Source organism: Henckelia pumila, unplaced genomic scaffold (genome assembly GCF_033568475.1).
Source record: "Henckelia pumila isolate YLH828 unplaced genomic scaffold, ASM3356847v2 CTG_429, whole genome shotgun sequence".
Taxonomy (NCBI): domain Eukaryota; kingdom Viridiplantae; phylum Streptophyta; class Magnoliopsida; order Lamiales; family Gesneriaceae; genus Henckelia; species Henckelia pumila.
Window position 1 is genome coordinate 1,858,264 of NW_027331826.1, and position 144,179 is coordinate 2,002,442.

Here is a 144,179-nt window from a genome sequence, read left to right on the forward strand (position 1 = left end):
ATGTCTTCACGTTGGTTAACACCAACAGGCCTAGCAACTTTGCGGATGCCATGAATTACGCAAAGGGAGCAGAAGCAGGCTTGTGGAGGCAAAGAGGTAATCAGGGGGCACCTCAACAGCAGAGGCAGTATCAGAACCAACCATCTCAGTACCAGAATCAGCCACCTCAACATCAGAACCAGCAGCAGAGTTATGAAGGTGGTAGTAGTGGGGGAAACAGAAAGGATCAGTACAAAGCAAGAGGTAAACAGTTCAAGAGGCAAGGAAACAGTTCGTCCAGTTCCAATGGTTCGAAGCAATTCGGTTCAGGACCGAGTTCTGGGTCATCATCCTTGTACTGCAGCAAGTGTGGAGGAAGACACTCACTGGATCAGTGTGTGGGAGTCTTCGGCAATTGTAACACATGTCAGCAACCCGGACACTTCTCTAAGGTGTGCCCTCAACGTAATAGAGATAGAGCTCAGAGTGGGAGTTCGTCTAGACCTGCAGCACAGCCGGAGAGGCAGTCATCTGCAGTGCACTCTTTCCAACCTCAGCAACAGCAGAACAGACAGGGAGGTAGCTCTAGTGCAAATCAGCCTCTGAGACAGCAAGCACGAGTCTTTGCATTGACAGAGGATCAGGCTCAGGCAGCACCTGACGATGTCATAGCAAGTAACTGTTCGATTTTCGGTCATTCTGCTCATGTCTTGATAGATACAGGTGCTTCCCATTCCTTTATCTATGAGAAATTTGTGTTATTGCATGCTTTGCCAACTGAATTGTTGCCTACAGTAGTAGCTGTTACTTCACCTTTGGGTGGAGGAATTGTTTCTGTCAGACTAGTCAGGAACTGTGAACTTTTTTTTGAGGGAAATTTGTTAAAATTCGACTGTATTGTGCTTGGGTTGTCAGATTTTGATTGTATTGTCGGTATAGATGCTTTGACCAAGTACAGGGCAACAGTTGATTGTTTTCTGAAAGTTGTCAGGTTCAGACCTAAAATGGAAGACGAGTGGAAATTCTTTGGTAAGGGTTCTCGATCTAGAATTCCTTTGATTTCAGTATTATCTATGACTCGTTTGTTACAGAAAGGTGCAGAAGGATTTTTGGTGTATGCAGTTGATGTACTGAAATCTAGCCCAGATTTGGTAGATTTACCAGTGGTTAGAGATTTTGCTGATGTGTTTCTAGAAGATGTTCCTGGATTGCCACCCATTCGAGAGGTTGAATTCAGCATTGACTTAGTGCCAGGTACTCAACCTATTTCAAAAGCTCCTTATCGTAGGGCACTTATTGAATTGAGAGAGTTGAAGGAGCAGCTTGAGGATTTGATTGCCAAGGGATACATCAGGCCTAGTGTATCGCCTTTGGGGTGCTCCTGTGCTTTTTGTTCGGAAGAAGGATGGTTCTATGCGGCTCTGTATCGACTACCGCCAATTGAATCAGGCTACAGTTAAGAACAGGTATCCTTTACCCCGAATAGATGACTTGTTTGACCAGCTGCAGGGTTCTTCTTTCTACTCTAAGATTGATCTGAGGTCAGGTTATCACCAATTGAGGGTGCGAGAGGAAGACGTTCCTAAGACCGCATTCAGGACGAGGTATGGTCATTTTGAGTTTATAGTCATGCCGTTCGGTTTGACTAACGCCCCAGCGGTTTTTATGGGTTTGATGAACCGTATCTTTCAGCGTTATTTAGATGAGTTTGTCATTATCTTTATCGATGATATTCTTATCTACTCGAAGAACCGTACTGACCATGCAGAGCACTTGAGAATCGTCTTGCAGATTTTTCGAGTTGAGCAGTTGTTTGCCAAGTTGTCCAAGTGTGAATTCTGGTTAGATCGAGTTGTCTTTCTTGGTCATATTATTTCTGAAGATGGGATTTCTTTTGATCCCAGCAAGATTGAAGCGGTTATGAATTGGCCTAGACCTACTTCAGTGCCGGAGATTCGAAGATTCATGCGTTTAGCTGGTTATTACCGTCGTTTCATCGAGGGTTTCTCGTCTATTGCCAAGCCAATTACCCAGCTGACTCAGAAGAATGCGCCTTTTGTTTGACTCCAGATTTTGAGGCTAGCTTTGTTGATCTGAAGAGAAGACTGACCAGTGCTCCAATTCTTTCTATTCCGAAGGGTACTGGAGGTTTCACAGTCTATTGTGATGCTTTTAACCGAGGTTTGGGCTGTGTTCTTATGCAGCATAAGCATGTGGTGGCGTATGCATCGAGGCAGCTGAAACCGCACGAGACTCGTTATCCGGTTCATGATCTTGAACTAGCTGCGATCGTCTTTGCTTTGAATATCTGGCGTCACTATCTTTATGGTGAGTCCTTTGAGATCTTTTCTGATCATAAGAGTCTCAAGTACTTGTTTTCTCAGGCAGAGCTGAATATGAGACAGAGAAGGTGGTTAGATCTGTTGAAAGATTTCGACTGTGAAATCAAGTATTATCCGGGGAAGTCGAATGCAGTTGCAGATGCGTTGAGCCGAAAGCTTTGTTCTTTATCTCTTTCTACTATTGGTGTTTCTCAGTTGATCGATGATTGTTGCACTTCTGGTTTAGAGTTTGAAACAGATAGGGAGACTATCAGAGTGTTTGTTATTCAAGCCGAACCGGAGTTGTTTATTGCGATCAGAGAAGCACAGAAGTCTGAGCCGAGCATTCAGGTTTCAGTAGAGAAAGTCAGATCTGGGCATCAGTCTGAATTCCAGGTTAGAGATGAAGTCTTTTTTGTGAATAACCGTCTTGTTGTGCCTGATGTTCCGGAGTTGAGACAGCGTATTCTACAAGAGGCTCATTGCAGTCGGTTCAGTATTCATCCGGGAGGTCGTAAGATGTACAACAATCTGAAGAACCAGTTCTGGTGGAAGAGAATGAAGAGCGACGTAGCGAGGTTTGTATCTCGGTGTTTGAATTGTCAACATGTGAAAGCAGAACGAAAGCGACCAGGAGGTCTGTTGCACAGTTTATCTGTTCCTGAATGGAAGTGGGATCACATTTCCATGGATTTCGTCACGAAGCTACCACGATCCGTTCGAGGATGCGATGCCATTTGGGTAGTGATCGACCGATTGACGAAGTCTGCGTGTTTTATGCCGTATAGGATGACGTATCGTCATGATCAGATGACTGAGTTGTATGTTAGCAATGTTGTGAGACTGCATGGTGTGCCGAAGTCGATCGTTTCAGACAGAGATCCTAGATTCACTTCTCACTTCTGGCACAGTCTTCAAGGGGCACTTGGTACTCGATTGCATCTAAGTACAGCTTATCATCCTCAGACCGATGGACAGTCAGAGCGGACTATCCAGACGTTAGAGGATATGCTGCGAGCGGCAGTGCTAGACTTTGGCACTAGTTGGCAGGATTCTTTGCCTCTTGTCGAGTTTTCTTACAACAACAGCTTCCAATCGAGTATCGGTATGGCGCCTTTCGAGGCTTTGTACGGCAAGAAGTGCCGATCTCCGCTGTTTTGGGATGATTTATCCGAGTCACCAGATTTGGGACCGGAGATGCTTAGAGATATGGCAGAGCAGGTTAAGATCATTCAGACCAGAATGAAGACAGCTCAAGATAGACAGGCAAAGTATGCGAATGTCAGGCGTAGACCTCTGAGTTTTGATCAGGGAGACCGAGTCTTTCTGAAGATTTCACCTTTCAGAGGCACTGTCAGATTCGGTAAGAGAGGGAAGTTATCTCCGAGATTCATCGGGCCGTACGAGATTCTCGAGAAGATAGGCGATCTTGCCTACAGACTTGCACTTCCTCCGTCTTTATCTCGTATTCACGACTTTTTTCATGTCTCTATGCTGCGAAAGTATCAACCAGATATTTCTCATATCCTTCAGCCTGACGAAGCCGAGTTAGACTAGACTCTGAGCTACTTTGAGCGACCGATTCAGATCCTTGATCGGAAGGAGAAAAAACTCAGAACCAAGTCGATCCCGTTAGTGAAAGTGCAGTGGAGCCGTCACGGAGTCGAGGAAGCGACTTGGGAGATAGAATCTGACACGAGACAGCGTTTTCCAGAGTTATTCAGTTGACGTGAGTTCTTCTTACTGTCTTTAGTTCTTTATTCTACCTTTTGAGTTGTGGTTCTCGTTGATTTCGAGGACGAAATCTCTTCTTAGTGGGGGAGAATTGTAAAGCCCCGTTTTTATCTTAATTGAATTTATTTGAGTTAATCAGAGATTACAGAATTCCCGAGCCGACTTGATTTTGATCAGGGTCCTTTTTGCAAAAATTGGATTTTTTAGGGACTAAAACGCAAATTGTGGATTTTATATATTATCTACTCTTAGAAATTGGTTGACAAAGTCTTCTTCATCCCCTCCAAGCCGTCTCCCTCCATTCTTACGCATCCAAGCTTTTCCAAGCTTTGGGATTTGAGTCCGAGCACGATCCGGCCGTTGGAATTTATTTCTGAAGGCAGTTTAGCGATCACTGCAGCGAGAGCTCCGTTATATCGTAAGTTTTTCTACGATCGGATACATTCTAGTTTTTAGATGTTGTTAGAATCGTTTGAGATTCGAGTATGTTGTTCTCTACAGAGTTCTGATCGTTTATTATCTGTCGGTTTTGAATTAGAGCGACGTTCGGATTTGTTATGATTTTTGGAAGCCATTTTCGAAAATGTGGATTTTGAGATTGATGGGTTTGCTTTGTTTTGGTTGTCTTAGAATTTTTATGAGGTTATATCGATATTGAACTGCTGTCTGCATTGTCGGTTTGTTCAGTTATAGCCGTTATGCCGTCGGTTTGAGTTTTGGAGATTTGAACCATTTTTGAAGTTGTTGAACTTGTCTTGTAAGTCGATCATGGTAATTGATCTTTGATTGTATCTGAACAGATTCGTTTGGAGTTTTCAAGCACTGTGTTAGCAACATTTGTTCGTCGAGAATTGGACGAAGAACGGTAAAGAGATTACCTTGAACCGTTGCCTTTGTTTTTGGATTGTTTAGTTGTTGATTAAACCTTTTGTTGTAGCTTATCCAGAGTTGGAACTACTTCATTGAAAGGTAAAAGCAGTCATCGTAGTGGGATAGCATACTCCGGACTGTTGGTTCTCGAGTTTCCCCTTTTTAAATCACATATTGCATTGATACTTGTTCTAGCATGTGGAACTTGTATTTGTTGATTGATTGAGTTTTTGTTATGTGGCTTATGTTTATGTTTCTGTTATGCATTCATCTTGAGCCTACTTTGATTTCAGCGGGCGGAACCGCCCTTTTTGTTAGACATTTGGGAACTATGATTGAGTGGCCTAGGTTGTAGTATTTCGCCTAGTGCTAGCATACTCATTATGGTTGCTCAAAGTCTAGAGGAGTGGGATACGTGGCACCAACTCGATTGGGAGAGTCGGTGAGTCGTTACGTGATCTCATCCTCGGGATCCCAAAAGCAGAGCAATACTCCCGTGTTTATCAGAATCGATATCCTGGTTTTAAAGACATGAATATCATTAACTTCGACTTGAATATGTGGTTTGATAGTATGTTGTATATTCATTACTTGATATGTTGCTTTTACTGGGATTATCATTCTCACCGGTTATCCGGCTGTTGCTTTGTTTTGAATGTGTACTTGGCAACAGGAAGGGAAGGATCAAGTCAGCATAGACCTGGTTAGCGTCCAGAGCAAGAGATAGAAGTGAGACTCGTTTAGAAGTCGAATCAGCATGTCAACCTAGTTATGTTTTGCGATCATGTTTAGTCATTCGAACTTCTCGTATATGTTTTGTAAGCAAGAAACGATGTAGGTGCTATCGAATTGAATGTTGCTCTTCCCTAAACCTTTCTTGTATTGTTATTGGAATGTCAAATACTCTTAATGCAAGTGTTTAGGTTTTGATTGAGTTTATTTCAGTGCCTTAACAGTTCTGGGCGAGGGGACGGCGCGGGCACGCTTCCTTTGGCGCGGGCGCGCGGCCTCTTTGCGAGGTATGAGCGCGGGCGCGCTGGGATTTGGGGGGCGTAGGCGCGGGCGCGCTGATGTCAGCGCGGGCGCTCGAGCCTCCTTTAAAATATATATATATATATATTTATTTATTGGTTTCTTGATTTCTTATCACTTGTTGTCTGATATTAGTTGTTTAGAAACGAGGTCTCACACTCTGTCTTGCTAGGATCAACAGATACGCCCTCCTGAGAAATAACGTGACCAAGGAACACAACTCGGTCAATCAAGAAGTCATACTTACTCAGCTTCGCGTACAACTGTCTTTCCTTCAAGACCTGCAGTACAGTATAGAGATGGTAGGCATGCTCATCCATGCTGCGAGAATACACCAAAATGTCATCGATGAACACCACCACGAACTTATCCAGAAATTCGCGAAAAACTCTGTTCATCATATCCATAAAAACAGCTGGAGCATTCGTCAAACCAAATGGCATCACTAGAAACTCATAGTGTCCATACCGCGTACGAAATGCTGTCTTAGGAACATCCTCTTGTCGAACTCGCAACTGATGATACCCAGACCGAATATCAATCTTCGAATAGAAAGAAGTACCCTGCAACTGATCAAAGAGATCATCTATCCGCGGAAGAGGATACTTATTTTTCACTATCACCTGATTCAACTGACGGTAATCAATACACAACCACATCGAACCATTCTTCTTCTTGACAAACAGTACTGGGGCTCCCCATGGCGAAACACTAGGTCAAATATAACCCTTATCAAGAAGATCTTGCAATTTCTTCTGCAGCTCTTTCATTTCTGACGGTGCCAATCGGTAAGGAGTTTTGGAAATCGGTGCAGTCCCTGGCACTAACTCAATGCCAAACTCAATCTCCCTTACTGGTGGCAAGCCTGGAATCTCCTCCGGAAACACATCTGGAAAGTCACGAACCACTGGTATCTCTAGGATATCTGGCTCTCCTAAGGATTCTTCAATGGCGTAGATAAGGTAGCCTTCCCCGCCAGACTCTAAAGCACGCCGGGCCTTCAGAGCTGAAACCACTGGCATCGGGGGTCGCGCTCCCTCACCATAGAATACCATGACTCATCATCCTCTGGACGAAACTGAACAAACCTCTGATAGCAATCCACTATCGCTTGGTAGGTAGTCAATAGATCTATCCCAATGATGCAATCAAAATCCTCCATCGCTAGAATCATTAGGTTAGCACTAAGCTGATGTCCCTCGAAATCAAAAACACAACCCACAATTAGACGCTTGGCTGAAACCTCGCTCCCCATAGGAGTAGAAACCACTAGCAATACGTCTAAAGGAATAAACGGCAATCTATACTTCTTAGCAAAACGTGCTGAGACAAAAGAATGCGATGCACCGGTATCAATTAAAACATATGCAGGAAAACCACATAAACTAAAGATACCTACAATCATCCGATCACTGTCAGCCTCTGCCTGCTCCTGGTTAAGCGCAAAGACCTGATCCTGGGTACGTGGCCTCAAAGAAGAATGACCCCGAGAAGGAGTTTGAGTAGGCTGTCTCTAAGACTGCTGCGGTTGCTGTCGCTGCTGCGAATACTGCTGCTGGAAAGGTGGCAGCTAGTACTGAGGTGGCTGAACAGATGTCTGAGAACCTCCGGAACTACTCGCTGCCCCAATCAGCATAATACAATCCTTCTTCATGTGACCCTCCTGGCCACACTAGAAACATGCAGTGGTCGATCATCTACACTGCCCTGGCGGATGTCTGCGTCGGCACTAACGACAATGGTTCTGCCTTTGACCACCAAAGTTATGCACTCCACCAGATCTAGAGGAAGAAAAAGAAGTACCTCCTGACTTCTTGAAAGACTACCCCCTAGAGCCCAAAGCACTAGCACTTGCTGACCTGGAAGAAGAAGAGTAAAGTCCCCCGTTCCTCCGAATACTGTCCTCGGCCTGGCGACAACGGTCCACCAAATCCTCGTAAGTCCCATCGCCGCCCACAGCAACCATCCGATGAATATCAGGGTTCAACCCTTGAAGGAAATGATCAAACTTCGCCATAGAACTATCAGCAATTTGAGGACAAAAAGGTAGCAGATCAAAGAACTTCTGCCGGTACTCCTCGATCGTCATCGTCTCCTGTCGCAAACTCAACAACTCACTGGCTTTCGCCTGACGAAGAGCTGGAGGAAAATACAACCTCTGATAAACAGTACGGAACTCAACCCACGTAGCTGCACCTCTAGCTGCTATGAACTGTGCGGAAGTAGATCTCCACCACTTCCTCGCTCTGCCCTCAATCATAAAGGCAAGAATCTCCATCCTATCCTCAGCCGTGCAACAGAACTCCTGGAAGCACTGCTCCATCCTCTCAAGCCAATCCTTCGCCTCTTCAGCTGTCTCACCACCCGTCAAAGGCCTCGGGCTAACCTCCTTGAATCTGCGCATACTCACTCGCCTGCGCTTTTCGGGCTGTCCCCAACGTCTTTGATCATCCGGATCGCCCCAACGACCGCCGTCTACGCTACCGTGGCTCTCGTCGTAATATGCCATCTGTTACATAAGAACAGATAATTACTTAATACGCTTTACGATATTCCCAGTGCAATGCGTTGCTCTGATACCAAAAATGTAGTGACCCAACCCGGATCCACTACCTAATCAGAGTTATAGTAAAAGCGCACGTAATAAAAGCTTAAAGCGTAAAGTGCGGATAATTAAAATACAACAAATCCAATCGGTAGAATACAACCGACGCTACCACAAGTGTATAAATACTGTTATACAACCAAATCGAAGGTTCAGGGTAAATAAATCCCTACCCTCTACAACCTCGCACTCCCCAAAGCTCAATCCTGCTGAGAGCCTCCTGGACCATCCAGCCTCAAACTTGCCCCGCCACAAGGTACACAATACCCAAACACAGGGGCGTGAGCTAGAACGCTCAATACGAAGCAATGATATAAATACAAATATGCGCACACAGATGATTTAAAACTCAAGTGAAAATACTTGCTCATGGCGCCGAGAATATACAATACTGGCTAGAGAGCTACTCTGCGGGGTAATCGTATATTCCATATCAGGGCAGAGCCAATCCCATCCTGACCCGAATCCAAAATAGGATACATGTCCCATATGGAAACTGTCATACCTGACTCGAGTCCAAAATGAGATCATCGTTCCCTATGGAGACTGTCAATGACTCACATCTCTCCGGATGCAGTCACACGTAAAATCATGTATGTGCTAAGACGGTAAAACATGCTAAAACATGATAAAACATATAGCACATACTCATGCAACATATAAGCAAATATATCATGCCGGCTATCTCGATCAGTACTTACGTACCTCTAACACTGCTGGTCAAACCTAGCCCCCCTGACCTAGACTCCAAGCCTACTGCTACTACAATGCAAATATACATGCATCAACAATAAAGCTCTAAAAGCCTTAACTAAGCTAAAGCGTACTCCTAAATATTTTTAGGATGCCAAAGCTATACATGCGTCCGTCGTTAGCCGTTTGCTGTCGATAGCCTCAAAACTAGGCCATAGCTCCGCGACGATGTCTAGATCACTAAGCCACTTCCGGATTCCCCATAGGACGCCTAGATCTCCCTAGATCTAAGTTAGAAGGCTTGGGAATTGAGAGAGAAGAGAGGAAATTGGTGCGAGTCACAAAGGAACCTCGGCTCCTCTATTTATAGACGACGTTTTGGCCGTCCGAACTCGTCTTTGGGCCCTCCAAACTGGTTTGGATCCTCCGATCATAACTTCGGATTGTCCGAACATGATCGGACCGTCCGATCTTTACTTTGGGTCCTCCGAAGTCTGATAAGTGCATTTTGTATGCATTATTTCATGTTATTTTTATGTCTATTTTGTGTGAATTCATATTATTTTTATGTGTTTTTATGTGTTTTAGTGCATGTGTGTGTATTTCACTCCTAGGGTTAATTTTGTAGGAAAATATATTTTTGAAGAGTGAATTACGGACCAGCTTTGTTCAAAAAATCAAATTTAATTTTAGAGAGCTCTAAATCAGATCTACAACATTCAGATTAAATTTCAAGATGTTTGGAAGCTTCTGTCCAAATTTCAACTCAATCCGACGGCTAGATCTTGAAATATGAATTTTTGAAAATCATCGCTCGGTGCAGAATTTTTGTACTGCGCGCGCGCGAGAATCAAGCTCGCTCGCGCGCGATTTTCGTGACCAAGCCTCTATTTTTATGTGTTGCGCGTGCGCGAGGCCTATGCCGCGCGCGCGCGCGTGTTCGGGGGTCATATGTGTTCCGAAAAAATCCTTGTTTTGAGAGGAAATTAACTGGTAGGCGTTCCGGACCATATATATACAAGGTATAACATATTTTTGAGGGTTTCGAAGTTTCAGAACGCGCACAACACAGAGAAGGAGGCTGCAAGGCTTGGGAGAGAAGATTTCTTCTTTCTTTTCTTCTTTTTATTTTTATTTTTGAATTATTGTTTTTAATAATTGAGTAGTATATTTTCAACCAAGACGGTGTGATTGGGCCGAACAAATTCATGTAGAAAACATGGATGTTTGTTTGGGATTTTTCAGAGTTGATTTTATTTTATTAATTGTTAGATTTATATTTATCTTGTGAATTGTCTGATCAACTGTTTGCTTGCATGTTAATCGACTAGAAATAGAATTCGGTTTCAGTGTGCGGTTTGGGTGTAAACTGAATTTTCACAAATATTTAATGCATTCAAATTTGATTAGAATTACGAAAGATTAGTTCATCAATATTTGAATAGGTTTGATTGTTCTAGAAATATTCCTTTGAAAAAATTAGGAGAATTCCCGTGAATTAAGATTAAATCTGAGTCCTGAATCGACTACATGTTACAAGATTTGTTCGGTACCTACGTGTGTCTTGGTTGTCTTTATTTTAATTATTTTTATCTTTAGTTATTTTTATTCGTATTTCTTAAGCCGTTTTTATTTTATATTCTTATTTTATTTAATTCAAAATATTTTCTATTATTTTGTCTAGATTAAGTAAAATAATTAAATCTTGAGAATTGACAACAGTCCCTGTGGGATCGATACTTGGACTCTCAGTCCACTTTACTATTACTTGACCTGGTGCGCTTGCTAGTAGATTTTTATCAAACCGATTTAGCCGGTCAAGTTTTTGGCGCCGTTGCCGGGGACTGTTTAGTTAATATTAGGATAGATTATTTGCTTGAGACTAGATTTTTTTTTCTTGCATTTGTTTAATTTTTTATTTTAATTTTAATTTTATTCTCTTTTGCTTGTGAGGTACTTGGAGATGGACCATCGACAGGTGTTCACAAGATTTGGCCAACAATACTTGGAGCCTTTCTATGCTGCTTGGGGGAGATTCAATGATTTGGCGAACAAATTTCAATGCCATCAGTTTTCTACTTACACCTTCACTAAAATTGTTTATGGTGGTTTGGATGAGATTACAAGAAGTTGGGTAGATTCTGGAGCTCTGGCCACTGGCAGTCAATTGTTTAGAAGAGATGAAGACAGTGCGATGCACTTGTTGAACGATATGGCAGATTTTGACTACCATTGGCATTGTGATCCTTCACTGCAGGGTTGGAGTCACCAATATCCTCCAGATATCAACTCTAAAAATTTTGCGAACCAACCACCAGGGCATCAAGAAGAGTGTATAGGGCGTTCCGAAGATTATGTGGCTCAGTTGGAGAATTTTTTGCGGCAACAGACAAAGACAAATCAATTTTTAGAAAGCCGCATAAGTCTTTTGGATGAACAGATTGCGCTTATTAGAGAACCAATTTTGGATATCTGCCAATTGAGTGAAGTAACTGAGCCAGAGCATGAAGAAATCATTTTTGAGGAATCTTCTTGTGAGGATGAGCCAAACATGATAGTGGAGGAGGAAGAACCATTCAAGGAGAGAGATTTTACCTCGTCAGTGGTCGTTCCATGTACACCGTTAGAAGATACTTTCTTGCCATTGACGCCAATCCCACAGTATTCCATCCTCTATGACCTTCAGCCTAGATTCGGAGTCTCCTTCCAAAAGAAAAATTTCAGAACAAGTGTTGTTGGACCGACGAGCTTACAAAGTATATATCACGCCAAGCTTGAGGGCGAAGGAAATCAAGACCCATACGTAGAGTTGTATGATTCTTACTATGGGCGGCAGCCGCTCTTTGATGTTTGCTTCTGCATAGTCGGACATTAGACTATAAATTTAGCGCTGACTGGGAGGCAACCCAGTGTTCATTCTTTTTGCTTTTTATTTTATTTTATTTTTGGTTTTTGTTTTTGTTTTTGTTTGATTTTTACTTTTTTCCCATTCCAGTTTGCCGAGCCTACCGATATACACAGTTTGTTGCTTCTGTCCCAGCTGATACTGTCAAGAAGGAAGAGGATGAATCGAAAACCATGGGAGTGTTATTTTTGTTCTCATTGTGTTTTTTGTTCGTCTTTGCATTTGTGTGTTTGTTATGCATTCTGTTCATTGTTTTGAAGCATTGAGGGCAATGCTTTGGATAAGTATGGGGGGGGGGGGGGGTAGAATAGTTTATTTGCATTGTTTGTGTTGCATCTGTCATGTTTCATGTTTGTTTTCATATTATTTGTTTAAGTTCGTTTGTGTTGTCTTGCATGAGTAGGATGAGTCATGGTAGCCAATGATGATGAAGTTTATTTGAAAAAAAAAATATTTTGAAAAATTTTGCTCTTGACTGGACATGAGAAACTATAGGTTGAACCATGAATATTTTTAAGCATTAATATTAGACCAGTGAATTGTAGCGAAAGATTTGATGAAGTTTCTGTCTGTTTGACCATTGCACGACAATAGGTGATTTGTGGATCTTGATTGTGTTTTATGAATTTTGATGAGGCTCTAGTAAGACACTTATGATCTTGGGCGCACCTAGAGGAAAAAAAAATTTATTCAATTCCATCCGGGCCTTGAAAGGATTAAAATCCTAAAAAAAAAAGATTAAATTTAAGGCTAAGTATGCGGATTAAATGGTATTGATGCTCCATCTGGGCTATAGACTAGGGGATTAGAAAGAAAAAATAGAATGATTTTTCGTATCCTAGCCAGTTATAGCTAAGTCAGCGGGTAATTATTGGGGATAAAGCAATACCGGATGCAACATCCGGAGGTGTGTAATTTATTATCTCAAAGGAGGTGGGTTTGTCTAGAGGTCATTGGAAGGAATGGGCACTTGAAGAGTGAAACATGCACTGATTTGTCATAGGTCGCCAAGCAGTTTTGAAACGAATTCAGTCTAAGTTGTATGAAACTGGAATGACATTTCACACACACATGTTCACGTTAAACCGAAGGTGTATTATGAAAAGTTGAGAGCATGTCAGTGTTTTTTGTTTTGTGATTAAACTTCTCAGAGGCTTTGCACATTTATGAATCGTCCTCACTTATGTTTTTGTTTGCATGTTGTTTTTTCATGTCTTGCTCGTGGTCGAGCAAGAGTTAAGTATGGGGGTGTTGATAAGTGCATTTTGTATGCATTATTTCATGTTATTTTTATGTCTATTTTATGTGCATTCATATTGTTTTTATGTTTTTTTATGTGTTTTAGTGCATGTGTGTATATTTCACTCCTTGGGTTAATTTTGTAGGAAAATATATTTTTGAAGAGTGAATTACGGATAAGATTTTTTCAAAAAATCTAATTTAATTTTAGATAGCTCTAAATCCGATCTCCACTGTTCAGATTAAATTTAAAGATGTTTGGAAGCTTCTGTCCAAATTTCCGCTCAATCCGACGGGTAGATCTTGAGATATGAATTTTTGAAAATCGTCGCTCGGTGCAGAATTTTTGTACAGCGCGCGCGCGAGACTCAAGCTCGCGCGCGCGCGAGTTTCGTGACCAGGCCTCTGTTTTTATGTGTTGCGCACGCGCGAGGCCTATGCCGCGCATGCGCGCGTGTTCGGGGGTCATATGTGTTCCGAAAAATCCTTGTTTTGAGAGGAAATTAACTTGTAGGCGTTTCGGACCATATATATACAAGGTATAATATATTTTTGAGGGTTTCGAAGTTCCAGAACGCGCACAACACAGAGGAGGCGGCTACAAGGCTTGGGAGAGAAGATTTTTTTTTTCTTTTCTTCTTTTTATTTTTATTTTTAAATTATTGTTTTTAATTATTGAGTAGTTTATTTTCAACCAAGACGGCGTGATTGGGCCGAACAAATTCATGTAGAAAACTTGGATGTTTGTTTGGGATTTTTCAGAGTTGATTTTATTTTATTGATTGTTAGATTTATATTTATCTTGTAAATATTCTGATCAACTATTTGCTTGCATGTTAATCGATTACAAGTCGACAGAGGAGGTATTGATTTTGATCACTCTGATAATTAACATATTGTAAAATCGACTAGAAATAGAATTCGGTTTCAGTGTGCGGTTTGGGTGTAAACTGAATTTTCACAAATATTTAATGCATTCAAATTTGATTATAATTACGAAAGATTAGTTCATCAATATTTGAATAAGTTTGATTGTTCTAGAAATAGTCCTTTGAACAAATTATGAGAATTCCCGTGAATTAATATTAAATTTGAGTCCTGAATCGACTACATGTTACAAGATTTGTTCGGTACCTACGTGTGTCTTGGTTGTTTTTATTTTAATTATTTTTATCTTTAGTTATTTTTATTCGTATTTCTTAAGAAGTTTTTATTTTATTTAATTCAAAATATTTTCTATTATTTTGTCTAGATTAAGTAAAATAATTAAATCTTGAGAATTGACAACAGTTCCTGTGGGATCGATACTTAGACTCTCAGTCCACTTTACTATTACTTGACCTGGTGCGCTTGCCAGTAGATTTTTATCAAACCGATTCAGCCGGTCAAAGTCCCATCAGTGATGTCATCCATGACATCACCTTGGTGACGTAATTGATGACGTAAGCCTAAACCCTGTTTGGGTCCTCCGATCCCACCGACGGAGCCTTCGATCCTCTTCGGATCCTTTGAACTCCAGTTCGGAGCGTCCGAACTTCCCGAGCCATGCCAACCATGTTCGAGTATTCTGGATCTATTTCTGAAGTCCGTTATCCCAACAAGAACTTACTTAATCATGTTTTTCTTAATCTAAACATGATCACGTGATTAATTACTCATTAATCACTAATTAGAAATGCGTGTTACTACATGTACCGCCCGAGCGCAGCCCCTTTTGAGTGCAGTAGGTTGGAGATTTTGGTCGCGCCCTAGCGGTACTCTTCTATAGCTCGAGCGCAACCCCTTTTAAAAAAAGATTTTATTACTTCTTCTACCTTGACTTTTACTATCGATTGAATGATTATTCTTGTTTAGATGATTATAATCAAGGTCCTCACATTAAGTGGTATCAGAGCGATATGTTCTTGGACTGAATTTAGAAGTGAGCGGGGTAGATCGAGTCCGCTTGAATTGGTTTCTCGCATGTGATTGAGTTATTTAATTGATTATCTAAATTCCATGCGATCATGCTTTATTATTGAGGATTATTTGAATTACATGATTTTGTGATTTAAATTTTAAAAAGCATGAATTATTTGATTTCTTTTGGAATCCGAATTATGTCGCTTTGCATGAGTAAGCTAATCAGAGGTTGTTGGACACCAAATTATTGAACAGAGAACGACCAGCAGTAACTCCTCCTAACGATCAGTCTAGTACCAAAACTGCTCAGATGGATGTCACAGCAACGCCGATGGAAACCTAACTGAAGAGGTTTTAATCTTTCAAGCCACCAACTTTGAAGGGTACCGAGAATTCAATTGACTGTGAGAGTTGGTTGGAGGACATGGATCAGTTGTTCGATTCTCTAGATTATTCTGACGATTGCAGAATCGGGTTAGTGATTCATCAGCTTCAGGGTGTTGCTAAGAGATGGTGGATTTTGATGAAAAAGGCTATCGAGAATCGAGGTACGGCTATCAGTTGGAGTTTGTTTAAGACTTAATTCTACAAGCGTTTCTTCCCGGTGTCTTATAGAAAGGATAAGGGTGCTGAATTTGCCACTCTTAGGCAAGGGAACATGGACATTGAGGAGTATGTGTCTAAATTTGATATTTTGCTGAAGTTTGCACCGCAATTTGCCAAAAACAAAGAAGCAAAGGCCAATCAATTTATTAATGGCTTGAACCCCGATATCTTTACATTGGTGAAAACTGGTAGGCCGAATAACTTTGCCGATGCTATGAATCATGCCAAGGGAGCTGAAGAAGGACTGATGAGACAGAGAGGAAATCAGTTCGAACCTCAGCAGCAGAGACAATATCAGAATCAGCCATCTAAGTATCAGAATTAGCCGTCGCAGTATTAGAATCAACCACCAAGAGTGAAGGGGGTAACAATAGCAGTAATCAAAGAGATCACTTTCGACCGAAAGGGAAACAATTCAAGAAGCCAGGGAGTAGTTCTTCGAGTTCCAGTGGCTCGAAGCAATTCGGTTCAGGATAGAGTTTTGGTTATTCTGGCTTGTCTTGTAACAAGTGTGGAGGTCGCCACCCTAGTGATCAATGTCGTGGAATTTTTGGGAGCTGCAACATCTATCAGCAGCCTAGGCACTTGGCTAGAGTTTGTCCTCAGCGTGGTCCTGATCGAGCTCATGGGGGAATTTCTTCTAGACAGTCAGCACAGCCCGAGAGGCAAGCATCTACAGTCCACTCTTTCCAGCCTTAGCAGCAGACACGACAAGGAGGTAACCAGAATTCGAATCAGCCTCCTAGACAGCAGGCGAGAGTTTTTGCATTGACCGAGGAGCAGGCTCAGGCAGCATCTGGGGATGTTATAGCAGGTAATTGTTTGATTTCTGGTTATCCTGCTCATGTTTTGATAGATATGTGTGCTTCCCATTCCTTTATATCTGAACAATTTGAGTTGATGCATGCTTTACCTACTGAGCCCTTGCCTGCTGTAGTTGTTGTTACTTCACCTTTGGGTGGGGGAATTGTAGCCGTGAAATTGGTTCGGAACTGTGAGTTGCGATCTTAAGGAAATTTGATTGTATTAGATTGTATTGTACTTGGGTTATCCTTTTTTGACTGCATTGTCTGTATAGATGCTTTGACCAAGTACAGGGCTACAGTTGATTGTTTTTATAAAGTGGTTCGTTTTAGACCCGTGATGGCAGAGGAATGGAAATTATTTGGTAAGGGTTCTCGATCCAGAATTCCTTTAATATTTGTTTTGTCGATGAATCGTTTATTACAGAAAGGAGTAGAGGGATTCTTGATTTATGCTATTGATGTCCTAAAATCTAGCCTTGAGTTGATTGATATACAAGTGGTTAGGGAGTTTGTGAATGTTTTCCTAGACAAGATTCCAGGATTGCCGCCTATTCATGAGGTCAAATTCAGCATTGAGTTGACTTCACGTACGCAACCGATTTCTAAAGCTCCTTATTGCATGGCTCCGATTGAATTGAAGGAACTAAAGGAACAACTCGAGGATTTGATTTCCAAGGGATACATCAGACCTAGTGTGTCTCCTTGGGGTGCTCATGTTCTCTTTGTTCGGAATAAAGATGGATCTATGCGACTCTGCATCGACTACCGTCAACCGAATCAGGTGACGATAAAGAAAAGGTATCCATTGCCTCGAATAAATTATCTCTTTGATCAATTGCAGGGTTCATGCGTTTATTCGAAGATAGATTTGAGGTTCGGATATCATCAGCTGAGGGTTCGTGAAGAGGATGTTCCTAAGACTGCTTTTAGGACGAGGTATGGCCATTTTGAATTCATTGTCATGTCATTTGTCTTGACAAATGCTCCAGCAGTCTTTTATGGGACTTGTGAACCGTATCTTTCAGCGGTATCTAGATGAGTTTGTTATTATTTTCATTGATGATATCCTTATCTATTTGAAGAGCAGTAAAGACCATGCAGAGCACTTGAGGACCATTTTGCAGATTTTGCGTTCTGAACAGCTGTATGCCAAGTTGTCTAAGTGCGAGTTTTGGTTGGACAGAGTCATCTTTCTCGGTCATATTATCTCTGGATAAATTTCTGTCGATCCCAGCAAAACCGAAGCCGTTATGAATTGGCCTAGACCAACTGTGTGGGGACCTCGGGTTGCTAATCTCAAATTAAGGCAAAAATAATTAAATACAATTAACTTATAAGCATCAATAGAGAATTCAAGAAAGGCAAATAAATTTTTATTTTTTTAAAAAAACTAAGGGTGGCTCGCTCGAGCGAGCCTAGGTTGCGCTCGAGCGAGCACCTTTCGGGTTCAACACTCAAACATGGCTCGCTCGAGCGAGCCTAGGGTGCCGCTCGAGCGAGCTTTGCTCTGCTCCTGCTGAACCTATGCTGCTTTTATGCTGATCTTTCTTGCTTTGCTGATGAACATGCATCTAAACATGCTAGATATGTTGTACAAATGAATAAGAACATGATAATTTCATTTGCAACATGAAAACATCATCCTTAATCTACTTAGATTCTTCCAAAGGAAATACAAACATATAAATTTGCAAGTTACTACAACATCTAATAATAACTTCATCATATACCAAATAAAGAACATCTTGTCTAAGTTCACAATTTTCTGCACCATCTGCTAAAACCCGAAGTCACCATGTGATAAGACTCTTCTCACTACAAGAAAAATGGCCTACGACAACGCTTTTTCCGCGTTGTTAATGACTCCAAAAAAGCGTTGTCATAGCCGGTGTTGTAAAAGACCACGCTCAAAGACAACGCGGAAAAAGCGTTGTGGTTTTTGGAAAACACAACGCTTAAAAAGCGTTGTGGTATTTGGATACGACAACGCTTAAAAAGCATTGTCGTATCTATTAAAAGCGTTGTGTTACTTTGATATTACAACGCTATAGTACACTGAGGAAGCGTTGTAGTAGCTTCAATCCACAACGCTTTATATGCGTTGTGATTTCTAAAAACAACAACGCTTTTAAAGCGTTGTCTTTTATACAATCTACAACGCTTAAAAAGCGTTGTAGATTGTATAAAAGACAACACTGCAAAAGCGTTGTTGTTTGTAGAAATCACAACGCAGATAAAGCGTTGTGGTTTCAACCTACGACAACGCTTTCTCCTTGTAAAAAAGCGTTGTGCTTGGCAGATGTTGCTTAAAAAATCATTGTGCGCGCTACCAATAAAAAACATTTTTTAAATTTAAATTTCTATATAAATAACAATATTAAAATACATGAAATTGCAAGTCTGTGGAAAAATATTCTCATAAAAAAGTATAGAGTCATTGTGCTGCAACATATTGAAATTGCAAGGTATCAACAAGCATTTAACGCTAGCTATCTCCACAAAGATGGTGCTGCAATATTGAAAGAAAATTGTTCCTAACAATGCAATTTTTCTGAATGCGACCACAGTTAGCGACGATCTCCGCCACCAGTAAGAACCAGACGATCTCCGCCACCAGTAAGAACCAGACTTCTGAAATACAACATTAGATAACACATGTTAAATATAACATCATATCAAACCATATAAATCTAACCATAAATTTATAAATGACAACACAGTGGAAGCATATCAAACATCATGAAACAGAAAATAGACTAACCACCATTTGACGTTAGATTTCACACCCAATGAGATAACATCGACACAATCGTAAAGTAACCACCGTTTGGCATTAGATTTCATTCGATCTTCTGTGTTTGTATAAAGCTTAAACTACTGTCGATTGATATTTTTTTTCTTCTACCATGGTAAAAGCTTAATGCATTTTGATGATCTTCACCATATATCCTACAAGCAAGAAAGCTCAAAAGGAATTGGCAACAAGAATTGCCTGTCTGCAGCGTGCCTTAGCCTGTTGAATCCTCTCATTCAAAATTATTGGACCCTTTAGTCAATCATGAAACAGAAAATAGACTAACAAATGTAAACCTCATAACATGGGCTGCTTTCATTTTTATTATTGGGAATATTATTGGACCCTTTAGTCAATCATGACCAAGAACAAGAAGAAAATCAATGATGATTCAAAAGATAAGATAAGCCTGCTGCAGGCCTCGCCTACTGTCTGGAACATTAATTATATCATGCATGCGCAGCAACTAATTATATGAATTTTTACTTAATCGATCAAATGGATAGCATGGGTTCTTGCTAATAGAACTGTTATGGCAGTCAAGCAGTTGGAGGGGATCGAGCAAGGCGAGAAACAGTTCAGAATGGAGGTGGCGACGATCGGTAGCACCCACCAGTTGAATGTGATGAGATTGATAGGATTCTGATCAGAAGGGAGGCATAGGATATTAGTATATGAGTTTATGAGAAACAGTTCTTTAGACAAGTTTCTATTCACCTCTGAGGAGCAATCTGGGAAGCATTTGAATTGGGAGTATAGGTAGAATATTGCACTAGGAACCGCTAAGGGAATCACAGACGCAAAGGAAAAAGAAGCATGAAAATATGTAAACAACACACATTCGAACCAGTTTCCGAAGGCCTCGCCTACTGTCTGCTTGAAAAAAAAATATGGACAGTAGTTGCATGTGCCCAAACCACCAAATTCATGCATGTACTCCATGCACTCGAGGCTTTAATTAATTCAATTCATCCATGCATTATGATAGTTGTTGCATTATTCAAGACACAAAATACATGTGCATACCTATTCATAAACGTGTTCTTGTATACATTCTGTCAACTCTGAAAGCACCTCTTTAATTTCTTCTAACGAGTACTCACCTTTTGAGAACTGTCACATATATTATGTTAATAAAAAATCATATAACAATAACTTTGCAAATTTAAAACAATTTAGTTGTAATTATTTGAGTTAAGAAAGATTACTATTGATCGTAGTGAAACGTTCTCGATATTCTCAACTTCTTGAATAATTTGTCTCATATATCTCATCACATAAAGACCACATTGTTTTGCATCTGGCTGCCGAGGACCCTATGGTAGTAGAGAAAAATTTTTGGTGACAAATTTAGATATTTAAACATAATATATTAAACATAAATTATGCATACCTGTACTACTACCCACATAGCATTCTTTCTACCCTTCCTTCCTTTGTTTGAGTTAAACAATCGCAAGGCCCTTCAATATACTTGATATATGAGTTTTTGTATGAGTGAAATAAATATTTGATAAAAATAAATAAATATAAACTCACATATCCACTACATATTTTCAATCATCATCACGAATGCGGTGACTTAAGGAATCCAACACATAAATAACATCCTTGTATGGTTAAATAACAGTGAGAATCCAATGATAGCTACGCAAAAAAAACATAATTAGTGCTTCTAATTCAATAAATAATCGAAATAAAGCAACCAAATTGATATTTAAATTTTTACTTACCCGATATTACATGGCGCCAAAACTAGTTGATCAACCGATGCACCACTAAGTCTATCTGCTAAAGCACTCGCCCTTTGGTTCAACCTTTCAAGCTTACTCTTTTTGTCGTGTGTAGTTTCTCCCATATCCGAGATTCTGTGTGGATTCACAAATCTGAATTTTCCTTCCTTGTTATCTTCCAACATTTTTTTGTAAAGATACCTTTCATTGTAAATATAATAAAATAAAAATTAATGTAAGCAAAAATATGAAGTTGATGTATTACTTAGCTTAAAACCCAAAAAACTTACCATATATAGGCAATTACACAATTGCCTGATATTGGCCCAACATGATACAAACCATCAATGTCCTCATAGTGCAAAAGAATTACACAATCATCATCGAACACCTCACGATCTAAACGCAGTGATATAAATCTTCCTTCACCCAAAGCATGCTTGCTATAACAATACATCATATGTAGTGACAGTGGGACAGAAGGTGACACATCATGTTTCTCTTTGGGTGGTGCCAAATCCTTCTTTCGAAGCTTCTATTAATTGTAAATACATACAAGTTAGATAGGTTGAATAATGAATAAAGTTGCAATATCACATATACCTTATCTTGCTCCACTATCAAGTGTTGTGGCCAAGCCACATGGGTTCCAAGAGCATCGCTCACAACTTCACATTCATTTGCAATAGAAAATGGCAAAGGTGCTGATTTATCAACTACTACATCAATAGAGACTCGGTAGCAATTCTTTGGTAATGGAACCCCATGAAGCTACTTTTGAGGATCAACACAAATAATTGTACCATAAGCAACAATATTTGTGCTAGATTCCAAAGTTAATGCAGCTGATTTACCCTAAAAAAGACAAATAGACATGTCAATAAGTTTTATTACATCTATTTAATATGACTCAAACTATTGTCATACCTGTAAAGCATCGGCTTTGCTCAAAATCAACACGTCTTCATAATCATTGTCTTCCATCTTGGCTTGGTTAACTTGATTTTTCACTGAGCAACTGCCTTTGTCATCCATTAAAAGGTCGCGTGCACCCATGTTATGCATCATTTCCTCAAGTCGTTGTAAGCGTGCACCTTGTTCTGAAATTATTCTATTTGCTTCCATCAACTTCCTTTCATGCTCCACGAGTACATCTGTGGAAACTCCACTGCTCTTCAATGTTCTGCCAGCATTGAAATATAAGGTTGGAGTGACATGACCTCCAATCCCCCTCACACGCCCATCATATTCTTTGGTCTCAAGTGCTTTTGTAAGGATATCCTCTTTTGTCCCTTCAATTCTCAGCACACCATCTCTTTTTTGTTGGATATAATCATCCTGTCATGCAAATTAAAAGAATAATTACTAAAACAATTGTCATTTCAAAAAAAATGCTGATTTTCTAAAATGTGAATTCACTTACAATCTTTTGTACTCTTTGCGTCAAATCCTCCCCTTCAAAGTCTCCTGCTTTGTTGGCTCGTCCTTTCTTCCACATAATAGCCCTGTTAGTGTCATCATCGTCACCTAATTCAGCCGCCTACAAGGAAGAAAAATACAATAACACATGTGAATAAATTGTATGTGAATAATTTGGATGGTTTGTAAAGAAATACTTACTATTTCAGACGCAAATTGTGCATATCCCTTGCGTGAAAGCCGATGAGGATATATGTTTTGTTTTCTTCTATCTTTTTGTTGCTCACTTAGTTTCTAGTCATTTCAAATATGCAACAAGTCAAATTTGAATAATAGTTAAAGAATGACTTTTGGTTGATTATGTACAAATTATAAAATAATAAAGAATCTTACAATGAAGTCTCCAGACATACGACTGATGACAAACGCACTCCAATCATCTTTTGGTATACCATGACCAGCAGGTGGCTCATACAACTCCTCAGGTTTATCAAGCTTGCCTAAAATAAACGTCTGCGTAAGATGGGCTTTGTATTGACGCCACTTCATGTTTGCTGATCTCAAACAACCCTTCTTCCACTTTGCGTCAACATTATATGACAACTACAAATAACAAAAGCGAGAATACATTAGAAATTAATAACATAATAATATTAAATATATCCTATATTTTAATACATGATAATTTACTTACATTAACCAAATCCCATATCAATTCTTTAACATCTATTGGAACTTGCTTCCATGTCTTGTAAGAAATCTTGACCTTTTCCCGTGCAACCACGCCAATGTAACTCTGCATTCCAATAGCAGCTTCTCCAACTGGCTGTCCCAGTTTGTTGAATTCAACATCCTTTTTAATTCCTTTAACTCTTTGTATTGCAAGACTATCCATTTTTGTGCGACCTCTAGGAGTTCTAGTGGTGTCGGTGTCAGTAGAATCCAACCCAGTGTTACCACACCAACTCTCTCTAGTGGTATCATATTCTACTTTTTCTTTACCCTTGCCCAACTTTGCGTCTGAAATAGTGGCAGCATATTCTAATTTCTCTTTACCCTTTCCCATTTTTGCTTCTTTCACTAATATTTATTGTTTGAAATTGTAGAGGGCAGAACCAACTTCACTAATCTGATTCTGCAAAAAATTTAATCTGCCATTAGCAAAGTGAGTGATTCTAACAAAAAGTTTTAACAAGACTGAAGTTAATAGAATCTATGAGACGAATGGCACATAACAGATAGATTTAACATCAATATAAGATGAAAAAGATACTCACAGATGAATACTAAATGTATAGCAGTAATATAAATGAAAGCATGCATGCACGCAGCTGAACAAAATTTAATCTTGTTTTTTAGTTTGAATTGTACCCGTCGGTTTGCTATACTATATTTTGTTATTTATTATTGGCATACCTAGATATCAATCAATACAAGCATATTTAAATTTAATGTGTTAAACTTTATTCAATATTTCACAGACACGCAAAATGTGTGAGTTTGAAGGTAGTGTTATACAAATGTTAAATCTCTTATATTAAAACTACAGAGATAAGCTGGGACATTTCCCTGCTCAACTTATCTCCACTCAGCTGTCATCGATCCATGCAATATACAAAGTATTACTGTGGGGCCTTGCCAATCATCTAAGGGCTTGTCCCGAAGGATATATGGATATCCACATTAAAAGAAAAAAACCAAAATTACATTAATTTAGGGAAAACCAACGAGTATGCAACATTACTGATATAAACTACAGAGATAAGCCATTCACAAAAATAAAGATACTCACAGATGAATACACTATCCCTATGAGCTCAAGAAAACCTGGGAGTAAAGGAACTTTGTCGATGGCCTGTTTTCAAATCAAAGACAGTGGACAGAAATTAAAGATGAATTAAATCGTTAAATCAATTAAAATATATAGAAATACAAGCAATGATAAGTATTCGCTAGTTCAAACCAGATTTAGCCCCAAAAAAGCAGAAAAAACTTTGAAATAGCAGACGCTAATCAGGAACTGCTTTGCTTCATTGGGCAGCTTTATATTTGTTCTCCAACAGCTTTTCAGAAGCCAAAACCTACAGCAAATACAAGCACTGATAAGTATTCGCTAGTTGTCGAACTCTTTCCTGTAAACTTTTATGCATTATGTAATCACAAATAAATGCATTGTCTAGAAATAAGAAAGAAATATAGGCAACAACAAAAAATAAGAACAATTCATGTAAGATAGAAGTACTCTCAATATCCAAGAACTACTAATTTGCCATTGTTCGATTACTGAATGTCAAAAAATATCTGATCATAACTAACAATGTCAAACAAGCATCTTCAAAGCGTAAATAACATCTCAATGTAAATTTTTTACAAACTCATCTCAAATGTGAAACTTAAGTACTTAATTATTTTCAACCCAAATCCCATCACAGTCTTCACGAATGCATGGTTCATTGTCATCTGCAACATCAACATCCATTGGTGCTAACCCTCTGCTAGAAGAATGATAATGCATTGCAGTTTCTTCCAACTCTTCACCCTTTGTGTATTCAAAGTACTCCCTACATGGAGTCGCAAGTACAACACTCCATAAAGGATCTTCAGGAGCTTCAATGTAAAAAACTTGCTTCGCTTGGCTCGCTAAAATAAATGAATCAGATTTGTATCCAATTCTATGGAGGTTGACCAACGTGAATCCAAGATCATCTACCTTGATACCATTACTATTCTCCACCCAATTACATTTAAACATCGGAATTTGAAATTTGTGGTAATCAACCACCCATATTTCTTGTATTACTCCATAAAAAACCATATCTGACACGATAGGATGTTTATCCTTTGCAGTAGAAACTTGCATTATCTTTGCAACTAAGCTGACTCCGGAGTTTTGAACAACTCGCATATCATCACGCTCTCTTGTAGCATAAGTAACCCCATCAATCAAATAACTAGAGTACTTTAAGACTTGCTTGGAAGGTCCACGCGCCATCCACTTTAATCTTTCGGATACTTGATAAGTGGAATGATCATCAACACGTGCAACCTATATTATTTATGTGATAACTTATTATTTATGCACAGTCATGATAATAAATGTACGCCAATTTTCACCTCTCGCACAAGATGAACTGTTAAATGAATCATTATGTCAAAAAACGAAGGTGGAAAATACTTTTCAAGTAAACACAATATGATCACAATCTCTCTCTGCAGCTCATCCAACTTTGAGGGATCCATCACTTTATTACATAGCTCATTGAAGAAGAAGCACAAACGAGTGATAGAGTCTCTGACATGTTTGGGCAAGACACCACGTATGGCCACTGGAAGTAATTGCTGCATTAAAGTGTGGTAGTCGTGTGACTTAAGGCCAACAAGTTTCAAGTCCTTCATCGAAACAAAGTTTTTAACGTTGGATGAGTAACATGTAGGTAATTGCATTCCACACAAAGAATTCAAAATCTTTCTTTTCTCATCTTTTGTAAGTGTATAACATGCTGCTGGCAGAAAAGATTTCTTCTCCCCCATCACTGGAGCCAAATCTGTCCTCAAATTCATTTCAGCAAGGTCTAATCTAGCTGCAATTCCATCCTTTGTTTTTCCCGGAATGTCAAGCAACGTACCGAGAAGACTTTCACAGATGTTCTTTTCTATATGCATCACATCAAGAACATGTCTAACATATAGATGTTTCCAATACTCAAGTTCAAAGAAAATTGATTTCGTTTTGAAGGATGGTTTTACATCATCTTTCGTGGACTGAATCTTCTTTCTCATTTTTCCCCAATGACAATGAATTCCATCGACTTTTTTTAACACTTCATCGCCACTCAATGGTTTGGGTGCAGGGTTGAACTCTTGGTACCCATTAAATGCCTTTCTTTGCCTTCGATAAAGATGATTTGCAGGTAGAAACCTTCTATGGCCTGTGTACGACATTTTCCTGCTATGTTTCAACCTTGTTGAATATGTTTCTTCACCACAAATCGGACATGCGTGATATCCTTTCACAATACATCCTGATATGTTTCCATATGCAGGAAAGTCATTGATGGTCCACAGCAAGACAGCTCTGAGCGAGAAGGTTTCTTGTCTATATGCATCATATGCTTCAACACCTATATCCCATAGGAATTTCAAGTCATCGATTAGAGGTGCTAAGTAAACATCGATATCATTTCCTGGTTGTTTGGGACCAGAAATCAACATTGTGAGCATCATAAATTTTCTCTTCATACACAACCATGGGGGAAGATTGTAAGTGATCATTAAAACTGGCCAACAACTATATGTAGAACTCATCATACCATGGGGATTGATCCCGTCAGCTGAAATGGCCAATCTAAGATTTCTTGAATCAGCAGCAAAATTTGGCCACTTGTGATCTACTAATTTCCAAGAAGGTGCATCAGCTGGATGGCGTAAGTATCCGTCATTAAGTCTTTTATCAGCATGCCAAGTCAGCTCCTTGGAAAACTCCTTATTCCGAAACATTCGTACAAATCTCGGAATTGGAGGAAAGTACCATAGAACCTTTGCAGGAACTCCTTCCTTTATCGTATCTTTTTGGCCCATCTTCCACCTTGACATCCCACAAGTAGGACAACTGTTCATATCCTCATACTCCTTACGGTATAAGATGCAATCATTAGGGCAAGCATGGATTTTCTCATAAGTAATCCCTAATGCACACAAGCTTTTCTTTGCATCGTAGAAAGATAAAGGCAATTTGTTGTCATCTGGAAGCATTTCTCCTAACAAATTGAGTAGGTCGGTGCAACTTTTGTCACTCCAACTATATTTGGCTTTCAAGTTGAATAATTTTACAACTGCAGATAACCTTGTAAATTTACTGCATCCAGGATATAAAGGTTTCTCAGCATCTTCAAGTAGATTTTTGAATGTGGTTGGATTCTCAGCATAACTATCAAATGCAGCATGTACCATATCTATTGGTTCCTCGGCGTCAAACTTTGGTACATCTTCCCTTTCTTGATCACGATCATTATTTGAGTTCTTCATCGCAGACCTTTCACCATGCCATATCCAAGTATGATATGTCAAATCTATATCATTAGAATACATGTGTGCCCTTATAGTCTCTACCTTTTTCTTCTTCAGATTACCACATTTTGTACATGGACAAGATATTGCTTCCCGATCCTCGGCATTTTTTATTGCAAATTTCAAGAAATACTCTACTCCATGCTCATATTCCCTTGATAACCGAGACTTTGACATCCATTCTTTGTCCATTCTTTTAGTAAGTAACACTATAGAGAATAAAAGATATAATGTTAATATGTATATTTTCAAGCTGATGATAACCAAGACTTTGGCATCCATTATTTGTCAATTTCAGGGGACGCAAAGCACATCATTGGCAATTTCAGGGAACTTCTTAAAGAGCTTTAGTATTTTCTGATTCTGATTTTCATACATATCATTGGCAATTTCAGGGAACGCAAAACAAATAATCCATCTTCTGTTTCACCAATTGAGCAGCATATTCATTTAAATAGAAAACAAATAATTACATAGCTTAGCCAAACATTAACTAGAATAGCCATCAGCTGGAGTTGGTAGTAATTTGGTGAGAAAAATGAGGTATAACTCAAAGATCATCACCAAAAAAAAAACAAAAAGGCTGTTATGCCAATTTAAAACAGTTGCCTTGCATGTTCAGGCATAATATATCCTACGGTTTTTATCATGTCAGCATGAACCAGAAAATAAATAAGCATCCACATTTAAACTACAAAATAAAGAATTAAAAAATAATTTTAATAGTCAGTTTAATGGTCAGCAACTTTGATTTTTATGACCATAAATTTGCATGGTCCTGGATCACTCATTTTCATGGAGTACACTTTTGGTGGAAAATGAAAAGAGTAATTCTCAGGTTTACCCAAAAGATGGAAACTTCTAATATGCTTTGATGCCACACCTTCTAGCATGTTCTCTCAGATGATGAATACTAATCAAGCACGCAACTAAGAAATTGTCTACAAGTTCTTGTAGAAATCTGAATCTCAGACAGCTAAGTATTATCAGAGGCAGCTTAGAAAGCAATATTTTTACATCAACAAAAAATACACCCCCGGAATAAAACCATTAATTGTGTAAAGAACTCTAAAATGTGCCACCATTCCCTCCAAAAATGAGATAAAGCGATTCAAGATAATGGTGAACTTGGAACATTTGAGTTGGTAAACACAAAACTATGATCGATACGTACCTAAATATTAACAAAGTTGACAGAAAAAATCAGTTCATATCGGAGGAAATTCTGGCACCTTCAGTGAGACCACCATCGACAATCATTTCGACACAAACTTGATGTAGCTCCTTGTACATTCTCTCCCACTTCCGAATCATTTCAGCAGATTGTTGTCGCTTGCATTTCAGCCTTTCTAATTCGACTTCAGAAGCCACTGAAGAACCTTGACGCTGTAATTAACGGGGAAACAAAAGTGAGAAATGTCGAGTGATCTTTACCTCCACAGTTCATTTCGATAGCATATGCTTGCTATATATATCACGCAGCTAGATGAAAATATGAGGAAATGTAATTAGAAAGCAGAATTAGAAAGGCTGAAAAGCGAGCGACAACGAATATTGAAAATGTATGCAGAAAGATTTTCAACTCAGAATATTGAAAATGTATGCAGAAATATTTTCAACTCAAAGCAGCAGAAGAAAAACTATATCGAAGATATGTAAAAATCAAACCGCAAACATCAATTCAATTCCTTGACCTACATGTACGATCCAATTTTAAAAAAATAAATCAGATGTTAAAGCAAGCAATAAAGAGGAAACTTCCATCAAGAGAAATCCAAACCTCTAGTTCTTTAATTTGATTCTCCATCGTTTGAACACTAATGTACGGAGAGTCTACGAAATGGTCAGAATTGTCGAGAGGACTGAGATAAACGTCAACATTCGCACCAAAAATTTGATTTTTATGACCATAAATTTGATTTTTAATCACATTTCGACAAAAAATAATTGACCAGGTTCCAGGAGAAGAAAATGAGTCAAGAACTTTGATTTTTATGACCATAAATTTGATTTTTAATCACATTTTGTACCTGGAAATCCATAAATCATTGCATCATTATCATCTGTTGTACAAGTTTTCCTAGACCATCTTTCTAGGCACATAAACTCATGAAAGGGTGAAGAATCTGAGACATATGAAGGCATCTTAGAGCAGTAGATTGATATTTTGCATAGTGGGAACATATATTTTAAACAAAAATGTATATGAAACTTTAGCTACAGCAAACCTTGTGGTTTTGATAATTCCAATGACAATCAATCCTCAATTCTTACCAAAGAAAATGCAGATTCAGTAACTCTTGACTTTCTGGGGGTTGCTTTTTCAAATTCTGCGGCAATATGACAGTGAGCAGCTCTGGTTTTTTAGCACGAAGAGCTGCTCTGATTACGACAATATTAGTACATGAAGCTCCTGATGTATAAATATGATTTTTCTGCAGAAAAAGAATATGGTTTTCAAGTCACTGTTAAGAGATTTTATCGGACGAGAACTGTACAACAACAAGTCCTTGTGCTCTGCAAGTGCTGCTTCAAGTGTTGGAAACTTCGAAAAAATCTTAGTTGAAAGCCATAAAATCTGGAGCAGTATGCACACTGATCGAGCTTCTCCCAGATTCAAGCCGATCAAAGTGCGATAAAATCATTAGGACCTCTCATATAACATCAAGTAAAAAGTGATTTTTCTTGACAATGAAAATCAAAGTTTTATCAATTTCAACACCTATATCTTAGGACAACCACTTTTCTATCGGATTTATGAGTTCTAAACATAAATTATACAAGACATAGACATGTTTTAACAAGTTCAACAGCTTGTGATACATAGGGTAGCATAGACTAATCCCCAAAATAACTTAGCATTGTAAAATGCAAGTTCAATCATATCTGATCATAACTTGGGATATGCCAATATGTAATACACTCATACCAAAGATGAAGTATATTAACCAATCTGAAAGGTTATACGATCATATTATTATTCATAATATCATCCCAATTGGTGAAGATTAAAACTGAAAGAAAAAAAGTTATTTCACAGCTCATAAATCACAAGATATTCATGCATCATTCAGATGAAGAACTCCAGTAATTACATTTACTACACAACATCACAAGTACAAATCCTTATGTAAATCACCAACCTAACCAAGAAGTGGAGTACTTTCCAAACTCTGTCGCTACTCTGCTATGGCATGGATTTCTAATCCATTCACATTTACCAAGAAATTGGCAGGAAGGGAATCAAAAAAATCTAGAGAATACTGCGAGGCCTCAAATCTATGTCGTTGGAATCATTTTCCTCTGCCCAGCTTGAGTTTCCCCTTCCTATTGGCAATTAAAGATCGACCTGAAAAAATAATGCCAGAGATCCTTAAAAGATTCCATAAAAGAACAGAAAAGTGGAAATGAAAAAAATTAAAAACACAGGCTTCCGCATACTTTGAGGAAACCATGAAAATGCGACAAGAGTAAAATTCTCAAACAGATAGAAGGCATTCTACTCACCAAATTCTTGCCAGCACTTGCATAGGATTCGCGACTCTTGGAGGTGAGTCCCGTGTGGGTATACGCATATAAACCCAAGTTGGAAGGAAATTAGTCAATTTCCTCCCACCCCAGGTGAATCCAGACTTGAAGAAACTGGGATTAGCAGGCCATAGCCGTGGCGGTAAAGTCGCCTTCGCCGTGGCTTCGCGACTCTTGGAGGTTGTTCCCTCAAGAAATAAAATAAGCCGATGAAATCGATTGCAAATTTAGAGCTCCTGGAGAAGGCTTGTCGGAGATCACTTCAAAATTCGTCTAAGAATCGAGCAAAAATTGACATGGGATTTTCAATTGAAAGAGAGAAAAGGAGAAAGGCTAGGGATCACACGCGAGAAGAGAAGGAATCGGGAAGCTTTTGATTTGGGGATCGGATCTGGTTAATATGATTTATTTAATGATTTATTTTAAATAAAAATAATACATTTTCTACAACACTATTTAAAAAGGGTTGTTATACATGAAAAAAAAATGGTAATAGACAACGCTTTTAAAAGCGTTGTCTTTGACCCCAAAAAAATGCTATTCCACAACGCTTTGTAAATAAAGCGTTGTCTTTCTTAAATAAAAAACATATAACGACAACGCTTTTAGTAAAAAGCGTTGTCTTTCAAAAAATTACAACACTTTTCACTAAAAGCGTTGTCTTTTAGGGGTTGTGTTTGTGCATTTTTCTTGTAGTGTCTCGAGCTATCGAAGCCAACTCTAACTTGTTCATGCCCCAACCTGATGCAATGCACACATACAAACAAAGCAACAACCAGATAACTCCAGTTAGAATAAATCGCAGTATGAACGACATGCATATACAACATTTAAGCATATAAACTAATTCAAATCTTGAATGTAAAATAACATGCTAGCATTTATAAACGCATATTCTAAACCATAGAAATCTCTAGGTTAATGCATAAATGCAATGCATGTGCCAAGGAATAAGCTATCAAATCCGATATCAATAAATCGTAGTTCTGGGATCCCGGGAAAATAAAATCTTTAACCAACCACCGACTCTCCCACTCGAGGTGGTGTTATGTAGTAGCCCGTAACCAAAATCAGTAATTAAGGAATTAATCATAATTACTTGGGTAGAGTTCGGAAGCTCCGAAGGTGAGTTCGGAAGCTCCGATCAGGATCGGAAGCTCCGAACAAGATCGAAAGCTCCGATCGATATTACGTCAGGCATGACGTGTGGCAAGACCGGAAGCTCCGATCAGGACCGGAAGCTCCGATTACCCCTATCCGGAGTCAACAAGTGATATTTTGACACGTGGCAGATTAGGATCTTCGGAAGCTCCGATGGCAGGATCGGACGTTCCGATCGAGGTTCGGACGTTCCGATCAAGGATCGGAAGTTCCGATCGTTGTCTATAAATAGAAGGCCGAGGCTTCACTTTCATTTGCCAATTCCGAGTTCTCCTTTCCATTATAGTCCTTTTGGAGCTATTCTAGTCTTCTTAGGCTTGGTCCGGAGGTCGGCGAGACGTTCGGTAGTCGTAGCGGAGTTGTGCCCATGTTCTGGAGGCTCCGACATCAAAGGGCTAACGACGGACGAAGGTATAGCTTTTGCTTCCTATAAATATTTAGGAGTATGCAATAGCTTAGTTAAGGCTTTTAGAGCACTTTAATGATAGTAGTATCATTTGGCAGTGTAGAGCAGACTATAGGCGTGGACTTAGAGTTGGTAGAGCTTGCACTGTTTTGAGGTACGAAAGTACTGTTCGAGATATCCTGACTGAGTATGCATGTATTATGTGACTGCATGATATATATGCCATGATATTATGCTGCATTCATTTGCATCTTGCTGTATCTCTTTCGAGATGTCTATTAGTAGGGTTGTACCCTATCCTGTTAGTGGATGGACTTCCATCGATTTGGGTCCGGCGTATCCACGGTTATCTCGGTATGGGAGCCACCTCCTGAAGCGACGGCACAGCGTGCTACATACCAGGGCCCGGTCTGTCTCTGTTATCTGATCCTTGACCTCGAGTCTATAGGGAGTTCACTTTGCATGCATGTATACTCATACTCTCGCACTGAGCGTTTTATGCTCACGTCTCGTACTCTGTGTTTCTGGACACCCTATTTCATGGGGCAGGTTTGTGATTGGACGAGGAGCGTGGATCCAGGAGGGGCTAGTCAGTGGTTGGCCAGCTGAAGCTTCGTCTAGGTTTTATTACTGTTGTTTTGGGTTTATACAGCTATTCAAATTGGTTGTACATTATTGGATAAATTACAGATTTCTTTACTTGGGATTGCATATTATTTATGGTTTCCGCAGTTTCATTCTGATATCTGTTTAATTAAGTTAATTGCATGCATAAGTTCTGTTTAGTAGGTGATACGGGTAAGGGTCACTACATTTATGGTATCAGAGCATGCAAAAGAATTCTTGGGATTTATTCTCATCTTGAGGTATTTTTGTAGATGGCAAATCATGACGACCGGAGTTCTCATGGCAGTGGTGGTGGGCGTTGGGGTGATGCCGACTGGGAGCCTCGTCGAGAACGGCGTCATCGTCATCATGACGACGAGCGTTTCACTGTGCGTCGATTCTTAGCTATGGGTCCTAAGCCCTTAGTTGGAGGTGAGTCTCCGGAAGATGCGGAGAACTGGTTAGACCGCATGGAGACGACTTTTCAGACTTTCCAATGCACCGAGGAGCAAAAGGTGGAGACCCTTGGCTATCTTCTGGATGGGCGTGCGCGCAGGTGGTGGAGGTTTACTTCTGCACCTTTTGTTGCGGCGAGAGGAGTGGCCACCTAGGCCGAGTTCCGCACAGCTTTCCAAAAGAGGTATTTTCCTCCTGCACTCCGTCAGTCAAAGGCAGGCGAGCTACTGAGTCTGCAACAGGGTGCCATGTCTATCGATGAGTATCAGTAGAGGTTCTTTGATCTGCTATCCTATTGCCCCAAGATTGCTGATAGCTCAGAGATGAAGTATAATCTGTTCCTTCAGTGCCTTAACCCTGAGATCCATGATCGTGTGGCGGTTGGCGACGACATGTCCTACGAGGGTATGGTGAGCCGTTGTCGCCAGGCGGAGGACAGCATTCGGCGGAACAGGTCTTTCCCTCAGTCGAGGCCTGCTAGTTCTTTGGGTCCCCGTGCCCAAACTTTCAAGAAGTCTGGATCTTCTTCTTCCTCTAGTTCTGGAGGTGTTGTTCGTTACGATAAGAAGAACAAGTATCCGTTGCCTCGTATTGATGAATTGTTTGACCAGCTGCAGGGCACATCAGTTTATTCCAAGATTGACTTGAAATCTGGGTATCATCAGTTGAGAGTCCGTGATCAGGACGAAACCAAGACTGCATTCCGTACTCGCTATGGGCATTACGAGTTCCTAGTAATGCCATTTGGTTTGACTAATGCACCGGCTATATTCATGGATTTGATGAACCGTGTCTTCAGGGAGTATTTGGACAAGTTTGTCGTGGTCTTTATTGACGACATCTTGGTGTATTCGCGTAATATGGAAGATCATGTTTCTCACTTGCGATTGGTACTGCAGACTCTTTGAGATGAGCAGTTGTACGCTAAGCTGAGTAAGTGTGAGTTATGGATGGATAGAGTGGTCTTTCTTGGCCATATCATATCCAGGGAGGGGATTTCTGTTGATCCAAGCAAGATTGAAGCGGTACTTAATTGGTCGCGTCCAACGACAGTTGCTGAGATCCATAGTTTTCTGGGTCTAGAAGGGTATTATCGTCGCTTCATTCTGAACTTCTCTCAGTTAGCTCGACCGTTTACACAGCTTACCCGCAAAGGTGTGGATTTCGAGTGGTCCTCCGAGTGTGAGAAGAATTTCTGTGAGCTTCGATGACGGTTGAATTCTGCGCCGGTGTTGGCATTACCGTCAGGATCTGGAGGGTATGTGGTTTACACGGATGCTTCTCTTCAGGGGTTAGGTTGTGTCCTGACTCAGAATGGGCATGTGATCGCATACGCTTTTAGACAGCTGAAGCTTCACGAGGACAACTACCCAGTCCATGATTTGGAATTGGCAGACATTGTGTTCGCTTTGAAGATCTGGCGTCATTATCTGTATGGCGAGAAATTTGAGATCTTCACCGACCATAAGAGTCTCAAGTATTTGTTCACTCAGGCTGAGCTGAACATGAGGCAGAGACGTTGGATGAACTTGCTTAAGGACTATGATTGCGAGATTAAGTACCATCCGGGAGCTGCTAATCTCACCGCTGATGCTTTGAGTCGCAAGGTGCGACTATCCGCACTTCAGACTTGTTCGATGTCTAGTGCGATCAGTGACTGTTGTACTTCAGGTTATACCTTCAAGCATAAGAAAGGTATGCAGAGTATCCAGATGTTTGCGATATTATCTGAGCCAGCCTTGTATTCAATCATTCGAGATGCTCAGATGTCTGATTCGAAGACCCAGCGTTTAGCTCGTCTAGCTAACGAGGGTAGCTCGTCTGGATTTCATTATCAGTCAGATGGCTTTCTGTGTTTGTCTGGTAGGCTTGTGATTCCGCAGGATGAAGAATTGCGAAAAGAGATTTTGTCTCAGGCGCATCGCACTAAGTTGAGTATTCATCCTGGGAGCAACAAGATGTACAAGGATCTACGTACTCGTTTCTGGTGGAAGGGAATGAAACGCAATGTTTATCAGTTTATTTTGAGATGTTTGGTATGTCAACAGGTCAAGGCAGAGCACCGAAGATCTGGACGATTGCTTCACAGTCTGCCTATTCCTGAATGGAAATGGGAGTTTATCACAATGGACTTTGTGACCCATTTGCCGGTATCCCCGAGGAACTGTGATGCTATCTGGGTTGTGGTGGACCGACTCACCAAGTCAGCGCATTTCATTGCCTATAGCCGAGAGTACTCTGTGGATCGCATGGCACGGATGTACATTCAGGAGATCGTTCGACTTCATGGAGTGCCTGTGAGCATTGTCAGCGATCGGGACCCCAGGTTTACATCTAGATTCTGGGGGAGTGTTCAGCGTGTGATGGGTACTACTCTCAGTTTGAGTACAACCTATCATCCGGAGACTGATGGTCAGTCAGAGCGCACTATCCGTACTTTAGAGGATATGCTTAGAGCGTGCGTCATGGATTTTGGTTCAGCCAGGCAGGATCATTTGCCGTTGATCGAGTTCGCTTACAACAACAGCTATCATACTAGTATTGGGATGGCACCTTTTGAGGCGTTGTACGGGCGACGTTGTCGTACTCCACTCTTCTGGGAAGAAGTGGGGGAGAGACAGGCTGAGGGACCGGAGTTTATCCAGCAGGCGATAGACATTGTTGATCAAATCAAGAAACGGATTAAGACTGCACAGGATCGTCAGGCCAGCTATGCTAATATCAAGCGTAGGCCTTTGCAGTTCGAGGTCGGGGAGAAAGTGTTTCTGAGAGTGTCACCTTTCCGCAAGATTCTCAGATTTGGCCTTAAGGGCAAGTTGTCTCCCAGATTTATCAGTCCGTTTGAGATCTTGGAGAGCATTGGCGATTTGGCTTATCGACTAGCTTTGCCACCGCATCTATCCAGTATTCACGATGTGTTCCACGTTTCTCTGTTGCGACGGTATGTGGCGGATGAATCTCATATTCTGCAGTGGTCTGAGGTTCAGGTAGACAAGGATTTGACTTATGTTGAGAAACCTCTTCGTATCCTGGATTATAAGGATAAGGTTTTATGGAACAAAGTCATTCCTTTGATTTTAGTTCAGTGGCAGCGCCGAGGCACTGAGGAAGCTACTTGGGAGCTCGAGGACAGGATGCATAAAGACCATCCTGAGTTGTTTTGATTTCATTCTTTAAGTTGTATTCAGTTGCGAACTCTGTAAACGTTTGATTTGAATAAAGAATGTTTCTGATTTCTGTATTTGCATTCGGTACTTAACATCTGATTTCGAGGACGAAATATCTCAAGTGGGGGAAAATGTAGTAGCCCGTAACCAAAATCAGTAATTAAGGAATTAATCATAATTACTTGGGTAGAGTTCGGAAGCTCCGAAGGTGATTTCGGAAGCTTCGATCAGGATCGGAAGCTCCGAACAGGATCAAAAGCTCCGATCGATATTACGTCAGGCATGACGTGTGGCAAGACCGGAAGCTCCGATCAGGACCGGAAGCTCCGATTACCCCTATCCAGAGTCAATAAGTGATATTTTGACACGTGGCAGATCAGGATCTTCGGAAGCTCCGATGGCAGGATCGGACGTTCCGATCGAGGTTCGGACGTTCCGATCAAGGATCGGAAGGTGCGAACGTTGTCTATAAATAGAAGGTCGAGGCTTCACTTTCATTTGCCAATTCCGAGTTCTCCTTTCCATTCTAGTCCTTTTGGAGCTGTTCTAGTCTTCTTAGGCTTGGTCCGGAGGTCGGCGAGACGTTTGGTAGTCGTAGCGGAGTTGTGCCCAAGTTCTGGAGGCACCGACATCAAAGGGCTAACGACGGACGAAGGTATAGCTTTTGCTTCCTATAAATATTTAGGAGTATGCAATAGCTTAGTTAAGGCTTTTAGAGCACTTTAATGATAGTAGTATCATTTGGCAGTGTAGAGCAGACTATAGGCGTGGACCTAGAGTTGGTAGAGCTTGCACTGTTTTGAGGTACGAAAGTACTATTCGAGATATCCTGACTAATATGCATGTATTATGTGACTGCATGATTTATATGCCATGATATTATGCTGCATTCATTTGCATCTTACTGTATCTCTTTCGAGATGTCTATTAGTAGGGTTGTATCCTATCCTGTTAGTGGATGGACTTCCATCGATTTGGGTCCGGCGTATCCACGGTTATCTCGGTATGGGAGCCACCTCCTGAAGCGACGGCACAGCGTGCTACATACCAGGGCCCGGTCTGTCTCTGTTATCTGATCCTTGACCTCGAGTCTATAGGGAGTTCACTTTGCATGCATGTATACTCATACTCTCGCACTGAGCGTTTTATGCTCACGTCTCGTACTCTGTGTTTCTGGACACCCTATTCCATGGGGCAGGTTTGCGATTGGACGAGGAGGGTGGATCCAGGAGGGGCTAGTCAGTGGTTGGCCAGCTGAAGCTTCGTCTAGGTTTTATTACTGTTGTTTTGGGTTTATACAGCTATTCGAATTGGTTGTACATTATTGGATAAATTACAGATTCCTTTACTTGGGATTGTATATTATTTATAGTTTCCGCAGTTTCATTCTGATATATGTTTAATTAAGTTAATTGCATGCATAAGTTCTGTTTAGTAGGTGATCCGGGTAAGGGTCACTACATGTTAAATATCTCAATTTCCCTGACTTTGGTGCAACTATAGTGAGTCATCTAGCTCCGGAAATAAATCTATATTTCATGCCATGAGTCTTCTGACTCTCGAAGTAAATCTACATTCCATGCCACTCAACTATAGTTCTCCAAACATCATACGCACTCTAGGCCAATCAGCCCTTTGTGCTTTTCAGGCTGGAGTTCAAGATGAATGCAACATAATCTGGATGCATCAAATCACACATAAGCTAAAATAACATCTTGAACACATCAATCATATAATCATATGATCATATAATCACTCAAGGATACCGACAAATCTGTAAGCATCACATAGAATACGTAAAACATATTATGTCTATTCATACCTTTCCTTCTGAATCTGAGAAGCTCCAATTCTGGACAAATAACATCAAAGAACTTCCATCACAATCTTCTCAAATCAGTACAATCATTCAAGGCAAACTAGTTTCAAACCTTCTTCAGTCTTTCTCAGTTCAATGGCTAACTTCTCGAGTTCGTCGATTCGAATTAGATCTTTTGCATTCAAATCTGAAATGCATTGATTTTCAATTCAATATCATCTCCCAATAGCACTACAATCTCATAAATTCTGAAACAACTACAAGACTTGATTGTTCGGTCAAAATCAAAACCGACGGCGTAACGGTTCGAATTCGAAAATCCCAAAGGCATTAACATCAATAATACAATCATATCAATCACATATCATCACCAATTCCAGCAGAATAAAACGTGAACATCAGCCCATAAAAATCAGATTTCTGAAAAATCTTTCAAAATTCGAAAACATGTTCAAACGACGATCTTTACCCGATCCGTTTTAGATATGCTATCGTCGTATATGCTAGAACATGTTTATACAATCAAATCTTAATTCTAACAACATCATAAAATTCAAACATGGTAGAACTTCATAAAAATTACGTCAAAACGTAGCACTCGGAGCTGTGATCGCAAATATACGATCAATCGGAAATTCTACTGGGCGGATCAATTTTAATCGGAATTGGCACAAAAGAAATTTGCTTTGGAGTTCTTTCTTTCTCCCTTTTTGTTGCCTACTGTCCAATTCTGAAGAATGAAGGAAAACACATGCATCTCAATATAAAAATACACGTGTGATTCCCACTTTCAAGGGAATTGCACTTTGGTCCCTCAACTTTGCCATAATTTGCAAATCAGTCCCCGCACAAGAGATTTAATTCAATTTCGATACTAAATAATTTAAGAATAATAAATTTTAATTTTAAACTCTAAATATTCTCAAATTAAATATTCTCGAATTAAAATTAAATCATTTCGGACCTTATCGAGAATATTCGCAAATTGGCCCTTGCTCGGATTTCATACTCAAATTAAATCCTTGATATTTATAATCTTGGAATTTACATCCTAAATTCCCTAAATATCAATTCAAATTTTTTTAATCTTTTAATTTAAGAATTCCGGATATTAAAATCTTAAAATCCAAAAATCCCCAAATTAAATATTTTCGACCCGAAATTGAAATCTATAATTTCCATAAATTCTTAAATTCATCTTTTCACTTTTATTCGGAATTTAAATCTTAAATCCCATCATTAAGAACTTAATATTTTCGGGCCTTACAATTCCTCCCCTCTAAGGAATGATTTCGTCCTCGAAATCGCATTCGATCTTACTGCTGATTCTCATAAGCTGTATAGCTGACTGAAGTAATAATTACTTCAATTCTCTGAGCTTCAGATATCTATTCTGATATCTTCTCTTCTATAGTATTTTAATCTTCTTTCTGATCGCTTCTGCAATCATATCTATTTCGTGAACATATAATCACTAAGTCAACTTAGATCTAAGTTGCTCTTTCTCGTGATCTAACTCTGTATCAGTTAACTGACTTGAATGAACATACATATTCTAGCTGATATTCTTCAGCCAATGCATATGGATAACAAGTCATCTGTCTGACAATTCGAGATTGAGTATTAATCCATAAGCTCGATCAACTACTCATAGCTTCTGAAATTTCTTTCTGAACCTAATAATGCTTAGGAAAGAACTTCTTTGCTGATCATTCTGTTCAGGCTTCAAAATCTATATCTATTGTTCATTTACTAGCTCTGTCAATGCTGCTCTATTCTCATTCTGTTTAAATCAATCTTCAAATTCTCTATCTTTTCTTGACTCATATCTGGTCTGATAGCAAATACTTCTGCAATATCGTTTCAATATAAAGACAATTCTGCTTTTCTTATCATCTAAAAATCAAAATACTGTCTCTGTATATATTAGATAGCTGTCACAGGAATTATGGTAATCAAATGGCACATAATCAATAAATTTGTACCGAATCTAGTACTATAGTTCTGAGAATATCCTCGGAAATCTGGAAAATCACATCTGATATTCCACTAATCGGAGGATGGTATAATGAAATATCATACAACCAAACACACAGAACCTCTGACAATCAGTGCCACGATCTAGAAAACAAATCTAAAATCTCTATTTCGACAATAGATTTCAATAATTCCTGTATCTGATCATCTTGCTAAATACATAACAAGTATCTTTTTATGTTTGTATCATATCTAATACAACATAGTCTTGAATCTATCGAAATCTACTACAATCTAAATCGCAAAATCATGACGATTTAAGTAGATTCGAACTCAAATCTTTCAAAGAGTTGATCTTTTTTCAACTCTTATGTAACTAATCTGTTACAGACACCACTTGGGTTCTTCTTTTCTGCTTCGTTTACTGGAATTTTAGTATTGGTAATATCAATTCTGTCGTATCTATTTTCATTTCTTTCACCAATACTGATTTCCAAGTAATGACTACATGTAAATCATACATGTGTAAACAATTGAATGGATATTCAATCTGTTGTCATATGCCTCTTTCAGAATCTGATATTCCATATCTAGAATATCTGGCATATTCAAACGATTATTCACCGCAAAAGTTTATCTGTTCTGATCTGCTGTCTTATCTGATTTATGAATCTAGCGTTCTCAATAGAATTTTCATTGCTTGATCTAATATCAATGTTTATTTTATCTTTCCAAACCAATCTAGCTTAGTGTGGATTGCAACAATTCTGATTGTGTGAGTATCTGTCTAGAAACTCAAGTACAAAAAGTACAAATATTACAGATCTGTACTAAATCGATCAAGCAAGTAGCTAATTTCTTCTTTCTATTTCCCAATTAGTGGAAACGTATGCAATCAACCCATAAATCTTGCTGTTATTCGAAATCAAAATATCTATTAGTTGCGAGCCCAAAACTTCAACATATACTGAATATACACATCAAATAATCAATAATTCTCAAATTTCAAATCAAAGAAACTCGCTCAATTCAAGATCATCCAAAATCAAATATTATGAATAACAAATTCTGCACAGTGAAAACAACTCACTTGCATATCAAAACTTTCAAATGCATGAGCTGAGAATGAGTTTTTTAGCCTATGACGAGGTAGTTGAAAAATAATGATTTTTTGAAAAAAAATTTGGCTTTTGATCAGATTGAGAAACTGTAGGTTGTTTGTTGAATATTCCAAGCACGCCTGTTTAACCAGTTAAGTGTAGCGATGTATAAGATATCGTGGATGTCTGTTGGACCATTGCACGACAATAGATGTTTGTGGAACATGATAGTCCTCAGGTTTCGATGATCTTGTTGATTTAGCATTTACTCTCTTGGGTATGTTTAGAAAAAAAAAACATCAGTTTTTATAGCATATTTATGAAGCAATCGACTCCATCCGGGTTGCGAGTGAGGTGTTTGAAATCCTATTCATCTTGTTTGTGGCTAAGTTTGCGGATAAAATGGGGTTACGCCTTAAAAAGAAAAAAATTATTAGTAAGGCATCAGTTCCATCCGGGCTTGGAATGTGAATGAAATCCTATTCACTATTCCATAGATAAGTATGCGGGTAATTATTGGGACTGTAAAAAAAAAATGGTGCGTAATTTGCTTAAGAGAGTTTGTGTTTTGTTGATGGATTATTGGGAGGAGAGTTCTTGATTGTGATACTTGCACCGAATTGTTTTTAGGTCGGCGAACAGTCTTGAAACTTTGTCTTTTAAAGTTGCATGTAACTGGGGTAACATGTCACACACACACGTTTGCATTTGACTGAAGGAGTATCATTGATGATCGAGAGTACATGTGCACTTGTTTTTATAGGAGACTTTCTGAGGCTATATTATGCATGCTCATCCTTGCTTATGTGTTGTTCTGTTTCTTTTTGTTTTGCATGACTTACTCGAGGGCGAGTAAGGAGTAAGTTTGGGGGAGTTTGATAGTTATGTTTTTTATTGCATTTGTTAGTGTCATTTTGTTGTTGTTTTGCATTAGTTTACGTGTTTTATTTATGCATTTTGTTCGTATTTCATTTTCTGTGTTTGCATGATTTGTTCTCCGGTTTTTTGTGGTTAGGTCGTATATTAAGGCGGACTAGGACGGAACTTTGGAGTCATGGAAATGCTGGAAATTTCTGAAGAACTTTTGGCCGCTCGATCTGCAAGATGTTACTAATCGAGCGGATCATGTTTTGCGAAGACAGTAGCTTGGAATTTTTTAAGCCCCCCGATCTGCAAGATGTTACCGATCGAGCGGCGCGCGTGTTTTGAAACCAGTAGCTTTGAATATTTTGGCTCGCTCGATCTGCAAGATGTTACCGATCGAGCGAGCGGGTCTGTTCGGAAAGGATTTTATATTTTTGAAAACTTTGTTATTTTGGACTCTAGGCTTTATTAGGCTTTTAATTCCGTTTTAGAGAGAATTATCAGACTTGGAGACTCTCTCGAGGCGGCTAGGTTTTGTTCTTTCAATTTTCTCTCTAGTTTTCTTCTCTTCTTTGAATTTTTATTGATTTGGTAATGAATCGTAGTAGCTAAACCTTTTTACTTGGTTGAGGGAGATGAAACCTTGATATAATTTATTCATGAGATTCGATTTGCAGTGTTTAATTCTTATTAAGTATCAATATTTGATCTGGTTTATTTCATGCTTGTATGCGAGATTTTAGGATTGGCCATCTTAGGATTTTGTTTTGCAAACTATAGCTAAATTAGAATTCAAATCCGTAATTGTTTGAATTAACTAATTTGCAAAGCAACTACGTTTGATATTTTCTGATGTTGAATTTATTGAATCGTAGGGTCAAGTATTGACTAGGCTAAATACATCAGCTGGTGTTTGTGTTGTCTAGGTTCGTGAGTCTTACTAGTTTGAATGCTATCGTAAATTTAAATCTAGATCGCTGGAATCCGGGTTAATTTATTGGTAAGGGTTAATTTAGAATGTTGTTTTCTAATTAACTAAAATTAAGGTAAAACAGGAATTTGATTTACAATGACGAATATTTAATAAGATTAATTATTTTTAGGGAATCGATGATTGAATGAATGAATATCAAGTGTGTAGTCGCCCGATACCAAGTCTCGTCTCTTATTGATTTCTCCAGTTTAATTTTCAATCTTGCATGCTAGTGATCCTATTTATTTTAATTGCTTAAAATTTTCAGTAGTTAATCCAACTCTCAAAAACCCCCTTTTATTTATTTCCAGTATTTTAAGAACACAATTAAATTTATCTTTCCTCGTGGAAATGATCCCTACTCACACTACTACATTTTTAGTGATTATCTAATTGAGTTGGGTAATTTGGGCGTGACATGATTAAGCGCTACCATTTTGTACCCGAAAGTGTGTTTCCAAATCGTCCGATTTATAGAAGTAACCCGGAGGAGACTAAGGAACTACAAAGGCAAGTAAGTGAACTTTAAGATAAAGGTTTGTTCGTGAGTCTATGTTTCCTTGTGCAGTTCCTGTGTTGTTTGTACCTAAGAAAGATGGATCATGGCGCATGTGTGTGGATTGTAGAGCCATTAATAATATTACCATCAAGTATAGGCATTTCATAACTAGACTATATGATATGTTGGATGAGTTGCATGGTTCTAGCATATTTAGTAAAATTGATCTTAAGAGTGGTTATCATCAAATTAGGATGATAGAGGGTGATGAGTGGAAAACTGCTTTTAAAACTAAATATGGTTTGTATGAATGGTTAGTTATGCCTTTTGGATTAACTAAAGCACCTAGCACTTTTATGAGATTGATAAATCATGTCTTGCGTTCACATATTTGAAAATTTGTTGTTGTCTATTTTGATGATATATTGGTGTATAGCAAGAATTTGGATGATCATGTGGAACACTTGAGAATTGTGCTAATCACACTAAAAGATGAAAATTTGTATGCTAATTTGAAGAAGTGTGTGTTTTGTAAAAATGAAGTTGTGTTTCTTGGTTTTGTGGTAAGTGCTCAAGGGGTGAAATTTGATGAAGAAAATGTAAGTGCTATTCGAGATTGGCCAAAGCCCACTTCTATTGGTCAAGTTCGGAGTTTTCATGGATTTAGACTTGGCCAAGGGCCGGTTTTGACCCGGAACTGGCTTAGAACCGGCCCGTGGTCAACGGGTCCAACCCGGAACTGGGACCGGACCCGCAAATGTCCGATCCGGTCCCGGTTTTTCATGTGGAAAACCGGCAACCCGGTGGGTTGGACCCGCCGGATTGGAACCGTCCAACCCGGAGGGTTGGACTTTTGGAACACGCGTTCTCTGATCACACGGATGTGATACCCGGAGCAGCGGAAGTTTAAAAATTTTGTTTTTTGATATGGAACGATTCCATATCGTGGGTATCAAATCCTAATGATTAAAATCTTGCAAGTAAAAATGTAAATTCACAATTAAATATTTTTACCTCTTCAAGTTAAGGCTTGATTATGGACTCCTACAGAATTTAATCTGCTCTTCTTGTAAATCCCGAGAACCGATGACTATCACGATCAACCTCCGAAATTAAGTCCACGAATAGAAAACTAAAACCCTCTGATTGATTGCACTAGAAATCAATCAAATGTTTATCGAAGAGAATAAACAGATTTGATCTGTCAATTCAGAATGTAATTTTTCACAAAAATTACAGACTGAATTATCTCAAAAAGGAGCAGAGGAATTCAAAAATTCCCCTTGAAATATTATGCAGTATTTTCGAAAATTGCAAGAGTGAATGCTATGTAATTTTCGAACACTACACATGTATTTATAGATAATTTCTATACTAGATTAAGTTATAATTGTATTAGGACACTAACTCCTTAGGGCCCACAATCCATAACTTAAGCCCAACAAGCCAAGCCTGTTATTATAGAAATTAATATAAAATTCATCGTGACTCCGATTGATAAACTGATTTTACCAATGTGCACATAAACCATTTCTGCATCTTTTAAAGTCAAGATAATTTTTCTGAATCCGAATTCAGTGATTTCCAAAAATGCCCATCCCTATGTCATTTTAGGAAATTCCACTCCCTTTTAGTAAAGAAGTCCAACTTCTCTTTCATTAAATTTAACTCTTTAAATTTAACTATCTCAACAAGGTTTAGTAATCCATTACTTGTGTGACCCTCAATGGTTCAGGGATACAGCTAGCCGTGGGCTCACAACTCCTTGTGACTCGGAACAACAATTTCCGACTTACCCATCGAAGCATGGTAAGAGCGCCTAGCAACATCGCCCCATGATTCCCTAGGTATCACTGATAGCGCCTGCAAGAACCAGTAGATTTTGGTTAGCATACAGTACGGTCCCTTTATCCATATATCCCGATCGAATCAACAACCATTGGTGCATCGAGAGTCGTTCGAGATTCGATAACTATGCATTACATCTTGGAGATCAAATAATGACATCGCATGTGTTACTAGGAAAACCGAGTAACCTAAAACACATCATGTACTCTGGCCAAAGATTCGTTACACTAATATCTCCTCAGATCACATAGGATATCCACACTCGCAAGTATGTGGTGAATCCTTGACAACAAAGCATCGACTCCTATATGTGTCATAACTGTACCCAATCCCGACACCTGATTACCCCAATAGAGTCGGTAAAGAGTCAAAGTACAGTACTAGCATATAGAGTCTCAATGATGTTTCAAGTAGTAAGGACTAATGGTGTACAACCAAAATCGCGGACTTATCCACTCAAATAATAATAACCACTTGGAAAGTCCGAATAGGGTAGTTCGATCATTCATCATATGAATATCCATTTGCATGCTTTAAACATCTCCATGTTCATTACAAATGAAACGTGGTACTTTGCATCACAAATGCTAGTCTCAATCTCGAGCGATCCTTATCCTTATTAGCGGACGGCTCAATTGACTAGGAACTGTTTAGAATATACAGTGACTATAAGATGTGTTTCATAATAGTGATCTCTCTTTATTCACTATCTCATCTTACTTACACTATATTATATTCAAGGTCTTTATCAAAACAACAATAGTATATCACAATATAACAATATGAAGAAAGATAAAGAAAATGCCATTAATTAATGTAAATTATATTAAACAAAGATTGTTTATACATAGAGTCATAAAAGCCCTTAGCAACAAGTTGGCTAACCGGGCACCCACTCTTTCAATCTCCCACTTGCCCTAAATAAAGGAAATTTAAAATTGATATCAAGATAAATAAAGGAAATTTAAATTTGTTTAAATGTTCCTACCTTCCATCAACGATCAATGTATGAGATGCTACCCGCGGATACGGTCCGGCTCATATTATTGGGGGGGCCCGTTCGTCGGAAAGCTGTACATTGGATCGACACATGTTGTAAGTTGGGTGGAACTCCCATGGGATCGGCTCATATTATTGGGGGATCCACATGGCGACCGTCCATCACAACTTAATATTGATGGGTCATCTTGACATGTCACAATAAACGGCGTCATATTATTGGGCCCTTATTGGACATGAGGTAAAAACATGGAGGTTGCTTTGGAAGCAATTGGGCTCTACCTTTTGAAAATTATGGTTGGCTGATATTATTCGGAACCATAGATTGTCAATTGGACTCCATGTTCTCACTAAGGAAAACAGTTTCCCGTTTTCACTAGAGGGTAGTGAAATCGTTAAAATAGTGGGAGTGAGATTCATAAAATAAATTTTGCCTATTTTATGTCTTAGTAAATTACTTAAACAATCACTGATATTTGTCTGTTTCTTTTCAGTATTTCATAAAGATGAATTCGCGTAATCCACTTTTCTCGATCCTCGAACAAAATAAACTGACTGGCGCAAACTATACGGAATGGTTCCGTAAGTTGAAGATTGTCTTGACTTCGGAGAAGATGCTCTACGTGTTAGAAAAATCTCCTCCGAAGGAAGCACCAGCTGACATAAGTCCGGAAGAGTTAGCCACACTTGATACATGGTGGGACCATGATATCAAGGCCAAATGCTATATGCAAGCCTCGATGTCTGATGAACTCCAGAGGCGATTTGAGGACACCGTGAATGCTGCTGACATTCACGTACAACTCAAGGAACTTTTTGGGGCTCAATCGAGGGCTGAAAGGTTCGCTACTGTAAAGGAGCTAATGACGTGTCGCATGCGTGAAGGGACTTCAGTCCGTGATCATGGGGTACGAGTGATTTGGCTCATACAGAAGTTGGTAACCCTTGATTTGGTGTTGGAGCATGAACTCAACGTGGACTTACTACTTCTGTCTCTTCCTTCTTCGTTTGACGGATTTGTGGTGAATTTCAATATGAACAAGATAGAGGCCTCCCTTGAAGAGATGGTCAATATGCTTGTGACATATGAATCCACATTAAAGAAGGTTAAACCGGCTTTCTTGGTGGGCTCCTCTTCTTCTGCTAAGAAGGGGCCAAGTACAAAGGGTAAGAAACGTTCTGCCCCACCCAAGAAAATCGAACCCAAGAAGAAGTACAAGACAAAGGCTTCAAACATGGAAAAATCCAAGGATGTTTGCCATTACTGCAAGAAGCCCGGTCATTGGAAGCGTAACTGCAAGGAATATCTAGAGCAGTTGCGAACTGCGAAGGGTATGTTCTATATTGAAATAAATGTTTCACTTAATACTACTTCTTGGGTATTGGATACCGGATGTGGATCTCACATTTGCAATGATTTGCAGGTGATGACAAGAAGTCGCAGGCTTAGAATGGATGAGACCCAGCTGAGGCTCGAAAATGGTTCCAGAGTTGAAGCTAAAGCTGTGGGAGATATTTATTTAATTTTGCAGAACGATTTTAAGTTACTTTTGAGAGATGTTTTATTTGTTCCGGATTTGATTAAAAACATTATTTCTGTTTCTATGCTTGATAGAGATGGTTATTCTTGCAATTTTGTGAATGGGATTTGCAATATTTACAAGAATGAATGTTTGATTGGAAATGGACAACTTGAAAACGATCTATATAACTTAAAACTAAAAGACGTTCCAATAAATTATGTTGATAAACCGGCAACAACAAACAAAAGGAAAATCGATAGTCAAAACCCGGCAAACCTTTGGCACGCTAGGCTAGGTCATATTTCCTCAAGGAGAATGAACAAGCTAGTGGGAGAGGGCATGTTTGATATGTCTGATATTAACTCTCTACCTACTTGTGAATCCTGCCTAAAAGGAAAAATGACTAAATCTCCTTTTAAGGGGAAACCTGAGCGTAGTCAAAATCTGTTGGATATTATTTCTATTATCCTGCTGAAACAAAGGTGTTTGTTTCAAGGAATGCCACCTTCTTGGAGAAGGAGTTCTTATTGGATAAGAAAGGCGAGATGATGGAACTCGAAGAAATTCGAGAAGAACCCGAAATACAAAATAACGATCCTACACCTCAGGAACCATTAATAGACACGCCTGTACCTAGAAGATCCGAGAGGACTTCTAGACCTCCTATTCGATATGGTCTTCTTCTTGAAGGGGATCAAGATGAACCCGATGTTGGATGTGATCCAAGAAACTTCAAGGAAGCAATTTCTGATGCGGATTCAAATTTATGGCTTGAAGCTATGCAGTCGGAAATAGATTCGATGCATACAAACCAAGTTTGGTCTTTAGTAGATCCTCCCGATGGAATTGTTCCAATAGGGTGTAAATGGATCTACAAGAGAAAGCTTGGGCCTGATGGTAAGGTATTGACCTACAAGGCGCGATTGGTGGCAAAAGGTTATACTCAAAGACAAGGAGTTGACTATGATGAAACCTTTTCACCAGTTGCAATGTTCAAGTCCATAAGAATCCTTATTGACATAGCTGCTTGGTATGACTATGAGATATGGCAAATGGATGTGAAGACTGCTTTTCTTAATGGAGACATTAGGGAAGAAATCTATATGAAGCAGCCTGAGGGTTACACATCCATGGGAAGCGAGCATAAGGTATGCAAGCTTCAGAGATCAATTTATGGTCTAAAACAAGCATCAAGAAGTTGGAACCAGAAATTTGATGAAACAATAAAGGATTTTGGTTTCATCAAGAACCCGGAGGAACCATGCGTGTACAAGAAAGTAGTTAAGGATGCTGTGACATTCTTAGTACTTTATGTTGATGACATCCTACTCATTGGGAATGACGTAGGGATGTTGCAGTCAACAAAGATATGGTTATCAGGTAGATTCTCGATGAAGGATTTGGGTGAGGCATCCTATATTCTAGGGATACAGATCTATAGAGATAGATCTAAGAGAATGATAGGACTCACTCAATCAACCTACATCGACACCATATTGAAACGGTTTTCAATGGATGGGTCCAAGAGAGGACATCTACCCATGTGTCATGGAGTTTCTCTATCCAAGTCTATGTGTCCCAAGACTGATGAAGAGATAGAGAAAATGACACATGTACCATATGCGTCAGCCATAGGTAGTATCATGTATGGGATGATATCTACCAGACCGGATGTAGCATTTGCTCTGAGTGTCACGAGCAGATATCAAGCTAATCCCGGTCAAATGCATTGGAAAGCCGTGAAGGACATTCTTAAGTACTTACGAAGTACTAAGAATATGTTCATGGTATATGGAGGAAGAGAACTAAAATTGGAAGGCTATACCGACTCTAGCTTCCAAAGTGACGTGGATGACTCGAAGTCAACCTCTGGATTTGTGTTCATGCTCAATGGCGGTGCTGTCTCTTGGAAGAGTTCCAAACAGGACACCACAGCGGATTCCACCACTGAGGCAGAATACATTGCAGCATCAGCTGCTGCTAAAGAGGCCGTTTGGATGAGAAATTTCGTCCAAGAGTTGGGCGTCATTCCTGAAGTTGTTGGTCCAGTCCCGGTGTACTGTGACAACACGGGTGCCGTTGCTCAGGCAAAGGAACCAAGGTCTCATCAAAGATCCAAACACGTACTGAGGAAATACCACATCATCCGGAAGATCGTGGAAAGAGGAGACATCACTGTCGAAAGAGTGGCCTCTGCAGACAATATCGTTGATCCACTTACTAAGCCCTTTCCAGGACCATTATTTGACAAACATCGCGAAGCAATGGGTCTACGTAGTATAACTAGTTGGCTTTAGGGCAAGTGGGAGATTGAAAGAGTAGGTGCCCGGTGATCCAACTTGTGGCTAAGGGCTTTGATGACTCTTTGTATAAAAATTTTTTTGTTTAATATAATTTACACTTTTATTAATGGCAATGACTTTATCTTTCTTCATATTGTTATATTGTGATATACTATTGTTGTTTTGATAAAGACCTTGAATATACTATAGTGTATGTAAGATGTTGTAGAACATGAGGATGTCTATCATGAAACACATCTTATAGTCACTGTATATTCTAAACTGTTCCTAGTCGATTGAGCCGTCTGATAATAAGGATAAGGATCGCTCGAGTTTGAGACTAGCATTTGCAATGCAGAGTACCACGTTTCATTGGTAAGGAACATAGAGATGTTCGAAGCATGCAAATGGATATTCATACGATGAATGATCGAACTACCCTATCCGGACTTTCCAAGTGGTTATCACTTATCGAGTGGATAAAGTCCGCGGTTTTGGTTGTACACCATTAGTCCTTACTACTTGAAACATCATTGAGACTCTATATGCTAGTACTGTGCTTTGACTCGTTTACCAACTCTATTGGGGTCATCAGGTGTCGGGATTGGGTACAGTTACAACACATATAGGAGTCGATGCTTTGTTGTCAAGGATTCACCACATACTTGCGAGTGTGGATATCCTATGCGATCTGAGGAGATATTAGTGTGACGAATCTCTGGCCAGAGTACATGATGTGATTTAAGAAATGGTTTCTTAGTAGCACATGCGATGTCACTATTTGATCTTCAAGATGTATTGCATAGTTATCGAATCTCGAACGACTCTCGATATACCAATGATTGTTGATTCGATCGGGATATATGGATGAAGGGACCGTACTGTATGCTAACCAAAATCTATTGGTTCTTGCAGGCACTATCAGTGATACCTAGGGAATCATGGGGCGATGTTGCTAGGCGCTCTTACCATGATTCGATGGGCAAGTCGGAAATTGTTGTTCCGAGTCACAAGGAGTTGTGAGCCCACGACTAGCTGTATCCCTGAACCATTGAGGGTCACACAGAGTAATGGATTTTTAATCCCCGTTGAGATAGTTAAATTTAAAGAGTTAAATTTAATGAACAAAGAAGTTGGACTTCTTAATTATGAGTAGAGGAGTAAGATTTCCTAAAATGACATAGGGATGGGCATTTTTGGAAACCACTGAATTCGGATTCAGAAAAATTTATCTTGACTTTAAAAGGTGCAGAAATGGTTTCTGTGCACATTGGTGAAATCGGTTTATCAATCGGAGTCACGATGAATTTTATATTAATTTCTGAACATGCGGGCTTTGCTTGTCGGGCTTGAACTTATGACTAATGGGCCCTAAGCTGTTAGTGGCCTACATTATAAATAAGTTATTGCAGTACAGAAATTACACACAACAGGTCACAATTTTCGAAAAAAACCTAATTTTTCCTCTGATAGTGGCCGACCCCCCTTTCCCCTCTGCTCGGAAAATCCAGTCTGTGAATTTTGAATTACAGTCTGGTTTAACGGATCAAATTCATTAATCTCTTCGTAGAAACTTTTGATAGATTTTCTAGTGCAATCTATCAGAGGGATTAAATATCCGTTCGTGGACCTGATTGAAGAACAGTTCGTCCATCAGTTCCAGGGATATACAACAAGAGCAGAGAAATCTGTTGGTGTCCATAATCTCGCTTCGAGATTGGAGGTAATAATTTATAATCTTTATTTAATTTTTAAACACACACAATTTAATCGTAAGGTTGATACCCATTATGGAATCGTTCCATATAAAAATTTTAAACTTCCGCTGCACCGGGTATCAATCCGGATTGATCTGATCGCCGCGTTCTCCAACACCCTTTTGGGCAGCGATCATGCTGCCCTTTGGGCAGCGATCTCGCTGCCCTTGGGCAGCAATCTCACTGCCCTTGGGCAGCAACGATTGCTGACCTTTTGGGCAGCGATCTAGCTGCCTCGGGCAGCAACGATCGCTGCCCCGTTGCCCTGTTCAAATTTAATTTTAGTTTAAAATTTTTGTTTTGTTTTCCAAAAACCAAGGCTTAAAAATTTTGTACAATCGATTAATTTTAATCGTTTGATCAAAGAATAACCTGTCTCTGATGCCACTGTTGGAACACGCGTTCTCTGATCACACGGATTGATACCCAGAGCAGCGGAAGTTTAAAAATTTTGTTTTTCGATATGGAACGATTCCATATCGTGGGTATCAAATCCTAACGATTAAAATCTTGCAAGTAAAAATGTAAATTCACAATTAAATATTTTTACCTCTTCAAGCTAAGGCTTGATTATGTACTCCAACAGAATTTAATATGCTCTTCTTGTAAATCCCGGGAACCGATGACTATCACGATCAACCTCCGGAATTAAGTCCACAAATAGAAAACTAAAACCCTCTATTTGATTGCATTAGAAATCAATCAGATGTTTATCGAAAAAAATAAATAGATTTGATCTGTCAATTCAGAATGTAATTTTTCACATAAATTATAGACTGAATTATCTCAAAAAGGAGCAGAGGAATTCAAAAGTTCCCCTTGAAATATTATGCAGTATTTTCGAAAATTGCAAGAGTGAATGCTATGTAATTTTCAAACACTACACATGTATTTATAGATAATTTCTAGACTAGATTAAGTTATAATTGTATTAGGAAACTAACTCCTTAGGGCCCATAATCCATAACTTAAGCCCAACAAGCCAAGCCTGTTATTATAGAAATTAATATAAAATTCATCGTGACTCCGATTGATAAACTGATTTTATCAATGTGCACAGAAATCATTTCTGCATATTTTAAAGTCAAGATAATTTTTCTGAATCCGAATTCAGTCATTTTCAAAAATGCTCATCCCTATGTCATTTTATGAAATTCCACTCCCTTTTAATTAAGAAGTCCAACTTCTCTTTCATTAAATTTAACTCTTTAAATTTAACTATCTCAACGGGGCTTAGTAATCCATTACTTATGTGACCCTCAATGGTTCAGGGATACAGCTAGCCGTGGGCTCACAACTCCTTGTGACTCGGAACAACAATTTCCGACTTACCCATCGAATCATGGTAAGAGCGCCTAGCAATATCGCCCCATGATTCCCTAGGTATCACTGATAGTGCCTGCAAGAACCAGTAGATTTTGGTTAGCGTACAGTACGGTCCCTTCATCCATATATCCCGATCGAATCAACAACCATTGGTGCTTCGAGAGTCGTTCGAGATTCGATAACTATGCATTACATCTTGGAGATCAAATAGTGACATCGCATGTGTTACTAGGAAAACCGAGTAACCTAAAACACATCATGTACTCTGGCCAGAGATTCGTTACACTAATATCTCCTTAGATCGCATAGGATATCCACACTCGCAAGTATGTGGTGAATCCTTGACAACAAAGCATCGACTCCTATATGTGTCGTAACTGTACTAAATTCCGACACCTGATGACCCCAATAGAGTCGGTAAACGAGTCAAAGTACAGTACTAGCATATAGAGTCTCAATGATGTTTCAAGTAGTAAGGACTAATGGTGTACAACCAAAACCGCGGACTTATCCACTCAGATAATAATAACCACTTGGAAAGTCCGAATAGGGTAGTTCGATCATTCATCATGTGAATATCCATTTGCATGCTTTGAACATCTCAATGTTCATTACCAATGAAACGTGGTACTTTGCATCACAAATGCTAGTCTCAATCTCGAGCGATCCTTATCCTTATTAGCGGATGGCTCAATAGACTAGGAACTGTTTAGAATATACAGTGACTATAAGATGTGTTTCATAATAGTGATCTCTCTTTATTCACTATCTCATCTTACTTACACTATAGTATATTCAAGGTCTTTATCAAAACAATAATAGTATATCACAATATAACAATATGAAGAAAGATAAAGAAAATGCCATTAATTAATGTAAATTATATTAAACAAAAATTATTTATACATAGAGTCATAAAAGCCCTTAGCCACAAGTTGGCTAACTGGGCACCCACTCTTTCATGGACACTTGGGGGCTCCTAGATGATCCAACAACCACAATCTTGTGGCCGTTGGAGCTCTCAACGGCCACGATTTTGTGGCCATAAAAATGAAAGAGTGGGTGCCCAGTGAGCCAACTTGTGGCTATGGGCTTTGATGACTCTTTGTACAAACGATCTTTTGTTTAATACAATTTACACTTTTATTAATGGCAATGACTTTATCTTTCTTCATATTGTTATATTATGATATACTATTGTTGTTTTGATAAAGACCTTGAATATACTATAGTGTATGTAAGATGTGGTAGAACATGGGGATGTCTATCATGAAATACATCTTATAGTCACTGTATATTCTAAACTGTTCCTAGTCGATTGAGCCGTCCGAGAATAAGGATACGGATCGCTCGAGTTTGAGACTAGCATTTGCGATGCGGAGTACCACGTTTCATTGGTAGGGAACATGGAGATGTTCGAAGCATGCAAATGGATATTCATAGGATGAATAATCGAACTACCCTATCCGGACTTTCCAAGTGGTTATCACTTATCGAGTGGATAAAGTCCGCGGTTTTGGTTGTACACCATTAGTCCTTACTACTTGAAACATCATGGAGACTCTATATGCTAGTACTGTGCTTTGACTCGTTTACCGACTCTATGGGGGTCATCAGGTGTCGGGATTGGGTACAGTTACAACACATATAGGAGTCGATGCATTGTTGTCAAGGATTCACCACATACTTGCGAGTGTGGATATCCTATGCGATCTGAGGAGATATTAGTGTGACGAATCTCTGGCCAGAGTACTTGATGTGATTTAAGAAATGGTTTCTTAGTAGCACATGCGATGTCACTAATTTGATCTTCAAGATGTATTGCATAGTTATCGAATCTTGAGCGACTCTCGATATACCAATGGTTGTTGATTCGATCGGGATATATGGATGAAGGGACCGTACTGTACGCTAACCAAAATCTACTGGTTCTTGTAGGCACTATCAGTGATACCTAGGGAATCATGGGGCGATGTTTCTAGGCGCTTTACCATGATTCGTTGGGCAAGTCGGAAATCGTTGTTCCGAGTCACAAGGAGTTGTGAGCCCACGGCTAGCTGTATCCCTGAACCATTGAGGGTCACACAGTGTAATGGAGTTTTAATCCCCGTTGAGATAGTTAAATTTAAAGAGTTAAATTTAATGAATAAAGAAGTTGGACTTCTTAAATAAGAGTAAGGGAGTAGGATTTCCTAAAATGACATAGGGATGGACATTTTTGGAAACCACTGAATTCGGATTCAGGAAAATTTATCTTGACTATAAAATGTGCAGAAATGGTTTCTGTGCACATTGGTAAAATCGGTTTATCAATCGGAGTCACGATGAATTTTATATTAATTTCTGAACGTGTGGGCTTTGCTTGTCGGGCCTCAACTTATGACTAATGGGCCCTAAGGTGTTAGTGGCCTGCATTATAAATAAGTTATTACAGTACAGAAATTAAATACAACTGGTCATTAATTTGAGAGACAGAAAAATCGAAACCCTAGTCTTCTCTCTCTAGAAATTCGGCCGCCCCCTCCCTCTCTCTGTCAGAGAAATTCCGGTCTGTGATTTTGAATTGCAGTCAGGAATAGCGAATCAAATTCGTTTATTCTCTTCGCAGAAAACTTCTGATAGATTTTCTAGTGCAATCTATCAGAGGGATTAAACCTCCATTCGTGGACCTGATTGAAGGAGTTCATCGGTTCCAGGGAGAGACAACAAGAGCAGAGAAATCTGTTGGAGTCCAATAATCTCGATTCGAGATTGAAGGTAAAATTTAATAATTGTTATTTAAATTTTACACACACTTATAATTTAATCGTTGAACGGTTGATACCCACAATATGGAATTGTTCCATAATAAAATTTTAAACTTCCGCTGCACCGGGTATCAATCGTGATTGATCTGAGAGCCGCGTTTACAACAGTGGTATCAGAGCCAGGTTGCTCAGATCAAACGATTAAATTAATCGATTGTACAAAAATTTTTGAGTCTCGGTTTTTGAAACAAATAAATATTTTTAAATAAAAAAAAAATTTTTCGGGGGCAAAACCCGGGCAGCGATTGGATCGCTGCCCGGTGGGGCAGCAATTGTTGCTGCCCCGGGCGGCGCACGGCGCCGCCCAAAGGGGGCGCACGGCGCCGCCCACGGCGGCGCACGGCGTCGCCCAGGGGCGACGCTCAGCGCCGCCAGGGCAGCGCTGGGCACTGCCCAGCGCAGCGCTGGGCGCTGCCCAGGGCGGCGCACGGCGCCGCCCAGTGCAGCGCACGGCGCCGCCAGGGCAGCAACTGTTGCTGCCCTAAAGGGGCAGCCGGGCTGCCCCGGCCCGCGCCCACGGGTGCGGGCCGGCCCGGGAGTGTCCCGGGCGGCCCGCGGGAAAAATTAATTGTGACTTAAATTGAATTTTGAAATCAATTATTTTTGGTACAATTGATGATAAGATTTGATCTTATGAATATATTGAGTAAAATATGATTTTATCCATAAAATTGGATTTTGTAGATAAAATATGATTTTATTTGATAAAGAGATAAAATATGATTTTATATGTAGAATGAGATTTTATATATAAAATATGATTTTATCCTGTTTAAATTTGAATTGCCACTGCATGTTATCCAATAAATTAATTTTGAATTAAATGTTATTGGATAAGGATGATCGATTGCCATGACCAATTTTGTAGGTGTATGTTAGGAATTTACATTTGTTTTTATTGTTGTTGGTTTTATTAATGGGCCTGGTTTATGGCCCAGTATGAATGTCATATGTAATAAAAGTGGGCTTGGTTTATGGCCCGTTCCCACCCCTAAAAATATATCCCCTACTTGTCATTGTTATTTATTGTAAATACATTAGATTTAGTGGGAGATCAAGATTTGAAGATGGTGGGCCCAGCAGACAATAAAGACAGAAGAAATGTAAATTGGAAGCACATGTAATAGGATTGCATTGCATACTGCATATTACCTAGGATTGGACTAAGACTCGTGATTGGCAACCACGGGTCAATTAGAAATGGAATCGATCATCCTATATAATATATGATATTATGATTGTATGCATGTTTTAGACATAATTGCGTGAATCCGGCAAGCATGCAATAATTTGAAATTGATGAGACAAATTTTTATAATTAAAAATCCCTCATTTTAAATATGATTTAAAATTGATATCAAGATAAATAAAGGAAATTTAAATTTGTTTAAATGTTCCTACCTTCCATCAACGGTCAATGTATGTGATGCTACCCGCGGATACGGTCCGGCTCATATTATTGGGGGGGCCCGTCCGTCGGAAAGCTGTACATTGGATCGACACATGTTGTAAGTTGGGTGGAACTCCCATGGGATCGGCTCATATTATTGGGGGATCCACATGGCGACCGTCCATCACAACTTAATATTGATAAGTCATCTTGACATGTCACTTTAAACGGCGTCATATTATTGGGCCCTTATTGGACATGAGGTAAATACATGGGAGTTGCTTTGGAAGCAATTGGGCTCTACCTTTTGAGAATTATGGTTGGCTGATATTATTCGGGACCATAAGTTTGTCAATTGGACTCCATGTTCTCACTAAGGAAAAAGTTTCCCGTTTTCACTAGAGGGTAGTGAAATCGTTAAAATAGTGGGAGTGAGATTCATAAAATTAAATTCGCCTATTTTATGTCTTAGTAAATTGCTTAAACAATCATTGATATATGTCTGTTTTTCTTTTCAGTATTTCATACAATGAATTCGCGTAATCCATTATTCTCGATCCTCGAACAAAACAAGTTAACTGGCGCAAACTATACGGAATGGTTCCGGAAGTTGAAGATTGTCTTGACTTTGGAGAAGATGCTCTACGTGTTAGAGAAATCACCTCCGAAGGAAGCACCAGCTGACGTAAGTGCGGAGGAATTGGCCAAACTTGATGCATGGTGGGACCATGACATCAAGACCAAATGCTATATGCAAGCCTCGATGTCTGATGAACTCCAGAGGCGATTTGAGGACACTGTGAATGCTGCTGACATTCACGCTCAACTCAAGGAACTTTTTGGGGCTCAATCGAGGGCTGAAAGGTTCTCTACTGTTAAGGAGCTAATGACGTGTCGCATGCGTGAAGGGACTTCGGTCCGTGATCATGGGGTACGAGTGATTTGGCTCATACAAAAGTTAGCGACCCTTGATTTGGTGTTGGAGCATGAACTCAACGTGGATTTACTGCTTCTGTCTCTTCCTTCTTCGTTTGACGGATTTGTGGTAAATTTTAATATGAACAAGATAGAGCCTTGAAGAGATGGTCAATATGCTTGTGACATATGAATCCACACTTAAGAAGGATAAGCCAGCTTTCTTGGTGGGCTCCTCATCTTCTGCTAAGAAGGGGCCAAGTACGAAGGGCAAGAAACGTTCTGCCCCACCCAAGAAAGTCGAGCCCGAGAAGAAGCACAAGACAAAGGCTTCAAACAATGGAAAATCCAAGGATGTTTGCCATTACTGCAAGAAGCCCGGTCATTGGAAGCGCAACTGCAAGGAATATCTAGAGCAGTTGGGAACTGCAAAGGGTATGTTCTATATTGAAATAAACATTTCACTTAATACAACTTCTTGGGTATTGGATACCGGATGTGGATCTCACATTTGCAATGATTTGCAGGTGATGACAAGAAGTCGCAGGCTTAGAATGGGTGAGACCCAGCTGAGGCTCGGGAATGGTTCCAGAGTTGAAGCTACGGCCATTGGAGATGTTTGTTTAATTTTGCAGAACGGTTTTAAGTTATTTTTAAGAGATGTTTTATTTGTTCCGGATTTAATTAAAAACATTATTTCTGTTTCTATGCTAGATAGAGATGGTTATTCTTGCAATTTTGTGAATGGGATTTGCAATATTTACAAGAATGAATGTTTGATTGGAAATGGACAACTTGAAAACGATCTATACAACTTAAAACTAAAAGACGTTCCAATAAATTATATTGATAAACCGGAGACAACAAACAAAAGGAAAATCGATAGTCAAAACCCAGCAAACCTTTGGCACGCTAGACTAGGTCATATTTCCTCAAGGAGGATGAACAAGCTAGTGGGAGAGGGCATGTTTGATATGTCTGATATTAACTCTCTACCTACTTGTGAATCCTGCCTGAAAGGAAAAATGACTAAATCTCCTTTTAAGGGGAAACCTGAGCGTAGTCAAAATCTGTTGGATTTGATCCATACAGATGTTTGTGGACCATTTAGAGTTGGGACTCAATATGGCCACACCTACTTCATTACCTTTACTGACGATTATTCAAGGTATGGGTATTTATATTTAATGAAATATAAGTCTGAAGCATTTGAAAAGTTCAAAGAATTCAAGGCTGAAGTAGAAAACAAGCTAGGTAAAAGTATTAAAGCACTTCGATCGGATCGAGGTGGAGAATACTTAAGTACCGAGTTTTTGGACTATCTAAAAGAGAATGGGATTCTCTCTCAGTGGACTCCTCCTATGACACCACAACTTAATGGTGTATCGGAGCGTCGTAATCGAACTTTGTTGGACATGGTTCGATCCATGATGAGCTTCACTGAACTTCCACCTTCGTTTTGGGGCTATGCGCTTGAAACGGCGGTATTGTTGTTGAACAACGTCCACACTAAAGCAGTGGACAAAACACCATACGAGTTATGGAATGGCAAAGCTCCTAAGTATTCGTACTTGAGGATTTGGGGATGTCCTGCTTACGTGAAGCGGACAGTGGGAGATAAGTTGGATAGTCGATCCAGCTTATGTTATTTTGTAGGGTATCCGAAGAATTCAATCGGATATTATTTCTATTATCCTGCTGAAACAAAGGTGTTTGTTTCTAGGAATGCCACCTTCTTGGAGAAGGAGTTCTTATTGGATAAGAAAGGGGAGATGATGGAACTCGAAGAAGTTCGAGAAGAACCCGAAATACAAAATAACGATCCTATGCCTCAGGAACCATTACCGGACACACCTGAACCTAGAAGATCCGAGAGGACTTCTAGACCTCCTGTTCGATATGGTCTTCTTCTTGAAGGGGATCAAGATGAACCCGACATTGGATGTGATCCAAGAAACTTCAAGGAAGCAATTTCTGATGCGGATTCAAATTTATGGCTTGAAGCTATGCAGTCTGAATTGGATTCGATGCATACAAACCAAGTTTGGTCTTTAGTAGATCCTCCTGATGGAATAGTTCCAATAGGGTGTAAATGGATCTACAAGAGAAAGCTTGGGCCTGATGGTAAGGTATTGACCTACAAGGCACGATTGGTGGAAAAAGGTTATACTCAAAGACAAGGAGTTGACTATGATGAAACCTTTTCACCAGTTGCAATGTTCAAGTCCATAAGAATCCTTATTGTCATAGCTGCATGGTACGACTATGAGATATGGCAAATGGATGTGAAGACTGCCTTTCTTAATGGAGACATTAAGGAAGAAATCTATATGAAGCAGCCTGAGGGGTTCACATCCATGGGAAGCGAGCATAAGGTATGCAAGCTTCAGAGATCAATTTATGGTCTAAAACAAGCATCAAGAAGTTGGAACCAGAAATTTGATGAAACAATAAAAGATTTTGGTTTCATCAAGAACCCGGAGGAACCGTGCGTGTACAAGAAAGTAGTTAAGGATGCTGTGACATTCTTAGTACTTTATGTTGATGACATCCTACTCATTGGGAATGATGTAGGGATGTTGCAGTCAACAAAGATATGGTTATCAGGTAGATTCTCGATGAAGGATTTGGGTGAGGCATCCTACATTCTTGGGATACAGATCTATAGAGATAGATCTAAGAGAATGATAGGACTCACTCAATCAACCTACATCGACACCATATTGAAACGGTTTTCAATGGATGGGTCCAAGAGAGGAAATCTACCCATGTGTCATGGAGTTTCTTTATCCAAGTCTATGTGTCCCAAGACTGATGCAGAGATAGAGAATATGACACATGTACCATATGCGTCAGCTATAGGTAGTATCATGTATGGGATGATATCTACCAGACCGGATGTAGCATTTGCTCTGAGTGTCACGAGCAGATATCAGTCTAATCCTGGTCAAATGCATTGGAAAGCCGTGAAGGACATTCTTAAGTACTTACGAAGGACTAAGAATATGTTCATGGTATATGGAGGACGAGATCTGAAATTGGAAGGCTATACCGACTCTAGCTTCCAAAGTGACGTGGATGACTCGAAGTCAACCTCTGGATTTGTGTTCATGCTCAATGGCGGTGCTGTCTCTTGGAAGAGTTCCAAGCAGGACACCACAGCGGATTCCACCACTGAGGCTGAATACATTGCAGCATCAGCTGCTGCTAAAGAGGCCGTTTGGATGAGGAAGTTCGTCCAAGAGTTGGGCGTCATTCTTGAATTTGTTGGTCCAGTCCCGGTGTACTGTGACAACACGGGTGCCGTTGCTCAAGCAAAGGAACCAAGGTCTCATCAAAGATCCAAACACATACTGAGGAAATACCACATCATCCGGGAGATTGTGGAAAGAGGAGACATCACTGTCGAACGAGTGGCCTCTGCAGACAATATCGCTGATCCGCTTACTAAGCCCTTGCCAGGACCATTGTTTGACAAACATCGCGAAGAAATGGGTCTACGTAGTATGACTAGTTGGCTATAGGGCAAGTGGGAGATTGAAAGAGTGGGTGCCCAGTGAGCCAACTTGTGGCTATGGGCTTTGATGACTCTTTGTACAAACGATCTTTTATTTAATACAATTTACACTTTTATTAATGGCAATGACTTTATCTTTCTTCATATTGTTATATTGTGATATACTATTGTTGTTTTGATAAAGACCTTGAATATACTATAGTGTATGTAAGATGTGGTAGAACATGGGGATGTCTATCATGAAATACATCTTATAGTCACTGTATATTCTAAACTGTTCCTAGTCGATTGAGCCGTCCGAGAATAAGGATAAGGATCGCTCGAGTTTGAGACTAGCATTTGCGATGCGGAGTACCACGTTTCATTGGTAGGGAACATGGAGATGTTTGAAGCATGCAAATGGATATTCATAGGATGAATAATCGAACTACCCTATCCGGACTTTCCAAGTGGTTATCACTTATCGAGTGGATAAAGTCCGCGGTTTTGGTTGTACACCATTAGTCCTTACTACTTGAAACATCATGGAGACTCTATATGCTAGTACTGTGCTTTGACTCGTTTACCGACTCTATGGGGGTCATCAGGTGTCGGGATTGGGTACAGTTACAACACATATAGGAGTCGATGCATTGTTGTCAAGGATTCACCACATACTTGCGAGTGTGGATATCCTATGCGATCTGAGGAGATATTAGTGTGACGAATCTCTGGCCAGAGTACTTGATGTGATTTAAGAAATGGTTTCTTAGTAGCACATGCGATGTCACTAATTTGATCTTCAAGATGTATTGCATAGTTATCGAATCTTGAGCGACTCTCGATATACCAATGGTTGTTGATTCGATCGGGATATATGGATGAAGGGACCGTACTGTACGCTAACCAAAATCTACTGGTTCTTGTAGGCACTATCAGTGATACCTAGGGAATCATGGGGCGATGTTGCTAGGCGCTTTACCATGATTCGTTGGGCAAGTCGGAAATCGTTGTTCCGAGTCACAAGGAGTTGTGAGCCCACGGCTAGCTGTATCCCTGAACCATTGAGGGTCACACAGTGTAATGGAGTTTTAATCCCCGTTGAGATAGTTAAATTTAAAGAGTTAAATTTAATGAATAAAGAAGTTGGACTTCTTAAATAAGAGTAAGGGAGTAGGATTTCCTAAAATGACATAGGGATGGACATTTTTGGAAACCACTGAATTCGGATTCAGAAAAATTTATCTTGGCTATAAAATGTGCAGAAATGGTTTCTGTGCACATTGGTAAAATCGGTTTATCAATCGGAGTCACGATGAATTTTATATTAATTTCTGAACGTGTGGGCTTTGCTTGTCGGGCCTCAACTTATGACTAATGGGCCCTAAGGTGTTAGTGGCCTGCATTATAAATAAGTTATTACAGTACAGAAATTAAATACAACTGGTCATTAATTTGAGAGACAGAAAAATCGAAACCCTAGTCTTCTCTCTCTAGAAATTCGGCCGCCCCCTCCCTCTCTCTGTCAGAGAAATTCCGGTCTGTGATTTTGAATTGCAGTCAGGAATAGCGAATCAAATTCGTTTATTCTCTTCGCAGAAAACTTCTGATAGATTTTCTAGTGCAATCTATCAGAGGGATTAAACCTCCATTCGTGGACCTGATTGAAGGAGTTCATCGGTTCCAGGGAGAGACAACAAGAGCAGAGAAATCTGTTGGAGTCCAATAATCTCGATTCGAGATTGAAGGTAAAATTTAATAATTGTTATTTAAATTTTACACACACTTATAATTTAATCGTTGAACGGTTGATACCCACAATATGAAATTGTTCCATAATAAAATTTTAAATTTTCGCTGCACCGGGTATCAATCGTGATTGATCTGAGAGCCGCGTTTACAACAAAAAACTCGGCCGACCCGGCGGGTCGACCTGCTGGATCCGCCGGGTCAAACGTTTTTTTTTTAAAAATAAATTAATTTTTATTTTTATCTATAAATACCCCCAACCCCTTTTATTTTGTTTACACAATTTTCTCTTCATTCTCTTCATTCTCAATTCCTTCTAATTTCTTGAATTATCAAAAATATCCAGTTTTGATTATTGGTTTATTGTCAATTGTTGATTTATTTTTATATTTATACAATTACAAATGTCCGAAGCGGGATCAAGTCGTAGGGGTGACAAAGAAAAAGGAAAGGAAAAGAGCATCATACCATTCGAAGTCGACTATCCTCAGTTCAATGTAGATAGCTTTGATCTTGAATATTCCGATGATGAAATTCAAAAAATTTGACAAGAGGCGCAACAAAGACAACAAGTTGGAAAACTACTTCATCATGCAAGTCAAGAAAGTATGAATGATTCGGCGGCCTCTCAAAGACAAACTTGAGCGGTGCCTCGCCCGACATCCGATATCTTCACCAAACATTTCGAAAAGGTAACGCTTCCCTCCAGTGATTTGTAAGCCAAATGAAAATATTGTTCAAAATGTTACAAATTTAAACTAGGAGGTGGTTATGGAACTTTGACGCGACATATCGAGAAAAATCGTCCTGTGGAAATTGGAATTGACCGTGCTCAAACTCAAATTCCGGCATTCTCTTCGTAATTGGGTAATGAATCTCAACTATTTAAATATAACGAAACTAGATTTAGGGAAGAAACGGTTAAATTTTGTGTGGTTGAACAACTTTCTTTTAGTTTTAATGATAAATTATCTTTTGAAAATTGGCTTTCTACAAGTGAAAATCTTTCTATTAAACGTATTCCAAGAAATAGTCTCAAACGCACAATGAAAAAGTTAGTTGTCGATCAAAAAAGAATTAATTAAGAAATTTTATAGTTTGAATAATAAAGATTCTTTGTGTTCCGATATTTGAAGTGATCATTGGCAAAGTTGTTCATATATGGGTATTACATGTCATTGGATTGATAATAATTGGAACATTCAAAAAAGGTTGCTTGCATATAGATGTTTCAATGAATCACACACGACACAAAATATTTCTAAACTTATATTTGTTATTTTAGAAGCATAAGGTCTAACTACCACAGTTTTTTCAATGTTATTTTATAATACTAGTTCAAATACTTCTAGTATTAGTGAGCTTATTGAAGTATGTAAACCATCACTAGGTGACAAATTTTTTCATATTAGATGAACATGTAATATTTTAAATTTGTGTGTTCAAGATGGGCTAAAAATTTTAGGCATACATATTCAACAAATTAGGAATGATATTCATTATTATGGACGCATCCCCAAGTTATGAAGCAATTGGGAAACTTTTGTAGAGTAAATGGTATGAAACCTAAGCGGTTTGCACGAGATGTTCCAACTCGTTGGAATTCAACATATAAATTGTTATTATCCCCTTTTGAATATAAAGATTTATTATGTATATTTTTTCATCAATTTTTTCAAGCTCGTGTTATTTATTTGTTTTCAAATAAATGGAACATATGCACTAGTATTTGTGAAATTTTAAAAGTTTTTAATGATGCTAGTGACCAATTATCTAGTGTTTATTATCCTACTTCACATTCAGTTTTAACACATTGTTGCAACATTGCTTGTGTTTTCCATGAACATGTTAAATCTAATGATATTGTTTTATCTCAATATATTCTCGTCATGAAAGAAAAATAGGAAAACTATTTTTCGCTCATTCCTGAAATTTTTTATGTGCTTTTGTTTTAGATCCTAGACTTAAATTAGATGGCTTAAGCGACATTTTAACATTATATTATGAATCTTTGGAGCCTATTGCGGAAATGATTCCTACTATCTCATTGATTATGTTTAATATTAAAAGTCATTTACTTGATATTTATAATGAATATACATCAAATATGGTGGACAAATTGTTTCACATGAAACACAATCCACTACAACTAGTAATGTTACTTCTAAACTTACTAAAGCGCAACTTTCATTAAGAAAACGAACGAAACGTCTACGAGGATCCTCAAGTTCCAGTCAGAAATTTGAGAATTATTTTACAACTACTTTTGATTTTAGTGATACAGATGAGGAAAACTTCAACATTTTGAGATGGTGGTCGCAAAAAAATACAAATATATCCAATTTTTTCTATAATGACAAAAGAAATTCTAGCTTGTCCGGTTTCCAAAGTTGTAGTGGAGCAAGCATTTAGTATTGGAAGAAATACATTGGACGAAATACGTTCTAGCTTAAGGCCAAAAAATTTGAAAGCACAATGTTTGCTCAATGATTGGTCAAAAGCCGCTACTCAAAAACAACATATTCAAAGTGATGAAGAAGACCAAGATGATACAGAAGGAACATTCGGAGCTACGACGGGAGGAAATGCGAGTGAAGCAGAATAAAATTTAATAGATTGGTAATATAAGATGTTGAAATTCTAATATATATTTATTTAATAAATGTAATAGATATTTGTTATAAAGATATGAACTATTTTCTTGAGTTTATTTAAAGAATATGTCTTATAAAAAAAATTTTTAAAAAAAATTGAATGGCAAAATTCAGCTTCAGGCCTTCAGCGCTTAGGAGGTGCGCCCGCGCCTCTCACCTATGCGGCCGCGTGGCTTCTGCGCATGGAATGCGCAGCATTGGCGCGCACACACAGGTGAGAGGCACGGCCGCACCACTGCTGCACATTCTTTGCACAGCAGCCGTGCGATCGTGCAGGTGATAGGCGCGGCCGCGCCACCCCTGTGCATTCAAAAAAAATGGCGCTCTTTTTTTTAAAAAAAATTACAAAGGTTGACCCGAACCCTGACCTGTTGGTTAACCGAACCCGGACCGGACCGGACCAGAACCGTCGATTCACCAACCCGGACCGGAACCATCCATAGGCGAGCCAGGTAAGGGTTGGTAAAACACAAACCCGAAACCGGTGGGTCCGACCCGGACTGTGGCCAGGTCTACATGGATTAGCGAGTTTCTACAGGAGATTTGTGAAATATTTTAGAATTTTGCTGGCACCTATGGCTGCGGTGATCAAGAAGAATATTCCATTTCTTTGGGGTGAGGAGCAAGAGAAATCTTTCAATATTATTAAGCAAAAATTATTTAATGTTCCTTGACTTGTTTTACCTGATTTTGATAAAACTTTTGAAATTGAATGTGATGCATCAGGTGTACGGATTGGTGGTGTATTGATGCAAGGTGGACAACCAGTTGCATATTTTAATGAGAAGTTGAGTGGTGCAGCATTGAATTACCTTATCTATGTGATGCGATCATGGATAGCTCACGTGGTGATCAAGTAGCCAAGGACCCATTGGAAATGCCAAGAGGACCAACTACTAGGGGTCGAGACAAAAATTTTAAGGAAGCAATTTAAATGTTGATGATGGATTATAAAGAAGGCATTGAAATGCTTGAAGATCATTTTGGGGAATGTTATCATATTATTGAAGTCAAGAAAGTGAAGAAAATATTAAAGCAAACACAAAAATAGGTAACATGGTGGAGAAGTCAGAACGTCCACGCCTTTTCCAACGTGCGTCCGCGCGTCCGAATGATTTTTGAAGATGAGGAACAGATGTTCATGCACGCCTGCGCATGCATTCTCTTTCACACAGTTCGGCATGTTGTGTGTATGCGAGATTTTTATATTTTGGCATTATTTTCCTATTTTTGATTCATCTAAGTATACTAGGAAATTATCTAAATAGTATATATTTCAATATTTGCAATTATCTCTTATTTTTTAGTTGTAAACAATATATAACACTATTTTTGATTCATTATGAAATAGAATTAAGATTTTTGATTATATTCAAACTAAAATTTTCTCTAGAATTTTATTGAAGCTTTTCTAGCTTTGTTCAAAATCAAACTTATCAAAGTTCATAGCTTTGTGGCGTTTGTCGATTGTTTTTCTTCGTGGATTGTTAAAAATAAGTTTTCTGAAGGTTCCGTTGAGATCCATTGTTTTTCTTCGTGATTATTTGTTGCTAGTTTCACGTAAACTAGTGGTGAATAATCCAAATTCGTTAATTATTTCAAGATCGGGCAAATTCTTTGATTTTTTTTTGTTATTGGATTGAGGGTGCGATTTGATATAATCGTGTTCGCCTTCCGTACAACGAGAATTCATATCACGTTTTAGTTTCATCTATCACGTTTTAGTTGTTTGCATATAGTTCGTGTTAGTTTTGTTGTTGTTTGCATGTGTGTTGAGTAGGATGATGAATGGGAGCCAATGATGATATGAAGTTATGATTTTTGTGGAAAAGGTTTTTGTTTTTGCTCTTGACTTGACATGAGAAACTATAGGTTGAACCGTGAATATTTTTAAGCACTCATGTTAGACCAGTGAATTGAAGAAAAATATTTGATGAAATTTCTGTCTGTTTGATCATTGCCCGACAATAGGTGTATTGTGGATCTTAACTATGTTCTGTGAATTTTGATGAGTCTCTAACTTTGCACTTATGATCTTTGGCGCACCAAAATTTTTGAAAAAATGAAAAAAAAAACACATTTTTGAAAAACTCAACTCCATCCGGGTCATGGACGAGAAATTGAAATCCTAATTAACACGTCCAAGGCTAAGTTTACGGATTCAATGTGGTTAATGCTCCATATTGGCTATAGACGAGGGGATTGAAATTCTAATCCTATCAAAGTTATAGCTAAGTATGTGGGAAATTATTGGGGCTTAAGAAAGTCGGGTGCAAAATCCGGCGGTGCATAAAAACATCTCAAGGGAGGTGTGCTTTGTTAAGAGTTCATTGAAAGAAATGGACACTTGACAGTGAAACTTGCACTGATATGTCACAGATCGCTAAAAAGTCTTGAAACTTATTCTGTATAAGTTGCATGTAACTGGAATGACATCGCAAACACACACGTTCATGCTAAATCGAAGGTGTATTATGAAAGGTTGAGAGCATTCATGTTTTTAAGTTGGCATAGAACTTCTCGGAGACTGTTACCTGCCATGAATCGTTTCTACTTTTGTTTTGTGTTTGTTTGTCATATGTCTTGCTCAAAGGCGAGCAATGTTTAAGTATAGGGGTGTTGATAAGTGCATTTTGTGTGCATTAGTTCGTGATATTTTTGTGTCTATTTTGCTTTTATTCATATTGTTTTATGTGTGTTTTTATGTGTTTTATTACATGTGTGTGCATTTCACTATCCGGGTTTTATTTTTTGGAAAAATGGAAATTTAAAGAGTTTTGAGGGCAAGAAAAGAGAAGAGAAAAGAAAAGAAAAGAAAGTAGTAGAATTGCTATCGAACAGCTCTATCCAACGGCTCTATCCAACAACTCTAAGAATAGCGCTATAGCGCTTTGAGAGAAAGAAGAACGCCTAGGAGAGGCGCTATTGCGCAAATGAGCAGCGCTGCTTGAGCTATTAGAACAAAGGATGCGCGATTGCGCTTGTAAAGAGCGCTAGGTTTAAGAAGAATAGAAATCGAGGCATAAAAGTTCTCGCTCGAGCAGGATTTTCTACCGCTCGAGCGAAAAATACGGACAGTAGAAGTATCTTGGCAGAAGTGTGCTTTCCCGAGCGCACTTATATGCCACTCGAGCGAGAGATCGCAATCCGAAAAATTTATAATTTTGGAAATTAAAATTTTTATTTTGCGGGCTTTATTTCATGGGCTTTTTGAACCCATATAAAAGGAAATCATTACACGAGAGAGAGGACTGGAACTTCATAGAGGCGGCGTCTACAAGCGTGGAGAGTGAAGATTTCGGCACTCAGTTTTTCTTCTCTTCTTGAATTTTATTCTTAGTTCATGATTAAAAACATTGTTTGAATCATGATTTCGTTTATGAAATAGTCATTTCTTTTCGATCAAGACCACATGATTGGGCTGAACAAATTCATGTAGAAACGTTGATGTTTATTTGGAATTTTTCAGACTTGATTTTAGTTTACTGATTGTTAGATTTATTTTTGTCTTACGAATAGTCTGATCAACTATTTTTTTGCATGTTAATCGGTTCTAAGTCAACAGAGTAGAAATTGATTTTGATCACTTTAACAATCAACACGAGGTAAAACTGAATTTTCACAAATATTTAATGCATTCAAATTTGATTAGAATTATTAATATTTAATCCTTCAATATTTGAATAGGTTTGATTGTTCTAGAAATAGACCATTAAACAATTTAGGAAAATTCCCGTAATCTAAGACTAAATCTGAGTCCTGAATTGACTACATGTTACATGATTTGTTCGGTACCTGCGTGTTTCTTAGTTGTCTCGTTTTAATTAAATTTTCCTTTCAACTATTTTTATTCTTATTTCATAAGCAGTTTTTTATTTTAAATTCTTATTTTATTTAAATCAAATCGCTTTTATGATTTTGTCTAGATTAAGTAAAATAATTAATTTTTGAGAATTGACTACAGTTTCCTGTAGGATCGATACTTGGACTCTCTATCCACTTTACTATTACTTGACCTATTGCACTTGCTAGTAGACACCCATTTAAGCGGTCATACTGTCAGGCTAAGCGTGAGCTGCAGTGGGTTGATGTGATTTATATGTTTATTGTTGGAAAATGGTGTTCAGATCAATCATAATTGATACCCGGTACAGCGGAAGTTTTAAAATTTTATATGGAACGATTCCATATCATGGGTATCAAAACTTTACGATTAAATTGTGCGTGTAAAAATTAAATAACAATTAAATTTTTACCTTGAATCTCGAAACGAGATAATGTACACCAACAGATAACTCTGCTCTTGTTGTATATTCCAGGAACTGGTGGACGAACAATTCTTCAATCAGGTCCACGAACAGAAGTTTAATCCCTCTGATAGATTGCACTAGAAAATCTATCAGAAGTTTCTACGAAGAGAATTAACGAATTTGATCCGTTAAACCAGACTGCAAATTCAAAATTCGCAGGCTGGAATTTTTAGAACAGAGAGAGAGGGGGCGGCGGCCACTATAGGAAAAACTAGGGTTTTCGAAACATTTTGTGACCTCTGTTGTGTAATTTCTGTACTACAATAACTTATTAATAATGTGGGCTGCTAACAGCTTAGGGCCTATTAGTCATAAGTTCAAGCCTGACAAGCAAAGCCCGCATGTTCAGAAATTAATATAAAATTCATCGTGACTCAGATTGATAAACCAATTTCACCAATGTGCACAGAAACCATTTCTGCATCTTTTAAAGTCAAGATAAATTTTCTGAATCCGAATTCAGTGATTTCCAAAAATGCCCATCCCCATGTCATTTTAGGAAATCTTACTCTTCTACTCTGATATAAGAAGTCCCACTTCTTTATTCACTAAATTTAATTCTTTAAATTTAATTATCTCAACAGGGATTAAAAATTCATTACTTGTGTGACCCTCAATGGTTCAGGGATACAGCTAGCCGTGGGCTCACAACTCCTTGTGACTCGGAACAACAATTTCCGACTTGCCCATCGAATCATGGTAAGAGCGCCTAGCAACATCGCCCCATGATTCCCTAGGTATCACTGATAGTGCCTACAAGAACCAATAGATTTTGGTGAGCGTACAGTACGGTCCCTTCATCCATATATCCCGATCGAATCAACAACCATTGGTAAATCGAGAGTCGTTCGAGATTCGATAACTATGCAATGCATCTTGAAGATCAAATAGTAACATCGCATGTGCTACTAAGAAACCATTTCTTAAAACACATCATGTACTCTGGCCAGAGATTCGTCACACTAATATCTCCTCAGATTGCATAGGATATCCACACTATCAAGTATGTGGTGAATCCTTGACAACAATGCATCGACTCCTATATGTGTCGTAACTGTACCCAATCCCGACACCTGATGACCCCAATAGAGTCGGTAAACGAGTCAAAGTACAGTACTAGTATATAGAGTCTCAATGATGTTTCAAGTAGTAAGGACTAATGGTGTACAACCAAAACCGCGGACTTTATCCACTCGATAAGTGATAACCACTTGAAAAGTCCGGATAGGGTAGTTCGAAGCGAGTAAATCAAATAAGACTCTAGCAAAGGGATAAGAGTCAATCAAAATCGATCGAGGTCGAATACAAAAACATCAGAATCGATAGCAAGAAATTCATGAATCATGATTTCTATGAGGTAATAGCTTCAGCAAAATTGAAGAGAAAACTCAACTGTAACTGATTTTTCTTATTCTCTATTGACATGAGTTCATTTATTAATTCTCAGCTGACAATAGTCGAATATACTCTTTTCGACTTATCTTATTGTAATAGAATTAATTATCATTTCGGTACTAAATAACTCTTTTCTGCTCAATCTTCTAGCTGTTTCTGGAGTTCTTCAGTTCAAGTAATGCTCTTCTATACGAGTTGTCATCAGACTTTCATACTAGACATCAATTTCTATAGAACTCCTTTCATTTTGTAGAAAAGTCGGAATTTTTCTTCTGAATATTTCTGTATATTCTAACCACTGACATATCTGTTAATTCTAGGTTAGTTCTATACTAATTCAGTACATCGACTAAAATTCTTCCGACATTTTCCTCTTGATATACCCAGTACCGAATAACAAAAATCTAATGTCTGAAACTCAAATATTAGCTATTGCTTAATCAGTGCACGGATTCAATCAGCTGTTAACTGGTACTCAGTTATTGCATTAATATCTATAATGCATGTTATAGCTTAATACTTTACGCCTGATATCAGCACATTCAATCTTATTTTCTCAATTCTATATTTCATCTTCTATGACTAATCGTGCAAATATGTTCCATCTACTCAAAGGCAAAATCTCAGCAAATACGATAAATAAGGGCTCATCAGATATGGATTGTAGCATAACAAACCACTGATCTATAAATGTATGCTATGCAATCAATATATAAGCGGTTAACTAGAATTAACTCACTTACCTGTAATATTCTTATCTGATACAACTTGAGCCTTATTTTCTGTATTGGCTTATTGCCTATGAAATTATCTGCCATTTCAGCTATGGAAGCTATGCTTATATTTCTTTATCTGCTGGAGTTTAGGCTAAATCGATCTTTGCGGCAGTTGTCACTATCTCTTGCGTCATAGCTATACTGCTATGAAAGTTATAGTGGAGATCATAGTTTTTCACAATTACAGAGGCATGAATAATAGTTCTTCTATACAATCAGTCTTATTCAATAACAGAAGCAAGATATATGGCAGAGATGATAAAATACAATTTCAGTATAACATACATATAATCTAATTCTTCTGAATAAAACACATGCTTGCAAATTCTTATGCTTTTTAAATAATACATGCTTGCAAAGAATTCACTTATTTTGATGAATTCAATAAATCATGCATACATATCAACATATAAGCATGTAATTCTCATCTCAGTAAAGCAAGCAGTGTTCAATCAAGCAATCATTGTTGCATAAAATTAAGTAAAACAAGTAAAGCATACTCATGCAATACTATAAATGCATGCGACTCAATCTACCCCGCTTAACTTCTATCTTAGTCCAAGACTTTACGCTCTGATACCACCTGTTGTGGGGACTTCGGGTTGCTAATCTCAAATTAAGGAAAAAATAAGTTAAATACAATTAACTTATAAGCATCAATCAAGAATGTAAGAAAGGCAAATAATTTTTATTTTTTTTTAAACTAAGGGTGGCTCGCTCGAGCGAGCCTAGGTTGCGCTCGAGCGAGCACCTCTCAGGTTCAACACCCAAACATGGCTCGCTTGAGCGAGCCTAGGGTGCCGCTCGAGCGAGCTGTGCCTTGCTCCTGCTGAACCTATGCTGCTTTTATGCTGATCTTTCTTGCTTTGCTGATGAACATGCATCTACACATGCTAGATATGCTGTACAAATGAATAAGAACATGATAACTTCATTTGCAACATGAAAACATCATCCTTAATCTACTTAGATTCTTCCAAAGGAAATACAAACATAAAAATTTTCATGTTACTACAACATCTCATAATAACTTCATCATATACCAAATAAAGAACATCTTGTATAAGTTCACAATTTGGTGCACCATCTTCTAAAACCCAAAGTCACCACGTGCTATGACTCTTCTCGAGCTATCGAAGCCAACTCTAACTTGTTCATGCCCCAACCTGATGCAAGGCACACATACAAACAAAGCAACAGCCGGATAACTCCGGTGAGAATAAATCGCAGTACGAACGACATGCATATACATCATTTAAGCATATAAACTCATTAAAATCTTGAATGTAAAATAACATGTTAGCATTTATAAACGCATATTCTAACCATAAAAATCTCTAGTTTAATGCATAAATGCAATGCATGTGCCAAGGAATAGGCTATCAAATCTGATATCAATAAATCGTAGTTATGGGATCCCGGGAAAATAAAATCTTTAACCAACCACAGACTCTCCCACTCGAGGTGGTGTTAAATATCTCAATTCCCCTGACTTTGGTGCAACTATAGTGAGTCATCTAACTCTGGAAATAAATCTATATTCCGTGTCATGATTCGTCTGACTCTGGAAGTAAATCTACATTCCATGTCACTCAACTACAGTTCTCCAAACGTCATACGCACTCTAGGCCAATCAGCCCTCTGTGCTTTTCAGGCTGTAGTTCAAGATGAATGCAACATAATATGGATGCATTAAATCATACATAAGATAAAACAACATCTTGAACACATCAATCATATAATCATATGATCATATAATCACTCAATGATACTGACAAATCTATAAGAATCACATAGAATGCGTAAAACATGTTCAATACAGAACATAATATAAATCAAAGAAGACGAGTAAACATTTACATAAATATTCTGGAAATTCAAGAAGATAGTTATCTTGAATAATCTATCCCATTTATGTAAACGTAAACAATAACATATATTAAACATGCATGTATGTGATTTTAGGCAACACGATAACCAGAAACAATCTCGAGTTATTCTGCCCATCTTATTAATGTCTATTCATACCTTTCCTTCTGAATCTGAGAAGCTCCAATTCTGGACAAATAACATCAAAGAACTTCCATCACAATCATTCAAGGCAAACTAGCTTCAAACCTTCTTCAGTCTTTCTCGGTTCAATGGCTAACTTCTCGAGTTCGTCGATTTGAATTCGATCTTTTGCATTCAAATCTGAAATGCATTGATTTTCAATTCAATATCATCTGCCAATAGCACTACAATCTCATAAATTCTGAAACAACTACAAGACTTGATTGTTCGGTCAAAATCAAAACCTACGGCGTAACGGTTCGAATTCGAAAATCCCCAAGGCATTAACATCAATAATGAAAGAGTGGGTGCCCGGTGAGCCAACTTGTGGCTAAGGGCTTTGATGACTCTTTGTATAAACAATATTTTTGTTTAATATAATTTACACTTTTATAAAGGCAATGACTTTATCTTTCTTCATATTGTTATATTGTGATATACTATTGTTGCTTTGATAAAGACCTTGAATATACTATAGTGTATGTAAGATGTGGTAGTACATGGGGATGACTATCATGAAACACATCTTATAGTCACTATATATTCTAAACAGTTCCTAGTCGATTGAGCCGTCCGATAATAAGGATAAGGATCGCTCGAGTTTGAGACTAGCATTTGCGATGTCGAGTACCACGTTTCATTGGTATGAAACATAGAGATGTTCAAAGCATGCAAATGGATATTCATATGATGAATGATCGAACTACCCTATCCGGACTTTCCAAGTGGTTATCACTTATCGAGTGGATAAAGTCCGCGGTTTTGGTTGTACACCATTAGTCCTTACTACTTGAAACATCATTGAGACTCTATATGCTAGTACTGTGCTTTGACTCGTTTACCGACTCTATTGGGGTCATCAGGTGTCGGGATTTGGTACAGTTACAACACATATAGGAGTCGATGCTTTGTTGTCAAGGATTCACCACATACTTGCGAGTGTGGATATCCTATGCAATCTGAGGAGATATTAGTGTGACGAATCTCTGGCCAGAGTACATGATGTGTTTTAAGAAATGGTTTCTTAGTAGCACGTGCGATGTCACTATTTGATCTTCAAGATGTATTGCATAGTTATCGAATCTCAAACGACTCTCGATTTACCAATGGTTGTTGATTCGATCGGGATATTTGGATGAAGGGACCGTACTGTACGCTAACCAAAATTTATTGGTTCTTTTAGGCACTATCAGTGATACCTAGGGAATCATGGGGTGATGTTGCTAGGCGCTCTTACCATGATTCGATGGGCAAGTCGGAAATTGTTGTTCCGAGTCACAAGGAGTTGTGAGCCCACGGCTAGCTGTATCCCTGAACCATTGAGAGTCACACAGAGTAATGGATTTTTAATCCCCGTTGAGATAGTTAAATTTAAAGAGTTAAATTTAATGAACAAAGAAGTGGGACTTCTTATTTAAGAGTAGAGGAGTAAGATTTTCTAAAATGACATAGAGATGGGCATTTTTGGAAATCACTGAATTCGGATTCAGAAAAATTTATCTTGACTTTAAAAGGTGCAGAAATGGTTTCTGTGAACATTGGTAAAATCGGTTTATCAATCAGAGTCACGATGAATTTTATATTAATTTCTGAACATGCGGGCTTTGCTTGTCAGGCTTGAACTTATGACTAATGGGCCCTAAGCTGTTAGCAGCCCACATTATAAATAAGTTATTGCAGTACAGAAATTACACAACAGAGGTCACAAAATATTTTTGAAAAACCCTAGATGTTTTTACACAGTGGCCGCCGCCCCCTCCCTCTCTCTGTCGAAAATTCCAGCCTGTGAATTTTGAATTTGCAGTCTGGTTTAACGGATCAAATTCGTTAATTCTCTTCGTAGAAACTTCTGATAGATTTTCTAGTGCAATCTATCAGAGGGATTAAATCTCTGTTCGTGGACCTGATTGAAGAACAGTTCGTCCATCAGTTCCAGGGATATACAACAAGAGCAGAGTAATCTGTTGGTGTCCATAATCTCGATTCGAGATTGGAGGTAAAAATTTATAATTGTTATTTAATTTTTACACACACAATTTAATCGTAAAGTTTTGATACCCATTATGGAATCGTTCCATATAAATTTTTTAAACTTCCGCTGCACCGGGTATCAATTTTGATTGATCTGATCGCTGTTCTCCAACAGTGGTATCAGAGCCAGGTTGCTCAGATCAAGCGATTAAATTAATCGATTGTACAAAAAATTTTTAGCCTCGGTTTTTTTTTAAACAAAATAAATTTTTTTTAAATTAAACATTTTTCGGGAAAAAACACGGGCAGCGAGAGCCGCTGCCCCGGGCAGCGCTGCGCACGGAAGCAATCGTCGCTGCCTTAGGGGCATCGACGGGCAGCCCGGGAGCGTCCCAGGCGGCCCGCGAAAATTAATTTTTAATTTTTAAATTAAAATTTTAATATGTTAAAATTCTATTTTTGGTCCGATCGAAAATTGTTTTTGATTGGTCCACGAGGCGTCGGATCGAATTTTTCGAGTCCGAAAATTTTAAAATTGATTTTTGGATAAATTTGAATTTTTGGAAAATTTATAGATTTTATCCGTTAAATCAGATTTTATGAAATTAATTATTTTTGGTACAATTGATGATAAGATATGATCTTATGGAAATATTGAGTAAAATATGATTTTATGTATAAAATTGGATTTTATATGTAAAATAAGATTTTATATATGGAATATGATTTTATCCTTTTAATTTAAATTGCCAATGCATGTTATCCAATAAATTAATTTTGAATTAAATGTTATTGGATAAGGATGATCGATTGCCATGACCAATTTTGTAGGTGTATGTTAGGAATTTACATTTGTTTTTATTGTTGTTGGATTTATTAATGGGCCTGGTTTATGGCCCAATATGAATTGTCATATGTAATAAAAGTGGGCCTGGTTTATGGCCCGTTCCCACCCCTTAAAATGTATCCCCTAATTGTCATGGTTATTTATTGTAAATGCATTAGACTTAGTGGGAGATGAAGATTTGAAGACGGAGGTGGGCTCAGCAGACAATAAAGACAGAAGAAATGTAAATTGGAAGCTCAATGTAATAGGATTGCATTGCATACCTGCATATTACCTAGGATTGGACTTAGATTCGTGATTGGCAACCACGGGTCGATTAGAAATGGAATCGATCATCCTATATAATATATGATATGATAGTTGTATACATGTTTTAGACAAAATTGTATGAATCCCGCAAGCATACAAATTTTAAAATGATGAGACAAATTTTCAAAATTAAAATCTCTCATTTTAAATATGATTTAAAATTGATATCAAGATAAATAAAGGAAATTTAAAATTGTTTAAATGTTCCTACCTTCCATCAACGATCAATGTATGAGATGCTACCCGCGGATACGGTCCGGCTCATATTATTGGGGGGCCCGTTCGTCAGAAAGCTGTACATTGGATTGACACATGTTGTAAGTTGGGTGGAACTCCCATGGGATCGGCTCATATTATTGGGGGATCCACATGGCGACCGTCCATCACAACTTAATGTTGATGGGTCATCTTGACATGTCATAATAAACGACGTCATATTATTGGGCCCTTATTGGACATGAGGTAAAAACGTGGAGGTTGCTTTGGAAGCAATTGGGCTCTACCTTTTGAAAATAATGGTTGGCTGATATTATTCGGGACCATAGTTTGTCAATTGGACTCCATGTTCTCACTAAGGAAAACAGTTTCCCGTTTTCACTAGAGGGTAGTGAAATCGTTAAAATAGTGGGAGTGAGATTCATAAAATAAATTTCGCCTATTTTATGTCTTAGTAAATTAATTAAACAATCACTGATTATTGTCTGTTTCTTTTCAGTATTTCATAAAGATGAATTCGCGTAATCCACTATTCTCTATCCTCGAACAAAATAAACTGACTGGCGCAAACTATACGGAATGGTTCCGTAAGTTGAAGATTGTCTTGACCTCGGAGAAGATGCTCTACGTGTTAGAAAAATCTGCTCCGAAGGAAGCACCAGCTGATGTAAGTCCAGAAGAGTTGGCCAAACTTGATACATGGTGGGACCATGATATCAAGGCCAAATGCTATATGCAAGCCTCGATGTCTGATGAACTCCAGAGGCGATTTGAGGATACCGTGAATGCTGCTGACATTCACGTACAACTCAAGGAACTTTTTGGGGCTCAATCGAGAGCTGAAAGGTTCGCTACTGTAAAAGAGCTAATGACGTGTTGCATGCGTGAAGGGACTTCGGTCCGTGATCATGGGGTACGAGTGATTTGGCTCATACAGAAGTTGGTAACGCTTGATTTGGTGTTGGAGCATGAACTCAACGTGGACTTATTACTTCTATCTCTTCCTTCTTCGTTTGACGGATTTGTGGTGAATTTCAATATGAACAAGATAGAGGCCTCCCTTGAAGAGATGGTCAATATGCTTGTAACATATGAATCCACTTTAAAGAAGGATAAACCGGCTTTCTTGGTGGGCTCCTCTTCTTCTGCTAAGAAGGGGCCAAGTACAAAGGGTAAGAAACGTTCTGCCCCACCCAAGAAAACCGAACCGGAGAAGAAGTACAAGACAAAGGCTTCAAACATGGAAAAGTCCAAGGATGTTTGCCATTACTGCAAGAAGCCCGGTCATTGGAAACGTAACTGCAAGGAATATCTAGAGCAGTTGCGAACTGCGAAGGGTATGTTCTATATTGAAATAAATGTTTCACTTAATACTACTTCTTGGGTATTGGATACCGGATGTGGATCTCACATTTGCAATGATTTGCAGGTGATGACAAGAAGTCGCAAGCTTAGAATGGGTGAGACCCAGCTGAGGCTCGGAAATGGTTCTAGAGTTGAAGCTAAAGCTGTAGGAGACGTTTATTTAATTTTGCAGAACGATTTTAAGTTACTTTTGAGAGATGTTTTATTTGTTCCAGATTTAATTAAAAACATTATTTCTGTTTCTATGCTTGATAGAGATGGTTTTTCTTGCAATTTTGTGAATGGGATTTGCAATATTTACAAGAATGAATGTTTGATTGGAAATGGACAACTTGAAAACGATCTATATAACTTAAAATTAAAAGACAGTCCAATAAATTATGTTGATAAACCGGTAACAACAAACAAAAGGAAAATAGATAGTCAAAACCCGGCAAACCTATGGCATGCTAGGCTAGGTCATATTTCCTCAAGGAGGATGAACAATCTAGTGGGAGAGGGCATGTTTGATATGTCTGATATTAACTCTCTACCTACTTGTGAGTCCTGCCTGAAAGGAAAAATGACTAAATCTCCTTTTAAGGGGAAACCTGAGCGTAGTCAAAATCTGTTGGATTTGATCCATACAGATGTTTGTGGTCCATTTAGAATTGGTACTCAATATGGCCACACCTACTTCATTACCTTTACTGATGATTATTCTAGGTATGGGTATTTATATTTAATGAAATATAAGTCTGAAGCATTTGAAAAGTTCAAAGAATTCAAGGCTGAAGTAGAAAACAAGCTAGGTAAAAGTATTAAAGCACTTCGATCGGATCGAGGTGGAGAATACTTAAGTACCGAGTTTTTGGACTATCTGAAAGAGAATGGGATTCTCTCTCAGTGGACTCCTCCTATGACACCTCAGCTGAATGGTGTATCGGAGCGTCGTAATCGAACTTTGTTGGACATGGTTCGATCCATGATGAGCTTCACTGAGCTTCCACCTTCGTTTTGGGGCTACGCACTTGAAACGGCGGTGTTGTTGTTAAACAACGTCCACACCAAAGCAGTGGAAAAAACACCATACGAGTTATGGAATGGCAAAGCTCCTAAGTATTCGTACTTGAGGATTTGGGGATGTCCTGCTTACGTGAAGCAGACAGTGGGAGATAAGTTGGATAGTCGATCCACCTTATGTTATTTTGTAGGGTATCCGAAGAATTCAATCGAATATTATTTCTATCATCCTGCTGAAACAAAGGTGTTTGTTTCAAGGAATTCCACCTTCTTGGAGAAGGAGTTCTTATTGGATAAGAAAGGCGAGATGTTAGGAACTCGAAGAAATTCGAGAAGAACCCAAAATACAAAATAATGATCCTACACCTCAGGAACCATTGATGGTCACGCCTATACCTAAAAGATCCGAGAGGACTTCTAGACCTCCTATTCGATATGGTCTTCTTCTTGAAGGGGATCAAGATGAACCCGACATTGGATGTGATCCAAGAAACTTCAAGGAAGCAATTTCTGATGCAGATTCAAATTTATGGCTTGAAGCTATGCAGTCGGAAATAGATTCGATGCATACAAAACAAGTTTGGTCTTTAGTAGATCCTCCCGATGGAATTGTTCCAATAGGGTGTAAATGGATCTACAAGAGAAAGCTTGGGCCTGATGGTAAGGTATTGACCTACAAGGCACGATTGGTGGCGAAAGGTTATACTCAAAGACAAGGAGTTGACTATGATGAAACCTTTTCATCAGTTGCAATGTTCAAGTCCATAAGAATCCTTATTGCCATAGCTGCTTGGTATGACTATGAGATATGGCAAATGGATGTGAAGACTGCATTTCTTAATGGAAACATTAAGGAAGAGATCTATATGACGCAGCCTGAGGGATACACATCCATGGGAAGCGAGCATAAGGTATGCAAGCTTCAGAGATCGATCTATGGTCTAAAACAAGCATCAAGAAGTTGGAACCAGAAATTTGATGAAACAATAAAGGATTTTGGTTTCATCAAGAACCCGGAGGAACCATGCGTGTACAAGAAAGTAGTTAAGGATGCTGTGACATTCTTAGTACTTTATGTTGATGACATCCTACTCATTGGGAATGACGTAGGGATGTTGCAGTCAACAAAGATATGGTTATCAGGTAGATTCTCGATGAAGGATTTGGGTGAGGCATCCTATATTCTAGGGATACAGATCTATAGAGATAGATCTAAGAGAATTATAGGACTCACTCAAGCAACCTACATCGACACCATATTGAAACGGTTTTCAATGGATGGGTCCAAGAGAGGACATCTACCTATGTGTCATGGAGTTTCTCTATCCAGGTCTATGTGTCCCAAGCTTGATGAAGAGATAGAGAAAATGACACATGTACCATATGCGTCAGCCATTGGTAGTATCATGTATGGGATGATATCTACTAGACCGGATGTAGCATTTGCTCTGAGTGTCACGAGCAGATATCAAGCTAATCCCGGTCAAATGCATTGGAAAGCCGTGAAGGACATTCTTAAGTACTTACGAAGGACTAAGAATATGTTCATGGTATATGGAGGAAGAAAACTAAAAGTGGAAGGCTATACCGACTCTAGCTTCCGAAGTGACGTGGATGACTCGAAGTCAACCTCTGGATTTGTGTTCATGCTCAATGGCGGTGCTGTCTCTTGGAAGAGTTCCAAGCAGGACACCACATCGGATTCCACCAATGAGACAGAATACATTGCAGCATCAGCTGCTGCTAAAGAGGCCATTTGGATGAGGAATTTCGTCCAGGAGTTGGGCGTCATTCCTGAAGTTGTTGGTCCAGTCCCGGTGAACTGTGACAACACGGGTGCCATTGCTCAGGCAAAGGAACCAAGGTCTCATCAAAGATCCAAACACGTACTGAGGAAATACCACATCATCCGGGAGATCGTGGAAAGAGGAGACATTACTGTCGAAAGAGTGGCCTATGCAGACAATATCGCTGATCTACTTACTAAGCCCTTGCCAGGACCATTATTTGACAAACATCGCGAAGCAATGGGTCTACGTAGTATGACTAGTTGGCTATAGGGCAAGTGGGAGATTGAAAGAGTGGGTGCCCGGTGAGCCAACTTGTGGCTAAGGGTTTTGATGACTCTTTGTATAAACAATCTTTTTGTTTAATATAATTTACACTTTTATAAAGGCAATGACTTTATCTTTCTTCATATTGTTATATTGTGATATACTATTGTTGCTTTGATAAAGACCTTCAATATACTATAGTGTATGTAAGATGTGGTAGTACATGGGGATGACTATCATGAAACACATATTATAGTCACTGTATATTCTAAACAGTTCCTAGTCGATTGAGCCGTCCGATAATAAGGATAAGGATCGCTCGAGTTTGAGACTAGCATTTGCGATGCCGAGTATCACGTTTCATTGGTATGGAACATAGAGATGTTCAAAGCATGCAAATGGATATTCATACGATGAATGATCGAACTACCCTATCCGGAATTTCCAAGTGGTTATCACTTATCGAGTGGATAAAGTCCGCGGTTTTGGTTGTACACCATTAGTCCTTACTACTTGAAACATCATTGAGACTCTAAATGCTAGTATTGTGCTTTGACTCGTTTACCGACTCTATTGGGGTCATCAGGTGTCGGGATTGGGTACAGTTACAACACATATAGGAGTCGATACTTTGTTGTCAAGGATTCACCACATACTTGCGAGTGTGGATATCCTATGCAATCTGAGGAGATATTAGTGTGACGAATCTCTGGCCAGAGTACATGATGTGTTTTAAGAAATGATTTCTTAGTAGCACGTGCGATGTCACTATTTGATCTTCAAGATGTATTGCATAGTTATCGAATCTCGAACGACTCTCGATTTACCAATGGTTGTTGATTCGATCGGGATATTTGGATGAAGGGACCGTACTGTACGCTAACCAAAATCTATTGGTTCTTGTAGAAACTATCAGTGATACCTAGGGAATCATGGGGCGATGTTGCTAGGCGCTCTTACCATTATTCGATGGGCAAGTCGGAAATTGTTGTTCCGAGTCACAAGGAGTTGTGAGCCCACGGCTAGCTGTATCCCTGAACCATTGAGGGTCACACAGAGTAATGAATTTTTAATTCCCGTTGTGATAGTTAAATTTAAAGAGTTAAATTTAATGAACAAAGAAGTGGGACTTCTTATTTAAGAGTAGAGGAGTAAGATTTCCTAAAATGACATAGGGATGGGCATTTTTGGAAATCACTGAATTCGGATTTAGAAAATTTTATCTTGACTTTAAAAGGTGCAGAAATGGTTTCTGTGAACATTGGTAAAATTGGTTTATCAATCAGAGTCACGATGAATTTTATATTAATTTCTGAACAAGCGGGCTTTTCTTGTCAGGCTTGAACTTATGACTAATGGGCCCTAAGCTGTTAGCAGCCCACATTATAAATAAGTTATTGCAGTACAGAAATTACACAACAGAGGTCACAAAATATTTTTGATAAACCCTAGCTGTTTTTACACAGTGGCCGCCGCCCCCTCCCTCTTTCTGTCGAAAATTCCAGCCTGTGAATTTTGAATTTGCAGTCTGGTTTAACGGATCAAATTCTTTAATTCTATTCGTAGAAACTTCTGATAGATTTTCTAGTGCAATCTATTAGAGGGATTAAATCTCTGTTCGTGGACCTGATTGAAGAACAGTTCGTCCATCAGTTCCAGGGATATACAACAAGAGCAGAGTAATCTGTCGGTGTCCATAATCTCGATTCGAGATTGGAGGTAAAAATTTATAATTGTTATTTAATTTTTACACACACAATTTAATCGTAAAGTTTTGATACCCATTATGGAATCGTTCCATATAAATTTTTCAAACTTCCGTTGCACCGGGTATCAATTCTGATTGATCTGATCGCTGTTCTCCAACAAATAATACATTCATATCAATCACATATCATCACCAATTCCAGCAGCATAAAACGTGAACATCTGCCCCTAAAAATCAGATTTCTAAAAAATCTTTCAAAAATCGAAAACATGTTCAAACGACGATCTTTTCCCGATTCGTCTTAGATATACTATCGTCGTATATGCTAGAACATGTTTATACAATCAAATCTTAATTCTAACAACATCATAAAATTCAAACATGGTAGAACTTCATAAAACTTACTTTAAAACGTAGCACTCGGAGCTGTGATCGCAAATATACGATCAATCGGAAATTCTACCGGTCCGATCAATTTTAATCAGAATTGGCACAAACGAAATCATCTTTGGAGTTCTTTCTTTCTCCCATTTCGTTGTCTACTGTCCAATTCGGAAGAATGAAGGAAAACACATGCATCTCAATATAAAAATACACGTGTGATTCCCACTTGCAAAGGAATTGCACTTTGGTCCCTCAACTTTGCCATAATTTGCAAATCAATCCCCGTACAAGCGATTTAATTCAATTACAATCCTAAATAATTTAAGAATAATAGAACTTAATTCTAAACTCTAAATATTCTCAAATTAAATATTTTCTAATTAAAATTAAATCATTTCGGACCTATCGCATTTTAGTCCTTGAACTACTCAATATTCGCAAATTGGCCCTTGCTCGGATTTCATCCTCAAATTAAATCCTTGATATTTATAATCTTGGAATTTACATCTTAAATTCCATAAATATCAATTAAAATATTTTTAATCTTTTAATTTAAGAATTTCGGATATTAAAATCTTAAAATCCGAAAATCCTCAAATTAAATATTTTCTACCCGAAATTGAAATATCTAATTTTCATAAATTCTTAAATTCATCTTTTCACTCTTATTCGGAATTTAAATCTTAAATTTCATCATTAAGAACTTAATATTTTAGGGCCTTAGAGACTGCTTTTTTAAGTTTAATTGATTTAAATTCTTTATTTGAGTTATGTGTTAACAAAATATTAATTATTTATTTAAATGATTTTATTGTACTAACTATTTAATTAATACTTTTAATTTTTTAAGTTTACTTATTTAAATTATTTTATTATACAACTTAATTATTTAAGTTTACTTATTTAAATTATTTTATTATACAATTTCAGAGCTTCCGATCTCCCTGACGTCATTGCTTACATATTATTTCTGACAGCTGGCCCTGTATCCGATCGTAGATTCAGAACCTTGTTCGGAGCTTCCGTTCTCCATGATGCTTAAAGCTCTTACCAAATCATTCCCGATCATTCTGAATCCATTTTTCAACTGCTTAGACCCTTTAAAAAATCCCTTAATCATTTTTTTACTTAATCTAAACATGATCACTTGATTAATTATCAGTTAATCATAAATTCTGGATATAGGTTACTACAACAACAATCCTGAAATATAATGGAAACAAGACAAGTCTGATGTGCAGATACTCGCACTTTAAGAAACAAAGCATCCGCGGTGAGATTCGTAGCTCTTGGATGATATTTAATCTCACAATCATAATCTTTCAACAAATTCATCCAACAAAGTTGTCTCATGTTCAACTCATCCTGAGTGAACAAATACATGAGACTCTTATGATCCTTGAAGATTTCGAATTTTTCACGATAAAAATAGTGACGCCAAATCTTCAGTGCAAAGATAATAGTTTCTAACTCAAGATCATACACTAGAAAATTACCATTGTGAACCTTCAGCTGTCTTGAAGCGTATGCGATCACATGCCCATTCTAAGTTAGAACGCAAACTATATCTTGCAGAGAGGCATCAATATACACTACATACCCTCCAGATCCAGACGGTAATGCCAATATAGGCACAGATGTCATGTAGCGACCCAACCCGGTTCCGCTACTAATCAGAAGCTAATTAAGCATGCATTTAACTTAAGCAAAATATAACCAGAATTTAACAGCAAAAAGGTGAAGAATATAAATCCAAATACATTCGGCATAATAAAACCGACAAAAAAACCCATAAATAAACACTATATAATCGAACAGTGTGAGACCTCGGCTCTAAACATCTAATCTCGGATATACACAATAATTAAGCATACAAGATCCAAGACTAAAAGCAATAAAATTTTTTTTTTTTAATAAACAGTGTCTCGCTCGATCGGTAGAACTCAACCGATCGAGCGAGCAAGAAATGCAAAACTTTCTGCCCGGCTGAAAACACCAGCACCGCTCGATCGGTAAAGTTCAACCGATCAAGCGGGCAAGATTTTTGCAAAAACAGAGAATAAGCTGCAGCTCTCTCGCTTGATCGGTTAAACTCTACCGATCGAGCGGCCAGCTCTGAACAAGAATTTCCAGAAGTTAAGCATAACAAATCAACTCCAAAATTCATAAAATACATCAAAAATAGTATAAAATACATGCAACAACAGCATAAAAACCACAATACTCGCATAAACGATACAACATATAATAATAAGTTCAAGTTCTAAACATGTTCCAACATAAACTAGATTGACATGCTGATTTGACTTCTAAACCGAGTCCCACTTCTATCTCTCACTCTTGATGTTAACCAGGTCTTCGCTGACTCGATCCTGCCCCACCTGTTTCCAAGTACACATACAAAACAAAGAAACAGTCGGATGACTCCGGTGAGAAAGATATTCCCAGTAAAATCAACATAACAAGCAATATTAAGAATAATGATATGCATGTATTTAAAATCGGGATATCAACTCTGATAAACAAGGGATTGCTTCTATGCTTTTGGGATCTCGAGGATGAGATCACGTAACAACTCACCGGCTCTCCCAATCGAGTTGGTGCCATGTATCCCAATCCCATAGACTTTGGTGCGACTATAAGGAGTATGCTGACGTTAGGTGAACTTCTACAACCTAGGCCACTCACAGTATAGCCCCCAAAACATATAAACAAATAAAGAGTCGTTCTCCCTGCTAAAGTCAAATGTTTGGCTGAAGATGAATCCATAAGAAAAACATAAAGCTTTAAACCATATAAAAAAATCTCAAACCACAAAATACGAGTCCCACATTCTAGAACAAGTATTGATACAAGTATGTGATTTAAGGGAAACTCAAGAACCAACTGTATCGAGTGTGCTATCCCGCTAAAAGGATGAATGCTTGTACATTTCGATACGAATAGCTCCAAACTCTGGATAAGCTACAATAAAAGGTTATATAAAAAACTATACAACTTAAATAACAACATCGCTTAAGGTAAACTCTTTACCGCTCTTTGTCCAACTCTTCGACGATCTACTTCTGCTATATCTGGGCTCGACAAACTTCAAACGAATCTATAGATAGGCAAAAGATGATCAACAACAACAAACAAAACCATTTGTCAAAGTTCTACGATTCAAACAGTTCAAAATCCCAAAACTCAAACCGGCGGCATAACGACCATAAACTGATCAAACCGGAAACGCAGACAACAGTACAACATTGCAAACAACTCAAATCAATGCTAAAACAAGAACAACAAAACAAATCCAACACATTTCAAAATCCCCATTTTCGAACTAGGCTTCCAAAAATCATAACAATTCCGAACGACGCTCTATTTCAAAACCGACTGAGAATAATCGATAAGAACTATCTCAAGAGAAACGTAACCGAAACTCAATCTATTCTAACAACATCCGAAAATATAAATATAATTTATTGGAGAAATACTTACAATAGAACAAAGCTCTCGTTGTCGTGATCGCTAATCTGTATTCATAAATAAATTCTAACGGACGGATCGAGCAGAAACTGAAATCACAAAGCTTGGGAGAACTTGGAGGCGTCTCTAATGATGTATGGCGTGATGGAGGTGATGAAGGTGAATCAAGAATAGTCAAAGGTTCCAAGTTAATATATAAAACTCCAATTTTGCACTTTAGTCCCTGAAATTTCCAAAAATTGCAAAATAGACCCTGATAAAAAAAAACCGGCTCTTGAACTATGAAATCTCCGTTTATCTCAAATGAACTCAATTAAGATAAATTCGGGACATTACAATTCTTCCCCTCTAAGAAGAAATTTCGTCCTCGAAATCAACAAGAATCAATCACATAAGATAGAATAAAGAACAAAAGACAGTAAGAAGAACTCACGTCATCTGAATAACTCTTGAAATTGCTGTCTCATGTCAAATTATGTCTCCCAAGTCGCTTACTCGACTCCGTGATGGCTCCACTGAACTTTCACCAAAGGAATCGACTTGGTTCTGAGCTGCTTCTCTCTTCGGTCAAAGATCTGAATCGGTCGCTCAAAGTAGCTCTAAGTCTCGTCAAGCTCGGCTTCATCAGGCTGAATAATATGGGAAGGATCTGGATTATACTTCCGCAACATAGAGACGTGAAAAACGTCGTGAATACCAGATAAAGAGGGAGGAAGTGCAATTCTGTAGGCAAGATCGTCTAACTTCTCGAGAATCTCGTACGGTCCGATGAATCTCGGAGATAACTTCCCTCTCTTTCCAAATACAACAGTTCCTCTAAAAGGAAAAATTTTCAAGAATACTCGGTATCCATGATCGAAACTCGGAAGTCTGCGTCTGATATTCGCATACTTCGCCTGTCTATCCTGAGCTGACTTCATTCTCGACTGAATAATCATTACTTGCTCTGTCATATCTCTAAGCATATCCGGTCCCAAATCAGGTGACTCGGACACATCGTACCAAAACAAAGGAGATCAGCATTTCTTACCGTATAAAGCCTCAAAAGGCGCCATACCGATACTCGCTTGATAACTGTTGTTGTAAGAAAACTCGACAAGAGGAAAAGAATCCTGCCAACTAGTGCCAAAGTCTAGCACTACTGCTCGAAGAATATCCTCTAACATCTGGATAGTCTGCTCTGACTGTCCGTCGGCCTGAGGATGATAAGCTCTACTCAGATGCAATCGAGTACCAAGTGCCTCTTGAAGACTGTGCCAAAAGTGCAAAGTGAATCTTGGATCTCGGTCTGAAATGATCGACTTCGGCACACCATGAATTCTCACAATGTTTCTAACATACAACTCAGTCATCTGATCGTGACGATACGTCATCCTGTACGAAATAAAACATGCAGACTTCGTCAATCTGTCGATCACTACGCAAATAGCATCGCATCTTCGAACATATCGCGGTAGTTTCGTGAAAAAATCAATTGAAATGTGATCCCATTCCCATTCAAGAACAGATAGACTGTGCAACAGACCACCGGGCCGCTTCCCTTCTGCTTTCACTTGCTGACAGTTCAAACATCGAGATACAAACATCGCAACATCACTCTTCATTCTTTTCCACCAAAACTGATTCTTCAGATCGTTATACATTTTACGGCCTCCAGGATGAATACTGAACCGACTGCAATGTGCCTCTCGAAGAATACACTGCCTCAACTCCGCAATATCAGGCACAAAAATACGGTTATTCACAAACAAAACATCATCTCTAATCTGGAATTCAGACAGATGCCCAGATCTGACTTTTTCTATTGAAATCTCAGTGCTCGGATCAGACTTCTATGCTTCTTTGATCAAAATAAATAACTCTAGCTTGGCTTGAATAGCAAATACTCTGATAGACTTCCTATCTATTTCAAACTCCAAACCAGAAGTGCAACAATCCCAGATCAACTGAGAAACACCGAGAGTAGAAAGAGATAAAGAACAAAAGCTTTCGGCTCAAGGCATCTGCAACTGCATTCGACTTTTTTGGGTAATACTTGATTTCACAATCGAAATCCTTCAACAGATCTAACCATCTTCTCTGTCTCATATTCAGCTCTGCCTGTGAAAACAAGTACTTAAGGCTCTTATGGTCAGAAAAGATCTCGAAAAACTCCCCATAAAGATAGTGACGCCAGATCTTCAAAGAAAAAACAATCGCGGCAAGTTCAAGATCATGAACCGGATAACGAGTCTCGTGTGGCTTCAGCTGCCTTGATGCATAAGCTATCACATGCTTATCCTGCATAAGAACATATCCCAAGCCTTGGTTAGAAGCATCGCAATACATGGTATAACTTCCAGTACCTGATGGAATAGATAGAATCGGAGCACTAGTCAGTCTCTCTTCAGATCAACAAATCTAGCCTCACAATCTGCAGTCCAGATAAAAGGTGCATTATTCTGAGTTAGTTGGGTAATCGTCTTGGCAATAGAAGAGAATCCCTCGATGAATCGGCGATAATAACCAGCTAAACCCATAATGCTTCGTATCTCAGGCACTGATGTGGGATTAACAGAAATCCCATCTCCTGAAATAATATGACCAAGAAAGACAACTCGATCCAACCTGAATTCACACTTAGATAGCTTGGCAAACAAATGCTCAACCCACAAAATCTGCAAGACGATCCTCAAATGCTCTGCATGGTCAGTACGGTTCTTTGAATAGATAAGAATATCATCGATGAAGATAATAACAAACTCATCCAAATAGCGCTGAAATATACGGTTCATGAAACCAATAAAAACCGCTGGAGCATTTCTCAAATCGAACGGCATGACTATAAACTAAAAATGACCATACCTCGTTCTGAATGCGGTCTTAGGAACATCTTCCTCACGCACTCTCAGCTGATGATAACCTGACCTCTGATCAATCTTCGAATAGACTGAAAAACCCTGCAGTTGATCAAAAAGGTCATCTATTCGAGGTAAAGGATATCTGTTCTTTACCGTTTCTTGATTCAGTTGACGGTAATCAATACAGAGCCGCATAGAACCATCCTTATTTTGAACAAAGAGAACAATAGCATCCCAAAGCAACACACTAGGTCTGATGTATCCCTTGGCAATCAAATCCTCAAGTTGTTCTTTCAGTTCTCTCAATTCAACTGCCATACGATAAGTAGCTTTGGAAATAGGTTGAGTACCTAAAAATAAATCAATGCTGAATTCGATCTCTCGAATAGGCGGCAATCTAGGTATCTCCTCTGAAAAAACGTCAGCAAATTCTCTAACCACTGGTATATCAACCAATTCAGGGCTATATTTTAGTACGTCAACTGCATAAACCAAAAATCCCTCTACACCTCTCTTTAACAAACGAGTCATCGATAACACAGAAATCAAAGGAATTCTAGATCGAGAACCCTTACCGAAGAATTTCCACTCGTCTGCCATTTCAGGTCTGAATCTGACAACCTTCTGAAAACAATCGACGGTTGCCCTGTACTTGGTTAAAGCATCTATATACCAACAATACAGTCAAACTCTGACAGCCCAAGTACAATACAATCAAATTATAACAAATTTTCCTCGAAAATAAGTTCACAGTTCCTTACTAATCTGACAGAAACAATTCCTCCACCCAAAGGTGAACTAACAGCTACTGCAGTAGGCAAAAACTCAGTAGGCAAAACATGCATCAACACAAATTTTTCAGAGATAAAGGAATGAGAAGCACCTGTATCTATCAATACATGAGAAAAATAACCAAAAATCGAATAGTTACCTGCTATAACATGGTCAAGTGCTACCTGGGCCTGATCCTCTGTCAGAGCATAGACTCGTGTCTGCTGTCTCGGAGGCTGGTTCACATTTGGGTTACCTCCCTGTCTGTTCTCCTGCTGAGGCAGGAAGGAGTGAACCGCAGAAGTCTGCCTCTCAGGCTGAGCTTCAGGTCTAGAAGAACTCCCACTCTGAGCTCGATCTTTACCTTGCTGAGGACATACCTTAGCAAAGTATCCTCGCTGCTGATAGATATTGCAGTTCCCGAAGACTCCTACACACTTATCTTGGGCATGTCTACCCCCAAACTTGTTCCAAAACAAAGATGAAAACCCAGAACTCTATCCTGAACCGAACCGTTTGGAGCCATTGGAGCTAGAACAACTGTTCCCTTGCTTCTTGAACTGTTTTCCTTTGGCTCTGAAGTGATCCTTTCTGTTACTGCTACTGCTTCCTCTTTCATACCTCTGTGGTTGGTTCTGATACTGTGGTGGCTGATGGTGATACTGAGACGGTTGATTCTGAGACTGTATTGGTTGCTGAGGTATAAACTATAGTGACCCAACCCGGATCCACTATCTAATCAAAGTTATAGTAAAAGCGCACGCAATAAAAGCTTAAAGCGTAAAGAGCGGATAATTAAAATACAACAAATCCAATCGGCAGAATACAACCAACGCTATCACAATTGTATAAATACTGTTATACAATAAAATTCTGGGTAAATAAATCCCTACCCTCTAAAACCTTGCACTCTACAAAGCTCAATCCTGCTGAGAGCCGCCTGGACCATCCAGCCTCAAACCTGCCCCGCCACAAGGTACACAATACCCAAACACAGGGGCGTGAGCTAGAACGCTCAATACGAAGCAATGATATAAATACAAATATGCGCACACAAATGATTTAAAACTCAAGTGAAAATACTTGATCATGGCGCCGGGAATATACAACACCGGCTAGAGAGCTACTCCGCGGGGTACTCGTATATTCCATATCAGGGCTAAGCCAACCCCATCCTGACCCGAATCCAAAACAGGATACAAGTCCCATATGGAAACTGTCATACCTGACGCGAGTCCAAAATAAGATCATCATTCCCTATGGAGACTGTCAATGACTCACATCTCTCCGGATGCAGTCACACGTAAAATCATGAATGTGCTAAGACGGTAAAATATGTTAAAACATGATAAAACATATAGCACATACTCATGCAACATATGAGCAAATATATCATGCCGGCTATCTCGGTCAGTACTTACGTACCTCTAACACTGCTGGTCAAACCTAGCTCTATTGGCCTAGACTCCAAGCCTACTAGTCCAGTCTACTAGCTACTACAATGCAAATATCCATGCATCAACAATTAAGCTCTAAAAGCCTTAACTAAACTATTGCATACTCCTAAATATTTATAGGATGCCAAAGCTATACATGCGTCCGTCGTTAGCCCTTTGCTGAAGATAGCCTCAAAACTAGGCCGTAGCTCCGCGACGACGTCTAGATCACTAAGCCACTTCCGGATTCCCCATAGGATGCCTAGATCTCCCTAGATCTGAGTTAGAAGGCTTAGGAATCGAGAGAGAAGAGAGGAAATTAATGTGAGAAAAAGAATTGTCGGACCCTATTTATAGGCAACGTTTGGAGCCTCCGAACCCGGTTCGGACTGTCCGAACTCGATCGGAACCTCCGATCGCATCTTCGGAGCGTCCGATTGCCCAATATTATGTCAGCCATGATGTCACCATGCTGACGTAAGCAATGACGTGTGCCCTGGTCCTGATCGGAACGTCCGATCTTACCGATGGAGTGTCCGATCTCGATCGGAGCCTCCGATCCTGGCACGGAGCTTCCGATCCACTTCGGATCGTCCGAACTTCCTCTTCGGACCGTCCGATCCTGTTGAACCAATTCAACTAATTCAAGTGTTCTGAATCCATTTCTGAAGTCCGTTATCCCAACAGGAACTTACTTAATCATGTTTTACTTAATCTAGACATGATCACGTGATTAATTACTCATTAATTACTAATTAGAAATGCGGGTTACTACATTCTTCCCTACTTAAGAAATATCGTCCTCGAAATTTAAGTCTTAGAGGAAAACATAAATAGCCAACCAAATGTTCTTTATTACAACTAAACAAGTACAAATTCGATACAAAGAAGTACAAAATCTCAAAATAACTCGGGGTGCTCGGCTAACGTCCGGCTCTCCAACTCCCAAGTAGCTTCCTCTGTCCCTCTGCGTTGCCACTGTACCATAACCAATGGTATGCGCTTGTTACGAAGTACCTTGTCCTTCCTGTTAAGAATCCGTAGGGGTTTCTCCATATATGATAGATCCCGGTCCACCTTTTCCTCGGTCGAATGTAAAATATGTGACTCGTCCGCCACATACTGCCTCAACAAGGACACGTGGAACACATCGTGGATCTCCAAAAGATCGGGTGGCAAGGCCAGACGGTAAGCAACATCCCTAACCTTCTCGAGAATCTCGAAAGGACCAATGAATCTAGGTGTCAGCTTACCCTTGCGACCAAACCTCATCACCTTTCGGAAAGGCGACACACGCAAGAAAACATACTCCCCTACTTCAAAATGAAGTGGCCTGCGGTGAGTGTTCGCGTAGCTAGTCTGTCAATCCTGGGCTGTCTTAACCCTGCGTCGGATCAACTCTACTGCATCAATCATATGCTGAATCATCTGAGGACCCTCAACCTGACGCTAGCCAACCTCGTCCCAAAACAAATGTGTAAGACAATGGCGTCCATAAAGAGCCTTAAATGGTGCCATGCCAATGCTGGGATGAAAACTATTGTTGTAGGCGAACTCCACCAAGGGTAAATGATCATGCCACGCTGAACCAAAATCCATCACCGCTGTGCGAAGCATATCCTCTAGAGTGCGAATAGTACGCTCCGACTGTCCATCCGTCTCTGGATGATAAGCCGTACTCAAGCTCAAAGTAGTACCAAGGGCTCGCTGGAAACTACGCCAAAATCTCGAGGTAAATCTCGGATCTCTATCGCTGACAATGTTCAACGGAATCCCATGCAATCGAACAATCTCTCACACATACAATTGTGTCATCCTATCAAAGGTGTAATCGCGGTTACAGGGAAGAAAATGCGCTGATTTCGACAACCGATCCATGACAACCCAAATAGCATCACAATTCCTGGAAGACATAGGCAAGTGGGTGACAAAGTCCATCGTCACATGCTCCCACTTCCATTCAGGAATCTCTAAGCTGTGAAGTAACCCTCCGGGTCATCTAAACTCTGCCTTGACCTACTGACACACAAGGCATCGGGATAAGAACTGATAAACGCTGCGCTTCATTCCTTTCCACCAAAATCGAGTGCGAAGATCCTTGTACATCTTCATGCTTCCTGGATGTACAGAGAATCGACTACGGTGAGCTTGCGATAAGATCTCATCCCTCAAAGTAGAATCCTCGGGTATCACAACTCGACCAAAAAGACACAACAGACCGTCTCCTTGCAGATGAAAACCAGAAGTGTTATCACCTTCAGTCAGCCGGGCCAACTTCTGAGTCTTCAGATCAGAATTTTGAGCTTCCCGGATTCGTCTGTATAGCGCTGGCTCTGCAAGCACAGAAGAGACATGAATCCCTTGTTGTTCTTTCTTACGACGGAACGTAAATCCCAGAGAACAACACTCCTCCACTTCCTTCGAAATCGAACTGGTACGAAGGGAACTCACATACACCTTGCGACTAAGCGCATCAGCAATGGGATTTGAAGAACCTGGATGGTACTTGATCTCACAATCGTAATCCTTCAACAGATCCATCCAACAACGCTGCCGCATGTTCAACTCAGCCTGAGTGAACAGATACTTCAAACTCTTATGATCGTTGAAGATATCGAATCGTTCTCCGTACAAATAGTGACGCCATATCTTAAGAGCAAAGACAATGGCTGCAAGCTCTAAATCATGTACGGGATAGTTCTCCTCATGAGTCTTTAGCTGTCTGGAGGCATAAGCGATCACGTGGCCATTCTCAGTCAACACACACCCCAAACTCTGGAGAGAAGCATCAATGAAGACTACAAAACCACCTGATCCAGACGGTAAAGCAAGAACTGGAGCTGTCATCAGTCGACTTCTCAACTCACAAAAACTGTCTTCACAAGCATCAGACCAAACGAAAGAAACATCTTTCTTCATCAACTGAGTCAAAGGCTTAGCTATCTGAGAGAAATTCTCCACAAAACTATGATAGTATCCTGCTAAACCAAGGAAAATACGAATCTCAGAAGCTGTAGTCGGTCGCGACCAATTCAAAATAGCTTCGGTCTTTCTAGGATCAACAGATACGCCCTCCTGAGAAATGACATGACCAAGGAACACAACTCGGTCAATCCAAAAGTCACACTTACTCAGCTTCACGTACAGCTGTCTCTCCCTCAAGACCTGCAGTACATTATAGAGATGATAGGCATGCTCATCCATGCTGCGAGAATACACCAAAATGTCATCGATGAACACCACCATGAATTTATCTAGAAATTCGCGGAAAACTCTGTTCATCAGATCCATAAAAACAGCTGGAGCATTCGTCAAACCAAATGGTATCACTAGAAACTCATAGTGTCCATACCGCGTACGAAATGCTATCTTAGGAACATCCTCTTGTCGAACTCGCAAGTGATGATACCCTGACCGAAGATCAATCTTCGAATAGACAGAAGTACCCTGCAACTGATCAAAGAGATCATCTATCCACGGAAGAGGATACTTATTCTTCACTGTCGCTTGATTCAGTTGTCGGTAATCGATACACAACCGCATTGAACCATCCTTCTTCTTGACAAACAGTACTGGGGCTCCCCATAGCGAAACACTAGGTCTAATATAACCCTTATCAAGAAGATCTTGCAATTGCTTCTGCAATTCTTTCATTTTTGATGGTGCCAATCGGTAAGGAGTTCTTGAAATTGGTGTAGTCCCTGGCACTAACTCAATGCCAAACTCAATCTCCCTTACTGGTGGAAAACCTGGAATCTCCTCCGGAAACACATCTGGAAAGTCACGAACCACTGGTATCTCTTGGATATCTGGCTCTCCTAAGGATGCGTCAATGGCATAGATAAGGTAGCCTTCCCCGCCAGACTCTAAAGCACGTCGTGCCTTCAGAGCTGAAACCACTGGCATTGGGGGTCGCGCTCCCTCACCATAGAAATACAATGACTCGTCATCCTCTGGACGAAACTGAACAAACCTCTGATAGCAATCCACTATCGCTCGGTAGGTAGTCAATAGATCTATCCCAATGATTGAATCGAAATGCTCCATTGCTAGAATCATCAAGTTAGCACTAAGCTGATGTCCCTTGAAATCCAAAACACAACCCCCAACTAGACGCTTGGCTAACACCTCGCTCCCCATAGGAGTAGAAACCACTAGCAACACATCTAAAGGAATAAATGGCAATCTATACTTCTTAGCAAAACGTGCTGAGACAAAAGAATGCGATGCACCGGTATCAATCAAAACATATGCAGGAAAACCACATAAACTACAGATACCTGCAATCATCCGATCGCTGTCAGCCTCTGCCTGCTCCTGGTTAAGTGCAAAGACCTGACCCTGGGTACGTGGCCTCAAAGAAGAATGACCTCGAGAAGGAGTCTGAGTAGGCTGTCTCTGAGACTACTGCGGATGCTGGCGCTGCTGCGAATACTGTTGCTGGAAAGGTGGCTGTTAGTACTGAGGTGGCTGAACAGATGCCTGAGAACCCCCAGAACCACTCGCTGCCCCAATCAGCATAGGACAATATCTCTTTATGTGACCCTCCTGGCCACACTGGAAACATGCAGTGGTCGATCGACCACACTGCCCTGGTGGATGTCTGCGTCGGCAGTGAGTATACCGGTTTGGTCTCTATCCACCAAAATGATGCACTCCACCAGATCCAGAGGAAGAAGAAGAAGTACCTCCTGGCTTCTTGAAGGACTGTCCTCTCGGACCCAAAGGACTAGAGCTCGCTGGCCTGGAAGAAGAGTAAAGTCCCCTGTTCATCCGAATACTGTCCTCGGCCTGGCGACAACGGTCCACCAAATCCTCGTAAGTCCCATCGCCACTCACAGCAACCATACGATGAATGTTAGGATTCAACCCCTGAAGAAAATGATCAAACTTTGCCATAGAACTATCAGCAATATGAGGACAAAAGGGTAGCAGATCAAAGAACTTCTGCTGGTACTCCTCGATCGTCATCGTCCCTTGTCGCAAACTCAACAACTCGCTGGCTTTCGCCTGACGAAGAGCTGGAGGAAAATAAAATCTCTGATAGGCAGTACGGAACTCAACCCAAGTAGCTGCACTTCTAGCTACTATGAACGGTGCGGAAGTAGACCTCCACCACTTCCTCGCTCTGCCCTCAAGCATAAAGGCAAGGATCTCCATCCTATCCTTAGTCGTGCAACGGAACTCCTGGAATCACTGCTCCATCCTCTCCATCCAATCCTCCGCCTCTTCGGCTGTCTCACCACCCGTCAAAGGCTTTGGGCTAACTACCTTAAACCTACGCATGCTGACTCACCTGCGCTCCTCGGGCTATCCCCGACGTCTACGATCGTTTGGATCGCCCCAACAACCGTCGTCTACGCTACCGTGAATCTCGTCGTAATTTGCCATCTGTTACATAAGAACAGATAATTACTTAATCCGCTTTACGATATTGCCAGTGCAATGCGTCGCTCTGATACCAAAAATGTAGTGACCCAACCCGGATCCAGTATCTAATCAGAGTTATAGTAAAATCGCACGCAATAAAAGCTTAAAGCGTAAAGAGCGGATAATTAAAATACAACAAATCCAATCGGCAGAATACAACCAACGCTATCACAAGTGTATAAATACTGTTATACAATAAAATCGAAGGTTCAGGGTAAATAAATCCCTACCCTCTAAAACCTCGCACTCTCCAAAGCTCAATCCTGCTGAGAGCCGCCTGGACCGTCCAGCCTCAAACCTGCCCCGCCACAAGGTACACAATACCCAAACACAGGGGCGTGAGTTAGAACGCTCAACACAAAGCAATGATATAAATACAAATATGCGCACACAAATGATTTAAAACTCAAGTGAAAACACTTGCTCATGGCGCCGGGAATATACAGCACCGGCTAGAGGCGGGGTACTCGAATATTTTATATCAGGCTGAGCCAACCCCATCCTGACCCGAATCCAAAATAGGATACAAGTCCCATATGGAAACTGTCATAACTGAAGCGAGTCCAAAATGAGATCATCGTTCCCTATGGAGACTGTCAATGACTCACATCTCTCCGGATGCAGTCACACGTAAAATCATGTATGTGTTAAGACGATAAAATATGCTAAAACATGATAAAACATATAGCACATACTCATGCAACATATGAGCAAATATATCATGCCGGCTATCTCGGTCAGTACTTACGTACCTCTAACACTGCTTGTCAAACCTAGCTTTGTTGGCCTAGACTCCAAGCCTACTAGTCCAGTCCACTAGCTAATACAATGCAAATATCCATGCATCAACAATTAAGCTCTAAAAGCCTTAACTAAACTATTGCATACTCCTAAATATTTTTAGGATGCCAAAGCTATACCTGCGTCCGTCGTTAGCCCTTTGCTGAAGATAGCCTCAAAACTAGGCCGTAGCTCCGCGATGAAGTCTAGATCACTAAGCCACTTCCGGATTCCCCGTAGGATGCCTAGATCTCCCTAGATCCGAGTTATAAGGCTTAGGAATCAAGAGAGAAGAGAGGAGATTGGTGTGAGAAAATGAATTCTCGGACCCTCTATTTATAGGCAACGTTCGGAGCCTCCAAACCCGGTTCTGACCGTCCGAACTCGATCGGAACCTCCAATCGCATCTTCGGAGCGTCCGATTGCCCAATATTACGTCAGCCATGATGTCACCTTGCTGACATAAGCAATGACGTGTGCCCTGGTCCTGATCGGAACGTCCGATCTTACTGACGGAGCGTCCGATCTCGATCGGAGCCTCCGATCCTGGCACGGAGCTCTTGATCCACTTCGGATCGTCCAAACTTCCTCTTCGGACTGTCCGATCTTGCTGAACCAATTCAACTAATTCGAGTGTTCTGAATCCATTTTTGAAGTCCGTTATCCCAACAGGAACTTACTTCATCATGTTTTACTTAATCTAGACATGATCACGTGATTAATTACTCATTAATCACTAATTAGAAATGCGGGTTACTACACAAACGAAGTTCCTCTCTGTCTCCACAAACCTGTTTCAGCTCCTTTGCATAATTCATGGCATCCACAAAGTTATCAGGCTTAGCTGTGTTTACCAACGTGAAGATGTCGGGGTTCAAACCATTAATGAACTGGTCGGCTTTTGCTTCTTCGTTCTCGGTAATGTGCGGTGCAAATCTCAGCAAACTATCAAACTTGGCTACATACTCCTCTATGTTCAAGTTTCCTCGTCTCAGATTGGAAAAATTGGATCTCTTATCCTTTTGGCACGAAAATGGGAAAAACCGCTTATAAAACTCAGATTTGAAAAGAGTCCAAGTAATGACTGTACCTCAATTCTCCATGGCTCTCTTCGTCTTCATCCACCAGTTTTTAGCAACACCACGAAGCTGATGAATGACTAACCTAGTTCGGAGGTCATCTAAATAATCAAGGGAATCGAAAAACTGATCAATGTCGTCCAACCAGCTCTCACAGTCAACAGGATTCTCTGTACCCAGCAACAAAGGCAGATTAAACGACTGAAACCTCTTCAGCAAGGTTTCCATAGGCGTCGCTGTGACATCCATCTGATCAGTTTCTGTACTAGCTTGCTCATTTGGAGGAGTAACTGGCGGTGGGTTTCTGTTAATAACTCAACGAGGACCCATCTGATAATCAAAGTTTAGGAAACGAGATATCTCAATTGCTACAAATCAGTGCTCTTTCAACCTCTCAGAATATCGGATACCATTCGATAAAAAAAAAAAGGTTATATCTCAAGTAGTCCATGCTTCATAAATTAAATCACATAATCATGTAATTCAAATAATTTTCAAATAAATAAGCATGCTCGCATGTAATTTAAATAATCAAACAATTAACTCAATCACATGCGTAGAGCCAATACATGCGGACTCGAACTACCCGGCTCACTCTAGTTCAACCAAGAACTTATCGCTCTGATACCACTTAATATGAGACCTCGGTTTTAAACATCTAATCTCGGATATAAACAATAATTAAGCATACAAGATCCAAAACTAAAAGCAATAAATAATTTTTTTTTAATAAGCAGTGCCTCGCTCGATCGGTAGAACTCAACCGATCGAGCGAGCAAGAAATTTAAAACTTTTTGCCCAGCTAAAAACACCAGCACCGCTCGATCGGTAAAGTTCAACCGATCGAGCAGGCAAGATTTTTGCAAAAACAGAGAATAGGCTGCAGCTCTCTTGCTCGATCGGTTAAACTCTACCAATCGAGCGGCCAGCTCTGAACAAGAATTTCCAGAAGTTAAGCATACCAATTCAACTCCAAAATTCATACAATACATCGAAAAGAGTTTAAAATACATGCAACAACAACATACAAACCTCAATACTCGCATAAACGATACAACAGATAATAAGAAGTTCGAGTTCTAAACATGTTCCAACATAAACTAGATTGACATGCTGGTTCGACTTCTAAATCGAGTCCCACTTCTATCTCTCACTCTTGATGTTAACCAGGTCTTCGCTGACTCAATATTTCCCCACCTGTTGCTAAGTACACATACAAAACAAAGCAACAACCGGATGACTCCGGTGATAAAGATATTCCCAGTAAAAGCAACATAACAAGAAATACAAGTAATATATCAACAACATGCTTTCAAGACAACATAATCAAGTTAAGACGAATGATATGCATGTCTTTAAAATCGGGATATCAACTCTGACAAACAAGGGATTGCTGCTATGCTTTTGGGATCCAGAGGATGAGATCACGTAATGACTCACCGACTCTCCCAGTCGAAGTGGTGCCACGTATACCAATCCCCTAGACTTTGGTGCGACTATAAGGAGTATGCTGACGCTAGGTGAACTTCTACAACACAGGCCACTCGCAGTATAGACCCCAAAATGTCTAAACAAAAAGGGTCGTTCTGCCCGCTAAAATCAATGGTTTGGTTCAAGATTAATGCATAAGAAAAACATAAATAATTAAGCCATATAACAAAAGCTCAAACAACAAAATACAAGTCCCACATTCTAGAACAAGTATTGATGCAAGTATGTGATTTAAGGGAAACTTAAGAACCAATTGTCTCTAGTGTGCTATCCCGCTAAAACGATGACTTCTTGTACCTTTCGATACAAATAGCTCCAAACTCTGGATAAGCTACAATAAAAGGTTATATCAAAAACTATACAACCTAAACAACAACATCGCTCAAGGTAAACTATTTACCGCACTTCGTCCAACTCTTCGATAATCTACTTCTACTATCTTCAGGCTCGACAAACTTCAAACGAATCTGTACATAGGAAAAAGATGATCAACCACAAAGAACAAACTCATTTGCCAAATTTCTACGATTCAAACGGTTCAAAATCCAAAATCTCAAATCGGCGGCATAACGACTATAAACTGACCAAACCGGAAACGTAGAAAGCAGTACAACATTGCAAACAACTCGAATCAATGCTAAAACAAAAACAAAAAAAAAATCCAACACATCTCAAAATCCCCATTTTCGAATTAGGCTTCCAAAAATCATAACAATTCCGAACGATGCTCTATTTCAAAATTGACTGAGAATAATCGATAAGAACTATCTCAAGAGCAACATAACTGAAACTCAATAGATTCTAACAACATCCAAAAATATAAGTGTAACTGATCGGGGAAATACTTACGATAGAACGAAGCTCTCGCTGCCGTGATCGCTAATCTGCCTTCAGAAATAAATTCTAACGGATGGATCGAGCAGAAACCGAAATCACAAAGCTTGGGAGAACTTGGAGGCGTCTCTAATGGTGGATGGCGTGATAGAGATGATGAAGGTGAATCAAGAATAGTCAAAGGTGCCAAGTATATATATAAAACTCCAATTTTGCACTTTAGTTCCTGAAATTTCCAAAAATTGCAAAATAGACCCTGATCAAAAACAAATCGGCTCTTGAACTCTGAAATCTCCGATTATCTCAAATAAACTAAATTAAGATAAATTCGGGGTGTTACAAACAGTGTATAAAATCCCTAACAACTAAGGGAAACTCACTGGAACCCTGAATCCTGGTCTCCGTCGTGCCGCGAACCTCCGGCGTCGCCCAATTTGAGACCTGCCCCATCGAATTGGGTGTCCATAAAATACAGAAATACTAGACATGAGCGACTACACTAAATACGAAAGAAATGATATATAAACTAGTTTTATGCACAAATGATTTTAAAATCCAGTAAAAACTTAGTCTGCTAAGGGGAACCAATCGAATATGTAGTACCAGCTAGAAAGCAACTCCGTAGGGTACATCCACATACTCGCCCTATCACCGTAGAAGTGTATATATCATGTCTGCTATCTCGGTCATTACTTACGTACCATGATAAGTGCATTTTGTATGCATTATTTTGTGATATTTTTATGTTTATTGTGCATGCGTTCGTATTATTTTATTTATGTTTTCTTGCATTTTAGCTTCACATTATTCCCTTGGTTTATTTACAGAAAATGACGGAAATTCGGTATTTTTGGTGAAGAAGATAAGTTGTTGCTTTTTAGAAGGAAGAGCTCGAATCAAAAGAATAGAAGATGTGTAGTTGTGCCTTAGATCAGTGCATATGTGCGTGAAGCTATAATGAGGAGATAATCTGAGCGATGCGATTTTGCACTTTTGGAGTTGAGCAGCTGCATTTTAGATGAAGTTGAGGAGTTGTGCGGCTGCGGGCAAGAAGCCAAGAGAAGCAAAGAGAAGAGTATCTATGCAAGATTGGAAGAGAGCAGCGTTGTAAGAGGAAAATCAGCGCGATTGCGCTTACCAGGAGCGCATGATGAAGCGCTGAGTAGAAGAAAGCAAGCACGATAGCGCAAGAAGCTGTGCGGATGGGAATCGATGTTGCGCGATTGCGCATGGGAATAGTGCATGCCATGCGCTGTTGGCTGAAAAGGATGCACGATAGCGCATCAAAATGGGCTATCGAGCTTTGGCCAGTGCATGAGTTTTTTTTCGAGAAAATCATTGCTCGCTCGAGTGTACTTTGTGCTCGCTCGAGCGAGAAATACGGGTCAAGAAATTTTTGAAGCAGAGAGTTGCTCGCTCGAGCGCACTTTGTGCTAGCTCGAGCGAGCCGCATTGGAAGACTTTTTAAAATTGGAAAATCTTGCTCAGGAAGGATATTATCTTTTGCATATCTTTGGGTATATGAATATTGTTTTTAGCATCAGATTAAGGGGGGGAGAATGCAGACAAAAAACGAGGCGGCTACTACCAACTTGGAAGAGAAGATTTCTCTTTTATTCTTCTTTTCTTATTTTTAATTTTTTTTCATGATTAAAAACATTGTTTGAATCATGATTTCGTTTATGGAGTAGTTTTTCTTTTCGATCAAGGCCACGTGATTGGGTCAGACAAATTTATGTAGAAAACTTAGATGTTTGTTTGGGATTTTTCAGAGTTGATTTGATTTTATTTATTTTCAGATTTATATTTGTATTATTAATAGGCTGATCAACTGTTTACTTGCATGTTAATTGATTCCAAGTCGACAGAGGTATTGATTTCTATCACTTTGATAATTAACACATGGTAAAATCGACTAGAAATATAATTCCGTTTCATTGTGCGATTTATGTGTAAACTGAATTTTCACAAATATTTAATGCATTCAAATTTGATTAGAATTATAAAAAATTAATCTGTCAATATTTTAATAGGTTTGATTGTTCTGGAATTAGTCCTTTAAACAATTGAGGAAAATTCCCGTAATTTAAGATTAAATCTGATTCCTGAATGGACTACATGTTACATGTTTTGCCCGGTACCTACGTGTGTCCTTGATCGAACTTTTCCCATATTTGAATTTAATCATAAATTTTTGCTGCGTTTTTAATTAAATTTTATTTGCAATTTAATTTATTAGTTTTAAATCTGAAATCTCTTTTATTCATTAGTCTAGATTAAGTGGAAATAACCATATTTTGGTACTCATACTTATACAGTCTCTGTGGGTTCGACATCTGGACCTTTGTCCATTTTACTATTACTTGACCCGGTGCTCTTGTTAGTAGATTTTTAATCACACCGATTTTAGTGATCATACCACAAACTCAGCAATAAGATCAACCTAGAAAGTCATGCTTTCTAGTCCAAGCCTAAAATCATATAGTCGCTATATCACTTAAAGTGCTCTAAAATCCTTAACTAAACTATAAGATACTCCCTAAAGCTATTAGGGACTTAAAGTTATACATGCGTCTATCATTGGCCCACTGATGGCGACTGCTTCCAAAACATAGGCACGGCTCCTCTACTATCCCCGAAGCACTCTGTCACTTCCAGACTTCCAGTAGGACATCAAGAAAGCCCTAAAATTGACTAACAGGGACTAGGATAGAGAGAGAAGAGGTGAATTGGCGAATGAAAAGTAAGCCTCGCATCCCATATTTAAAGACTGCGATCAAAACCTTCGATCGCACGATTGGAACTTGCGATAAGATCGGAACGTCTGATTCCTCGCTTTCGATCTCTCTCCACCAACCACATGTCGTTCAGTAGTTGGCTGTCGACATTCGATCGAAGCTTCCGATCACATGACTTCATCAATGATGACCTCATCCATGACACTAACCTCGAGTACAGTTCGGAGATTCCGATCAAATCTTCGGAGCTTTCGATCACATGAAATCATCAATGATGACCTCATCCATGACACTAACCTCGAGTACAGTTTGGAGCTTCCGAACCATGATCGGAGCTTTCGATCGTGATAGAGATTCCGATCCTAAACGATGCTTCTGAACAACCCGATTGCTTGGAATCCTCCGGGCTATTTTTGGGCGTCCTGAATCCATTTTTGAACTCCTTAGATCCATTTAGAAATTCCTTAATCATGTTTTACCCAAATTAAATCTTGATTACCAAGTAAATTACTTATTTTGGGTAAGGGTCACTACAAGTCAACCGTCGACGAAGTTCACATAAATTTTCTTCACACTCCGAAGACCACTCAAAAGTCATACCTTTCTGAGTAAACTGTGTCAGGGGTCAAGCTAGCTGCAAGAAATTCGCGATGAACCGACTATAATAACCTGCCATACCCAAGAAACTACAAATCTCGGCAACTAACGTCGAACAGAGGCAGTTCAACACAGCCTCAATCTTTCTCGGATTAATTGAAACACCCTAGCTGGATATGACATGGCCAAGAAATACCACACGATCTATCCGGAACTCACACTTACTCGGATTCACGAAGAGATGCTTTTCCATAAGAGTGTTCAAGACAAGCTTCAGATGATATGCATGCTCATCCACACTATGTGAGTACACCAGAATATCATTGATAAATACCACCACGAACTAGTCTAAGTGCACCCTGAAAACATGGTTCATCAAATACATGAATACATCCGGCGCGTTAGTCAATCTAAACGGCATCACCAAGAAATCGTAATGCCCGTATCTCGTCCGTAACGCAGTCTTGGCTATATCCTGATCTCTCACTCGTATCTGATGATAACCCAATCTCAAATCAATCTTGGAGTATACTGAATTACCCTGAAATTGATCGAATAAGTCATCAATACAAGGCAAAAGATACTTATTCTTGATGGTCATGAGGTTCAACTAACGATAATCCATACACAGTCGCATAGACCCATCCTTATTTTTCATAAAGAGAATAGTAGGTCCCTAAGGATATATACTAGGCTGAATGTATCCCATATCCAAGTGATCCTGCAACTGATTCATCAACTCGCGCATCTCTGACGGAGCCAAACGATACTGTGCTCTCAAAATACGTGACGTACCTTGCATCAGATCAATGCCAAACTCAACTTCCCGAATAGGATGGAATCCTGGAATATCATCAAGAAAAACATCTGGAAATTCTTAACTATTTGTAGATCCCCTATACCAATATTTCCAGTGGAAAAATCAATCTTATTGATGAGGTATCCTTCCACTCCAGTTTACTGAGTTCGACAGGCTCTCAAAGCAGACACCAAAGGCATCGGAGGTCATGCTCCCACATCATAAAAAAATTATCTATCATTTCCAACTGGATTAAATCACACCAATATCTGGAAATAGTCCACTAAAGCTCGGTAACTGGTCAGCATATCTATACCCAATATGAAATCAAAATCCACCATTGATAAAACCATGAGATTCGTTGTCAGAACATTACCTTTAAATTCTAAAGGACAACCCAAGACTCAACGTTTACCCAACGCAGACTGACCCGTCGTTTTTGACATAGAAAGTATTGCATATAGGGTAATGTAAGGTATCTTATGTCTCTTAACAAAACTTGAAGATATGAAGGAATGAGATGCACCAGTATCAGTAAGTACAAAAGCAGGTATTCCACATAAAAGAAACGTGCCCACTCTCACTTTCTCATTCTCCTTCATAGCCTGATCATGTCTCAATGAAAACACCTGACTCGAAGTACGAGATCATAGAATAGAACTCCTTGCTGCTTGTCCGATTGGCCTCTGCTGAATGGTATTCTGGGATCCAGAACCAGAACCTACTCTCACAGCTTGTGGACAATCCCTCTTAAGATGACTCATCTCCCCGCAATGGAAATAGACTCCTGCAGCCTTCCTGCACTTGTCAGATGGATGATTCTTACCACAATGGTCACAATGACCCTTCTTTCCAAAATGCATCACTCCTTCAGATCCTGAGGAAGAAAAAGAAGTAGACTTCTTAAAGACTGGGCACGAGGACCCAAAGATCCAGAAGTTCTAGTAGAAGCAAGAGATCTCCCCTGTCTCAAACTAATTTCAACCTGACGACATCTGTTAATAAGCCCCTCATAAGATGTCGGATAATCACAAGCAAAAACACGGTAAAAAATCTCCTGATTAAGGCCTTGGAGAAAAATGATTATACTTGAACTTAGAACTCAAATGGATATGCGAACAATGCGGGAAAAACTCGAAAAACTTATGTTGATACTCATCAACATTCATATTCCCTTGTTTCAAATTCAGCAATTCAATGGACTTGGCTTGACGGAGAGCAGGCGGAAATACAGCTTCATGAAATCCGTGCGAAAATCTGTCCAAGTGACTCTACCGTGCTCCTGCAGTGTCGAGGTAGCAACAAATTTTCCCCACTTCTTAGCGCATCCATCTAGAAGGAAATTGATCACCTCCAAACGCTGCTCATCAGTGTTATGGAAAACACAAAAACATCCTTCCATCCTCTCTAGACAGTCCTCAGCAACCTCAGCTGACTCTCCTCGAACTAATGGCTTCGGACCCATCTGAAGGAACTTATTCATATCAAAACGACAACGCCCATCATGGTAATGACCCTCATGGTGTCTCTGTCGAGGCTCTCTATGACGTCTCTGTAGTCCCAATGATCCACACTACCATGGCTAGTCTCATCATCATGTCCCTCCATCTACAGGATGAATCAAAGGTTAATCCCAAGACAAAATCTAAATCCAAAGATTTCTATGCATGCTCTGATACCGTAAATGTAGTAACCTGTACCGTGATCACCTACTAATCAAGTGCTTAAGTATTAAATTAAATTAATTAAACATAATCAGAAAATAACTAACAGAAACTAAATAGTTTAAACAACCTAATAAAATGAAATCCGAAATTAATATACAACCATATCGAATACTTGTATCAACAAGTCAAACCAAATACTAAAGCCATCATCGGAACCTATGTACACCACTGCTGCTATCTCACTACGGTCTCCCTAAGCCACCTGCTCCATCAAGTCTGAAACATGTCCCATGGAATAGGGTTTCCAAATCAAAACGCGGATGTGAGAATAAAACGCTCAGTATGAGATTGTGAGTAAACAAATATTATATGATCATGAATGCAAGTGTACGGGTACCAAGACACTGGGTCAATAATCCTGCTCACTGACTCGGGCCCCAGGTATATAGCACTCTATGTCGTCGCACCAGGAGGTGGCTCATATACCCAATGTGGATATCGATGAGCTGACATGAGTCCACGTGTCCAACCATCCACTACACGTAGGGTGAGCGCCCTACTATCGACTATCTCAAGGGTACAAGCTCAATATGCTAATGCATGAAGCATAATATCGTGACAGGTAATATGCAGATAAAATCAGGCCATATAAACAATGCAACATATAATACATGCATATTCAGTCTGGATATCTCGAACATTACTTTCGTACCTTAATTCTACTAGGCAAGCTACACCAGCTCTATAGTCCAAGCCTATAATCATGATATTACTATATCACTAAAAAATATTTAAAATCCTTAACTAAGCTAATAGATACTCCCAAACTATTTATAGGATCTTGAGTATACCTTCATCCATCGTCAGCCCTTTGTTGTCGATGTGATAAGAATCTTGGATGACATGAAAAGCAAACACGATTATAAAATTGCACCCTCAATTCAATGACAAAAAGATGCAATAGTGTTGTCCCAATCTTTTGAAACAAGTAAGTTTGGATATCCACCTCTAGTTTACATGAAACTAGAAACAAATAATCACGATAGAAAACAACCAACGATTAAATTAGACCTTCAAAGGAACTTGTCTTTGACAACCCAAGTGAAAATTGATCGACAAACGCCACAAAGTTTTGACACTTTTATAAGTTTGATTTGATGGAAAGCTAAAAGCTTCAATAAAATTCTAGAGAAAATTTTACACTGATAAAAATCAATAATTCAATAAAATGTTCTCTCAATGAATGTGAAGTTTACAATATATAAAAGAAAATAAACTAAGAATCCTAATAGAATCATACTATCGATTTCCTAGTTGGATTATAACTCCAAATTAAAAGATAATTGCAAAACTAATGCAAAAGATATCAAAGATATCATCTAAAAGTTTTTTAGTAGACTTATAATACTTAAAATAGGAAAATATATCACAAAACACTCAAAATTCCCAAATACACACAAACACGTCGAGTGTGTGTTTTCCAGACAGGCACGGGCGCGTATGAGTTTTGCGAAACAAATCTTGAAAATTTTGATGATGGCACGGGCGCGCTATGATAGAGGCCCGGGCGCACTGCAATATTGCATGACATGACGCGGGCGCGCGAATTGGCAAGCATGGGCGCGCTGTTGCTTCGACCATGTGCTTCAATTTTTATATTTTCTTCCATGTTTTTTTCATTTTCTTGATCCTTTTGGACTTCAATATTGTTATAAATTCCTCAAAAATGATCTCTTAGCATTCCAACTTGATTACCATGGATTCCAAATCCGTCTAATCTCGATAGAAAATTATGAAACAACTCTTGGAACATGATGAATCTTCGAGTGCCTCCTAGATTTATTTCAGACTCCCCTTCTTCAAAAATATTTGTCCTCAAATCTTTCCCATTACCTACACCAAACATCCAAAAATTAAAAACCTCAAAAATATTATCGATGTTATACTTACCTCGCCTTTTCCCGTTTCAAGCTTTATGGTCAACAACTCCTCATCAATTTTGCTACGTTGCGAAATCATAACAAGATCAAAGAACACCTTATAACCATGAGCATGCATAAACATGACTAGAATTCCATTTAGTAAGACATACACCATATTCCTCCCCTTCTTAGACCTAGTTAACACCAACACAATGTTCATAGTTATATATAACCATTGTTTTCTAGGAATAAGAAACAATTCACATGCAACATGCCGCTCACAATTCCACTCAACATATCTCTTCATGTGTAACCACAACAATTATTCATTCATGATATTCATTATTTTGAAATTCTCATAATAACACAACAAACTTAACCTATATGCTCACTCAACAAGTAATTCATTCAACAAAGAATTCAACATGAAAATTTTATTTTCTTTAAACAAATACACATTGCTCACATAAGGTTCTTCATGATGACCACGCAAATATAACTCAAACACATATTTCAAATCATTATCCAACACATAGAAAATCTTAACAAACTCATAATCCAAAAACTTTAAATCCCACACAATTAACACAAACCTCCAATGTTTAATATGCTCATTCAAATTTTTGTTATATACTAAGACATAATCAAAGTATAACACAATAAATTTTCCTTTAAATGCATGCAAAACATAATTCATCAATCTCATGAAAGTACTAGGCACGGTAGCTAATCCAAAAGTCATTACTAACCAATCAAAAAGATAAGACTTTCCGCCTATACTATTCATGCACACACACATCAACATGACTCCAACCACTCAATTTCTGAACATGACAAGATTCAAACAACTTAATATCAAGATTTGAATTTCAAACATATCTCATAGATAGAACATTTTCAAACTTATCATTAAAGTAATTAAATCCTAACAAATTAGAAATAAGGTCATACCATTGAAAAGTGACTTTGTAGTTATACTTGAAATTTGAAGCTAAATCATACCTCACGAAGGGAACAACTTTCAAATTTCTAACTTCACCTTGTGTGTGACCAACTTTGCATTGGTCAATCATTCTTACATATTTAACATTAAATCCCCTTTGCTTGCTTATCCAAACATCTCCTATAATCTGCAAAGAAGAAATAACCAAGCTCAGGATTGAACCGGCTATATCATCACAATGAGATAAAACCTCTTTGTACATAAGTACATTAAAGATTTTATTCAAATTCAAAACCTTGTCAATCTCACAATTTTGGGTCATAGTATATTATTTTTTGGTCTCTTTCCTCTAATTTTTTTTCCATGGCTATCTCACTTTTTTCTTCACTCTTTTTTTTAGCCATATCACTCAATTTTTCAAATTCCAATTTATCCTCAAGAAATTCTTTTGGATTCAATTGCGAAGAAATAATACATGAATTTTCCAATAACTCATTACTAGCCTCACTAGTAACATCAACTCCACTATTCTCCACAACATGCACAATATAAGATTTTTCATCAACCAATGATTCACCCTCCACTGCACATATTTCAACACTCACATCATCAATAGTTAAAGTATCATCAACCTCAATTTTCTCAACTTCTTCAACTTCAACTTTTGCCTCAACATCCACTAAACCATTGGATTCAAAATCTACTTGAGAATCCACCACTTTCATCATAACCTTCTTTAAACATTGACTCATATTATGCTCATTTTTGTTATGACACCATAAGCATACAATATTATAAGTACTAGAATTTGACTGTTTAGATGTACCTTGATAATCATGCTTTGGAACTCCACTTCTTCTCTCATAGTGATTAGGAGCAAAACGTTCCTCACAGCTCTATTCATCTCACTCCATGTAGAAATAGGACTCATTCCACGTCTTTTCCTATTCTCATCCAATCTATCCCACCAAGTGCAAGCATAGTCGGTAAACTCTTTTATGACAAGTTTCACCTTCCTAGCTTCAAAAATATCTCGACCATCTAATACATTATCTACCATTTTCTCCCACTTCAAATATAATTTCGGATCCTCATTTCCATGGAACGACGGAATTATTTTTAACTTACTTCTACCCACATAATCTATACACCAATAAAATCTCCTTTCACTCTCCATATACTCATCATAACTTTATTCATATTTTCTATAGGACATTGTGTACCTGCAAGAAAATGGTTAGTAATAAAAATATCCTCACCCAAAATCTCACAAGTCATTCCAAATAAAATCACTCAAACACTTTTGTTTTTCACTCAAATATGTAGAAAGGGTTTATGCTTTGTGGTTTTGTATATCAAACTCAAAATAAGAATCAAGATAATCGTGCTCTGATACCAAATGACAGAATCTTGGATGACATGAAAAGCAAACACGATTATAAAGAATCGCACCCTCAATTCAATGACAAAAAGATTCAATAGTGTTGTCCCAATATTTTGAAACAATTAAGTTTGGAAATCCACCTCTATTTTACTTGAAACTAGCAAAAAATAATCACGATAGAAAACAACCAACGATTCAATTGGGCCTTCAAAGGAACCTGTCTTTGACAACCAAACTAAAAATCGATCGACAAACGCCACAAAGTTTTGACACTTTGATAAGTTTGATTTGATACAAAGGTAAAAGCTTCAATAAAATTCTATAGAGAATTTTACACTGATAAAAATAAATAATTCAATAAACTGTTCTGTCAATGAATGTGAAGTTTACAATATATAAAAGAAAATAAACTAAGAATAATAATAGAATCATACTATAGATTTCCTAGTTGGATTATAATTCCAAATTAAAATATAATTACAAAACTAATGCAAAAGATATCAAAGATATCATCTAAAAGTTTCCTAGTAGACTTATAATACTCAAAATAGGAAATTATGTCACAAAACACTCAAAATTCCCAAACACACACAAACATGTCGAGTGTGTGTATTCCAGACAGGCGCGGGCACACAAGGTGATAGGCGCAGGCGCTTATGAGTTTCGCAAAAAAAATCTTCACAATTTTGGCGACGGCGCGGGCGCGCTGCAACATCGCATGACACGGCGCGGGCGTGTTGTTGCTTCGACCATGTGCTTAAATTTTTTATATTTTCTTCCATTTTCTCGATCCTTTTTGACTTCAATATTGTTATAACTTCATACAAAATGATTTCCTAGCATTCCAACTTGATTACCATGTATTCCAAATTCTTCTAATCTCGATAGAAAATTATGAAACAACTCTTGGAATAATATGAATCTTCGAGTGCCTCCTAGATTCATATCCCGATGCCCCAGAACATGGGCACAACTCCGCTACAACCTCTGGACGCCTTTCCAAGGCCCCGCTGCTTGACATATATGGCTGGAAAGCCCCTAAACTACTCAAGAAAATAGATTGGAATCAGGTGAATTGGCAATTGAAATGGGCCCCCAAATTCCCTATTTTTAGATAAATTTAAGTACTGAACGAGATAGTCGGAATGATATATACACTTCTATGTTGCATTTTATGTTCCATGTTTTACTGTTTTCGCCCATGCATGATTATCCTAGACTGCATCTGTTTAGAGGTGGGTCATGTGGGGAGGCTCAGCTCTGTATGATTTTGTCTATCACCGAGAGATGCCGTGACAACAAAGACTGATGCTATGGTGATACGGTGAGTATGTGGATGTACCCCGCGGAGTCGCCCTCTAGCCGGTACTTCATATTAGATTTGCGCGCCTGAGTATACTGAGTTTTAAATCATTTTTGCATCATATTTGTTTATATATCATTACTTTTGTATTGAGCATAGTCGCTCACATCCAGTATTTTTGTATTTTTTGGACACCCTATTCGACGGGGCAGGTCTCAGATTGGGAGACATCGGAGGATCGCGGCAGGTTGGAGACCAGGGGCTAGGGTTGCAGTGAATTTTCCTTAATTGTTAGGGATTTGATACTCATTTCGATTTGGTTGTATTATACTGGTATTATTTTATGGGTTTTTATGTCGGTTGTATTCTGCCAACTATATTTGGATTTAGATTCCTTACCTTTTCGCTGTTAAATTTTGATTATGTTTTAATTAAGATAAATTCATTCTTAATTAGTTTCTGATTAGTACCGAATCCAGGTAGGATCTCTACATTTATTGGTATCAGAGCATGAATAGAATATTCTTTGGATTTAGATTTGGATATTTGGGTTTTAATGTGTCTTAATCCTTTCATATGGCCGATAGAAACTTTGAGAGTCAGGATAGCGTTGGACGTTGGGGTAACGAGGAACCTCATAGACATTAGCGATCACATCGCCATCGTAGAGAAGGTAAACGATGTTTCGAGCAGCATAAGTTTGTTCAGATCGGGCCTAAACCTTTGGTGGGAGGAAAGAATCATGAAGCTGTAAAGGATTGGCTTGAGCGGATGGAGCACTATTTCCATGCTTTTGATTTTTCAGAGGAGCATAAGATGGAGACCGCCACTTTCTGGTTGGAGGGCGAAGCTCGTAAGTGGTGGAGATATGCGTCAGCTCAGACTCTTCAGGAGCAAGTTTATGTTTCATGGGCCGATTTCTGCAGGTTGTTCTGTCAGTTGTATTTTCCTCCAGCCCTTCGTCATGCGAAGGCGATAAAGATTCTTAATCTGAAGCAGGAGACGATTTCCATTGATGAGTACCAGAAGAAGCTAATTGACCTACTTCCTTATTGTCCGCATGTTGGTTCCAGTTCCAAGGCGAAGTACGGCCATTTTCTCTAGAGCCTGAAATAGGAGATCTTTGACAGGGTGACTATTTGTGACTATCTTGCATCGTATGAAGGCTTGGTGAACGTTTTTGTCAAGAAGAGATCAGTTTTACGCGAGGGAGCGCGACCCCCGATGCCTATGGTTTCTGCTCTGAAAGCCTATCGTGCTTTAGAGTGTGGCGGGGAAGGCTACCTTATCTACATGATTGATGCATCCTTAGAGGGTTCAGACATTCAAGAGATACCAGTGGTCTGAGAGTTTCCGCATGTGTTTCCTGACAAGATTCCTGGTTTTCCACCTGTTCGTGAGGTAGAGTTTGGCATTGAGTTGTTGTCAGGGACATCGCTGATTTCGCGAGCACCTTATTGTCTAGCTCCGTCAAAGATGAGAGAATTGCAGAAGCAATTGCAGGATCTTCTTGATAAGGGCTACATTCGACCCAGTGTTTCACCGTGGAGAGCCCCAGTACTGTTTGTCAAGAAGAAGGATGGTTCGATGCGTCTTTGCATAGACTACCGCAAACTAAACCAGGTGACTGTCAAGAACAATTATCCTCTTCCGCAGATAGATGATACGTTTGATCAGCTTCAGGGGACGTCTGTGTATTCCAAGATTGTTCTGCGATCAGGTTACCATCAGTTGCAAGTTAGAGAGGATGACATTTCTAAGACAGCGTTTCGCACACGGTATGGTCACTATGAGTTTCTAGTGATGCTGTTTGGATTGACTAATGCTCCTCTTGTCTTCATGGACTTGACTAATGCTCCTCTTGTGGTAGTGTTCATCAATTACATCTTGGTGTATTATCGTAGTATTGACGAGCATGGCTTTCATATCTGTACTATTTTGAAGATATTTAAAGAGCGACAGTGGTACGCTAAACTCAGTAATTGTGATTTCTAGATTGATCGAGTTGTCTTTCTTGGTCATGTGATTTCTCGAGATGGTGGGGCAGTTGATCCTAGCAATAAAGAGGCTATTCTGAATTGGTCGCGTCCGACGACAGCTTCGAAGATCCGTAGTTTCTTGGGTTGGCAGGATACTACCGATGGTTTGTTCACTCCAAGCATTTAACACAGTAGATGAAGAAGGATGTTTCTTTTGTTTGGTCAGCAGAGTGCGAAGAGAGTTTCCGCGATTTGCGATGTCGTTTGACGATAGCTCTAGTGCTAGCATTGTCATCTGTATCTGGTGGTTTCGTATTCTACACCGATTCTTCACTCCAGGGTTTGGGGTGTGTGTTGACTCAGAATGGGCATGTGATTCCCTATGCCTCCAGACATCTGAAGACATCCTTAGAAGAATTATCCCGTACATGATTTGTTGCTTACATCCATTGTTTTTGCGCTTAAGATTTGGCGTCATTATTTGTACGGTGAGATATATGAAATTTTAACGAATCATAAGAGTTTGAAGTATCTTTTTACTCAGGCTTAGTTGAACATGAGACAGAGTCGCTGGATGGATTTGTTGAAATACTATGACTATTAAATCAAGTATCATCCAGGCTCTTCGAATCTGGTTGCTGATGCACATAGTCGTTGTAGTAGCCCGTACCTAGTTTTAGTAAGTACTTGATAATTAAACTGATAAACATGATTAAGAAGACTCTTAATGGATTAGCGGAGCTCGGGTTTAGACCCCATTTGATCAAAAATGGTTCGGAAGGTCAGGCAGAATGGAAGCAACGTTCTAGGAACGGATGCAACGTTTGGGCCATCAGAAATGCATCAATGCTTACGTACTTGATGTGACATTGGCACCATCGGAAGCAACGATGGTGAACGGATGCAACGTTCGTCAGGCAGAACGGACGCAACGATGGAGGATCGAACGCAACGTTCGTTGTCTATAAATAGGGGTGCCGAGGCTCATATTTGAACACACCATTCACCTCTTCTCTTTCTATTCCTTAGCCTTCTAACTCGGATCTAGGGAATTCTAGGCGTCCCATTGGGAATCCGGAAGTGGCATAGCGATCCAGGCGTCGTAGCAAAGCTGTGGCCTAGCTTTGAGGCAATCGACAGCAAAGGGCTAACGACGGACGAAGGTATAGCTTTAGCTTCCTAAAAATATCTAGGAGTATGCAATAGCTTAGTTAAGGCTTTTAGAGAACTTTAATGATATTAGTATCATTTGGCAGTGTAGTGCGGATTATAGGCGTAGACCTAGAGCTGGTAGAGCGCGCCTAGTATTTGAGGTACGAAAGTACTGTTCGAGATATCCTGACTGAGTATGCATGTATTATGTGACTGCATGATTTATATGCCATGATTTTATGCTGCATACATTGGCATCTTGTTACGATCTCCTTTGAGATGTCTGTTAGTAGGGTTTACCCTATCCTGTTAGTGGATGGATTTCCATCGATTTGGGTCCCACGTAAACCAGGGCCCGGTCTGACTTTTTTATCTGATTCTTGACCTCCAGTCAGTAGATGGTACACTTGCATGCATGTATACTCATACTCTCGTGCTGATCGTTTTATTCTCACATCTCGTACTCTGTGTTTTTGGACACCCTTTTCCATGGGGCAGGTTTTCAATTGGACGAGGCGGGTGGATCCAAGAGGGGCTAGTCAGTGGTTGGCCAGCTGGAGCTTTGTCTAGGTTTATTCTTTGTTATTGGATTGATGCAACATTCGATTTGGTTGTATAACTATTTGGGTATTTACAGATTCCTTTCCGTGGGATTGTATTTTTGGTTTATGGTTTTCGCAGTTTAAATCTGATTATTATTTTATTAAGTTAATTGCATGCCTAGGTTCTGTTTAGTAGGTGATCTCGGTAAGGGTCACTACATTTATGGTATCAGAGCATGCATAGTATTCTTGGGAATTTAGATTCTGCATAAGATAACCGTGAGGTAATTTTTTAAGATGGCGGATCGTGATGATCAGAGTAGTCACGGCAGTATTGGTGGACGTTGGGGCGATGCCGACCGGGAGCGTCGTCGGGAACGCCATCATCGTCGTCGTGATGAGGATCGTTTCAGTGTGCGTCGATTCCTGCAGATGGGTCTTAAGCCCTTGGTTGGAGGCGAGTCTCCAGAGGATGCGAAGAACTGGTTAGACAGCATGGAGACGACTTTCCAAACATTCCACTGCACCGAGGAGCAGAAGATGGAGACACTAGGTTATCTTCTGGATGGGCGATCCCGTAGGTGGTGGAGGTTTACTTCTGCACCCTTTGTTACGGCGAGAGGAGTGGCCACCTGTGACGAGTTCAGCACAGCTTTTCAGAAGCTATATTTTCCTCCTGCACTCCGTCAGTCAAAGGCGGGAGAGCTATTGAGTCTGCGACAGGGAGCCATGTCTATTGACGAGTACCAGCAGAAGTTCTTTGATATGTTGTCTTATTGCCCTGAGATTGCCAACAGCTCTAAGATGACGTACAATCTGTTCCTTCAGGGCCTTAACCCTGAGATGCATGACCGTGTGGTGGTTGGCGATGACATGACCTACGAGGGTTTGGTGAGCCGTTGTCACCAGGCAGAGGATAGCATTCGGCGGAACAGGTCTTTCTCTCAGTAGGCCTGCGAGTTCTTTGGGTCCCTGTGCTCAGACTTTCAAGAAGTCCGGATCTACTTTTTCTTCATCTGGTTCTGCTGGTGTTGTCCGTTTTGGGAAGAAGGACAAGTGTGATCATTGTGGAAAGAACCATCCGACCGACTGATGCCGCAAAGCTTCTGGAGCTTGTTTCCGATGTGGAGAGGTGGGTCATCTTAGGAGGGATTGTCCACTATCTGGGGGAGGCGGTTCTGGTTCTGGTTTAGGATCGGGTTCTCAGGCCACCGTTCAGCAGAGGTCGTAGGGACAGCCTGCTGGGAGTTCCCATTTTGCGCCACGTGCTTCTGGTCAGGTGTTTGCCTTGAGGCATGATCAGGCTGTGGTGGAGAATGAGAACGTCATCGCAGGTACATTTCTACTTTATGGTATACCTGCTATCGTACTTATTGACACTGGTGCATCTCATTCCTTCATTTCTGCACGTTTTGTTAAGAGGAAAAAGTTATCATGCATTGCACTAGAGTAGTAGTTTATGTTTCTACTCCAACGGGTCAATCTGCTTTGGCTAAGCGTCTAGTGATGGTTTGCCCTTTAGAGTTCGAAGGGAACATTTTGATAGCAAATCTCATGGTTCTTGCGATAGATGATTTTGATTGTATTCTGGGGATAGACATGTTGACTACCTATAGAGCTTCAGTGGGCTGCTATCAGAGACTAGTACGCTTTCATCCGGATGGGAGTGATAGTTGTTTTTTCTATGGTGAGGGAGCACGACCCCCGATGCCTTTGGTATCAGCTTTGAGAGCCTGTCGAGCTCTAGAGTCAATCTGGGAAGGCTACCTTATCTATGCAGTTGATTTGTCCGCTGAGAGCGTTGGAATAGAGAGCATTCCTGTTGCGGATGAATTCCCAGATGTATTTCCAGATGAGATTCCGAGTTTTCCTCCTGTTAGGGAAGTCGAGTTTGGCATAGAGTTGATGCCGGGTACTTCGCCTATTTCTCGAGCACCGTATCGTCTGGCTCCATCAGATATGCGTGAGTTGAAGAATCAGTTACATGATCTTTTGGACAAGGGGTACATCCGTCCTAGTGTATCTCCTTGGGGAGCTCCTGTTTTTTTTGTGAAGAAGAAAGATGGGTCTATGCAGCTTTGCATTGACTACCGTCAGCTGAATCGAGTTACCGTAAAGAACAAGTATCCTTTGCCTTGTATTGATAACTTTTTTGATCAGCTTCTGTAGTAACCCGCATTTCTAATTAATGATTAATGAGTAATTAATCACGTGATCATGTTTAGATTAAGTAAAACATGATTAAGTAAGTTTCTATTGGGATAACGGACTTCAGAAATGGATTCAGAGCACTCGAATTAGTTGAATTGGTTCAGCAGGATCGGACGATCCGAAGAGGAGTTCGGAGGATCCGAAGTGGATCGGAAGCCCCATGCCAGGATCTGAGGCTCCGATCAAGATCGGAAGCTCCGTCGGCGAGATCGGAAGCTCCGATCTAGACCAGGACACACGTCATCTCTTACGTTAGCAAGGTGACGTCATGGCTGACGTAATATTGAGCGATCGGAAGCTCCGAAGGTGTGATCGGAGGTTCCGATCGAGTTCGGACGTTCCGAACCAGGTTCGGAGGCTCCGAACGTTGTCTATAAATAGAAGGTCCGAGAATTCATTTTCTCGCACCAATTTCCTCTCTTCTCTCTGATTCCTAAGCCTTCTAACTCATATCTAGGGAGATCTAGGCGTCCTACGGAGAATCCGGAAGTGGCTTAGTGATCTAGACGTCGTCGCGGAGCTATGGCCTAGTTTTGAGGCTATCGACAGCAAAGGGCTAACGACGGACGCAGGTATAGCTTTGGCATCCTAAAAATATTTAGGATTATGCTTTAGCTTAGTTAAGGCTTTTAGAGCTTTATCATTGATGCATGGATATTTGCATTGTAGTAGCAGTATATTGGACTTGTAGGCTTGAAGTCTAGGTTAGTGGAGCTAGGTTTGACCAGCAGTGTTAGAGGTACGTAAGTACTGACCGAGATAGCCGGCATGATATATTTTCTTGTATGTTGCATGAGTATGTGCTATATGTTTTATCATGATTTAGCATGTTTTACCGTCTTAGCACATACATGATTTCACATGTGACTGCATCTGGAGATATGTGAGTCATTGACAGTCTCCATAGGGAACGATGATCTCATTTTGGACTCGAGTCAGGTATTACAGTTTCCATATGGGACTTGTATCCTATTTTGGATTCGGGTCAGGATGGGGTTGGCTCAGCCCTGATATGGAATATACGAGTACCTCGTGGAGTAGCTCTCTAGCCGATACTGTGTATTCCCGGTGCCATGAGCAAGTGTTTTCACTTGAGTTTTAAATCATCTGTGTGCGCATATTTGTATTTATATCATTGCTTCGTATTGAGCGTTCTAGCTCACGCCCCTGTGTTTGGGTATTGTGTACCTTGTGGCGGGGCAAGTTTGAGGCTGGACGGTCCAGGCGGCTCTCAGCAGGATTGAGCTTTGGGGAGTGCGAGGTTGTAGAGGGTAGGGATTTATTTACCCTGAACCTTCGATTTGGTTGTATAAACAGTATTTATACACTTGTGGTAGCGTCGGTTGTATTCTACCGATTGGATTTGTTGTATTTTAATTATCCGCACTTTACGCTTTAAGCTTTTATTGCGTGCGCTTTTACTATAACTCTGACTAGGTAGTGGATCCGGGTTGGGTCACTACATTTTTGGTATCAGAGCGACGCATTGCACTGGGAATATTGTAAAGCGGATTAAGTAATTATCCGTTCTTATGTAACAGATGGCAGATTACGACGAGAGCCACAGTAGCTTAGACGACGGTCGTTGGGGCAATCCGGATGATCGTAGACTTCGGGGATAGCCCGAGGAGCGCAGGCAAGTGAGTATGCGCAGATTCAAGGAGGTTAGCCCGAAGCCTTTGACGGGTGGTGAGACAGCTAAAGAGGCGGAGGATTGGCTTGAGAGGATGGAGCAGTGCTTCCAGGAGTTCTGTTGCATGGCTGAGAATAGGATGGAGATTCTTGCCTTTATGCTTGAGGGCAGAGCGAGTAAGTGGTGGAGATCTACTTCCGCACCGTTCATAGCAGCTAGAGGTGCAGCTACGTGGGTTGAGTTCAGTACTTCTTATCAGAGGTTGTATTTTCCTCCAGCTCTTCGTCAGGCGAAAGCCAGTGAGTTGTTGAGTTTGCGACAGGGGATGATGACGATCGAGGAGTACCAGCAGAAGTTCTTTGATCTGCTACCCTTTTGTCCACATATTGCTGATAGTTCTATGGCAAAGTTTGATCATTTCCTTCAAGGGTTGAACCCTGATATTCATCGGATGGTTGCTGTGGGCGGCGATGGGACTTACGAGGATTTGGTGGACCATTGTCGCCAGGCCGAGGACAGTATTCGGAGGAATAGGGGACTTTACTCTTCTTCTTCCAGGTCACCGAGTGCTAGTGCTTTGGGCCCTAGGGGGCAGTCCTTCAAGAAGCCAGGAGGTACTTCTTCCTCTTCCTCTGGATCTGGTGGAGTGCATAACTTGGGTGGTCAAAGGCCGAACCGTTGTCGTCAGTGCCGACGCAGACATCCGCCAGGGCAGTGTGGTCGATCGACCACTGCATGTTTCCAGTGTGGCCAGGAGGGTCACATGAAGAGAGATTGTCCTATGCTGATTGGGGTAGTGAGTGGTTCCGGAGGTTCTCAGGCATCTGTTCAGCCACCTCAGTACCAGCAGCCACCTTTCTAGCAGCAGTATTCGCAGCAGCGCCAGCAGCCGCAGCAGTCTCAAAGACAGCCTACTCAGACTCCTTCTCAGGGTCATTCTTCTTTGAGGCCACGTACCCAGGGTCAGGTCTTTGCGCTTAACCAGGAGCAGGCAGAGGCTGACAGTGATCGGATGATTGCAGGTATATGTACTTTATGTGGTTTTCCTGCATATGTTTTAATTGATACCGGTGCATCGCATTCTTTTGTCTCAGCTCATTTTGCTAAGAAGTATAGATTGCCGTTTATTACTTTAGACGTATTGCTAGTGGTTTCTACTCCTATGGGGAGCGAGGTTTTAGCCAAGCGTCTAGTTGTGGGTTGTGTTTTGGATTTCGAAGGACATCAGCTTAGTGCTAACCTGATGTTTCTAGCGATGGAGGATTTCGATTGCATCATTGGGATAGATCTATTGAATACCTACCAAGCGATAGTGGATTGCTATTAGAGGTTTGTTCAGTTTCATCCAGAGGATGATGAGTCATGGTATTTCTATGGTGAGGGAGCGCGACCCCCGATGCCAGTGGTTTCAGCTCTGAAGGCTCGGCGTGCTTTAGAGTCTGGCAGGGAAGGCTACCTTATCTATGTCATTGACGCATCCTTAGGAGAGCCAGATATCCGAGAGATACCAGTGGTTCATGACTTTCCAGATGTATTTCTGGAGGAGATTCCAGGTTTGCCACCAGTAAGGGAGATTGAGTTTGGCATTGAGTTAGTACCAGGGACTGCACTGATTTCCAAAACTCCTTACCGATTGGCGCCGTCAGAAATGAAAGAGCTGCTGAAGCAATTGCAAGATCTTCTTGATAAGGGTTATATTAGACCTAGTGTTTTGCCATGGGGAGCCCTAGTACTGTTTGTCAAGAAGAAGGATGGGTCGATGCGGTTGTGTATTGACTACCGTTAGTTGAATCAGGTGACAGTGAAGAATAAGTATCCTCTTCCGCGGATAGATGATCTCTTTGATCAGTTGCAGGGTACTTCTGTCTACTCGAAGATTGATCTTTGGTCTGGGTATCATCAGTTGCGAGTTCGACAAGAGGATGTTCCTAAGACAGCATTTCGTACGCGGTATGGACACTATGAGTTTCTAGTGATGCCGTTTGGTTTGACGAATGCTCCAGCTATTTTTATGGATCTGATGAACAGATTTTTCCGTGACTTTCTGGATAAATTCGTGGTGGTGTTCATCGATGACATTTTGGTGTATTCTCGCAGCATGGATGAGCATGCCTACCATCTCTATACTGTACTATAGGTCTTGAGGGAGAGACAGTTGTACGCGAAGCTGAGTAAGTGTGACTTCTGGATTGACTGATTTGTGTTCCTTGGTCATGTCATTTCTCAGGAGGGCATATCTGTTGATCCCAGCAAGACAGAGGCTATTTAGAATTGGTCACGTCCGACTACAGCTTCTGAGATTCGTAGTTTCCTTGGTTTAGCAGGATACTATCGTCGTTTTGTCGAGAATTTTTCTCAGATAGCTAAGCCTTTGACTCAGTTGACGAAGAAAGACGTTTCTTTCGTTTGGTTTGATGCCTGTGAAGACAGTTTTCGTGAGTTGAGACGTCGTCTGACGACAGCTCCAGTTCTTGCTTTACCGTCTGGATCATGTGGTTTTTTAGTCTTCACTGATGCTTCTCTCCAGGGTTTGGGGTGCTTGTTGACTCAGAATAGCCACGTGATCGCTTATGCCTCCAGACAGCTGAAGACTCACGAGGAGAACTATCCCGTACATGATTTAGAGCTTGCAGCCATTGTCTTTGCTCTTAAGATATGGCGTCACTATTTGTACGGAGAACGATTTGATATCTTCACCGATCATAAGAGTTTGAAGTATCTGTTCACTCAGGCTGAGTTTAACATGCGGCAGCATCGTTGGATGGATCTGTTGAAGGATTACAATTGTGAGATCAAGTACCATCCCGGTTCTTCAAATCCCGTTGTTGATGCGCTTAGTCGCAAGGTTTATGTGAGTTCCCTTCGTACCAGTCCGGTTTCGAAGGCAGTGGAGGAGTGTTGTTCTTTGGGATTCACGTTCCGTCATAAGAAAGAACAACAAGGGATTCGTGTCTCTTCTGTGCTTGTAGAGCCAACGCTATACAGACGAATCCGGGAAGCTCAGACTTCTGACTTGAAGACTCAGAAGTTAGCCCATTTGGCTGAGGGTGATAATACTTCTGGTTTTCATCTGCAAGGAGACGGTCTGTTGTGTCTTTCTGGTCGAGTTGTGGTACCTGAGAACTCTACTTTGAGGGATGAGATCTTATCGCAAGCTTACCGCAGTCGATTATCTATACATCTAGGCAGCATGAAGATGTATAAGGATCTTCGCTCTCGATTTTGGTGGAAAGGGATGAAGCGCAGTGTCTATCAGTTTGTGTCCCGATGCCTTGTGTGTCAACAAGTCAAGGCAGAGTTTAGACGACACGGATGGTTACTTCACAGCTTAGAGATTCCTGAATGGAAGTGGGAGCATGTGACGATGGACTTTGTCACCCACTTGCCTATGTCTTCCAGGAATTGTGATGATATTTGGGTTGTCGTGGATCGGTTGTCGAAGTCAGCGCATTTTCTTCCCTATAACCGCGATTACACCTTTGATAGGATGGCACAATTGTATGTATGAGAGATTGTGCGATTGCATGGGATTTCGTTGAGCATTGTCAGCAATAGAGATCCGAGATTCACCTCGAGGATCTGGGGTAGCTTCCAGCGAGCCCTTGGTACTACTTTAAGCTTGAGTACGGCTTATCATCCAGAGACGGACGGACAGTAGGAGCGTACTATTCGCACTTTAGAGGATATGCTTCGCGCGGCGGTGATGGATTTTGGTCCAGCGTGGCATGATCATTTACCCTTGGTAAAGTTTTCCTACAATAATAGTTTCCATCGCAGCATTGGCATGGCAACATTTGAGGCTCTTTATGGACGCTGTTGTCGTAAAAAAATTTTTTGGAACGAGGTTGGCGAGCGTCAGGTTGAGGGTCCTCAGATGATTCAGCAAATGATTGATGCAGTAGAGTTGATCCGACGCAGGATTAAGGAAGCCCAGGATCAACAAGCTAGCTACGCGAACACCCACCGCATGCCACTTCATTTTGAGGTAGGAGAGTATGTTTTCTTGCGTGTGTCACCTTTTCGGAAGGTGATGAGGTTATGTCGCAATGGTAAGCTAAAACCTAGATTTATTGGTCCTTTTGAGATTCTCTAGAAGGTTGGGGATGTTGCTTATCGTCTGGCCTTGCCACCCGATCTTTCGGAGAACCACGATGTGTTCCACGTGTCCTTGTTGAGGCAGTATGTGGCGGACAAGTCGCATATTTTGCATCCGACCGAGGTAAAGGTAGATCGAGATCTATCATATGTGGAGAAACCCCTGCGGATTCTTGACATGAAGGACAAGGTACTTCGTAACAAGCGCATACCATTGGTAATGGTACAGTGGCAGCGCAGAGGTACAGAGGAAGCTACTTGGGAGTTGGAGAGCCGGATGTTAGCCGAGCACCCCGAGTTATTTTGAGATTATGTACTTCTTTGTATCGAGTTTGTACTTGTTCAGTTGTAATAAAGAACATTTGGTTGGCTATTTATGTTTTCCTCTAAGAGTTAAATTTTGAGGACAAAATTTCTTAAGTGGGGGAGAATGTAGTAACCCGCATTTCTAATTAGTGATTAATGAGTAATTAATCACGTGATCATGTTTAGATTAAGTAAAACATGATTAAGTAAGTTCTTGTTGGGATAACGGACTTCAGAAATGGATTCAGAGCAATCGAATTAGTTGAATTGGTTCAGCAGGATCGGACGATCCGAAAAGGAGTTCGGAAGATCCGAAGTGGATCGGAAGCTCCGTGCTAGGATCGGAGGCTCTGATCGAGATCGGAAGCTCCGTCGGTGAGATCGGAAGTTCCGATCTGGACCAGGACACACGTCATCGCTTACGTCTGCAACGTGACATCATGGCTGACATAATATTGAGCGATCGGAAGCTCTGAAGGTGCGATCGGAGGTTCCGATCGAGTTCGGACGTTCCGAACCAGGTTCGGAGGCTCCGAACGTTGTCTATAAATAGAGGGTCCGAGAATTCATTTTCTCGCACCAATTTCCTCTCTTCTCTCTGACTCCTAAGCCTTCTAACTCAGATCTAGGGAGATCTAGGCGTCCTACGGGGATTTCGGAAGTGGCTTAGTGATCTAGACGTCGTCGCGGAGCTATGGCCTAGTTTTGAAGCTATCGACAGCAAAGGGCTAACGACGGACGCAGGTATAGCTTTGGCATCCTAAAAATATTTAGGAGTATGCTTTAGCTTAGTTAAGGCTTTTAGAGCTTTATCATTGATGCATGGATATTTTTATTGTAGTAGCAGTAGATTGGACTTGTAGGCTTTAAGTCTAGGTTAGTGGAGCTAGGTTTGACCAGCAGTGTTAAAGGTACGTAAGTACTGACCGAGATAGCCGGCATTATATATTTGCTTGTATGTTGCATGAGTATGTTCTATATGTTTTAGCATGTTTTATCGTCTTAGCACATACATGATTTTACGTGTGACTGCATCCGGAGAGATGTGAGTCATTGACAGTCTCCATAGGGAATGATGATCTCATTTTGGACTCGAGTCAGGTATGACAGTTTCCATATGGGACTTGTTTCCTATTTTGGATTCAGGTCAGGATGGGGTTGGCTCAGCCCTGATATGGAATATACGAGTACCCCGCGGAGTAGCTCTCTAGCCGGTACTGTGTATTCCCGGCGCCATGAGCAAGTGTTTTCACTTGAGTTTTAAATCATCTATGCGCGCATATTTGTATTTATATCATTGCTTCGTATTGAGCGTTCTAGCTCACGCCCTTGTGTTTGGGTATTGTGTACCTTGTGGCGGGGCAGGTTTGAGGCTGGATGGTCCAGGCGGCTCTCAACAGGATTGAGCTTTGGGGAGTGCGAGGTTGTAGAGGGTAGGGATTTATTTACCCTGAACCTTCAATTTGGTTGTATAAACAGTATTTATACACTTGTGGTAGCGTCGGTTGTATTCTGCCGATTGGATTTGTTGTATTTTAATTATCCGCACTTTACGCTTTAAGCTTTTATTGCGTGCGCTTTTACTATGACTCTGATTAGGTAGTGAATCCGGGTTGGGTCACTACAGCTGCAGAGTACTTCAGTTTACTCCAAGATTGACTTGAGATCTGGGTATCATCAGATGAGAGTCCGTGATCATGACATAGCCAAGACTGCATTCCGTACTCGCTATGGGCATTATGAGTTTCTAGTGATTCCATTAGGTTTGACTAATGCGCCGGCTATATTTATGGATCTGATTAACTGTGTCTTCAGGGAGTATTTAGACAAGTTTGTCGTGGTCTTCATTGACGACATCTTGGTGTATTCGCGTAATGCGGAAGAGCATGTTTCTCACTTGCGAGTTGTACTACAGACTCTTCGGGATGAGCAGTTGTACGCCAAACTGAGCAAGTGTGAGTTCTGGATGGATCGAGTGGTTTTTCTTAGCCATATCATATCCAAGGATGGGATTTCTGTTGATCCGAGCAAGATTGAAGTTGTACTTAATTGGTCGCGTCCAACGACGGTCGCTGTGATCCGTAGTTTTTTGGGTCTAGCAGGTTATTATCGTCGTTTCATTCTGAACTTCTCTCAGCTAGCTCGACCGTTGACGCAGCTTACCCGCAAGGGTGTGGATTTCGAGTGGTCCTCCGAGTGCAAAGAGAACTTTTGTGAGCTTTGACGGCGGTTGACTTCTGCGCCGGTGTTGGCTTTACCGTGAGGATCTGGAGGGCATGCGGTTTACACAGATGCTTCTCTTCAGGGGTTGGGTTGTGTCCATACTCAGAATGGGCATGTGATTGCGTACGCTTCTAGCTGCACAATGACAATTATCCAGTTCATGATTTGGAGTTGGCAGCCATTGTGTTCGCTTTGAAGATCTGGCGTCATTATCTGTATGGCGAAAAATTTGAGATCTTCACCGACCACAAGAGTTTCAAGTATTTGTTCACTCAGGCGGAGTTGAACATGAGGCAGAGACGTTGGATGGACTTGCTTAAGGACTATGATTGCGAGATTAAGTACCATCCGGGAGCTGCTAATCTCACTGCTGATTCCTTGAGTCGCAAGGTGCGACTGTCCGCACTTCAGACTTGTTCGATGTCTAGTGAGATTAGTGACTGTTGTTCTTCAGGGTATACCTTCAAGCACAAGAAAGGTATGTAGAGTATCCAGATGTTTGCGATATTATCCGAGCCATCTTTGTATTCACGGATTCGAGATGCTCAGATGTCGGATTCAAAGACCCAGCGTTTGGCTCGTCTAGCCAACGAGGGTAGTACGTCTGGAATTCACTTTCACTCAGATGGTTTTCTGTGTTTGTCTGGTAGACTTATGATTCCACAGGATGAAGAGTTGCGAGAGGAGATCTTGTCTCAGGCACATCGCACCAAGTTGAGTATTCATCCGGGGAGCAACAAGATGTACAAGTATCTACATACTCGGTTTTGGTGGAAGGGGATGAAACGCAGCGTGTATTAGTATGTTTCGAGATGTTTGGTGTGTCAGCAGGTCAAGGCAGAGCACCGACGATCTGTAGGTTTGCTTCACAGTCTGTTTATTTCGGAGTGGAAATGGGAGTTTATCACGATGAATTTTGTGACCCATTTGCCGATGTCCTCGAGGAATTGTGATGCTATCTAGGTTGTGGTGGACCGACTCACCAAGTCAGTGCATTTCATTGCCTATAGCCGAGAGTACACTGTGGATCGTATGGCCCGTTTGTATGTTCAGGAGATCGTTCGACTTCATGGAGTGCCTGTAAGCATTGTCAGCGATCGAGACCCCAGGTTCACTTCTAGGTTATGGGGGAGTGTTCAGCGTGCGATGGGCACTACTCTCAGTTTGAGTACTACCTATCATCCGGAGACAGATGATCAGTCAGAACGCACTATCCGTACTTTGGAGGATATGCTTCGAGCTTGCACTATGGACTTTGGTACAGCCTGGCAGGATCATTTGCCATTGATCGAGTTTGCGTACAACAACAGCTATCATACTAGCATTGGGATGGCACCTTTTGAGGTGTTGTACGGGCGATGTTGTCGTACTCTACTCTTTTGGGAAGAAGTGGGGGAGAGACAGGCTGAGGGACCGGAGTTTATCCAGCAGGCAGTAGATATTGTTGATCAGATCAAGAAACGGATTAAGACTGCACAGGATCGTCAGGCCAGCTATACTAACACTAAGCGTAGGCCTTTGCAGTTTGATGTAGGGGAGAAAGTGTTTCTGAGGGTGTCACCTTTCCGCAGGATTCTCAGATTTGGCCTTAAGGGCAAGTTGTCTCCCAGATTTATCAGTCCGTTTGAGATCTTGGAGAGCATTGGCGATTTGGCTTATCGTCTGGCTTTGCCATCGTATCTGTCCAGTATTCATAACGTGTTCCACGTATCTCTGTTGCGACGGTATGTGGCAGGTCCATTTCATATTCTACAGTGGTCTGAGGTTCAGGTGGATAAGGATTTGACCTATGTTGAAAAACCTATTCGTATCCTGGATCATAAGGATAAGGTCTTGCGGAATAAATCATTCCTCTGGTTTTAGTTCAGTGGCAGCACCGAGGCACTGAAGAAGCTACTTGGGAGCTTGAGAGCAGAATGCGTACAGAACATCCTGAGCTGTTTTGATTTCATTTTCGAGTTGAACTCAGTTGTAAACTCTGTAAACCTTTGATTTGAATAAAAGAATGTTTTTGCATCTTGTTTTATATTCAGTACTTAAGATCTGATTTAGAGGACGAAATATCTTAAGTGGGGGAGAATGTAGTATCCCGTACCCAGTTTTAGTAAGTAATTGCTAATTAAACCGATAAACATGATTAAGAAGACTCTTAATGGATTAGCGGAGCCCGGGTTTAGACCCAGAATGATCAAAAATGGTCCGAAAGATTAGGCAGAACAGAAGCAACGTTCTAGGAACGGATGCAACGTTTGTGCCATCAGAAATGCGTCACTGCTTACGTACTTGATGTGACATTGGCACCATCGGAAGCAACGATGGTGAACGGAAGCAACGTTCGTCAGGTAGAACGGACGCAACGATGGAGAATCGGATGCAACGTTCGTTGTCTATAAATAGGGGTGTCGAGGCTCACATTTGAACACACCATTCACCTCTTCTCTCTCGATTCCTTAGACTTCTAACTCAGATCTAGGGAATTCTAGGCGTCCCATTGGGAATCCGGAAGTGGCATAGGGATCCAGGCATCGTAGCGAAGCTGTGGCCTAGCTTTGAGGCAATCAACAGCAAAGGGCTAACGATGGACAAAGGTATAGCTTTTGCTTCCTAAAAATATTTAAGAGTATGCAATAGCTTAGTTAAGGCTTTTAGATCACATTAATGATATTAATATCATTTGGCAGTGTAGTACGAATTATAGGCGTAGACCTAGAGCTGGTAGAGCGCTCCTAGTATTTGAGGTATGAAAGTACTGTTCGAGATATCATGACTGAGTATACATGTATTATGTGACTGCATGATTTATATGCCATGATTTTATGCTGCATATATTTGCATCTTGTTACGAGCTCCTTTGAGATGTCTGTTAGTAGGGTTTACCCTATCCTGTTAGTGGATGGATTTCCATTGATTTGGGTCTCGCGTATCCACTGGTATTTCGGTATGCGAGCCAACTCCTGAAGCGACGGCACAAAGTGATACATACCAGGGCCCGGTCTGTATTTGTTATCTGATTCTTGAACTCCAGTCAGTAGATGTACACTTGCATGCATGTATACTCATACTCTCGTGCTGAGCGTTTTATTCTCAAGTCTCGTACTCTGCGTTTCTCGACACCCTTTTCCATGGGGCAGGTTTGCGATTGGACGAGGCGGGTGGATCCAAGAGGGGCTAGTCACTGGTTGGCCAGCTGGAGCCTTGTCTAGGTTTATTCTTTGTTATTGGATTGATATAGCATTCGATTTGGTTGTATAACTATTTGGATATTTACAGATTCCTTTCCGTGGGATTGTATTTTTGGTTTATGGTTTCCGCAGTTTAAATCTGATTATTGTTTTATTAAGTTAATTTCATGTCTAAGTTCTGTTTAGTAGGTGATCTCGGTAAGGGTCACTACAGTCGCAAAGTGTATGTGAGTTCCCTTTGTACCAGCGCAGTTTCGCGAGTGGTAGAGGAGTGTTGTTCCTTAAGGTTCACTTTCGTCACCAGAAGGAGCAACAAGGGATTTGTGTTTCGTCAATACTTTCCGAACCCGCTTTGTATACTCAGATGTTAGCACAATTGTCTCAGGATGTGAATACTTTGGGTTTCCATCTCCAGGATGATGGGTTGTTGTATCTTTTCAGTCGTGTGGTAGTTCCTGATGATTCCACACTGAGGGAAGAGATCTTGTCACAGGCTCATAGTAGTAGATTCTCTATTCACCCAGGCAGTATGAAGATTATAAGGATCTACGGACGAGATTATGGTGGAAAGGGATGAAGTGCAGCGTGTATCAGTTCGTGTCTCGATGCCTGGTGTGTCAACCGGTCAAGGTAGAATTCCGACTACCCGGTGGTTTTCTTCAGAGTTTAGAGATTCCTGAGTGGAAGTGGGAGCATGTGACGATGTATTTTTTCACCCATTTTTTTTGTCTTCCTGGAATTGTGATGCGATTTGGGTTGTTGTTGATCAATTGTTGAAATCCGTGCATTTCCTTTCGTATAATCGGGATTTCACTTTTGATCGGATGGCACAGTTGTATGTACAAGAGATTGTTTGTCTGCATGGGATTTCGCTGAGCATCGTTAGCGACAGAGATCCAAGATTTACCTCTAGGTTTTTGGGTAGCTTCCAGTGTGCTCTTGGTACTACTCTTAGCTTGAGTACAGCATATCACCCGAAGATCGATAGACAGACTGAGAGGACGACTTGTACCCTTGAGGATATTCTTAGAGCTACGGTGATATATTTTGGTCCAGCGTGGCATGACCATCTAGCATTGGTTGAGTTTGCGTATAATAAAATCTACCATTGCAGTATCGGCATGGCATCGTTCGAGGCTCAGAGTGGTACCTAACGTTTGCTAAAAACTACCCCAAAATTGTTAGGTAAATTGCGGATCCCTGTCAATTACGATATTAATGGAACACCATGGAATCTCATAATCTCCTGGATGTATAAGCGTGACATGCGATCTTATGAATACTCACAATTGTAAGGAATAAGGTGTGCAGATTTTGTCAGACGATCCAAAATGACCCAGATAGCATCACACTGTCTAGAGGTCATGGGCAAGTGGGTGAAAAAATCCATAGTCACATGTTCCCACTTCCATTCTGGAATCTTTAGACTCTGTAGTATTCCGCTTGGTTGTCTATGCTCAGCCTTGATTTGATGAAAAACAAGGCATTTTAAACAAACTGGTACGCTCTTTTCTTCATTCCCTTCCATTAGAATCTGGATCGCAAATATTTATACATCTTCATGCTTCCAGGTTGAACTGTTAGTCTAATTCTATGAGCGTGTGCTAAGATATCATTCCGCAATTCATCGTCATTAGGTATTACCACTCGATTAGACAATCACAATAGTTCATTAGATTCGAAATAAAATCCAGATGTATTCCTTGCATTGGCTAAACGTGCCAATCTCTATGTCTTATCAACGGTACACTTGCATTCATGTATTTATTTAATACAGTATACTCATACTCTTGTTCTGAGCATTTTATGCTCACGTCTCGTACTTTTTGTATATGGACACCCTATTCCATAGGGCAGGTTTGCGATCAGAAACACGTTTTTTGAAGGTCCCGTTGTGATCAGTTGTTTATCTCGTGAATTTCTGTTGCTAGTTTCATTGTAAGCTAGAGGTGGATTTTTCAAAATTCGTTACTTGTTTCAAGATCGGGCAAATTCTTTGATTTATTTTTGTTATTGGATTGAGGGTGTGATTCAATATAATCGTGTTTGCCTTCCACAGATGGTACACTTGCATTCATGTATTTATTTAATACGGTATACTCATACTCTTGTTCTGAGAGTTTTATGCTCAAATCTCGTACTTTGTGTATTTGTACACCATATTCATGGGGCAGGTTTGCGATCAAAAACACGTTTTCTGAAGGTCCCGTTGTGATCATTTGTTTATCTCGTGAATTTCTGTTGCTAGTTTCATTGTAAGCTAGAGGTGGATTTTTCAAAATTCGTTACTTGTTTCAAGATAGGTCAAATTCTTTGATTTTTTTTTGTTATTGGATTGAGTGTGCGATTCAATATAATCGTTTTTGCCTTCCATACGACGAGAATTCATATCAGTTGGTATCAAAGCCAAAGTTTTGAATCAAATAAGTATTTTATCTTTATATATATATGTTCTTCGTGTTCTTCGTGTTTTTCGTTCTTCATCTAAGTTTATTTTGTTTCAAATTTCCAATTTGTTTCTGTGTCAATCTTGTCACCCAAGTTATCGTGTCTTGTGCTACAATTTAAGGGAAAAATCAAAAATTTTTAAAAAAAAGAAAAGAGGTGAAAACCGGTAAAAAAAATAGAAAGACCGAAAAGCTTCAACAAAAAAAATATAGAAGAATCAAGATAACTTGTGGTCAATTATTTTGATCTTGTTCATCCTTGGTTGAAGTTAAAAAATTCACGTCCATAAATTTTTTTTTCTTGTTTCTGTCAATCTTCGAGTGTCAATCTTCAAGTGTCTACAAGTTGTAAACTTGAGAGTTTGATTCACTTCTACACAAAGCAGAAAAAAAAACTTTCTAAACAAATTTTGAGTGAAAATAAAAAGAGTGGTTGAGTGAATTGCTTTGGAGTGACTTGTGAGATTTTGGGTTAGGAATTTTATTCCTAACTTTTTCTTGAAGGTACAATGAGTTCTTCTAGCCAAAATTTTTCTCAAGGTCAAATGGATGAATTGACCAAGATGATGATGGCCGCTTTGGGCCCAATACATGAGAATTTGGATAAGCTTTAAGTTAGTGGGGTAGTAATAAGAGTAAAAATAAAATATTTGAAGAAGAGGATGATGGTGGTGAGGATGAAGAGAGTTTGGGTAAAAATTGGGGTAGAAATAGAAGGGCTCATAAGGGTGAAATAAATAGAAGGGGAGCGGTGAGAGGAAGATACATTGAAGGGGGTCGAGAGGATGGGAATATTAGTGGGATTAAGATGAAGATTCCTTCATTCCAAGGAAAATCTGATCCGGAGGCTTATTTATAGTGGGATATGAGAGTGGAGTCGGTTTTTGATTGCCACAACTATAGTGACTCGAAAAAAATAAAATTGACAGTTGTTGAGTTTGTGGATTATGCTCTTATTTGGTGGGATCAATTTGTTATTTATGGGAGGAGAAATCGAGTCCTATTGAGACATGAGATGAGATGAAGCAAATTTTGCGGAAGAGATTTGTGCCGAATTACTACTACCATGACATGTTTAGGCGGCTACAAAATTTGAAGCAAGGTTCGAAGAGTGTTGAGGATTACTTCAAGGAGTTGGAAGTCACCATGATTCGAGCTAACATTGAAGAGGATCGTGAAGCAACTATGGCTCGTTTCTTATGTGGTTTGAATAGGGAAATTCAAGGCCAAGTAGAGCTTAGACATTGCATGGATCTTGAGGAGATGGTACAAATTGCCATGAAAGTGGAACAACAACTCAAAAGAAGGGGCATGGGTCGAAATTCTACTGTTGGAGGTTCTTCTACAAAAGAGGAGGAAGAGAATCAAAGAGAAAATTTATTTCAAACTAGATTCTTTGTGAAAAATAAAGTGTGTAGTGTCATTATTGATGGGGGGTTGTACTAATGTGGCGAGTAGTGAGCTTGTTGAAAAATTGAGTTTGCCTACTTTAAAGCATCATCAACCATATAGATTGCAGTGGTTTAATGATAGTTCGGAGGTAAGAGTGACTAGGAAAGTTGTGGTACCTTTTTCCATTGGTAAGTATGAGGATGAAGTCTTGTTTGATGTTGTTCCTATGCAAGCTTATCATATTTTGTTGGGGAGACCATGGCAATTTGATAGGAGGGTGACACATGTTGATTTTAAAAATCGTTATTCTTTTACTATGAAAAAATAGTCAGTTTTATTATTGCCTATGACTCCAAAGCAAGTGTTGGAGGATTATTTGAAAAATAAAAAGAAAGAAGAGGCCGAAGAAAAGAGTGAACAAAAAAGTAAGATGGCCTTAGAAAAAAAGAATGAAAAAAAAAGATGAAAAAAAAATTGAGAGGAAAGAGGCCGATAAAAAAAATATGTATGACCCAAAAGAGTGAGTTGCGAGAGATTTTACATGTGCATACTTCACTTGTGTTGATTTTCTATAAGGAGATTCTCCTTAACACAAGTGATATAGCCGAAAATCTTCCGAGCAGTGTTGTTTCTCTCTTACAGGAATTTGAAGATTTATTTTCGGAGGATCTATATCAAGGATTACCACCTTTGAGGGGAATTGAGCATCAAATTGATCTCGTGCCCGGAAGAGCATTGCCGAATCGTCCAGCTTTTAGGAGTAACCCGGAGGAAACAAAAGAGCTTCAAAGGCAGGTAAGTGAACTTCCCGATAAGGGATTTTTGCATGAGTCTATGTCTCCTTGTGTTGAACCTGATTTGTTGGTTCCTAAGAAAGATGGTTCATGGAGAATGTGTGTGGATTGTAGAGTCATTAATAACATTACCATCAAGTATAGGCATCATATTCCTAGACTATATGATATGTTAGATTAATTGCATGGTTTAAATTTTTTAGTAAAATTGATCTTAAAAGTGGTGACCATAAAATTAGGATGAGAGAAGGTGATGAATGGAAAACTGCTTTTAAAACTAAGTATGGGTTGTATGAGTGGTTGGTTATGTCATTTGGGTTAACTAATGTACATAGTTCTTTTATGAGGTTGATGAATCTTGTCTTGCATGCTTATATTGGAAAATTTGTTGTGGTGTATTTTGATGATATTTTGGTGTATAGCAAAAGTTTGAATGAGCATGTTGAACACTTGAGAATTGTGTTAATCACACTAAAAGCTAAACACTTGTATGCTAACATTAAAAAGTGTGTGTTTTGTACAAAAAAGCTTGTGCTTCTTGGTTTTGTTGTGAGTGCTGAAGGTGTCAAAGTTGATGAGGATAAGGTAAGTGCAATTCGATATTGGCCAACGCCTACTTCTATTGGTCAAGTTCGAAGTTTTCATGGTCTTGCAAGTTTCTATATGAGATTTGTAAAAGATTTCATCACTTTGGCAGCTCTCATGATTGCGGTGATCAAGAAGAATGTTACATTCCATTGGGGCGAGGAGCAAGAGAAGTCTTTTAATATTATTAAGCAAAAATTAATTAATATTCCTTTACTTGTATTGCCTGATTTTACTAATACTTTTGAAATTGAATGTGATGCGTCAGGCGTAGAAATTGGAGGTGTCTTGATGCAAGGAGGACGACCAATTGCATACTTTAGTGAGAATTTGAGTGGAGCAGCGCTAAATTATCCTACCTACGACAAGGAATTTTTTTCCCTTGGTTAGAGTGCTTGAAACGTGGCAGCATTTCTTGAGGCCAAAGGAGTTTGTGATTCATACGGATCATGAGTCTTTGAAGAATCTCAATGGACAACAAAAGCTGAACAAGAGACATGCAAAGTGGGTAGCATTTGTGGAAACTTTTCCTACATTATCAAATACAAGCAAGGGAAGGAAAACGTGATAGCGGATGCTCTATCACAAAGGTATGTGCTTTTATCTACTCTAGATTCTAAGTTCTTAGGATTTGAGTATTTGAAAGATTTTTATGCTAGTGATCTTGATTTTGGTGGAATTTATGCGTCATGCTTGCATGGTCCAAAAGATAAATTTTTCGTGCATGATGGTTATTTGTTTAAGGAAGATAAGTTATGTGTGCCTAAATCGTCCATTCGTGAATTGCTTGTTTCTTGAGTTACTTTTGGAAAACATTATGGTAACATGGTACTAAATTACTGTTTTCGACTACATGTAATCCTCAAACGGATGGTCAAACTGAAGTTGTTAATAGGACGTTAGGGACTTTGTTGCGTGCTATAATTAAAAAGAACTTGAAAATTTGGGAAGAATGTTTGCCATATGTTTAGTTTACATATAATCGTAGTGTGCATTCTACTACGAATTTTTTGCCATTTGAAATTGTGTATGGTTTTAATACGTTAACTCCATTGGATTTGATGTCTTTGCCTATGAGTGAAAGGGTTAACATGGATGGTAAGAAAAAGGCGGAGTTTGTGCGAATTTTGCATGAGAAGGTTAAAGCGAATATTGAAAAGAAGACTTTACATTATACTAAGCAAACAAATAAGGGTAAAAAGAAGGTTGTATTTGAACCGGGTGATTGGGTGTGGTTTCATTTGAGGAAGGAGTGTTTTTCGGAAAAGAGACGTTCAAAGCTTCTACCTAGGGGTGATGGACTTTTCCAAGTCTTGGAGCAGATCAATGACAATGCCTGCAAATTAGACTTGCCAGGTGAGTACAATGTGAGTACAACTTTTAATGTTTATGACTTGTCGTTTTTTGATGTAGGTGATGATAAAGATTTGAGAACAAATCATTTTAAAGAAGGGGAGGATGATGCGATCATGGATGGCTCGCGTTTTGCTGAGGAAGCTAAGGACACATTGGAAATGCCACGTGGACCAATTACGAGAGGTCGAGGCAAGAAATTCAAGGAAGCACTTCAATCATTGATGATAAATTCACAAGAGGGCGTTGGAATACCTGATATTCAATTTGGAGGATGTTATAATCTTATTGAGGTCAAAGGAGGTCAAGAAAGTGAAGAAATTAAAGACCAAGTTCGAAGCTGCGGCGCGCCCGCGCCTTGATTTGCGAGAGTAACGTGCGCCCGCGCCCACTCTGATGAGTGTTGATTGTTCGAAGATGGTGCAAAGCATACGCCATGCGCCTCCTATGCCACGCGCCCGCGCTGCATCCTGAAGCAGCTAGTTGGAATATGCATGACTATCGCGCGCCCGCGTTACTAACTTTTACACACAACGAATGTGTTTGTGTGTGTGTTCGAACATTTCAATATTTTGTGATTCTTTTCCTATTTTTGAGTCTTTTAAGCATACTAGGAAACTTTTAAGAGATATTATTATATCATTAATTATATTTTGTGATATCTCTTATTATTTTTGGGTTGTAATATAAATACTATAACATTCATAATTTTTAATAGAATTCAAATTTTTTATTATTCAATACATAAAATTATCTCTATAATTTTTATTGAAGCTTTGTGCTTTGTTCAAAATCAAACTTATCAAAGTTCATACTTTGTGGCGTTTGTCCATTGATTATCCTCGTGGGTTGTCAGAAACAAATTTTTTGAAGGTCCCGTTGTGATCAGTTGTTTATCTCGTTAATTTCTGTTGCTAGATTCATTGTAAGCTAGAGGTGGATTTTCCAAAATTCGTTACTTGTTTCAAGATCGGGCAAATTCTTTGATTTTCTTTTTGTTATTAGATTGAGGGTGTGATTCAATATAATCGTGTTTGTCTTCCATACGACGAGAATTCATATCAAAGCTGTAGCCAAAGTTCCGAAGGCTACAAATACACGAACCCCATGCACACCTACATGCAAGGGTCTGTGCAGAAAATGTACGAAAACTCAACTTACTGCCTGAACAAAACATCACACGGACCAATGCACGGGGTCCGTGCATGAACAAAACAAAATGCGAAGGTACACGGACCCCTACACGGACGTAGGCACGGGGTCCGTGCCCTGTACATTTTCTGAAAAATAAAAGAACTGATAGCAGATAATGAAGTCCAAATCCAACTTCAAATCTTCAAATATCAATATACAACATGCATAAATCCAATACATGATAGTTCTAAGTTGTACAAATATTTGAACGAGTAGAACATGCATCAATTCTAAGTTCTTCAATTCCAAATACAACAAGTACAAACGAGTTCGAATACAAAGTTTGACTTCTAAAACCAAGTCCTCACTTCTATCATCACAATCCCAGTCTAGTCATGCTGTCTCTGACTCGAACCTGTCCCACCTGTTGCCAAGAACACATACAAAGACAAAGGCAATAGCCGGATAACTCCGGTGAGAATAACATTCCCAGTTAAAGATACATAATAAGCAATATCAACTAATATATCAAAACATGATATAACAACAACCAGAAATGCAATTTCACGTATTATACCAACAACATGAATAACAATAACTCAATTCAAATTCAATAAAATGCAATGCTTGTCATAAGGGTTCAAGATTATCTAATCAGATAATCAAAGGGAATTTCTTCTTTAATTGGGATCCCGATGCCAAGATATATCACCGCGATCTCACCGACTCTCCCGATCGAGGTGAAAACGGCATATCTCGCTCCTCTAGACTTTGGAGCACGATAGAAAGTTGGTCGGGTCATTGGAGTTATTCTCAACTACCAACGCCCCTCAACTATTGTAAGGCCCGGGATTATTTAATTTTAATTCAAGAATATTTAATTTAGGAATATTTAGAGTTTAGAATTAAATTCTAATATTCTTAAATGAATAAGGATTAAAATTGAATTAAATCTCTTTTTCGGGGACTGAATTGCAAATATCCAAAAGTGCAGGGACTAAAGTGCAAATATGCAATATTTATCAAAATGTCCACCTAATTGCTATCATTCTCACGTGTATGTTCAGAATAGAAGGATAAGAAACCAAAAACAAGTCCTCACGCCATTTTCATATTTTTCAGCCCTTTCAAACTCCGATAATTTGTGATCCGGTCGTAAAAAATTTGAGATAAATATATATCTACGATCACCGCTCCGAGAGCTACGTTTTGGTACAAGTTTCATTCACTTTTCTCAGATTTTATTTTTATGTTGAAGATGGAAATTCATGATTTTTAGATATTTGCATATATGAGTTGTACCGATTATGTATTCGCAGACGGTTCGGAAAAAGACTGTCGATTGGATTTCTTATGATTTTATGAAGCAAAGTTGAAACCCTGTCAATTCTGATTTTGTGTTGGACGTGTATGTACATGTTGATATGATGAATATTATGATGAGAATAGCTTGGTATATTGCTTGTGATATTAATTCGGTTGCCGGTGTTTTAGCCGTTATGCCGTCGATTAGAAAAATGTCAAGACTTTGATATTGTTTATTGAAAGAAGCATGGTTTGAGTTGCATCTGATCTTGTTAGTCACTCTACATTTCATTTCTCAGCTTTATATCGAAGTTGCCGAACTCGAGATCTCCGATTCGAACCGAGAAGGATTTGAAGAAGGTTTGAAGTTGTTGCATTGAGCAAGTAGCCATGACTTGAGCAGATTTTAATATATGTTCATCATGTTATGTTTTCAGATTTGAAGCATTGTCAGACTCGACATTAAAAGGTATAAATGACAGCTAATCAAGAGGGGATAGAACACTCGAAATAGCTATTGTTTCGAGTATACCCTGGTTAATCACATACGTGTTTGATTTTATGTTTTTGTGTGATTAGATGACTTTGATGTTTTGCTTGTTTATGTGCTTAAGTGTTCAAGATGTTTTATAGCATTTAATGCATATAGATTATATTGCATTCATCTTGAACTCCAGTCCAAAAAGTACAGAGGTTTGAAAGGCCTAGAGTGCATATGACGTTTGGAGGGCTGTAGTTGAGTGGCACGGAATGTAGACTTACTTTCAGAGCCAGAAGAGTCACTATAGTTGCACCAAAGTCAGAGGAAATAAAGTATTTGACTTCACCTCGATTGGGTGAGTTGGTGTTCGTTGAAGATTTTATTTCCTCGTGATCCCAAGAACCAATATCCTATTGATATCAAATTGATAGTTTCTTTTGACATATGCATTGCATTCACGTTTATTATCTTGCGCTTTATGTTGTTTATACTGGAATTTATTCTCACCGGAATTATCCGGCTATTGCTTTGTTTTGTATGTGTGCATGGCAATAGGTGGGGCAGGAGCTGGTCAGAAGCGACAAGAGTAGCTCGAGAGAGAGATTAGCATGTGGTGATTTCGGGTATAAGAAGTAGAGTTGATGTCAACCTTTGTATCTTGAACTTGAGTTTGTCTAGTACTTGGAGTTTTTGAACATATAGATATGTATGTTGGTCAAGAACAAGAGTATGTAAGATCTTGTGGGTTGTATATCAACTTCCATGTTTTGTTGCTTAATTAGCTCATGGTTATGCATGATTTTGTTTAGATTTTGAAGCATGAATCATGTTTGAAATGTTAGATGGTGTTTGAGATTCAAAACAGGGGCAAAACCTTCATTTTTCAGGTGTTTAGGAGTGGTACCCATGGCCTAGGCGCACCCGCTCAGCAAGGAGGCACGCTCGCACCTAACCATGGCACTTTGAGTGCCTTGGCCCGAGCCTTAGGCGCGCCCGCGCGTTAGATTTTAAAAAAAATATTGTTGATCTTTTTGCGACGTGTTTTTGTGTCTCCAAATTTAAGGTTTTGCGTCGCCAATTGTCCGGTATTGCAGAATAACTATTTTTAGTTATTAATCACCCTATAAGATTTGATTATCACCCGAGGTCCCCACAACAGGTGGTATCAGAGCGGGGTAGCTTGAGTATTTTTGATTGTTTGATATTGCATAAGATTACATGTATCTGATTATGTGCAGTATATGCTAGCATGCTTTATATTGCAAGATTTATGTGAGTGCATGATTATGTGCTTTCATTGCTACTGCATGCTATAAATGCAATTGTATTCCAGAGTATCCTCAGTCAGAACCTGAATTCTCATGAGAACACATGAGAATTCTTATCTGAGAAGGATGGAATAAATTTCTGAATATGATATTGTTTATGCACTAATCTATTTGACAATTAGATATGCCTCCCCGTAAAGCACCGGCCATTAGACGTCCATTAGTGGTTCCCTAGGCCGAACCAGCATTAGTACTGTAGTGACCCAACCCGGATCCACTACCTAATCAGAGTTATAGTAAAAGCGCACGCAATTAAAAGCTTAAAGCGTAAAGTGCGGATAATTAAAATACAACAAATACAATCGGCAGAATACAACCGATGATATCACAAGTGTATAAATACTGTTATACAACGAAATCGAAGGTTCAGGGTAAATAAATCCCTACCCTCTACAACCTCGCACTCTCCAAAGCTCAATCCTGCGGAGAGCCGCCTGGACCGTCTAGCCTCAAACCTGCCCCGCCACAAGGTACACAATACCCAAACACAGGGGCGTGAGCTAGAACGCTCAATACGAAGCAATGATATAAATACAAATATGCGCATATAGATGATTTAAAACTCAAGTGAAAACACTTGCTCATGGCGTCGAGAATATACAGTACCAGCTAGAGAGCGACTCCGTGGGGTACTCGTATACTCCATATCAGGGCTGAGCCAACCCCATCCTGACCCGAATCCAAAACAGGATACAAGCCCCATATGGAAACTGTCATACCTGACTCGAGTCCATAATGAGATCATTGTTCCCTATGGAGACTGTCAATGACTCACATCTCTCCGGATGCAGTCACACGTAAAATCATGTATGTGCTAAGATGGTAAAACATGCTAAAACATGATAAAGCATATAGCACATACTCATGCAACATACAAGCAAATATATCATGCCGGCTCTCTCGGTCAGTACTTACGTACCTCTAACACTGCTGGACAACCTAGCTCCACTGGCCTATACTCCAAGCCTACTAGTCCAGTCTACTGCTACTACAATGCAAATATCCATGCATCACAATTAAGCTCTAAAAGCCTTAATTATGCTAATGCATACTCCTAAATATTTTTAGGATGCCAAAGCTATACCTGCGTCTGTCGTTAGCCCTTTGCTGTCGACAGCCTCAAAACTAGGCCATAGCTCCACGACGACGTCTAGAT

At 39.7% G+C, this 144,179-nt stretch overlaps 2 protein-coding genes and 1 long non-coding RNA gene across 3 annotated transcripts; 1 reads left to right on the forward strand and 2 right to left on the reverse strand.

Annotated features, from left to right (window-relative positions):
• Positions 1 to 19,105: 19,105 nt before the first annotated feature.
• On the reverse strand, positions 19,106 to 20,956 carry LOC140871151 (uncharacterized). The gene is made up of 4 exons (XR_012147620.1): positions 20,880 to 20,956; positions 20,695 to 20,802; positions 20,513 to 20,599; positions 19,106 to 19,323 (listed from the first exon to the last, which is right to left on the reverse strand). It is a non-coding gene; the product is annotated as an uncharacterized lncRNA (long non-coding RNA).
• A 4,083-nt stretch (positions 20,957 to 25,039) lies between these two features.
• LOC140871175 (uncharacterized) lies at positions 25,040 to 108,264 on the reverse strand. Its single transcript, XM_073273608.1, has 7 exons — positions 108,189 to 108,264; positions 107,554 to 107,706; positions 29,980 to 30,118; positions 29,486 to 29,567; positions 28,938 to 29,091; positions 25,753 to 27,914; positions 25,040 to 25,684 (listed from the first exon to the last, which is right to left on the reverse strand). The coding sequence occupies exons 1-7, from the start codon at positions 108,262 to 108,264 to the stop codon at positions 25,040 to 25,042; spliced, it is 3,411 nt and encodes a 1,136-aa protein (XP_073129709.1).
• A 7,388-nt stretch (positions 108,265 to 115,652) lies between these two features.
• LOC140871176 (uncharacterized) lies at positions 115,653 to 117,292 on the forward strand. The gene is made up of 4 exons (XM_073273609.1): positions 115,653 to 115,966; positions 116,012 to 116,222; positions 116,538 to 116,747; positions 117,056 to 117,292. The coding sequence occupies exons 1-4, from the start codon at positions 115,653 to 115,655 to the stop codon at positions 117,290 to 117,292; spliced, it is 972 nt and encodes a 323-aa protein (XP_073129710.1).
• Positions 117,293 to 144,179: the final 26,887 nt, after the last annotated feature.

Bases quoted from the DNA above. Each gene is read 5' to 3' on its own strand.
- LOC140871175 (XM_073273608.1), bottom strand. From the start codon at position 108,264: ATGAAGGAGAATGAGAAAGTGAGAGTGGGCACGTTTCTTTTATGTGGA. The intron at 30,119-107,553 runs GTATATATCCTT...TTTATACATCAG, and splicing joins TATGGGATACATTCAGCCTA to GAGCTTCATGTACTAATATT. The intron at 25,685-25,752 runs GTGAAAATTGGC...TAAATAATATAG, and splicing joins CAGTTCATCTTGTGCGAGAG to GTTGCACGTGTTGATGATCA.
- LOC140871176 (XM_073273609.1), top strand. From the start codon at position 115,653: ATGGAGCACTATTTCCATGCTTTTGATTTTTCAGAGGAGCATAAGATG. The intron at 115,967-116,011 runs GTACGGCCATTT...GATCTTTGACAG, and splicing joins GGTTCCAGTTCCAAGGCGAA to GGTGACTATTTGTGACTATC. The intron at 116,748-117,055 runs GTAGTGTTCATC...TTAACACAGTAG, and splicing joins TGACTAATGCTCCTCTTGTG to ATGAAGAAGGATGTTTCTTT.